The sequence below is a fragment of the Gordionus sp. m RMFG-2023 genome, chromosome 1, assembly GCF_954871325.1.
Source record: "Gordionus sp. m RMFG-2023 chromosome 1, tfGorSpeb1-WG-v2, whole genome shotgun sequence".
Classification (NCBI taxonomy): Eukaryota; Metazoa; Nematomorpha; class Gordioida; order Chordodea; family Parachordodidae; genus Gordionus; species Gordionus sp. m RMFG-2023.
In genome coordinates, this window is record NC_088775.1 from 4,813,608 (window position 1) to 4,957,786 (window position 144,179).

Consider the following 144,179-nt stretch of genomic DNA (forward strand, 5'->3'; position numbering starts at 1 on the left):
AAGATATTCGTTAATACCTAAATTTAAAATACACTTGCTTAATAATTTTTTTGTAAATGTTCTAGTATGGGACCAAAAATTTCAAAACTAGAATAGTTCTTCAATTATATTATGATTAATATGGTTTAAATCTTTTTTTTTCTGATGATAAATCGATTGTTTATAACAAAATATTACACGAATAGAATAATCAATCTAATCACATTTAAAATGTTTGGGTTATATGACAAAATTAAACAAAAAGAAAGATTTAATAATATATAAATTGGTGTTGTTCTTATAACCCACAATCCTGAAAAATTAACAATATTATAATACTTTTACATACACATTTCCTATCCTATCTTCTAACCTCAAAATATGTTTCAAATTTAATAAAACAATGAAACCTAAGTGGCAATGGAACGTGGCTAATTTTATATCTTCAACCAATCTCTCATCTATCAATCATGATAAAATTCTAAGCTACATCTGACCCGTTTAATAAAATTAATGTTTTCCAATGAAATAAAAAAAAATGAATGATGGTTAGCAGGACCATTAATTCATAGTAAAACAATCGACAGCTTCAGTAGAGTATTTTTATCATATGGAGTGTGTTCCAAACTTAGAACCAATTTCGAGTACATGAAAAACTGCAGTGCACTGTCAAAGTTAGTCATAAAAAAAACGATCTTTAAAATAAAACTTAAAAAAACAAATAGATTTTTTAAATTGTATTGCATTATTATATTTATAAAATTATTTTTATGGTAAATGCTAAAAAAACTGATATTTCTGTTATTTTTAATTTTAGTCTTTTTTTAAGGACTGCAAACCCTGAATGAACCTAGTTAAAAGATATTTCACTGAAGCAGAACAGAACTTTTTCTTAGGAGGGTTCACAGCCCTTGGAATATTAAATGATTTCTCACTACAATGAGACCCAAACAATTGATTATGTCAAAAATTGAAACGATGAAATACAAAATAAATCGAATAATTAAGCATTTTTCATAAAAATTTATTTAATTCTAAAATCATGTAGGTCAATATTTATCCTTATGATAAATATTTTCATCAAAATATTGATTTTTATTTGCCAACCGTAATATATATATATATATCTTGAGCTCAACATAGAGTTTCCAAATTCCATTTATTATAATCAGATCACAGGATGGACAAGCATTAAAGTTTTTTAATAACTGAGAAGATGGGCAGGATCCTAGAAAACCCTGATACAAAAGATGAACCCTTGCCCGGGTCACACAACCCCACTTTCCCATTGAAAACTACCAAAGTATTGGGACATCAAACTTATTTTTTGGAACCAGAATCCTCGGAAATGCAACTCAAGGCTTAATTCCAATAAATTTTTTTGGGGAAGCTCAACAAAAGGTCTACCTCTTCCATAAGAAAATCCTGGCTGCACATATGGTGACTAATAGCGGATTGATATTTAGAATGGGAATTCAGGAATATATAAATAAATGGTTACTAAAAGGAAGATTGCAGACATAAGTTTAGGAGAGGTTAATTAAGGGTAAGAAAATATCTGACATTTCAAGCTTATGCCTATCCCACATTAAAAATTTTGCCTCATCTCGTAAAAAAAAAACAACTTGTCTTAAGATTTTCTGCCAAAAATGATTATTTATATTCTAAAAAATATACTATGAATTACCAACATAGTCCACCCTCATTGTGAGACGATTTAATCAGCTTCTGCCATTGTTCGTGAGTTTGTTGTATGACCTTCAAAGCAAAGTCCTAAATTAAAAAAAAAGACCCCATTTAATAAAAAGTGAATAAATGCAATATACGTTTTTAACAAAGTAATCCCACCCTCCCCCCTTCCCCAACTCAAAATTCAATCATTTTTATGATTATCCTACCATTCCCCACCCATACTATCTAACTATTATAAAAACTGCTCTCCCCTTAAATTATGATTATAATTTCTTACTTTTAAGATATAAGAATTGTTTTGTTTCAAACACAAAATAAATTTATGGTTTGGATATGGACAACCTATAATAATTTGGTTAAATACCGTTAATTCATATTAATCCCAAAAAAAATTTGGGCTGAGCCTGGCCCAAAATAAAGAAAAATAGGCTGACGCCCAGCTTACAAGGCTCTAATTGATACGCGTTTTTTTTAAGTATATGAATGAACACTATAAATAATAGAATAAAAACAAAGATCCGATGATACAGTGACAATTCAAACTTTAAACTAAGAGACTGGCAAAGCCAAGCCTGCGAGCCTGGGAAAAAAAAATATATTCTCGCCAGGCCAGACGAATTGTTTAAAATATTTTGACGGGCTGGGGCGCAAATTTATATCTCATTGAAGTAGAAATTTCGTAGGAGGTAAGGCGTAATTATTAGATAGCTAAAAACCACAATAACATTATCCCTTTAAGTTTTCTCGTAAAATTAATATGAAGCCGTATTTGTAATCAATGCGCGGAAAAAAAAATATCTTAAAAAACTACAACCTCTACACGCACATACGAAAAAGTATCTTATTTAGTATGTATTTGTGTTGTTAAACGGCTCGTTTTGAGCCGATTTTTTTGAAACGACTAAACTCAATATTTTATCCAGAAAAATATTACGGGGCACAAAGGTTTGGACATCTATCAGCGAATCTCGAGTCTAACATTCAAGCTAAAATATTGAGTCAGCCGTTTTTAAAAATCGACTCAAATCGAGCCGCTTAATAAAACAAATATATTCATGGAGGTTTCATTATGTGGTCCACTCCTTTAGTAGATATTAAAGGTTGAAAGGTGGTTTTATAACCTCTACTTTAAACAAACAATCTGTTTACACGAAAATCATTTATATAAACAGTACAAAAAAAAATATATGTATAAATTTGCTATACCCTATTTCTTGGTTGATTATCGAAGGCAAATATATTACGATTTTTACCGGCAGGAACTTTGTAGTCCCTGAACCATTCAACCGTACTCTAAAAATATTATGGTTTACTCTTTTATATCATAGATTTTATCTGATCAAAAAAAAAATTTGCATATTTATAAAAATGACAGTGCCGAAGTCCATAACAAAACTTTTAACCTGTTCAAGAAATAAGCCCCCCCCCCACCTGCTCCAAGTAAAATATGTTTATTACTTGTAGATATCCTGGCATATGTTTCTCGACATCTTCAATATCTAATATGTAAATAAATTTTATTAAAAATATATTTAAGTAAGTGAATTGTTTTTTTTTTAAATAAAATAATATACATAAATAAAATGAAATATCGTAAATTAAGATCACCATTCAATTTTTCGGCCATAGGGTCAGTGATGTTGATAGATATTAGTTTCCAATCGGTTTCACCTGTTTTTTTTATTATAACGAGCATATAATCATTGGAGAAGATGCTTAAAAAAAAAAGTAAATTTTTGCTATATTAGGGATAATTAGATTAATTAAATATGTTTAATATGATTTGTTTAGTGGTAAAAGAGATGTGGGCGATATCCGCCTAGAACTTTAATACTTTAAGCTTAGGGACCTTCGATCTTGCTTACCTTTTTTTTTAATATAAGAGAGATAATATTCTTGTCATATTTATTTTTGGTAATGGTGAAATAAGTCGCGAGCAACGCCTAATTTTAGGGGAAAAAAGCTGTTTCAATACTTGATACTTCCTGAAGGAATATATTTGTGGGTGGGCTTTTGCTAGTGTTGTTAAACGGCACCCAATATTTTAGCCAAAGAAATATTGCCTAAGATTCCAGATTTCGCTATTAGATGTCTGGACCCTTGTGCCACCTATGAGCAAAATATTCGGGCTTGACTTATATTTTCTGGATAAAATATCGAGTTGGCCGTTTTTAAAAATCGGCTCAAATCGAGCCGTTTAACAACACTAGCGGTTGCACAAGTACGGAATATGGGAAACTGACATTAGGTCCACATAAAATTTCTAGAATTCATTTCCTCAAAAGGAGAAATATTGTAGATGGCTATCTTTGTCATAGATCTCCTCCTAACTTATAAGAGCACTAGCTAAATTTTCTTTGCTATGGCTAAAATATAAAAGATGTCACTTTTAATATTTAATTTCTATGTCACGCTGCTAGTGTACACATGACATACCACAAAAAATGACTCTAGATTTGAATGGCAAAAAAAAGGTTGAATACAAGAGATAATAGACATCTTAAAAAAATGGCTGTGCTAAAGTAAGCATCCATCTTGTTTCATTTCATAGCCATCAGGTGAGACTTTTATAGACTGTTCCTATATTAAGATCATATACCATATATATATTTACGCTTGAAAAACATTTTTATGTTCGTTTCATGTATCACCTTAAAGTGTTTATTTCATTTTCGCTTGAAAAGTATTTTTACTTATATGAAAACAATATTTTTTTATCTAGGAATATTTACATCTCAATTTTTTTTACAAGAGACGAGGTCACTATGTCATAAGACATTCTACTTCTCTTATTGCACTATATTTTCACAGCTACATTCTTCATGTGCTGTTGGAATCAGTCAAATTTTTTTATTTCTTAATGAACCTACCAAATTAGGGTTAATGATGGTAACTAATTCTGCAACACGCATACGAGAATCATGTTTAAATTCCCCAGAATATAAATTATCTCCTTCTAAATGCTAGCTGCAATCATCTTTCAATGACATCTTTTTTCTTATTAGCCGCAAATTTAACATGCCCTTATATTGCTTCATGACGGCATATTGATTATAGAATCGTTAGTTCTCATAGCTTAGTGTTGTTAAAATGCCCGATAAAGATTATAATCAAGATAATATGATGTAAGCCTAAAGATTTTGCACATAGCTGGCAGAAATGTCTGGACATCAATTTGCTAAATCTCGATGCTTACATAATATTATTTTAGCCAAAATCTTCATTGGCCATTTTGAAGAATTGACCCAAATCGAGCTTTTTAGATACATTACTCAAAGCAGTTGACTTTAAATAAAATTCTATAGGATTATATGTCAGCCAGATTAAATCTGAGCCAGCACATCCAAATTCAATAGATCCAAATCCTTTGATTTCAAAAAGGCATTACTAACAGGAATCTTACTGATTTGGGATTGTTTCCATAAAGAGGACTGTTTTAGCCATACAAATTCACAGATACACTTAATAGCATTTTTAAAATGGGAAAGTAATTACTAAACCTTTTTCTCTAATTAATTCTATATTTCTCCAATCTATATATAAAAATTTATCATCTAATAAATAAGCGAAGTTTACTTTGTAAGATTGTGGTTAAAGCAGATGTATAACTTCCCCAAACAGCAACCAGAAAACTGGGCTAATCCAATGGTTACAAGGTTTGGCAATATTTACCGATCAACCCTTTTTCAATTTTGATTGGATTGAGAAACGAGTTTTTCTAAATGATATCTTCAACTTTCTATATAGGATTGCCTTAGACATACATCGTGTAAAAGCACAATTGATGATAAGCTAAGACATATCCAATGTTGTAGTGGTTGAAAAATACATTCATGCTTAAGTGTAATGCTATAATTTAATAAGCTTTGAAATATACTATACCCTTGCCCCTGAAACAGGTCAAAAATGTCATATATGAGATACACAATTTCTTGCAAGAGTTGTATTGATTAATACCTGGCCTCATGCTCAAGGTTTAGTAGCAAGAATATAAGTTAAAAAGTTGCCAAATCATGATATCTCTGCCTATTTCAACCTTGGAATATCAGGACAGTAACATCTTGCAATCAGCTTGCTTAATTTTTTTAAAGAAACTGGGACATATCCTAAAATGGACAAAAAAAACCAAAGATTTGGAGACTCATAGTAAACAAAGATTTATATTTTTCAGTGGTAGTCTTTTCTGAAGAAACCGTACCATTACTAATTTTATCTACAAAATATAATTAATTAATATTTTTCACAATATTATATACCTATGTATTTTAAATGTTTAGGGCTAGTGTTTAATTTATATATTTAAAAAAAAATATTAGAAGTTATACATAACTATTTTTAAACCAACTTTAATTACATTTTATTATAAAAATATAAATATACCTTCATCTATCAAGCATAAAACCCCCAGAATTTTAACTTGAATCACATCACCTGTTTTCCCAACCTTTATATATAAATAAAAGTTTCATATTAAAAATAAATAAAAATATATGAATTTTTTTAAAAAATTTATAAAGTAAGAGTATATTATTTTTATTTTATATAATGAAAAAGAAAATAAACCATCTTTCAAAATATTTAAATTTAAAGTTTTTAGTAAAGAATATACTTATTCTGTTTATAAAAAAAATCATTCCAAACATGGTATATTTTAAATTAATTATGCAAAAACTTTAATAAATATTAAAAATTATGATTTAAAATTTAACTCTGAATCCTATTTCTACAATATCTATTGGATCATTATCCCCTTTGCATTGTGTATCTTTATCCAAATGAGTTGGATCTTCCCAAGTCTGAAATAATGATTAATTATAGAAGAATAAATATTTAAAAATAAATTCATATTATAATTACTTGCGGCAAAGCACCATAATTCCATATGTAGCCATTGTAGGGAAAAATATTATGAACAAACCTTGGCACACCACTTTTTGTGTCTTGATGTATAGGATTTAAATATTCTTTTGTAGATATCTGGGGGTATTTTTAAACATTGATAGCATAATCCATAAATTACCTCGAATTTTGCATTAGTCCATCTAGGTATCTCTATAATCATATTAAATATATTACGAGTTTTGTCTGCATATAATGGAATGTCATGAAGAGGTGATATATAACCATTTTCATTTTCTATAACAAAATATTTATACATCTTAATTAAAAGGTTTACTAAAAAATAATCTATAATTAGTTGAATACAAAGTTCCTGTAGGTACTGTAGTTATTTTCATTGAATTGTATAAACGTGTAAATTTTGGGGGATATTTACCGACTAACGTTGTGAACTGAATGAAAATTTGACCTTTCCTAAAGAGTGTTGACATGAAATATTGCAAAACATTTTTGGCATGCGTTTTAATAATTAGGTTGCAGTTTCTCTCATTTTTTTAATTTTTTTTTTGGATGTTATTTTTATATATTATTATTGGAAATAGGAAATAATATTGAGTTTGTATTGAAGGAATTATATTATATATACATAATCTAATAATAATAATCGGATTGGAACTAAGAATAAAAAAATATATTTAAAAAATTTGTAGGAATTCTTCCCCCCCTTCCCATAAACACTGAGAATAATTGGATCTAAGAATTATTTTTAAAAAAATATATTTTTAAAAAATTTGTAAGCAAAATAATTACTCCTCCCCCCCCCCCGCCATATATAAAGAGTTCTTAAATAAAAAGAGAACAGAAAAAAAAGTTACAAATAAAATAAAATGAATAATTAGCCCCCCGATAGACACAGCAACTAATAATTATATCCGCACATACACGATTATTAAGAGATAAATTTCCCGGAACCCAAACCACCTAATTTAAAACTAAATATTGAACCTTATGCAGGCTGGAAGATAAAATAAAGTAACTGACTACATAAATGTTTTAGACTTCCCCTTATAAGATTTTAGCCACAATTTTTAAATATATATATTTATAATAACAATTTAAAAAGAATCGTATACCATTTGGTCATAAATATTTTCGCCCATATGTATTTTTCCCAATTTTCGATAATTTTGCTAAATAATCCTACATTTCACTTTAGAATAGTAAATATTTTAATACTATTTTCGCCCATATGTATTTTTCCCAATTTTCGATAATTTTGCCAAATAATCCTACATTTCACTTTAGAATAGTAAATATTTTAATACTATTTTCGGTGGCATTAAAGTAAATACGAGTGGCTGCAAACTTCTACAAGAGAGAAACTTTCTTTGGAGGTAACGACTCCAGATTTACCCCTATTTCTAAGAAAATATACTCACTATTCGGAATCCTACCCATAAATATGTATCAAGCTAGGGAAGTTCCCCTTGAAATACTTCCCATATGTTTAAGTGGCGTTTGAATGTGCTCGACAGGATTAAAATTTTATTTGAGCACCCTATGTGCGTTGCTAGCTTTTATAAATATGCTGTGTTATTATTTTTTAAAAAGTATCTAATTTATTAAAACTCTATATAAAATTTATAAGCCCCCCCCCCCCCACCTCTTTGGCCAGCCTTTGGCTCGATTTTACCAGGCCTACCACTTTAAATAACCAAAAAAGAATTCCTAAATCCAATCTTCTTATATCTTTTCAATTTAATTATCAAAAAAATTATATTTATTTGGGTTGATTTTTTACGGCCCGATTAAGATTTAAGCCAAAATAATATTATGTAGGTAATCAAGATTTTGCAAATAGAGATCAAAACCTTTCTGTTATTTATAAGTATACAGGCCAGTAAAGTATCTACGGAGGGGGGGGGGGGTTCGGGTTTGGACCCCCTTCAAAGCAAAATTTTCTTTTAGATTATACTTTCAAAAGACTCAAAAGTGATTTTATATCAGGCAATATTATAATTGTAATTAAAGCAATATTATAATTGTAATTAAAGCAATATTATATTTATATTTTAAATAATCGCTTTTATTTGTAAATTGATTTCTATAAAAGTTTAATAATTTGAAACGTATATCTATAAAAGTTATGTCGAAATGTGTTATTTTGCTCATGGATGTTACAAAGGTTTAGACATCATTCTTGATATCTTTAGGCGTGAGCAATATTTTTTTGGCTAATATATTGAGTTAGCTGGTTATAAAAATCGGCATTCAAATCGAGCCGTTTAACAACACTAATTATAATGATCAATAATTCTAGAACAAAGATGATTTTTAAGATAAACCCGGCCGAAAGCTGGGCAAAATGGCCGAAGGCCGTTAAAGGAGGATACCCCCTCTAAAAAAAATTCCTAGCTACAACACTGCTCCAGGCATACATAGTATTATCTTGGCTAAAATTTTAAGGGCCGTTTGTAAAAATAGACCCAAAAAAGTCGTACTTTGATTTTTTTTTCAGAATTAAAATAGGAATGATCAGGAACATTGAATAAATTGGAAAATAAGCCCAACTTTTTTTTAATACTCAAAAATATACATGAAGGTATATATTGAATTTAACAACCTTAACGTATTTGTCATTGATCTAGGATCATTTAATACAATAATAATTATATATCGATTTTTGCATAGGACAAAAAGAGAAAAAATTATAATTGTAGACTGATTTAATGCTAGAGGGAAAATAATATTTATAAGCCCTAAAATTTGGTAAGAGAATTATTTAAATAAAATATATAAATTTGTTTAAAAAATGGATAACGGCTCAGAGTATTAGTTAACAAGTCTGGCGTATATTGTATTTATATTTCCTGAATAATCTTTTTAATAAATTATTCTCATGTCTAAGTAAAAAAAAAATATAGTTTAATCTAAAAGAAACCGAATAGACTTCAATAAATCTTAAAACACTAAAGGTGGCAATTCTAAAGCTGAAATCTGTACAAATTAGCCTGAAATTTAAAACATTTTGGTTAATTTTATTCTAAATCTTAAAAAAAATCAACAATTTATTTTGCCAATGAAAAATTTAGAGCCAAATAACAGAGAGAAAAGAACAATCTTATTTAAGTTTTTTAAGCTTTCCAAATAGGCTTCTAGTAGCATTAAACCTTATAATAATGAACCATTGTAATGAACAGGAGCACAAGGCTAAATTATAAGAAAAACAAATTATTAGTGACATAATATTGATAATGAATTTTTTAAATTTACTTTTAGGAAAGAAATCAAAAATGAAAACAGGTTCCATTTAACATATATTAGAATTGATCTCCCATTTAGCACCAAATATTCTAGACCTCTAGGTAGAAAATATCGAATAGGTTAGTGTATAAAAGCTTTTTCTTTTAAAAAACTAATAATAGTTTCCTATTAAAAATTTACAAACTCGATCAGATGTTAATGAACTCCTGACTTTGAAACTGATATGTTGCCAGAATTTTTATAAAATTAATGATAATCCTAATTTAGTTCTATTATTTACTTTTTAAGTCAATAATTTTAATAAATGATTACATTTAATAAGTTTATTACTAAAAATATAATAATTTTCAACAACTGATATTAAATCTGTTTGTTACTTATCTTTCAACATAACAGTTTTTTCGAGAATTTTTAAAAGTTGCTTAGAAATGATTTAAGACTACCTCTAAAATGTTTCCAATTTGAGAAATTTTATCGGTGTGTTAAAACGCAAATAATGCATTTTAAATTGCATGTTCAGATTGTAACAATTCTAATGTTAAATAAAATTTTAAAATATCGCAAATATGGCGATGCGTTTTTACATTTTTTTAATAATATACATCGTGATAACTACACAGAAATAAATTCTATATTATCTATAAATTATCCAAAGTTTTAATTATTTTTTTGAGTGCTAAAAATATTTTACAAAATTTTTGAAAATCTAAACAAATTAAAAAAAGAAGACGTGATAAAATAAAAATACTTAAATTGGTAAATTTTATTAAATTAAATTATCTGAATTATTTTATTCCCTATCTTATGTCTTGCCTCTATTTTTTTAAATTGAAAAATTTAGAAATATTAAAAAAAAATTTCTTAAAAATTTTAAATTGTTTATTATATGATGAAAATGATTTACTAAACAAAACCTTGATTTTTTAATAATTTTCCTAATATTAAACAATAGCACCCGCCGAAGGCTAGTTCAGTTATCTCCATCCCAATGACATATAATAATACCTAGACTGACGATGCATTCATAATGTATTTGAAAGCGTGGTTGTAAGAAAATCAGCTGAACCTGCCATTTTGGTAAACCATATAGTAATTATTCTCATGTTAAAAACTCCTATTAAAGTGATAACTTGATTCATTGTCTCGATTAACAGGCAATTCTTTTATAAAGTTTGTGTCAGACATAGAAATAAATTGGCCTCTCGTTTAAAATTTTTAATACTGATATGGGTAACCAAAATGGAGTCCCCAGCTGTTTTCATTGATGTACACTTTTAATGAATGCATCGTCACTCTAGGTATTATTATATGATTGCTCCATCCACGATAAAACCTTTTAAAATGTTTATTGTTTTAAAATCAAATAATATTTAAGTTTGTAAATATTTTTAATATATATTGCCAATAATTTTTAAATAAAAAGAAAAGAAGAATTTGTTAATCATTATTAAAATATTTTCCAAAATGGAATCAATAATTTTTTGCACCCTTATCGAATACATTTGTAGGAAAAATATATATTTAAAAGTATCTTTAACTAATCTGTTGTTTAAGAATATGATATAATAGTTCATATTTTCCCAATAAATCCTGTTTTTTTTTCTAGAATGGTTCGCAGCTACGTTTCACTATATATTGATCTTAATTGCTGGTTTTGAGCAATATCATGTCACTCTTGATAATTTGATTAAAAATGTGATAATCTTATAAGAATTAATTTTATTAATATAAATCAGAGCCTCAAATTTCGAGAATGGACTTAAAAAAATTTTCCCATTTTCAAGCTCAAACTGGATTTTAGTTTTCAAATTCTGCCAAGATTCATTTGAATTTTTAAAAAGATTTTCCCTTTTTAAAAATTATTTTTGGCTATGTTTTTATAGGCCCGGTCCAGACTAAAGCAACTTCGGACCCGGGAGGGGGCGGGCTTTGCAGGTCTTTAAAATGAATATTTAATGAATTTCGAACTAGATAAATTTAAATTTATTTTTTTTAGGCCTAGCCCAGGAATGTAATTTATTTTTAAAATAACCTAAATTTTGAAAAATCGCACAATTTTATGGCTCTTTTCGGTTTTAGATCAGCAGGTGACTAATATAAATACACACTTCACTGACTTTGCTTTGCAAGTAATTAATACTTTAAACATTTCTAAAAATTTATTCTGATTATTACGCGTATATTATGTATAGGCAATCGAAAGATTTCAGAATTGTTAAAGTATCTAGATATAAAAATGTGGTGTCTGTATCTGTATCTAGATAAATTTTTGATTAAAGTATCTGTATCTAGATATTATTTTAGAGGTATTATCCGTTTTTAGATGCTTTTTAAGATACATTTTGATATACTTTTATTTAACGCTTTTTTATATTATAAATAAAATTACTTAAGTGTAAAATTTATGAGCATACAAATTGATATATATATATTAAAATTATATATATATATATATGGAAAATATTAAATCTTATATATAAAAAAGAATATATAAATATTAATTAAATATTATGTCCGAGTTATCAATAACAAGCAAATTTTGATATTATAATCCATCTCAAGGAATTTGCCATTTTTAATATGACAAAAATGACGACATTCCATGGCCAATTTATAGACCATATTTTAAAATAATATCTCAAAATAAAGAAAACAAATCTCTGTTAGTAAAATGTTTGCCATGTCCAAAAAATATGAAAATTTCAGTTAACATTACCTCAACTTGCAACATTTAAGGGTATAGATACTAGATAAATGTTTACAATTTTAATTTTTAAGAGAAAACATCAAACACTCTTAATCCAAATAAAAAAGGGGAAGGAGAAAAAATTTATTAAAGAAAATATTCTACTAGGCTCATCGTCCATTGATTTTTTTTTTCAAGAGACCTCAAATTTAACCCAAACTATTTTAGATAATTTAATATCTGATTTTATTATAGATAGCATTCAGCCATTTTCAATTGTTGCAAAACATCATTTATAAAAATGATCAAAACATTAGCTCCACAAAAAAATATAATTTGCAGACAGACAGTGGTTGCTAGAATTTCCCAAAGATGGGAGAAATCATTAAAAGTCTAATAGAACCATTGTTAATATGCACAACAGCAGATTGTTGGAGTGCCTATCGCCGGGAAACATATTTCCCAGCTCATTATTAAATTGAAAAATTTTAAACAAATGAACCTGAAATTTTGTTTACCACTCTTAAATGCCTTACTTAAAGGAATTGAAGATAAGTAAATTAATAATAAATTAATCAGTATTTAATAATTCTAGGTTATTTGGGACAATTTTTGAAGATGAAAATATTTTGGCAACTATGCTTCATCCTTTTTTTAAACTGGATTGGACATGGTTGCAAATTTTAATAAAAAAACAATTAATACAAAGATTAGTTGAGGATATCCAAGTCTTCAAATGAGTGCAAATTAACCTGTGAAAAAAAACCAATAATTTAATATCCGATTTTTTTCAGTATCCCACAGCAGGAGATATGATTGTTAATGATTTAAATTCTGATAATCAACAAATATTAAATAGTTTTTTCAAAAATGAATGCCGAGATTTTAGTATTTTTAAACAATATCCTGATATAAAAATGTTATTCATTAAATATAACACCACAATCCCTTCCAGCTTTCCTATTGAAAGACTTTTTAGTATAGCTAAAAATGTCTTTACAGATAAACGAGGATGTCTTAAACCAAAATTTTGAAAATATTTTATTACTAAAATCTAATAATTATTTAATATTATATTATTAATGATATATAATAATTATTTATATTAATCATATATTATATTAATATCTAAAAATCATTATTTTAGTTATATTTTGATAAATGTGATATCGAGTCAATAAATTTTTTAGATCATTTCATTAATTTTCACAATAGAATCCTAATTTAGGTTTATTCAAACCTTATCTAAGAGTATAATAAAAAATATATCTGTACCTAAATACCTTAAATTGTATCTGTATCTAGATAACTTTTTAGAAACTGTGTCTAGATAAATTTTAGACTATGTATCTGTATCCATTTAAAAAATTATCTTTTAACAACTCTGGAAAATTTGAATAATCTCATGAAATATCATCTTAAGCTAATAAAAATTTACTTACACAGCACGCCCCACCCCCACTCTTGTTACAAAAAAAGAAAAATAATTATTAATTTTTTAAATAACATTGCCAAAAGTTTAAACTAAATGGTGACCTACGCATTCCCAATGTAACCCACCTAATAGTGCCCACCCCCCTCCTCTAATAGGATAATTTTTAATACATCTATATACGTGTATATAATATTTATATATCATAATTAGTGTTGTTAAGACTCTTTTTGAGTCAATTTCTAAATATGGTTAACTCAATATTTAAGCCAGAAAAATATTGCCTAAGCCTCAAGATTTCGCTATGTCTAGACCTTTTTGCCACCTATGAGCAAGATCTTCTGGCTTGCGTAATATTTTTCTAGATAAAATATTGAGTTAGAAGTTTTTAAAAATAGGCTCAAATCAGGCCATTTAATACATATATCGTATCCAAGATTAAAATTTATCAAAAAAATATAATGATTATATTTAATAAAAATAATATAAATAAGTAAATTTATATTTATGATTTAATTAAATATATCATATATCATCATATAATAAATAAGACTATTTAACAATATATTGGATATAATAAATAAAATCATTGATTTGATTATTTATAAAATTGTAAAAAATCAATCATCATTTTCATTATCAGTAATTTCATTAGATATCTCTTTCAATATTGGAGTTACCTTGATAGTTTTATTTTAAAAATAAAATTTTTTAAATAGCATAATTACTTTATCAATTATAAAGACACAGTTATGGTTATTGTAATTACCAAAGAGAGTTAAGGCAGCCCAAATTTTGACCAAATTTCTATTTAAAAAAAAGGTATTAATTATAATCATAATTATATGTCTTTTTTAAAATTTTAAACCATAATTATTTTGTTGATTTTTTAAAGGGGGGGGGGTACTCTGCTTCCATTGCTAATAAAGTGTAAAGGTCACTGGCAGGCTTTTATTTGTTTGTTGATCTAAGGAGATTACAGTATGAGCATGTGATAAAGAAATATTTTAACAATTTATATAATTAAAAACTTAGCAAAATACTTTTTTAAAATGTAATTTTAATTTATTCAAGAGTTATCTTATTTTTTTTAAAGTTTATCTTGCAACATATGTATTATATAAATTTTACTCAATTTATTCATGGGTTATCTTATTTTTTTTTAAAGTTTATCTTGCAACAAATGTATTATATAATTTTTATTCAATTTATTCATAGATTATATTATTTTTTTTAATAGTTTATCTTGTAACATATGTATTATATAATTTTTACTTTTTAATAAAGCCTTTTATACTTTAAATTCTCTATTCTCATTTTTTAAAATTTTTAAATAATTACCTTTTTGATTCCTTTTATTTATACAATTAATTCACAGAATATACCAACCCCACTCTAGTATTGTAAAACTTTAAGTAACAATTTCTGGAGGATTAGGAAACATTATGTATTAAATATAATTTAAATAAATATAAATGAAGGCATACTTGGTTAGAAATTTAATTGTTGAATAATTCAAAATATTTCAAATAAAATATGTTTAACCGAGTATATATTTTAATGATAGCTGTTAATAGGTTTTTATCATAGCATAATATATCAATGTGTGTTCCTTCCCCTGTCTCACCAAATAATTGTTTCATAACACATTGTGATAACAAATATTTAAATTGAGGAAGATTTAAACTGATATTAGGAGTATCAAACTTTCTAAATCGAAAAAATATTATAAAATATAAAATTTAATTATTCTACAATTTTAGCCCTATGTAATGAAACTCAGATTTTTTTAAATTTTGCATACCATAGTAATTTATTGTAATTTTGCTAAAATTTGAAGATTGGCAATTTATTTACTTACTGTCATATTTGGCAGATCACCTGACAGGATAGGTAAGATTAAATAGAAGTTTTAGAAATAGTAAATTGTTGAAAATGTAGTAAGGATAATAACTTTGATTTCTGGAAGAATATCACTTAAAAATGTACATAAGATTTGAATTTTTTAGGAGGGTTTTTCTTGATTTAAAATTAGAATATTTTAAATAATCATGCAAATTAAATTGTACATATAATCAAAGTGAATGTTTTTAGGCGGTTATGGCATTTTAAAATATGTGATATGAATATTTAATTAATTTAAAATTATATACTGTACAACGATAACAAAATGTTTAAGGTATTCTTATTATTATTCTTAGTTTTATTTATTTAGAACTTGAAATTAACGAATAATAAGTTTAACATCTTTAAATGACTAGTTTACTTCCTACAGGTATCATATAACTTTTATCACTACTCAAGCATCATAAGTTAAGATATTTTCGTCTCTATTTGTGGTTTCAACCAATTTACTGTATAACCCAGCTAATTTATCGTAATTTACTTATCACTACCCCCCCCCCCTCCATTAATAATTATATTTCTAGTTAAGAACAAGGAAATATTAACTTGGTATCTATTTACAGGTGTCGAATAAAAATAAATTATTTGTTGATCTTTAAATTATTTTCAATTTAATATTCGTTTATTTTGAAATGGAGTAAAATCGAAATGTTAACACTTTAATTCATTTCACAAAATTTAATGAGAAAACAAATTATTTTTAAAAACAATACAATCTCTCGATTAGATGGGGTAAAAAATATGAAAATACAAGTATAGTTAAAAGCAGTATTTAATTAAAGTAATTGCCACTATTTCCCCCCAAAATATTAACGCAAGGTACAAATTTAATGGGAAAAAATTATTATAATTCTCGAAAAGCTCTCTATAACAAAAAGACTTCTCCTGTACAGTTAATTGATATCTAATTAAAATTTATTTTTATTACAATATAGATGAAATCCATAATGCATTCATGTTTCTTGAATTACACACTTTTTAAATCCAAAATTTTAAGCCTAATCGAGCATATGAATGGGCTAAAAAGAGGGACCTAATGTGATGGGGTATTTCCGAAACCATTAGACAAAAATAATGAAAGTATTCTCCATATATTTAAAAAAATAGATAAAATTTAATTAATGGTGTTTTATATCATTTTAAAGGTTTTTATGAACAGTTTTCATGAAGGAGAGGGGCGGGGGGTCAATTTTTTTAAACATATGTTTTAAGAGTGTATGGAAAATCTTTGACCATTGCCTTCAAATTATTTAATTTCCCGGACTGTAAAATATTTTTATATAAATTGCCCGGTCCGTTTATTATTTTTGCAGGAGATTCATATATTATAATTTAGTATAGCAAGTAAAGTAAGATATAACGATAAAAGATGATTATATATATGAGTACAAGCATTCAGGAGGAATATAAAATATAATTTAAAATAATTAATATAACAAATGTGAAACAGCTCTTTTTTTTCCGAAAAATAATTGATCTCTTACATCTCTTAGCACTCACAAATTCTTTAAATAAAAATTAAATATAGTATTTACTCCTGACACCTTACGTTTTTCGAAAAAGGTCGCTCTAGAACGAGTTTTTAAAAAGGTGTGGTTATATCATTTTACAATTATTCATAAATTGTAATCTAGTGTCGGTAAAAAGCCCGATTTTTCAAAACGGCGGATTGAGATTTTAGATAAACTAATTATTATTTAATCGAGATTTGGCAAATGGATGTCGTGACATTTCTGCCAGCTAAGAGCAAAATCTTCAGGGATTAGTGCTGTTAAACGTTTTGTTTTGAGCCGATTTTTAAAACGGCTAACTCAATATTTTAACTAGAAAAATACTACCTAAGCCTCAAGATTTCGGTAATAGATGTCCAAACCGTTGTCCCTTCTACAAACAAAATTTTCAGGCTTGCGTAATATTATTCTGGATAAAATATTGAGTTAGCCGTTTTTAAAAATCGGCTCAAACAAGCCGTATAACATAACTAGCAAAATCCACCGAATCGGGCTTTTTAACAACACTAACGGAATCATAATAAACTTCGTGCCAGGTTTGAACCGCCTTATTGTTGTACCCGAACATTTAAAAGAAAATATTAAGAAAAAAACTTAGACCCATAAAGCTGCAAACAGGGGTTCGAAGAAGTTCAATTCTTTTAAATATTTAATTTAATTAATATATTTAAAAAAAACCACATTAACTCGTTAAGATTCAAGTAATTAATCGAGCTAATTTAGTCAGTGACATTTAAATTCTGAAGTACAGGAATTCGGGTTTAAATCGAACCCTAACATATTGTTTTACATTGAATAACCATGAAATCAACAATTTCGATAATTGTTTATGCTATACATGATCTAAACTTTTCTTAGATAAAGATGGTGACACAAAATTTTTTGTATTTTTCATTCTTAAATTTTTTTGCATTAATCATGAAAAATGTGTACATATAATAATTTCAGTAAATGTATTCGATAAACTAACAATATTCCGGAATGGTTTATTTACAAATAATTTAATCGTGTATAACAAAAAAAACTATATAGAAGAAATATAATCAAAACCTACAAAACTCGTGGTATGGTTCTAACGTTCTGAAGTCCCTCCAGGTGGGAGGTAAGAAATCTCTCAAATGCTTTTGACATTTATGACAAGTAGCGCTAAACAGGGAGGAGTAACTATGAAGCCATGTCTGGATAGATATAAAAGTTGAAGAAATTTTTTTATTTATATATTTAATTATATGATATAGGAAACCGGGATAACTGCATTCTATTTTGAAACTAGGCCAAAAGGAATTCAAATTCTGAATCAATCCCAGTCAAGATATTAACTTGGCATAAAACGGAAATACCATGACGTATCCTCGTCAAAATGGAGCTTACTGGGATATGTTTATATTTCTAATGATAAAATTGTATCCGAACTAATGATATATTATATACCAACTAGATTGACGAATCATTCATTAAAATATATATATTTAAAAAGGTGCGTATGTAGGAGTCTATTGTAAACCTATTGTAGACTGCACGTTGATTTGTCGAACAATATTATTGTATTCATATGTTCCACCATAATTATGGCTTATAATGAAAAGGTGAGATTGACTAGATTATTAGCACTTATTGATCCAAAAATAAAATTCCATTAATATCATTTTTATTTTCTAATTTAAAAATTTTTTAATTCCTCTAGGGAAGATAGGGAAGGCAAATCAGGGCCATTTAACCCTAGTGTCTTCTATCTTAAAAAGTTAAAGAATAAAACTGATATAGGTAAGATAATTCCAGCGTCTACATGACAGAATTTTCACTGTATGGAAACCCCCCTCAAAAACCTCAGCTTACCCCCCTAAAAAAATTGGCCACCTTAGGCAGCATTATTACGATAGAATTAATTATAATTTTATAAATATATGTCTGAATATTTAATGAAATAATAATATATAGATTACAGGGAGAATATTTATAGGTATAAAAATTATCGAAATTTAAAAAATTATATATTTTAATTTCCACATAATAATTTCATTTTATTTATAATTTTTTTAATGTTAAAAATATATATAACATAAGGAATATAAATATGTGTGCAGAAAAAGACTAATTATAAATGACTAACTAATAAGGAACTAGTAATCCAAATTTATTCAAATAAAAAAGGGAATTATAATGCAAGATGTCTGAATTTATTGCTATTTAATATTTAAAAAAAATGGATATTATAATTGCTACATAATAATTTTTTTTAATGTTAAAGATATATATAACACAAGGAATATAAATATATGTGCAGAAAAAGACTAATTAAAAATGACTAACTAATAAGGGACTAGTAATCCAAATTTACTCAAATATTGAAAAAAGGGAATTATAATGCCAAATGTCTAAATTTATTGCTGTTTAATATTAAAAAAAAAGGATTATCCAATTAAAAGATTAGATAGTCTTTTAGAAGTTAACGCGAAATCTGTAATAATATATTCTGTTTTAAATGTATCATATATATCAATTTCACTTGATGTTAATAAAAAAATTTCTAAAAAAGAATCAGAGATTTTATTTCGAATATGTGTTTTAACAATTTTGACTTTACTCATAGCTCTTTCAGCAGAGAATGAGGTGGTGGGGATGGTAAGATATTTATATAACTTTTTAAGATAAGGAAAAGAACTTGATTTAATTAATAATCTATATGGTAGAATAAATGAATATTTCAGCCATCTATTTGTTTCGGTCATTTTACTATCATTTATAATGTTTTCACCTGTAAACATATATTATAATTGTTAATAAAATTAATAACTTTCATCATATAAGGTATCATTTTTTCTAATATTGATTTAATCTTTACTAAAAATAATAGATAAGGAATCTAAGTATAATGGTCTAAGAAAATTCATCTATAATTTTCTGTGCATCAAAATTATATAAACACAATTTCAGATATCTTAGAAATTTCTATATTCTCATTATCTGCTAATCTTGCAGAATTAAATAATTAAATCTTTCATTTAATTGTTCAATCATCATATTGTAAAAATTTCCATTTTTATATCTAAAAAAATATATATTTTAAAATATACTTGTCACAAACTTTTCTTTTTGTTGTTCAATATAATTATCAAACTCATTTTGATCCTAAATATTGACTTAATATTATAAATATCGGTTGTAACATTATTCTTACCCATAAATGATTTAACATCGTTATGTAATGATGTTAATATATTATCACCACTTGCTTAATTAGAAAATGTAATTAAAATACATGAATAATAATTTACCCCTTAATCATTTATTTTTTGTATGTTGGATCTATTTAATGACCATTGCTAAATCATTTCCAATTGCCTGCATTTCAATGCAAGTTTCATGTGTACATTTTAAAATTATTCTCAAAATAAATAATCAATCCCTCAAAAATTGAAAATGTGATTGCGTAATCGGAATTGCTTAACTCTGTCATAGAGGCTATTATATATTCATAAACATCTAAAAAAAATTCTAATGCTCTGAAAGATGATGCCCAATTTCTGAAAATAAATAAAATGCTTAAATTATTTTTACATATTTACCTTGTTTTGAGATATTTCTTGGTTTTTTGCATTTTAAATTTGGTAAAAACACCCTGGCGCTTAACTCCATTCATAAAATTATATAATTCATCTAAAATTCTTTTAGTTTTTTTAAATTTCATTCCCATATCCACATATACAAATAACAATTAAATTAAGCCTATGAGCATGGCACCAGACATAAATAGCTTTAGGAGCTTCTTTAAATATTAAAGCCTGTATTCCCTTATTAACTCCTCTCATATTACTAACACCATCCATACTTTGCCCAATCAGGTATTCTAGTGGAAGATGTAATGCCTTTAATTAGTTAGAACATTATTTTTAATAATTTCTCCTGTTGTGTCAGAAGTTGTAAAAATATTAATGATTCTTTCTAATGGGTGTGGGTGTGGATATTCTTGTATATACCTTATAATTAAGGCAACACATTCTTTTTTTGAAATATCATATGTACCATCTAATATTAAGTTAAAGGCACAATTTGATATAATTTGTTTAATTTTCATTCAATATTTTTATTTTTATTATCTCAGCCAATTTTTTAACATGGCCATAGGATATGAAGTTTATTTGTGGCCTTAATATTTTATTACCACTTTTTCCTCGTGATCTCTATTTTTCTCTAGATATGCTCTTAATACTGGAACATTTTTTGAGATCAAAGTTATAAGTCTTGAAAAATTACCATCATGAGAATTGCTTCCCCAAAAAGCAATATTGCCCCGTATAAAATACACAATAGCATCAATTATATTATTGATAATATAAGGATTTTGGGTTATAATTTCCTCTCGCTTGAATAAAATGTGGTCATCAATACACCACCAAGAAATCCATGCCATATGTGCATATTCACAATCTGCATGAACAGGGGATGTTTCATGTCTCTCCATATCCCGGACTAAATTATTCCAAGAAAACTTATAATATGGAGACTGCATTCATTTTTAAGGACAAAGTAGTAATTATTTCAAAATATTAAAAATGACCATTTTTTATATTTAAAATTAATAGCAATCTCATTTAGATGCCCCCTATCCAGATATTATTCCATTCTTAGATGATGAAACATGGGTATTATAATTATTTAAAAAATTAACCTTAAGCTATCTATACATTTTAAATTATAGTTACCAAGCAAAGCTAAAATAACTCCTTTATCGTATGAAAATAACAGTTGTTAAAAGATACTTTTTAAATGGATCTAGATACAGATACATCGTCTAAAATAATATCTAGATACCGGTATTTTAATCAAAAATCTATCTAGATACAGGTACCACATTTTTATATCTAGATACAGGATCTAAATACTTTAACAACTCTGGAAAATAATGAAGAAAATATTATTTCTTTATATAGGGAAAAGAATCCTAATGATCCCTTTTATTTTTTTAGATTTAGAATGACAAAAAATATGATTGATTTTATAATTCAATTTGGCCCACTACAACCAAGTTCCAATGAATTTATTTATCCAAAAACTCATAACAGGTTTGTTTAATAAATTATTGTTGCAATATAACTTATATATTATAAATTATTCAAGAATTATGAATACATTCATATATTGCTTTTATATGTAGGAGCATGAAAGATGCCTATTATAAAAAAATAAATTATGACAAATCATTTTCTCAAAGAAAATCTATAGCTCTATTTTGATAAAGTATTCTGTATCTTCTGTATTATGTTTGGAAGTCATCAAGCAAGCATGCAATGGACTCATAAAGGTGCAGATAGCTGGAATAATTTAGTCCGGGATATGGAGAGACATGAAACATCCCCTGTTCATGCAGATTGTGAATATGCAAATATAGCATGGATTTCTCGGGGGCGTATGGATGACCACATTTTATTCAACCAAGAGGAAATTATAACCCAAAATCGTTATATTATCCATAATATAATTGATGCTATTGTGTATTTAATACGGGACAATATTGCTTTTTGGGGAAGCAATTCTCAAAATGGTAATTTTTCAAGACTTATAATTTTGATCTCAAAGAATGTTCCAGTATTAAGAGCATATCTAGAGAAAAATAGTAGTTCACGAGGAAAAAGTGGTAATAAAATATTAAGGCCACAAATAAACTTCATATCCTATGGCCATGTTAAAAAATTGGCTGAGACAATAAGAATATTGAATGAAATAATTAAACAAATTATGTCAAATTGTGCCTTTAGCTTAATATTAGATGGTACATATGATATTTCAAAAAAAGAATGTGTTGCTTTAATTATAAGGTATAATATACAAGAATATCCACACCCACACCCAGTAGAAAGAATCATTAATATTTTTACAACTTCTGACACAACAGGAGAAAATATTAAAAATAATGTTCTAACTAAATTAAAGGCATTACATCTTCCACTAGAATACCTGATTGGGCAAAGATGTGCTAGTAATATGATAGGTGTTAATAAGGGAGTACAGGCTTTAATATTTAAAGAAGCTCCTAAAGCCATTTATGTCTGGTGCCATGCTCATAGGCTTAATTTAATTGTTATTCGTATATGTGGATATGGGAATGAAATTAAAAAAACTATGGGAATTTTAGATGAATTATATAATTTTATGAATGGAGTTAAACGCCAGGGTGTTTTTACCAAATTTCAAATGCAAAAAACCAAGAAATCTCTCAAAAGAATAAAAAACACAACGAAGTAAATATATATAATTTTTTAAGAATTTTATTTATTTTCAGAAATTGGGCATCATCTTTAAAAGCATTAGAATTAGTGTTGTTAAACGGCTCAGTTTGAGCCGATTTTTAAAAACGGCTAACTCAATATTTTAGCTAAAAATATATTGCCTAAGGCTCCAGATTTCGCTAATAGATGTCTAAACCTTTGTGCTATCTATGAGCAAAATCTTCAGACTTGGGTAATATTTTTCTGGATAAAATATTGGGTTAGCCGTTTTTAAAAATCGGCTCAAATCGGGCCATTTAACAACACTAATTAGAATTTTTTTTAGATGTTTATGAATAAATAATAGCCTCTTTGACAGAGTAAAGCAATTCCGATGACGCAATCACATTTTCAATTTCTGAGGGATTGCTATCTAGAATAAAACAATATGATTTATTTTAGGATTATTTATTTTGAGAATAATCTTAAAATGTACACATGAAACTTGCATAGAAATGCAGGCAATTGGAAATGATTTAGCAATGGTGATTAAATTGTTCCAACATACAAAAAATAAATTCCAAAGATTAAGGGGTAAATTATTATTCATGTATTTTAATTACATTTTCTAATTAAGCAAATGGTGATAGTATATTATATGGATAAGAATAATGTTACAACCGATATTTATAATATTAAGTCAATATTTAAATTGGATCAAAAAAAGTTTGATAATTATATTGATCAACAAAAAGAAAAGTTTATGAAAAGTATATTTAAAAATAATATATATTTTTTTAGTAAAAAATGAAAATTTTTACCCAGTGATTAATATGATGATTGAACAATTAAATGAAAGATTTAATTACGAATCATTAAACTTTTTAAATCAGATTTCTATTTTTAATCCTGCAGGATTAGCAGATAATGAGAATATAGAAATTTCTAAGATATCTGAAATTGTGTGTTTATATAATTTTGATGCACAGAAAATTATAGATGAATTTTCCAATTTTAGACCATTATACTTAGATTCCTTATCTATTATTTTTAGTAAAGATTAAATCAATATTAGAAAAAATGATACCTTATATGATGAAAGTTATTAATTTTATTAACAATTATAATATATGTTTACAGGTGAAAACATTATAAATGATAGTAAAATGACCGAAACAAATAGATGGCTGAAATATTCATTTATTCTACCATATAGATTATTAATTAAATCAAGTTCTTTTCCTTATCTTAAAAAGTTATATAAATATCTTACCATCCCCACCACCTCATTCTCTGCTGAAAGAGCTATAAGTAAAGTCAAAATTGTTAAAACACATATTCGAAATAAAATCTCTGATTCTTTTTTAGAAATTTTTTTATTAACATCAAGTGAAATTGATATATATGATACATTTAAAACAGAAGATATTATTACAGATTTCGCGTTAACTTCTAAAAGACTATCTAATCTTTTAATTGGATAATCCTTTTTTTTTAAATATTAAACAGCACTAAATTTAGACATTTGGCATTATAATTCCCTTTTTTCAATATTTGAGTAAATTTGGATTACTAGTCCCTTATTAGTTAGTCATTTTTAATTAGTCTTTTTCTGCACATATATTTATATTCCTTGTGTTATATATATCTTTAACATTAAAAAAAATTATTATGTAGCAATTATAATATCCATTTTTTTTAAATATTAAATAGCAATAAATTTAGACATTTTAGTATAAATACTTAAAAAAAAACTTCTTCATCTTCATTTAGTGTGATAATATTATGTAATGGTTGTGGTAGATTTATCTTAAGAGTATCTAATGGAGAGTCAATTTCCTTAAAAGTGTTTAAAATTATATATTGATCACTTAGATATGATATAAAAAGCATGTATAAAAATCAAAAAATAGTTTAACCTTTTGAAAATATGTTGCAATTGATTTATTTTTTTTAAATTGAGTATTGATTCCGTTAGTTATTTTGAGATTATTTGCATTTGGACCAAGTTTGTTATAAACCTTATCTTTTTTAATTGCTATTACCTCAAACTTTACATCACTATTAGGATGTCTTGTTTTGTAATATAAATTAATTTTGTCTTTTCTAATCTTATTGGAGGTGCAGCCTGTAGCATTTTACTTTGTAATTTATCTTATTGCTTGGCATCTAAATATCCATTTTAAAAAGATGATTTAATAAAAATATCTATAATTTAATGATGTAATAATATATTAATAAAATAGATGTTTTAAAAATGGTGTAATATGATTAAAATCTACATATGAAAAATTTTTTATTATTATTTATAGATTCCATAAAAGAAGAAAAGGCAATTATCATTCATAAATTATTAATAAAAGGTTCAAGTAGCGGACTTAGCCTATTTAATATAACATTTGCAAATATTTTATATACCACCGAATTTAGTGCTATATTCCTCTCCAATCTTCAAGAAATTTAGGATCTTTCGTTTTAGAGAGGTTAATTAAAGTGGCAGTAATCCAATCATTCGGACACACCCGTTCAAACCAAACTCTGGATATGATAGGCAGAAGAATCTCTGCACATAAACTAGAGTCAGTCTTCAGGTATTCACTATACAGTAAATCTTGACCACAAGCTTTATGATTCTTCAGTTTTTTAATTATTCCAACTAGTTCAGCTCTAGTTGGGTGGAAAATCCTGGCATTCTTTGAGGGAGATTGTAATGTAAATGAACTTTGTTGGTTTTGTGGAAACTGACTGTTCGAGATATCGTTAAAGGTTAATCTCTGTTGAATATTATTTAAACTAAGTTGTGGGGGCCAAAATTTAGAAGTAGAGGGATGTTGATCTTCCAATGTATCGATAAAAGTTTGGGCAATGGATGAACTTTGTTGAGCATTAGTTAAGGTTCGTGGAGGCCAAACATTCGAAGTAGAAGGAAGTTGATCCGTTAAGTGATGTGAGGTAAGATTATGTTTAGATTGAATAATGTTATCATAATTATCGGAATAAGAATTATCATAACTAGAGAAAGAAAGAGTTGATGGAGGCCAAACTTTTGAAGTGGTAGGAGATTGATCAAGTAAATTAAAGGTGGAAGGACTATGATCATCAATAGAATTTACAGAACTTACATGGTCACTAAACAAATTAGAATAATGATTGTACCAAATGTCCATTTGGGTTAGTTATCAGGGTATTCTGATGCCAGAGATTTGTTATGGGAAAATATTCGTGGTATTTTTACTGAGGCGGCGGCCATGTCCTTACCAGAAATAGATGTTTATCCGGATTGGATTTCGACTGAATCGAAAAGTCTCTTAGTTAATTTAAATGGGAAAGGCCACTATAGAAGAAATAGGGCTAAATACATATTAGATGATATTAGTCATAAACTTAGGAGAGACAAACGTAGATACTTGGAACGCCGTAGGTAGAAATAAATAACTTGTTTAACAAAAATGACTCTTACAAGGTTTTCAGACTACTAAAATATTTTACATCTGGCGGAAACAACGTATATTTAAATTCTGGCATCAGAATACCCTGATAACTAACCCAAAAACCCAAATGGACATTTGGTACAATCATTATTCTAATTTGTTTAGTGACCATGTAAGTTCTGTAAATTCTATTGATGATCATAGTCCTTCCACCTTTAATTTACTTGATCAATCTCCTACCACTTCGAAAGTTTGGCCTCCATCAACTCTTTCTTTCTCTAGTTATGATAATTCTTATTCCGATAATTATGATAACATTATTCAATCTAAACATAATCTTACCTCACATCACTTAACGGATCAACTTCCTTCTACTTCGAATGTTTAGCCTCCACGAACCTTAACTAATGCTCAACAAAGTCTTGTCTCACATCACTTACTGGATCAACTTCCTTCTACTTCGAATGTTTGGCTCCCACGAACCTTAACTAATGCTCAACAAAGTTCATCCATTGCCCAAACTTTTATCGATACATTGGAAGATCAACACCCCTCTACTTCGAATTTTGGCCCCCACAACTTAGTTTAAATAATATTCAACAAAGATTAACCTTTAACGATATCTCGAACAGTCAGTTTCCACAAAACCAACAAAGTTCATTTACATTACAATCTCCCTCAAAGGATGCCAGGATTTTCCACCCAACTAGAACTGAACTAGTTGGAATAATTAAAAAACTGAAGAATCATAAAGCTTGTGGTCAAGATTTACTGTATAGTGAATACCTGAAGACTGACTCTAGTTTATGTGCAGAGATTCTTCTCCCTATCATATCCAAAGTTTGGTTTGAACGGGTGTGTCCGAATGATTGGATTACTGCCACTTTAATTAATCTCCCTAAAACGAAAGATCCTAAATTTCTTGAAGATTGGAGAGGAATAGCACTAAATTCGGTGGTATATAAAATATTTGCAAATATTATATTAAATAGGCTAAGTCCACTACTTGAACCTTTTTTTTATAGATTCCTTGGTCTCGTTTAGGAAAGGCAGAAACACTTGTTGCCAAAATGGCGAGTCCAGCTGATCTGCTATTTTAATGAATGAACAATTATATTATGATTGTAACATTGGTTGATGTTTAGTAATCTATCTCTATTATAATAGGTCTATTATTATATTATAAATATTTAAAGCAAACTTTATTCACATATAATTCAAAAATGCAGTAGATAACATTCTAAATCAACTGATGCCTACCCCCTTTTAGGATATTTGGATGCAAACTGTTCCTACCCCCCCCCCCCCCATGTAGACGCTGGATAATTCAAAACAATTTAGATTTTTTAGGTGATGATACAAAAAAAACTTCTTTTAAAAAATATAGGTCAAAATTTTAGGAAATTAATCGCGTTAAAAAAATTTTTTTTTATAGTTTGCTTTGTATACGTAATATGATTGTATTTATGGATGAAGTATTGATGGATGTCACGTCATAGGTAATTACGTTCTCTGGGGTTGAGGAGGCCATTCTTTACTACTCGTAACGAGTCATGAAAGGTGTTAATTTATTATATAATACGCTGGGCTTCTTTATCGAAAAATCGCATTTTCATTATATAAAATAATTACCAAATAAATTTAAATTTTACACGGCTGGATGATTATAAGAAAAAGGTTAGTATCATTTAAAACTTGTTCAAATCAAGCAAACTTATATCTTATTTTCTGGATCTCAGAAAAAAAAAGCTTACCATGAACGATTTGATAGCCAATTCTGGTATCAGGGGAGAGTAAAAATGTAGCATAGCGGCTTGAGCGTATTCCGTTATCTGCGAGCAAAAGAAAAGGCATTAAATTGACATATACTAATAATTAAAACCTTTCTAAAGACGTGGTACCGCGATTCGATCCAGATTTCTGCCTATAAATATTTTAAAAAATTTACTGATTATTTCTCAGCATTCATTACTATTTCCTGTTCAATATAATCTATTAGAGAGGAAGGGTGGGAGGAGGGATCAATTAAAAGATTTTGCCTAATGGATGGCATATACTGCTAAAATAAATTCTGTCTAATTTTTTTCTAGCCAGTTTATCATCGATTTACATCGAATCAATCATATCAGGTGTTGTAGTTGTTCCAAGTGAGAAAATAAAAAAAATATATTCCCAACGTATTTAGCGGTCATTCTATACGAATCATAAAACAAGAAAAGTTCGATTAAAATCTAAGAAAATATTAGTAGGCAAATGGTCTAATTTAAGATATTTCGTGTTTTGATTTCCCCATCCATTTTTTATAACCCTTAGGGAGTTATAATTTTATAGTGTTTAAATTAACTAATGCCATTTTTTAAGATTATTTTTTTTAACTTTAACTGATTTGATAAGATTAGGTTAAATTCAGTGATGTATCGATTATCGGTCTTTTAATTTTAACCAGACACGGGCGGGGCTGTTTATTTTTTTTTTAAATATGCCAGGGTCAAGTCTAAAAAATTTTTTTTTAAATACCCATACCGGGCCGAAAATTTTTATAAAATCAGGGCCGGGCCCTGCAAATGGTACCTATCCCGTCAAAGGGTGTTTGATTTTATGTGTTTTTCATAAAAATATTTAATCATGTCGTTTATTTATCTACATACAAAAAAAATATTATCGTTTTCGAGTAGCGTGTGTCTAGTCGGTGCGTGCATATATCACGTCTACGGTATAAATTTGAGTTGGAATTCAGCAAAGACCTAATTTTATTTTTAAGAACCCAAATAGGTGGTTCTGTGCTACGAGGTCTTATATAGAATATCGAAAGGGGGCCAAGTGATCTCGCCATTTAATGTTTTAATATTTAATTGTTGTTTAGCAAAAACATGATAGGCGTTTAGCGTGATTTTGTTTATCAAATGGTCTGACGGGGATGTATCTCACTAGTTTACTCGAAATTGATAATAAAATTTTTATAAATTATTATTTAAAAAAAATTCCGGCCTATATTAAGCTAATGAATCGATCAAAAAAAATATATACAAATGAGAATAGTGATGGGAAATGATGGGGTTTTAATTTTAATTTCTTTATACTATGAAATGTATTTTAATTTTATAAATAAAAATATGCTTTATATGAAAAAAAAACTTATACTGTATATCAAATATGTGGTGTGGGGCATCTCTAGTTAAAATCGATGGTAATAACTCCGTAAAAGGATCTCCTCAAAAACTAGTAAAACAGTTTTAACTGGAAATTAGTTTGAAATCTTAAGTGGTAAAGACAAGAGAGGCGGTAATCATTAGGCGATTTGTCGCCTTTTCATTGTTTATTATCAAAAAGCTTAGGAAAAGCGTTAGCCGAATTTCTCGAATTAAAAGAGTTCCGCAAACTAAGTATTGATTTTAAACTTACGCTTAGTGCGTTGGTGGCGGCGGAAGGCACCTCGGACCAGTACCAGACGTTGCCTCCGTAGCTTTCGCCCCCGCTGACGATATCATCACTTTCAAAACGGGAGGACACTGCGTACCGCTCGTCGTAAGCCCGAACTACGACGGCTTCCACTATAAGACTACGAAGGCAGACGCGCGCTCGAAGGACCTGGCCCACTACTACGTCCAGAACGACAACACTGGATTGGAGAGCTGGAGTCATGTGCGGTTGCGATAGTGGGGGATAAGGAGGGCGTCCGGGACCGGGCCCTTTTGCGGTAGGAATTTGAGGGGGAACTTGGGTGGCGTCATCCACGGGAGGAGGTGGTGGAGCGGCTGAATACGAGATGGCGGTAGAGGGAGCGCGGATTGAGACGGACATGTCGAGAAAGAGGCGGTTAAGGCCTATGACCATAGTCTCGATTATCCTGAATAAATGAATGGTATATTGTTCGGTTTATCTGATATATATGCTCAGCCACTCGCGTTATATACAATAATAAAATTATTAAAAAATTGTATAAATTTTCATATTGAATCAACCAGAGATTAATTCTAATCCCTTCCCGTATTGGTCCGGGGTTTTTCTAACATAGGACATGGAATATGATAGAATTTTCTGGGGTCTGCATGGAACCAGTTATTTATGGAATATATATATTATATACTCCTCGCCCTTAATTTATCTCATTTCTTTTAACCTCATTATACCCAAAAATAATTAGCCAAAGTATGCAAATTAGATAAACGAGTGTGAGTCGCAGTGTACATATTCTGATAAATGAGCTTTGGGAAGTCATTCTAAAATAACATACAGTTAAAGCTGAGAGGGAAAAAAAATTTACAATTTTGATAAAATTTAGTTAGAAAATTGCGCTCGGGTCTTTTGCTATTATTGATAATGATGAAAGATAAACAGCTCTAGAATCTGAATTCCTATACTCAAAATTGGAAACTTTTTATTTCAGCCCAATGACTCCAGTAGATTTCCTGTTGGTGATGATTTTTTTTTTTAAAAAAGTATACTTTTTAAATCACTTACAACCTGTATTATTTTTATCACCAACTTTAAACTTCTTCAATTAATTATGATCAAATGTTAAAATAAATCTTTTAACCATTTACATGTATTGAACCTTTTTTAGTTTATTATATATATTTTTTTTTAAATAAATTTATTTAAATGTTGCATATTTAAATATTTACTTTATATTTTTGTTTTTTTGTTAAACTTATTTTTGTTTTGTAATATAATAACATTCTTATATTTTTGATTTTATAATTTAACCTTTTCTTATTAACTTATTATTTAATATTCTAATTTTTAGTTTTGTAAAAAGTTATATATTATAAATATACGAGAGAAAAAGATAATAAAATATATAGTTAAAATAGTTTCACCTTATTAATAAATTATTTACATGGTGCCTCGGGTACCTCTTGGTGGGATATACTAAAAAAAACTCCTTAGTCATAATCCCACTAAGATGGTGTAACATGCAAATTTTTATTATATTTATACTTCAACATATTTCAACAAACTCTCCAACACCATGTTATGTTTCAAATAATTAAAATCCCCTGGACCATGTCCGTGTATGATGTACTTTTTGAGTTGACTGAAAACCCTGATGTAGATTACTTTCGTGGGTCTAATACAGGAGATGTTTTCTTTCAGTTCTATAGTTTAAAAGAAATGTTGAAATACCACGAAGCTCTTAATGGGAAATTTTGTATTTTTGGCGACTCGGAATTCATTGAAATCTCACGTATCTTTATTAAAACATAAATTATAACGCATTTTGGAAATATTATTAATTATTTAAATAAACAATTTATAAAGTTATTAATGGATATTAAACCCACTGATGCACCGTATAAATTTCCCAAGTTAAGCGGACCTTTAACTGAAGTCTATAATTAGTTGTGTACTTGATTATTTCACGACCAGCACATCATCTGACTCTATTAAGATTAATACATTATTTTCTAATTTGACAGTTGATGTGTTTGATAATATTAAATCCATATGGTAGAACATTGATATCTTAGTCATGATCCCAAATTAATTCATTATTTATATATTTTATTTTTATATATGTCAAATAAAATAATTATAATTGAAGGTGATATTTCAAAAACAGGTATCGATGATAGTGAGGATAATTTTAATCATCCTATTTATAGTATGGATCAGGGTTGTTAAAGTAGCGAGCTATTAGTAGCGCGCTGACTTTTTTGGTAGCTATAGCTAATAACGGCTACTTTTTTTGTAATTAATTTTTTAGCGCGCTACTTTTTTTGAATTAAAAAATAAAATGAAGGTGAGTATAAACATGAAAATTCAAATAAAATATCATAATTAATAATAATTTTTATGATTTATTATTTAATTTTGAAATTAAAATATATTTCCAATTTGTAATTTATATTTTCATTTGTATTATAAACCTAAATCAGGTGTTAATAATTTAAAATGTCATCACCTATGGATATCCAAATCGTTGAAAGTGATTCAGACAATGATATTAATGAAATAGAAATATCAGGGGAGAAAATATTCTTAATAGCTATAATACAAATTACCCATTCCCTATGATTTGAAAAAATTTTTAAAATAAATATAAAAACCAAAACTGGCTTCAAATTTATTTGTTTAAAATGTAAAAAAAATATTTACTCAAATCAATCCAGTTATAACTTCAAGAAACACCAAAAGGTAAATTGTCATTTTTACATTCTAATAGTATTTATTTTATAAGACTGTTCATACCAATAGCTTTAAGGAGAAACATTTAAATAATTTTGGTATAGGCGACTCTACATCCAAAAAGACTAATTCAATTCAAACCAAATTAATTAATAATCCAAATGCCAATATTTCTCAGAAATTGGTTGATAAAGTTATTGTTGATTTTATAATTGATATTCAACCAATGTCCTTGGTTGATACTCCATCATTTACCATGATGATTAAAACTCTATCCCCTGATATAACAATTTTATGTCGCCAGACACTAATGAATAAAATAGCAGATAACTTTAAAGTGATGAAAGATGCTTTAATAGTAGTTATCAGATATCATATATATATATATATATATACCACGGCAGATAGTTGGACATATAACACTAGGTAAAAACTTATAAAATGCAAAAAATTACCATAAATATTTATTTTTATTACATAAATTTTTTTATAATCAAAACTAACTATTTTAATATTTATAAATGTTGGTTTTTATATATTTACTATACAATAACATTATAAGAAAAATTAAACAAATTTGTTTCTAAATTTTTTTTATAAAATGTAGCTTAAAAAGTAGCTAAAGTTACTTTTAAAAAATAATAGCTAATAGCAAGCTACTTTTTTTTGATAAATAGTGGTAGCATGCTAATTTTTATAGCGATAGCGCGCTACTTTTAAAAGTAGCGATTAACAACTCTGGTATGGATATAGATTCGACCACAAATGCACTCTACATAGAACTTGATAATATTCATGATATAGTATTATCTAACTTCAGTAATAATTGGTTATTAAAAAATATTAATCATTTGATACAACATTTCTAATAATTGTCAAATGGTTTGACAACAAATTTGTTCATGTTTTCAGATCCCTGGGTCTTGTATTTTAAAAAATATAATTAAGGAATGGGATGTGTAGATTTACACGTTATACTAGTGGAATGCTACAGAGTGGATATCAAGGTTAGAAGGTTTTATCTTCGAATAATATTTCATGAATGCATGTTTTTCGTATAGAAGATATTTAATTTAAAAAAATGAAAAATCTTTTATAAAACTGTTAAACAGTGACACTCATGTATTTTATCTTAACTTTAAAAAATTGTTTTTTTTACATCCTTAAGCTATTTATGGCGTAACTTAAAATATTTCAAATGTAATAAGAAGTTTCTTTCTTTTTGTTAAAAACAACTTTTATATTTTAAAAAATCAATTTGCTTATAAACTAATATTAAATTTTATATATTTTTTTTAAATATACTATATATAACTTTATTTAGCTAATTATTTATATAATACAATATAATTAATATTTGTATATATATTTATATACATATAAAAAAAACATTTTAAAAAAATAAATAAATATAGTATTGGAGGATATGTTTGTGACGGTGTTAATAATAAAAAAAATATATTGAGGTTAGGAAGGATAATTATATTTTATAAATCAATTTACTTAAAAAAACGAATGTTCAATTTTATATTTTAACTTTAAAAAGATCAATTTATTATAAACGACATTAAATTAAATTGTCAATATATATAGGAAACTATTTTGAGTTATATCATGATTATATTTTTTTAAATTTAAATATCAATAAATTGACATAAAAATTATATTCTTGAAGTCTGCACCATTAGAGGTCTTTAGAAATTTTAAAAACTTATAACATTTAAATCTCAAATAGTTACTGCTTTCTTAATAGCAGGTAAAATTAGTAAAAGAAAAATCGGGAAACCATCAAATGAAACTCCTGAAATACAAAAAGGATCTAACCTCAGATACTATCAGACGTTAGATACGACAATACAGGGCATTGGCCAGAAGCTACCAACACTCGATGTAAACTATATGTTAGCGCATATTCAAGGACTAAGAGTGAAAAATGTGAAATTTATTTATGCTTTAACCAGGATAAAAATGAAATGTATTTAAGCTTTAACCAGGATAAAAATTGTTTTAAAACATTTCATAATAAATAAATAAATATTTTTTTATATATGCACTGAGCTCAATGATGTCAAATTGTATCATGATTTTTTTTTTACCTGTATACTATGAAATAAAAGTTGAAATAAAAATTTTACATCCTTGTATATAAATGAAGATTTTTTTATAAATTTTTTTTTAATTTTTATTTTACAAAGTCGAGCTATAAAGGGTTAATATTTAAAAAATAATTTAATTTATACATTAAATTTAAAAGAGCGGTGGAGCGTTCCTCAATTCCAGCCTTAAAAGGAGCTAGCTCCCACTCTCCCACTCCTGATTTTTAAAAGGAGGGGTGCTCCAGGTGTTTTTGAAAGTGTAGCGGCGCTCCAGAAGGTAAAATAATAAGCAATAAAGGGCACCATCCACTACATTGTAAAAATTTCTGTGGCAGTCAACCAAGGCAATCAATAAAACCCTACCAAAAATTTTCAAAAAATTAATATACAATCAACCATTTGGTCCCCTCTGGGAAATTAAAAAAAAGACCAGATAGTATTACCTCTCCTAGTCTAGGAACTAGAGCTGTATTGATTCTTCAGTTAAAAATCAAACAATTCACACTTTGCCCTGGTCTATACAGAAACATTAAAACATACTTACTCTGGCCTTCAAGATGTAATTTCAGGCCCATAGTTACTAATACTTTGGGAACAAGTTGCCCCAATTTGATAGCCTAAGAAAAAATAGTAACTCTGGGCATGACAGTAGATCTCTTTGGAGATCTGTCAAATCTAGCTACCTAAGTACTCCTGTTTTAGATCACCCCACACCTTTCTTATAAATTTTATTTATTTTACTTCATTTTTTAGCCAATATTTTAGGAAAATTTTTTTTTAGTCATTTTTTTAAAAAATATATTGTTTTTGTTATTTTTTATATGAGATATTGCTATTAAGAGTTTATTTTGGAGAACAACCACAAAATTAACAAATTAAATATCATATTTTTTCAGAAGTCCAATTAAAAAAAATGGGTTGGACCCATGGATTACAATCAGATTGAATAATTTACAGGTTAGACAAATGTTTTTAAAATATTTTCTTAGATCCGATCAAATCTAGAAAAAAGGCCCAATGTAGAGCTCTAATTGGGTCCTTTCCACATTTACCATCCTGAGGGGAGGAGGTCAGAAAATTAATCTTGTCCAGTTTACTCCAAAATTTAGAAATTTTAGCATGGATGAGATAAACTTAACCTATATTTTCTAACATTTTTTATATGATTATATAAAATTAAGAAAATTAATTATTTTTATAATGTAAATTAAATTTGATTTGGATATAGATTCAATCATTAATTCTTTATAATTAATAAATTAATAACCAAATATAAAAACTGATATTCTATTCTATAATTAAACAACTTACCTCTTTTATTAAAAAAAATTGATATATTTATAAATTAAACTAGTAAATTATCATGGTAAAATAATTTTAATAGATTACTGTGGAGAAACATTGTACAATGATATTTGTCTATTCTTCTTAATGTTAAAGATATTATTTGTAGTTGACCTTTTGAGAGAATTCTGAGCAGTTAATGAGGCAGCTATTGCAGAATTTTCAGAAAGCTAATAAATATAGAATATTTTTATATTATTTTGTTTTTTACTATATTTGCCCAACGATATGCCTGTAATGTTGACTTATATAAATTATTTTTTTCTGAAAAAGGATCTTGACTTAAATAGCTCAAATTTCCTAAACTCATATTTGCTGGATTGAGCACACTAATATTTTTTCCCAATGTCCTATATTTCCTTTATTTATTATGTTATAAGTTAATATATAATACCCATATAAAGCTAATATATGCTTTAATTGATTCTGAATTTTATTGATATTACTAGCTATAGGTGTTTCTTTTCGCAAACTAAATGTTTCTAAAAGAGTTTTTACGCAAAATTTCAAATCATATAATGATTTTAAGCTGTTATTTAACAAATCAGATGTAGATTCTTCGTGCATGAGAAGGATATAAAATTTATTTTGTTAGAAAATAATGTGATTTCTAACATTAACAGGTGATTAAAAATTTGAATATTATCAAAAATAATTATAAACCAGATTTATCCATTTCTATGCAAAGTAGAAACTCTACAATGGTTAAAATAATTCCATGAAAAAATCGATAATGGTTAGATATATCCCAATTCAAATTTTTAAAATTTCAAAAACTTATATGAATATGGAATGGGTTATTAATTATCTTCAAAGTTAGATATAAAGAACTAGTTATATTGATAAGTGATTGTTTTGTATTGGCATTTTTTATTTTACTTAATCTTGTATTTATTTCTAGGTTCATGATGATAAACAAAATAAAATTAACATTGCCAACATAATCCTCCCATAATCAAATTTTTATTTAATCAGGCTTGGGCTTTTACCTCTCTTAATTTCCTATGGCCGTTAAGTAAGTGACATTGCCACTTGCTCGCACAAGTAATAGTGGCCTACCCATATAACGTGGTTCTTCTCTTAATCATTCCCCGTCTTTTTATCGCGATTTGATAGACTTTCTAAGAAGAACAAGCGTTGCTCTGTTATATATATAATGCATATTATCACGTATCATAATGCGGTACTATGCTAATAGCGGGAAGTGTGGCTAACTTTTTACAAAGGGTATCTAAAAAATTCTAATTTGTTTTAAGAGCACCCATAACAGGGGCGCTACTAGCCTTTACAATCTCAAGAGGCTCATGAAAATATTTTAAAGTTATTTTGAAAATTAACTTTTTTTTTAGATAACTATCAAATATTACCTTTTTTTTAAGTTAACATTATACAAAATTACCTTCTTTTTTAGCTAACATTATCAAAATTACATTTGGTAAAAAAATATTTTGAGGGGACTCTTTAATTAGGAGGCTCGAGCACCTGCGTCCTCTCTAGTGACACTGCTGCCCCATAACCTACCTTTGCGGACTTTCGGACCTTTTCTGCCCGTCTTTTAGCCTGATTCACGTCTCTTAATGTAATTACTTTTATTATATAGATATTCATCAATCAAATCATTTATAACATGAACATGGAATCTTACCAGAGTTACCAGATTCATTCCAAATTTAAAAATATATTGTTTTATAACAAATATATATTTTTTCCTCTATAATTATTTCTTTATTTAAATAAATTTATCTAATATACAATAGTAAAATAAAGTGTGATAGTATTAATTTTGTACATAAACAGTACATTATGTCATAAATTAATTTTCATTTTTTGTTACATATTCCTTAAAATCTTTATAAGCATAATTAATATTATGTTCGATCATTAATTCCGCTTCTAAGGCTGATAAAGATAACCAAATACGAATTTTACCCCAGAAATTTTTAATTAAGCTAAATATGCCCTCTGAATCAACGTGAGTAAAGAGAATATAATATTACATTTTTTAAAAATATGGCGCAATGTTTTTTGAAAAAAAGTGCCTGTTTCATGAGGCTTTGATATATTATTATTTGCTCTAAATGCATTTAAAAAGAAATGAATTACATAAATCATCTAATTCCATATCTTTTATATTAAAATTGATTATCATTAATTTAACTTCCTTGGATTTGAATTCATTTTATCATCATAATACTTAGAATTTTCTAATGACGAAGCTTCTATAAAAGTAAAGGAGTCATTGGCAGTGTCTTCCTGACCGAGGTTGGTAGGAGACAAATGTCTCCAAAATATATTGGCATTATAGGGTTTTTTGGGTATATATTTTTTTTGAGGGGGTAAGGTATTAATTTTTTAGGTAAGCAATGATTTGGGAGATAATTTTTGACTTGAATTATATTCTTTTTTAAATTCAAATATTTATACGATTGGCCTGTCTATTAACAAATAAAAAACTATAAATTTTTTCTTTTTAAATTTTAAGCCCTCTTATTAATTTTTTTTACCATAATATTTTACAATTTCACACGTAAAATATTAATATTATTCTTATTTGTTTTTCTAAAAATATGGAGGTTAACATATATGATTAATTTTAGTAATGAATTCCTGTAAGAATATAATGAATCATTTAAAATTTTAGCAAAATACTTTAAATATTATTATTAAAAATAAGATTTTCGATAGGTTAACAAATTTTAACTACATTTTTTAATTCAATAATTAGCATACATCCAAAGTTATTGAAGATTCCCAAATTATATTTTATTTTCATTCAATGAACAATCCTAATGGAATAGCCCAAGCACCATTTTAGTTGCCGATTGATTATTAGCAAAAAATTGAGATTAATTGTTTTTTCTAGCCTAAATAGGCTTGAAAGGATTTACATAAAATTTTGTTGTGAGTTTATAAGTGCTAGCTTATTATACGATTCTTTTTTATTAATTTCACTATAGCATCGTGGTTGTGAATATCGCAGCCTTCGGGGGCGGAATTTTATTAGGGGGGTAGGGGTAGATCTTGTAGGGGGTTTGCTTCCATCAAATTTCTGCCAGGTAGATGCCGTATATAGCCCCTTAAAAATTAGAATTTATTTTATACATAATTATTTATTTTTTTTACAAATAAATAAAATAATCCCACAAACTAAATATTTTTTATTATTCATATTTAAATTTTGAAAGTATACACTTCCAGTTTATCATTGGAAACTTGCTCTGTTTTATATCGGCTACTTTAATCAATTTTGAACCGTTATGAAATGTGTAGATAATAAAAAGACAGTTATCATAATTCATTCTCTTCAAAAATATTGACGAACATATTTAACGTTTGAAAATAACTTTGATCCAGAAAAAATGAGATTAAATAACTACCAATATTCATCTCTCACTTCTAAAACATTGTCAGCCGTGCTATAATATATTTAATCTAAATATCAATGTTTAAATATAATTAAGATAATATATCAAAATTCTTAAAAATGTGTCTGAGATATTTAAGGTTTAGAACTAGAAAAAATTAAGATCGTTTTACAGTAGCCTGATAATTTGAAGATCATTCTGAACAAGATGGTTGCATTATAGGTCGAAATAATTGGAATTAGATTTGCATTGATTGAAATGGTTTTCACAATTCTATCCAAAGATGAGATAAATACCGCTGTAATGATTGTAAAGTATAGTTCTTCTAAAAACAAAATAAAATCAATATTAGAATAATTTTAATTAAAAATCTAATCCGCTATATATTACTTATTTAGGAAAATGGACACATGTATATGCCTAAAATTTTGTTATCCCTAGAGTCAAGTAAAATATTTACGGGATTAAACACGTGTCAGTTTATAGACCATTGTACGAAAATCGTCAAAGCTATAAACGAAAAGAAAATCCATATATATTAATTTTTTAAATAAATATTTCTATTATTATGGCTGTTAAATATCCTTTCAAACCTAATTTATATTAAAAATCTGCGGAGTCATGCCTGCTGGTCAGTTTCCTGACCGGAACTTGTGAAAAATATTATTTACGAACCTGCCATTATTTTGTAGCTTTTTTTTGAGTTTTCTTGCGTTTTTACTTCTTATCTTAGCGGATAAGTTGTAAAAAATTATTTTAAAAGTCGGGTCAGAAAAAAATATTAATGGGTCAGTTCAGGTCGGCTTGACGTGACTAAAAAAAGAATTTAACATTTGATAAATAATTTGTATTAAATTAATATTAAATAACGACTTTGTAATAAAAGGTGTAGCTCCGAGAGAAAGATATATGTATGTTATTAAATAAGTAAATGGTCGATGGTTGGATTCCCATTGGGAAAAATTAAAAAGATACCAGGTATTTATTATATATTTTTTTAGGAATAAATTGATTTTTGCTGTTCTCCTTTATAGTTAAAGCATAGCATCGCTCAGCTTTAATTGAAAAATACATTATGTTAGATCATACCACTATATTTTTTTTAATTAAGCCGGCAAGCCAAATCTTGTGATTGCACTCGCCCCTTGACGTCCCTTACTCTCGATGATCCTAGGACTTCGAACAAAACAGTTCTTCTATGATATATTATTAATAAGTGTTAGGTTAATTATGTTAGAGACTTTAGAGACCAAGGAAATATTGAAACTCCTCAAAAGTTTGACAAAAATTATTAACCAAGCAAAATGACAAGATCTTGTAATCTTTTACAAAAATGCAACGTAACAGTCATGAAAAATGATGTAACAATCTAATCACGCATAAAAATTTTAGAATTAAGCATCATTATTTGATTTTTAGTTCGTTATAATAACGATTTTTTTAAAAATTTTATACTAATTAAACTTTTCAGCAATCTATTCAATGGCAAAAAAAAATAATATAGTCCCTATGAGCGTCTTAAAAAATTAATTAACATTTTAATTATATCGCTAAAATTTTTTTAAAAACAAATAGCCTCCATTCACAATGGTTCTATTCCTAGACCAACCTTTAAAAGAGGGCATCCATATATGAATCCAGTTATTGTGGGCAATTTAGCATTTTAAATTGAATCTAAAAGATCCTATATAATTTGATATTGGTGAGGAGGTATCAAGTAATTATTTTTGCTAACTCGCGATTAATATTAGATTAAGTCATTTATTAGATTGGAATAAAAGTGGTGTAAATTCCTGATTTCATGGTTATATTTAAAAAAAAAGGAAGACTTTTTGAAGTCTTTAAATGAGGGATCTTTTAGGGTTTGTTTTTATTTTAGTCAAAAGGCAAGTTGGGAAAGAAAAAAAATATATATTTAAAGACAAAATATATTGGGATATACGGGGAATCGACGTTCGCCGATAATTTGGTGTTTTGTCAAATGCAAAGGAGATTTCTAAAAATTTAATTGAGAATATATATTTTTTAAATGTCTATGTCTTTAAGTATATATTTTTTTCTTGCCCAACTTGCCTTTTCAAAGATCACTTTTTCCCATAAGACTTCAAAAAGTTTTTTTTTTTAAATATAACCACGAAATCAGGAATTTACACCGCTTTTATTCCAATATGTTGACATTTTTTTAATCTAATAAATGACTTAATCTAATATTAATGGCTAGTTTTACTTAGCTATTATACACAAATTTGGCGAAAATAATTATTTAATACCTCCTCACAAATATCTAATTATATAGGATCCTTTAGATTACATTTAAAATATTTGATTACCCCATAATAATTGGATTCATATATGGGTGCCCTCTTTTAGGGGTTGGTCTAGGAATAGAACCATTGTGAATGGAGGCTATTTGTATAAAAAAAAATTAAATGCGATATAATTAAAATGTTAATTAATTTTTTAAAACGCTCTCCTTCAACATAATGTTATCTATACAAATAAAATTTACCTTTAGGATTTATATTACTCTTTTTTTTGTCCATTGAATAGATTGCTGAAAAGTTTAATTAGTATAAAATTTTTAAAAAAATCGTTATTATAACAAACTAAAAATTAGATAATGATGCTTAATTCTAAAATTTTTATGCGTAATTAGATTACATCATTTTTCATGACTTTTACGTCATTTATATGCTTTTTTTTGTAAACGATGTTTTGCAAGATCTTGTCATTTTGCTTTGTTAATAATTTTTGTCAAACTTTTGAGAAGTTTAAATATTTTCATAGTAAAGTCTCTAACATAATAAACCTAACACTTATTGATAATATATCATAGAAGAACTGTTCTGTTAGAAGTCCTGAGAGTAAGGGACGTAGAGAGGACGAGAGCAATCATAAGATTTGGCGCGCCGGCTTAATTAAAAATAGTATAGTGGTATGATCTAACATAATGTATTTTTAAATTAAAGCAGAGCTATGCGATGTTGCGCTAACTATAAAGGAGACCTAATAATATTTGATAGCAAAAACCAATTTATTCCTAAAAAAAATATAATAAATAACTGGTATCGTTATAATTTTCCAACCTACTTTTCATATACATTGGCTTACCAATAAGAGCATTCTTTGGCCCATATTGCCTCCAGTGTATTATTAACAAGTTATAGGCTTCATACAATGTATACCATCATAATCTAAGGAGATTACTCCAAAAGCCTACAGTTTAAATATTATGTAGGTTTTTGGAGGGTGGTTTTTAACTTTAATTATATTCTTTTCAAATTCAATAATTGATCTGATCTGTCTATTAACAAATAATAAAAAATTATAAATTTTTAATTTCAAATATAATCCTTTTAGCAATTATTCTTTACTATCATATCAACATGTTTTTTGGGAACTTGTAGTCCCACCCCCGTTAATATAATGTTTTATTTTATTTTATATTTTATATTTTAATTTTAATATTATTTTGCCTTATTATTAATTTTTTTTTACCATGACATTTTACGATTTCACATGTAAAATATTAATGTTATTCTTATTTGTTAATTTTTTAAAAAGTATAGATGTTAACATATATGATTAACTTAATAATAAATTTCAGTAAGAATATAATAAATCAAATAAAAATTTTTTCCAAATACTTTAGATATTATATTAATTAAAATAAGATATTCGATAAACAAATTTTAACTATATTCTTTATTTAATAATTAGCAAACACCCAAAGTTATTGAACATTCCCAGATTATATTTTCTCCTCATTCAGTGATCAATCCATATGGTGTGACCCAAACAGCTTTTCGATTGCCAATTGATTATTAGCAAGAATTAGAGATTTAATCGATTTTTCTAACCTAAATAGGCCTAAAATGATGTAAATAAAATTTTGTTGTAAATCAATGTTAGCTTATTATAAGATTTTTTCTTTATTGATATCACTATAGCATCGTGGTTTGGTGAATATCGCGGCTAAAGAGCGCGGAATTTTTTTAGAGGGGTTAATGTAGCCTAGGGGTTTGCCTTCATCAAATTTTCTGCCATGTAGCCGCTGGTCATTGCTTCCTTTGTAATTTATCTTCTTTGTGCTAAGTTATAAAAATTGATACCATTTTTACTTTATTATTATTTGTTAAACGGCTCGATTTGAGTCGATTTTAGGAAAATATCAGAGTTATTAAAAGATACTTTTTAAATGGATCTAGATACAGATACATCGTCTAAAATAATATCTAGATATCGATATTTTAATCAAAAATCTATCTAGATACAGATACAGATATCACATTTTTATATCTAGATACAGGATCTAGATACTTGTATCGAGATCCTTTAACAACTCTGGAAAATATTGTCTTAGCCTCGAAATTTTGTTAATAGATGTCCAAATTTTTGTGCCATTCCACGAGCAAAATCTTCAGGCTTGCATAATTCTTTTCTGGAATAAAATTTTGAGTTGGCAGCTTTACAAAAATCGGCTCAAATCGAGCCTTGTAACAAGGCTAGCTTAGAAGTAAATCCATAATTGCTTATTATTATTTTTTTTTATAATAATAAATTTTTTTTTCCCGGTCATGGGTTAACTTTATTTGAATATTTACTGTTAATATATATGTAAAAAAAAAATTATGCTCATTATGATATATTTTTGGTGTAACAAGCTAGGAACAAAATATATAAAATTGCTTATTTTTTTCAAAATAAGGTGACCATCAGGAAGGTTCTTACATACGTGGGAGACCGTTCGTATTAATGGGTTGCCGTTCGCAGGAGTTCAGGGTATGCTAGGTATTTGGACTAAGCACAATCTATGTAAATAGAGGATATAACTGCTTTACAGGAAAGGCGAAGAGCTATGGATATGTGTAGTTGCTCACCAATCATGAGAAGTCGAGATTTTGAATTGGGAATGACTTCCAATCATTCATAGCTAGAGTTTTAAGTTATGTGAAAGTATTCAACCATTCAACGGAAGTCAATGTCTAAAAAAAATTATTGATAAATTTAAAATTTAAGAATCTTATTTCTTGAGAATTTTACCCGAAAACAAAAACGAATTCCACTTATTTATAAATCTTAATGTTTTGTATGGTTTTGGTTAATAAAAATAAAGAACAATTGAATTCTTATATTTATTGATATTAGCACTAGACCAGAAACTAGAGATTATGTATGTTAAAAAAAAATTATCTATACAAGTGTACGAATTTATCAAACAACCTTTTTACAATGTTTTAAAAATAATATAATATTGTCATAACTGTTAAACTAAGATTTTACAGAGACCTGCAGAAGTACTATTTGTACGGCATGGCCCGGATTTTTTTTTCAAAAATTTTTTGGCCCGGCGAGAGTTATTTTATATACACAGGCCCGGCCCGAATTTTTTAAAAATATATTTTATTTATTTTTGATTTTTGCAGCTAATAATGACGATTTCAAATATTTGGTTTTAAAATATACGGCCCGGCCCGGATATTTTTTTAAAAAAAATTTTAGACCCGGCCCGGGCCTTCAGGTCTCTGATTTTAAAATATTAAAAAAAATATTAAATATATTTTTGTAGAATATAGAATATAGAATATAAATAACAATAAAATAAAACTTTACTAATAATGAGGTTAATGTTAGATATAACATGATGTGGTAGCACTTGTTTATTTTTTAATATTTATTTTTTTTTTTTAAAAAAAGATGAAAGAGTTGTAGTTTTAAAAAGACTAACTCAATTGGTTTATGACAGATAAATGACAAAGGCATTATCCAGCGAATAGGTATTTTGCTTATTTCTAATTTGGGCAGAAACTGGCAAATTAAGTTATAACCAATGACATATAATAATACCTAGACTGACAATGAATTCATTAAATATGTACATTAATGAAAAACAGCTGAGGACGCCATTTTGATTACCCGTATCATTATTAAAAATTTTAAACGAGAGGCCAATTTATTCAGACCCGGGGTTCAGATAATTAATGTTATTCCATATATTTCAAATAAAAACTATTTACCAAAAGTAAAGAAGCTATGAAAACGCAATGGCGTTTTCTGGAGTTAGATAGTAAAGCCCTGTATGCAACTCAGCTTCGGGTTAAAAAATTTTTTAATAGGGTTGTCCTAGGGCTTAAAAATCAAATAAAAAATAGGATTAAAATGAATTATAGTTAAATTAGAATTTTTCTAGGATTAGGCAAAGTGGCAATTTAACTTTATACAAAAATTAAAATGCCTTTTATTTATTTTTTTAAATTTAAATATTTTCGGACTCAGGGCTGGAAGATGTTAGTGCCTAGATAAGTCTTGCTTAAAAATATTGTTCAATTCCTAGAATAAAATTCCAATTTTTTTTAGCGATTTAGAACCCTATCCCTTTAACATTTATTTTTAATATATTTCATTGTTTTTTTTATAAAAAATTTTTAAATATAAAAAAGTAAAAATACTTCATTTAATTTATTTATGTTTTTTTGTTTTATATGTAATAAAAACATTTCGGCTAAAAATTAAATCGAGAAAACTATTGGAACGACCAGTGCCAACTCGTCTAGTCGGCTTGAGCCTTAACCAATCTTTACGACTTTAGGGCCGGACCTCGAAAATTATTAATTAAATAAATATATAATACCCGCATTTGTGTTTGATGATATATGAATTATAAATAATTTAAAAAATAGATAAATCCCTTATAAGATAATTAATTTCTTATTAGATGTTAATTATTTAATTAATATTGAATTACTCTTCCTCTATTAATTGGGTTATCAATCATAACTCGAGTTTACGACTCGATTTGGCAGTGTAAAAAAGTAAATATTATAAAATATTTTTTTAAGGAATCTAATATTTTTTTTTATTAATTAAATACGATAATTATTTCTAAGTGAATGTTGAACTAAGCATCCTCCAGTTTTTAATTTGGGTTCCTCAATCACAATTTTAGTTCATGGACTTCAGATAGAACAATCTAATATTATTAATGATAATTATTATTTCTATCCTAATATTGAAATTTGATTAAGTAAATTTACTCACAATAAACTAATATTATAAGTTGGTTTGGGGTTAGTGCTCGACCCATTTGGTTAGTTTTGGTTTCTAAAAAATAATTTTTATTTCTTACATAGATAATAAATTTATAAACAAAGTCTTTTCTAAAAAGCCAAATATCATTTTTTCATACAATCTTTACATAATTTATATAACTAAAATTATGTATGACTAATATGGAATTAATACTCATTCAAAAATATATTAAACCTTCAGCACATTTTATATTTAAAAAAAAATATCAAAAATATTTAATAAAAATATAAAATTATATCTGGAAGATGGAGTTTTATTTATTAATTTATTTTGAAATATCTGTCTAAAATTTTACAAATAAAAAAAATAAATATATAAAATATAAAAAAAGACTCATTCTATAAAAACGGAGGTGGGACTACAAGTTCCCAAAAAACATGCATATAATTGTTTAAAATTGTATTTTTTTTAATTTTGTTTTATAAAATAATATTCTTTAGGTTCTGATGTAAGAGCTCTTATTTTGCCGTCTATATTTCTTAAAAATTTTAAAGTTCTACTTAACATATGTCCAAGTGAAGAGATAACGATAGTAAAGAAAATATAATTTGTTAATTTGGAATATTTATTTGTTTTTTTTTCGGCTATATCAACCTGGTCAGTAATTTTTTGGAAATGAAGAGACGCATGTGAAGACCCAGATTATGGATTTACCTAAAGACCATGGCACAGAAGTTAAGCCATCAGGTCTTAGGCCATCATCAAATGATAAATATGAAGTTCTAAAATACTTCTAAAGAAATCATGAAAACGATTAATAATTTCACTATTTAAAAAAAAGGATGAAGATCTAAAAATATCTAAAATCTTTGGTAAAAAAAATAAAATATTTACAAGTCCTACTGAGCCTTTAAAAAAAATTTTCGTGAATACCTCACAGTTGGAAAAACTGCTTAAAGGTGAATCAAGAAGATTAATCTAACTTTCTTTAATGATTTTAAATTCCTGGACTTCGACGGCATTTGAATTTAAAAAGAATATTTCAGATTTAACTTTATTCAAAGTAAGACCTATATTTAGAGAATTCTGCTCTATATAATCTATCACTGCTAGAATATTTTTAGAAAGTTTGCAGATGGTGCATCATCCAGATACACATTTTTATGTCTAAATTAAAGGTTCTTAAAGAATGAATTAGGTTATGTATGCCTACGCTAAATAGAGGGCCCAAAGGGTCTCCTTGCTGTATATTTTCATCAGAATGAATTGTATATTCCTCAAATTTGAGAAAGGTTTTACAGCCATATGACTGTTCAGTAAATCTTCCATAAACTGGAAATTTTTTGTAGAATTATCGGGAATAGATTGTGGATAATGTTAAAAAATACTTTTCTGGATAAAAAATTAAAAGCATTTTTAAAATCCAGCTTGCAGCGTCTGGAGGAGGATCTCAATATATATATATTTATATGTTGATATGATTGGAACATTTTCGAAGCATCTTGATGCGCTCAACGATTATCTTAGCTAATAGACTCCTAAAAAAAACCTATTGAAATCGGCCGAACTCTCCCATCAGGCTTAGATAGTGCAATTAATCTTGCACCAAAGAGAATTTAGTGAACTTGACTAGGTAAATCATTGTTCAGTATATATTCGTTAAGTATTACAAATGAATCCTGAGTAGGATTTTTAGGGTTAATTAAAAATTGAAAATTAGAGGTCAATTCCCCCTGCTGAGTTTTTTTTAGAAGATAAAACAGTTTAATAAGAAAGATGAAGACACTATAAATGATAGTAACCCTTCTCTTAATAACCCCATTTATTGGATTTTTGTCCCATCTACGTATTTTAAAAATAATGACAGGGATACTACATAAGTTCTCCCTTACCTATTTCGATTGAATTAGATTTTATAGGAGTGAGAAGATCTTCAGCAAAAGCCTGAGGATGCAATTCTTTCAATAGAGTGAAAGTATGTTAATCAAACGGGGCCAATTTTTTATTAGATGAAGCCAATTTGAGAGCTCCTACACGTCCCATTGGTCTATTTTTTTGAGATTATTTTCCATTTGTGCGCAAAATCAGAAGTAGCCCTTACATCAGGTACATAATTTTTCATTTCTAATAAAAATGGTCTATTCTATTTTTAATAAAATCATGTAAAGCAGTTTTTTTATATTTTAATAAGTAATCTATAATAATAAAAAAAAAAAATCTGTAGATTTAAATAAGATTTTAAAAGAAAAAGTTAAAAGATTTTCCCATGCTTTAAAGGGAATTTAAATTTGAATTAACTTCCATAATAATTGTTGTTAAAAAAATTAGAAATTAAAGATCTTTATTTAAAAGTTAGCTGGATTAAGGTTGGTGGCTTTTCCCAAAAAAATTATCATCAAAATCAGGATAAAAAATTTTGAGTTACAATGGGAGGTTGTTTCAATTTTGTTGTAAAATTTCATTTGAAAGAGGGGTTTACTTAGAGTTTAGATGGTTTTACTCTGGGCCCATGTTTATAAAAACATATAGCCTGTGTCAAAGTTATATTTCTATGACAAGCATTACAAATGCTTTGACATACCCACTTTAGAAGAAGAAAAAAATATTAGTGGTTAAAAGATTGAAGTAATGTTTAAAATAAAAAAAAAAATTTCTTTTAAATAATATAAATAAAAATTAACTTAAAATCTAAAAGATTGAAAATATTTTACTGATTAAGATGGAGGAATTTGGATGTTAAGGATATTTGGCAATAAAAAAAAAAGGAAAGTGTTATTATATTTAAAAAGTAAATTCGACGAAATGAAAAGACATGGTGTTCGAGCAAGTTATATATTAAATAGAATTGTATAGAAATGATGGGTGATATTTTAAAAAATTACATAAAAAGAATGTTCCATAGAGGACTATATAGATTACATCAAATATATTTTAGACCATGTATTCCAGATATAAAATTGTTGAGTTGGTTCTAAAGTAATTGTTATTTCTTTACATAGACAATAAATGTTTAAACAAAGCTTTTTTTAAAAGCCTAATATTGCATAATTATTATAACTAAAATAATGTTCTAACATGGAATTAATTCACCTTCGTAAAAATATATTAAAGTTTTCAACACATTGTATCAAAAATATTTAATAAAGTTATAAAAATATTTTATCCGCCAGATGGAGTTTTATCAAATAATTTATTTTGTAATATCTTATTTAAAATTTTTATTTGTAAAATATGACAAATTTTGTAGTTATGTAGTGAGAATGACACACTTTGATAGAACTAGAAAAAATATTATTTTTTATTATCAGTGGGGGTTTTAAATTTACTTATTGATCTAGTATAAAATAAAAGAGATACTATTATATTTATCTGTAACCTTCCACTTTGACTTATTTTTTTAAGGGTATCAAATTTGCAATAAAAATCCTTATTTCCTAGGGGATTTTTTTATAATAAGATTAATTTATTTTTTAAGCCATTCATTTTATTAAGATTTCCTATTGTTCGCATTTATGATAAAACACCCAAATGTTTTCACTTTTTTTAAGAAAATCTAGGATATTCCAAGATTTAGACTTCTGCCAAATCATTTTTTACTACCAGAATCTGGAGTGCGATGGTTAACGATCTTTAAAAACCTAGGCCCAGTTGGGCACAACCTAACTCTACAATCTTGGAGGTCGAATAAATAATCAAATTTTTTATTTGGGTGAAGCAAACTGTTGAAATTACACTGGTAACTTTTTTAGTATAGGGTTTCATAAGCGCGTTCAACGTTCATCGAGAAAAATCAACGCGTTCACGTTCAAGTTCACCTTCAAAAACGGGAACGTGTTCACGTTTTCGTTAAAAACTTTGCGAATAAATTTTTTTTAAGATTTATTTCATTTAATATTTAATTTTAATTTATTATAATAATAGGAAAAAAAATGAGACAGATCTCAGGGAACACCAATGAAGGATTTTACGTTCGCCAGCAGATTTCCCTGGAAATTTGCCGGTCTAATTTTTTAAGTATTCACTCTTCTCTTGGATGATATATACCCCCCCCCCCCCCTTTTTTTTAAAATATATTTTTTTATATTTAATTTTTAATAAATCCATTTTAATATATATTTTTTAATCCTCTGTAATTTAATGATTATGAATAAATAATAAAGTTAATAATAAATACCAAATATTTTTTTTACACAATCTATTAGCCCTGTTTAAAATTAAGAGTTATTTATGAGTGAATAAAAGAATATATTTATTTTAAAAAATTATTAATTTTTAATATATAAAAACTTTTATATCTTATATGAAATTTAATTATTTATAAAATGTATAAATTTATAATAGTTTTAAATTGTGTTCAACCATTTAAGGCATAAAATCCTTGAGAAAAACTTAATAACAATAATAATAATGAAATTTAAAGTAATCACACTAAAAACAAAGAAATTTTATATTTATTAACTTATCTTATATATATATATCATTGACGAAATGTCCATAGAAGCAAGATATTTACTTAAATTAATTATGTTCAAAGTTCAAGCCAAAAGTTCTCTACAAGAAAAGCGAACAAATTTTAGGATGTTTTACTTATTGAACAGATCGTGATAGCGCAAACTTTCACTCCCGCCAAAATAGAATTTTCTCCCACTCTTTCTATTCTTTAAAATAACTATCCATATTACCCATAATGGCCGCCAAATTGGCATATTTCTATTTCACCGGCCATTATAAATTAGTAGGGAAAAAAAGTCAGAGACATGCAGGCCCGGCCCTAAGATTTAAATTTTTTTTAATATACCCAGGCCGGACTGAGTCTAAAATATTTTTAAGAAAATCCGGGCCAGGCCGAGGGGTGCAAATTCTGAGGGCTCTGAAAGAAAATCAAAACAAAATATTGCAGAAAAATATGAAAATCAATCAAAACATTTATATCTATTATATTGATTATTAACTTGGATTAATAAAAGATCTTTTCTCCAAGCTATCATTAATATTATTTTTGGGTATAATCTTAATTAGGCCATTTCTTTTAAATCTACCCGAATATTGCCTTTTTAACAATGCTGATTGTATGCAATGGTTATTTATATAGGTTTATTTTATAAAAAGTAATAAAATATATAACCCCTCCCCACCAAACTTCCCGCTTAACTGGAGCTGGTCTTGTCAAGTAGAATCATGGATCTCTAATATCGAGATACTCTGGCTATGTAAACATTGTTGTCCTAAAGCATCTGTGTAGTAAGGAAGGCTATTCCACATTTCAATCTAAATGGCAATGCAAAACAAAAAATATTTCTACAATTTAATAGATAGCTTTATGGATGGTATAAAACTCTCGTGCCCGAGACTGTGTTGACCAAGAGATCATTTAGAGATGGCACACTAATAGATAAGGAATCCGGCTATGATCTTACTTCTATATTCTCTCTTCGTTTGAAAGCACCGCAGGGTGGTTAAGATTTTTTTTTTCCTCCCGGCAATTTTTAAGTTCATTAGCATAGAGCGGTAATGTTATATATTTAAATAATGTTTTTAGGAAAAAAAGATGCATGGCACCACCCTAGATGCTTGAAAAACTCATATAATTTCGAGAAAAAAAAAATATCTTTCTTTTATAATTTATATATATGAATAAAATTTTAAACGTTTTACCTAGTGTTGTTAAACGGCTTAAAAACGGTTAACTCAATATTTTAGACAGAAAAATATTGCCTAAGCCTCGAAACTTCGCTAACAGATGTCTAGACCTTTGTGACATCTATGTGCAAAATTTTCAGGCTCATTAGTCTAAATAAAATGATGAGTTAGCTGTTTTTAAAAATCGGCCCAAATCGACCTTATTAAAACTTCCAATTCAATAAAATTTGTTAAATAATAAATGTCTATACAGAATATTTCGAATTGTTTGAATTATTTTAATCGAATTTAAAAAAAATATTAATGCCTAAATCATATTGTATGTTTATTAAGATTCTTTTTTAGAAAATATATTTTAAAAAAATTTCTTTTTTTTGATTTTTAGGATAATTATGTTAAATATAAAAATTTGTCATTCTTCTTTATAAAACTATATACTATCATGATGTCGACAATAAGTAGAGCTCCATATGATCAAGTCTTCAAAAACACCATTCGAGAAATTAATGAAGGTTGTGGAGTTATAAGAAAAGCCGTCCAAGTTATGAGTCAATTGGCCAATTTGGAATCAGGTATATTCCATTATAATTGAAAAATAAATCAATAATTTTTTGAAAATGTTTTGTATTATTATAACGTTCATAAAACTTTTATCCTATATTATATTTAAAAACAATTTTAATGTTACGGGGGATCATCAGAAAACCCAATATCAAAGGTAAATATACATATATAAATATTTGAGAAATATTTAAATCAAAGATTTATATATATTTAATTTTTTAAAAAAAAATAGAAACAAAGTTTCGCCGTTTCTCCTGCTTTAGAGACTGTCATCACTAGCGACCCTTACAAGGAGGTGCAAAAGATAGTTAAAAAAATTCGCCTATCGATTCCAGACATTAGCAAAGATGAGGCCGGTAAATTGGGGATAGAACTGTACGGCAAAATGTTAGAAAATCCTGGTTTGAACATTTAACGTTAAAAAAAATAAATTTTATGTTACATTTTTAAATCTTTCTTTCGTGATGCTTATTTTTTTGTTTCGTATCGTGATGTTATTTTCTTCGTAAGCTAACTGATTATCGAAAATCCCGTCAATAAATGCTTTCCATATTAATATAAAAAAAAAATGATATGTATATATATTACAGTTTTTATTTGAATTTGTTATATATATATATATGAATGAACAGCTGATCAAAAATTGGTGAATAATATTGTTCAAGATTTAAACGGAAAAAGAGACATACCATTTGGACATCTCAATTTGGCTCAGCCGAGCAGTCATATAAACACATCCACGATGCCGCCACAAAACGATTTAATTAAAGTATAAATTTTTACTTTATAAATGATTACAAATTTAAGTAGAAGCGTCTAATGGGTGTGCGATTTTAAAACGTTAACCAATTTGCGCGATTGTCGTTTAAAATACATTAAAATGAAAACGCTTAAATTTTGTAAGAACCGTTAGACCTCCTCGTTTATAGTTAACCGTAAAAATCGCGCAACTTCGCGCAGCTTACTGATACGCTATCGCTTAGCCGATTGAATGACCACGCGGTTATTACAAACGAGACCTCATTTACAATTTTTTTTCTAAAATTCAAATCATTTAATTTTAAACATTAGCTTTAATTTCTGCTATCAATTTCAAAATAAATTTAGGACATTTCAGAAATTTCATTTTTCTCTTGGTTTCTAGTAACATCTCAGAATCTAGGGCTATATTTTCTACATATTTTTTTGTTTTATAGAGAGCCATTGATCAAGCGATATACATAAAACAATCAAATTTTCCCGTAATGTCACGTCAAACGATGTTATCCTTAATATACGATCTTTACGAAAAGTTAAGTTCTGGCATTCCTTGGGAAGATTCATTTACTTTAAGGATTCGAACTCCGGCCTCGTCAGATGATAAAATGATGCAGGAGGCGCTAAGGTCTAGAATTAGTGAAAAGGGTAATTTTTTTAAAAATTCATATTTCTTTTGAGGCAGTTGAGATTTTAACCGTCGGTTAAATAAATTGGTTCATAAAAGTTAAATCTCTTCCCCATTTCTCTCGACATGTTTACTAGAATCCGAATTCGCTGGTGACTAGTGTTGTTTAAAACTAGTAATAATCAAGGGTCCGGTCCTATAGGTCTTAGAAAAAGACCGGGCCGATTAAACGGACCGGCATTTTTTGAGGCCCGTCAGGATCGCAGTTCGGCCCGGTCTTTTAATTACGAGTCATACTTTGATTTTTCGTATCATCTTTTTCTTTTTTTTAAGTTCATTCTTAATTTTTTTTACGAAAAAATTTTTCCCGAAAAGGCATTCTACTTTTAAAATTAAATATTTGTATTATTCATATTTATTATACTATTCATATTTTGATTTGATATTATTTAAACATAAAATACTTTTATTTTAAATTAAATGATAAAACTTAGAATTAAATTGGGTAAAAACAAAAAAATATTTTTAAAATAACCAAAGAAAAAAAATTAAATGACTTGTTTAGGACCTCGGTCTAGACCAGTTATTTTATTTGAAAGTTAAGAAAAGACCATGATCTTCGCTATTTAAAACCACGTTAAGCCAATTATCAAAAAAACGGCTAAATTAAGGTTATAACTGAAAGAAATAAGATTTAGCTCAAAAGATGGCATAAAGGTTTGGTTTCTATTTTAAGCGAGCTCGAATTTTCTAGAGGCTTACAACACTATACATTGTGGTTATCATTATAATTTATTTAATTCGGAATAGCGAAACTGTGGTTATCATTATAATTTATTTAATTCGGAATAGCGAAACCTCTGGAATTTCCGCAGATGAATGTCGATATGGCCGCCATGGCCAAGGTATGTCATATATACATATATGTATAAAAACATTTTAAATTTATATCTTTACATATAATAATTTAATAAATTGGCGCTTAATTTTATTCATAAATGATGTGTAAGACGGTGAGATTATTAACCAGGCTAAAGAAAATATATCCGCAATGGAGCAAGGAACAGTATTTACAAAAAATAATAGAGATATACCACTCATTAACCACGGGAACTAAACGATTCGAGCAATGGTCTCTCGAAATTCCTACCCCCTTCGTGCCAGATAACAAAGATGTCAGGTTTACTGAAGCCACATTGATAACTAAAGAAATATTTTGTTGATATTTTAAACGTTTACTTAATTTTCGTTTATAAATATGCCCCTTTTTGCTAAGGATTATAATTTATTTAATTTAAGCAAAATAAGCATTAAGTTAGTGTTGTTAAAAGGCTCTTTTTGAGCCGATTTTTAAAAGCGGCTAACTCAATATTTTAGCCAGTAAAATACTGCTTAAAGCCTAGTAATATCGCTAATAGATGTCCAAGCCTTTGTTCCTTCTCCAAACCAAATATTCAGGCTTGCGTAATATTATTCTGGATGAAATATTGAGTTAGCCATCAAAGTAGTTAAAATTTATTAATTTTTTTGTTGTTATTCAGAGAGAATATAAGCATAACAAGAAAATCTCTATCCGGCCCGGGGGCAGGCATGATGAGAAAATCTTTACCGGGCCCGGGGGCAGACATGATAGACATATCTCAAGAAATTATGAAAGCGGTACAAGGTATTAAAGATGGGTTGTTAAAGATAAAGGATGCCAACGATGGTAACAATTAATGATAATTGATCTAGGGAAGTGTTGCTATAATATCTTAAATTTTTTGTGCATCATGACTCAGATATGAAGTTGATTGAAACGGTGGTAACCACGATGTCCTCACCAGATTTGATCAGAATTCGGGAAGAAACGGAGAAGGCAAAGATAAAGGTGACGCGTCAAAAAATATTATATATAAAGCCCATTTATGCGAATTTCCAAGGGGAGGGGCGTATGATACGCGGAGAAAATTAAATGATAATTTTTTTTGACGTACACTATATTGATTTATTTTTTTTTGTATAATATTTAAAGCTCGCGAAATCAAAATCGGCGCTTAAGTTGCTCAATGAAAGTTCAGAGTCGGAGGACAAAATACCTAAGAAGAAGGGTAAAATATAAATTTATCCAAATTAACAAACAAACTCAACATTCACCACCCCCGCCCTCAAAGGAAGAAACGATATTATTAATAATATTACGTCTAATCAATCTATTTTTTTAAATTATTATTTTCTATGATTTATACTTATTTTTTTTAAAATTTTATCAGAGTCCAAAAAAAGGGTAAGGACCAAAAAGCGAAAAAAGAAACTTGACGACTCATCAAAGGCTTCGACGAGTGACGTAACGAGTGAGGGGACTAGTGAGGGGACAACCACAAATGAGACAGGAGTGTCAAGCAGTGAAGCAACGAGCGCAGAGGAACACGTTGAACATAAAAAATCTAAAGATAAAGGAGCTCCCAAGGTTAGTAAACATGGTGAGAAGTCGAAATCTAAATCTAAATCGAAAGGTAAACGTAAAGGAAAAAAATCTGAGTCTAGCCACGGAACATCCAAAAAGAAAGAGAAAGACGGGAAAAAAGTCGATAAAGCGAAAGATAAGAAGAAGACTAAGTCTATAGAAAAGGATACGAAAGAGCCAGCCAAAAAAGCGGGTACGCCACCTAAAGATGGATTGAAGCCAAATCCTACACCCAGTCCTGTTCCTGTTACGCCCTCGCAACCCACTCCAATTATGCGAAGCCCGACGAATGATCCTCAAAGATTTCCTAGAGGAATAAGTCCCCCTGGAAATTCTGCGTCCCCTAGAGGAAATCAACCATCAAATCCCAGAATCCCCACACCATCTCCTCTTCCAATGGGTGCCAGAATACCTCCTTCCCCAAGACCTCCGCAAATACGACCGGCTATGCAACAGCAATCACCACCTATGCAACAGCATTCACCACCTATGCAACAGCAATCGCCACCTATGCCCGGTGGTGCTAGAACCCCGACTCCTCTAGGGCCTCCCAGAAGTTTAAAAGATCTTTATATCAATTATTTTTAGTTACAAATTAATCACTAAAAACAAGCATTGGGGAAAAAAAGGCATTTTTTAAAAGTGAAAAACCAACCCCACTAACCTATGATTATAGTATAATATACTCTATGAATACTAAATAATATGTTTGAGGATACCCATAATCTTTTAATATTTAAGTTGAATAAAATATTTATTATGTAACGTGTTTATGTTTTATATAATAAAAATTTATTCATATTTTCGTTATACCTATAAATTTGTCTTTTTTAGTCAATGTATATAGTAATTGTTAGTTTTTTTTTAAAGAATAAATTTAATAAACATATATCAGCGCCACCTTTTCAACAAAGACCTCAAATGCAACCACCTAGAGCTCCCCCTCTACCCATGGCAAGACCAAATCTACCGCCACAAAGATCTCCGTTTCCTTCCCCGATGCCAGCTGGAGTCAGGAGTAGATGACGTATTCTAAATATACATTAGTGTGACCAATTTATTTTTTGAAAAAGTTTTTATCATGAATGCTAATTTGGTTTTGAATTTTATTTTTTTTTACAAAATGGTTAGAATCTTGATAATTTATATAATATAAAAATGTTTATTAATGTTATATTGGTAATAACTGATAATTATAAATAAATGAATATTTTATTATTATTCCTAGCATGAAATTCATATAAATGTGATAAAAACAAACTCACGTAATTGATTGATTTCCATAAATTAAAACGGTTACATTAAAATTTTAGCCAAAATAACATTACGTTAGCTTGGAGATTTTTGCTCATATGTGGCAGAAAGGTTTAGAAATATCTATTTGCCAAATGTCAAAGCTTACGATATATCATCAGTAACATCCTAATCAGGTGGGCAGTTTAGCAACACTGTCTTCGGCTGAATTAGCATACTGTTTGTTCTTATATCCACCCCTTTTTTTTGCAAAATGCTTCATAATTTGAAAGATTAATAATTTAATTTTGTAAAATAAGAGGAAAAAAAAATTTTTTTTTTAAATGTTCTCCCATATGATTTTAAATAAAATCGATATTTGAACATTATCGATACTCAGCCGATAATATATAGAATTGTATCGAAGTTAGTTGTGATAAGGAAAATTACCTAAAAACAGGAATGGACAAATTTAGGGTGGGTCTAAAGTCAAAATTTTATCTTAAAAAAAAATTAATTTATTATCGAAAATTTACGAAATCCAATTTAAACGGGTAATGATGTATATATTTCAAGAATTCTTATTTTTTTTTGACTTTGGAGGTGCTCTCACTCAAAAATATTAACTGTTTCTGCTAACTTTAGAGAAGAAAGTTCCAAATGAGTAACTTTACGGAAAAAGAAATGTAACTGTTAAAGTATCTTAAAAGTCTTTCTTTTAAACCAATTATCAAAATTATCATTTTCAGTGAATCTCATCTTATCAATCTTCCTTTTTTTTGTATCAGACATTCTAAAAGATGCCATATTTTGATTGAATCGAAGTGATTTACAGAAAAAAATTAAATTTAGAATAATTTTAATGGTAACGCTATTAATTCATAAAGGTGTATGATTTAATTGTTATGTTAAAAAGGCGTTTAGCTATGTTTTATTTGCTAGCAGAAATTAAATCTTTTGTTATTTTTTAAAATTGATAAATGCTGTTTTAAATTAAAAATGCTATTAAATTTTTTTTTTAAAAAAAAGGGTGTTAAATATAATTATATTTTCATAAAAAATTTATATATTATAGGTGTTTGATTGTTTAAAAATACCGATTTGGGTCCATTTTTCTTGAGATTTAGCAAATAGATCTCCAAACCTTTTTTTGCCATAGTCGAGCGAAATCTATAGGCTTACATCAGAGTCTTAATCGGTCAGTTTATAAAAAATCGACCCGGATTGAATTTTTTTAGCAACACTAATGGTTATTGGGCAAATTATCCTCAGAACTCAAACAGGCTTTTATTATTTGACAATAGTCCATTTGCGTGAAAAAAAGATATCATATTTGCCACGGAGGAGTCATTATATGAATAGAAATCTTATTATGTCACCTAAAAATTTCTCCTCAAGTATTTGTCATTAGAGTTAAAGGTGGGCGCGAGCCATGAAGTTACACGTGACACGATGGGTCACGTGGCATGAGTGTGAATAAATTTTAAATTATTAGGCATGGCTGATCGTGACTGGTCTTCCCAAAATTTTTGCCGGGGGCGATTGGGCGTGAACATAAATTTCCCGTAAATCAAATTTAAATATAAATTAAAATTTTATAATTTTTAATTTAATTCTTTTATTAAAGGGAATAATTTTTGAAACCAAAAAAAATTACGCATTTTTATAATTAACAATTCCCCCCCCCCTCCCGTTTTATTTTAAGTTAAATGAAAAAATAATTTAAAGTCTCTCAACTTTGGTTCAGCAATAGAAATTTGGAAATAAATTTAATTTAAATATGTTTTATTTTCACTTATCTTTGTCTAATCATTTGCACTCAAATTATAATCAGTCAAAATTAAAAGAAAAATTACCCATATTAATCTCGTATTCACCTACAAATCTAAAAGATATAACTGATGCAATTGCCTTATACATGCTTCTTTAAAACATAATAAATATAAATGCATTCAAAGATGATGCAAAGGATAAACATGCCATATATTAAATAACATAATGCATTATATCTTTTGCTTTCTTGAAATAGTTTTAAGCAGGGTTGGCAAGTCGGTTAACCGATCGGTCAATAGACAGAAGGAGTATTTGACCTGGTCAAATATGGTCATATACGGTCAAATACTTTAGCTATATTTATTTAATGAATTAAAATGTATTTAAAGCATATTTATCAATCTAATTCATTTACAAATTATTTAAAATATATTTGTATCAAAGAGGCATCCATTTTTATAATTTTATATAAAAAATACAAAATTATTATATTAAAATATTAGAATTTCAATTTTAAATATATAAAGAAAAAGAATTTTTTATCATATATTGGATCTAAATATATAAATTAATATAATAACTTTACTTAAGCATGGTTTGAGAAATTAAATTATGTACAATTATTAAACAAGATTGGCATCGTCAATAAAATGGGGTAGTGAGCAAATATTACGTGATAAGTGAGCAAATATTACGTGATACGTGATATATAGCGCTTATGCCCTCTAGTGTTGAAATGCAACAGAGCTACGCTAGGTTTTCCTCATTTCCATCTTATTGGATCAATTTAATTTGGGTATAAAAGTCAAAATATGAGGAGCCCTCCACACGTTTGTGGGCAAGCCGCACGTACTTGTAGGCGCAATATTTCTAAAAATATTACTTAAACCTCTACAGGCTTATTTAAAAGAGTGGGACAAAAAAAGAGCCTATACCCAAGAACTACAATGAAAGTTAATTACATTATGGTGGGTTGAGGACAATTTTACATTAAAAATCTTTACTATATTAGATCAACTATTAGTAAGGAAATACAAAAGCATACTTACAAGAGGATTTGAGTGTTTGTTGGTATTGGAAATATTTGATAATAATGAGTATAATTTTTGAAATTTATTACGATAGGAATTATAAGATAGGGATTATTGGGTAATGATAGTGAATCTTGAATTTTGAGATGTATTTTTATACATATTAGAGGTAACTTTTCTTGATGCGAAACATCTTTTTAATGGATCTTTTATTATTATTCAGTTTAATGAATTGTTTTATATTCACATTTAGGTCCATTATATCTTTTATTGTTTTATAATACCATAATGTTTTGTATTTCGTGTATTGTTTTCCATTATATGAGTACAGCCATGTAATGGCATCATGGACTAAGTTATTATCAGAGTTTCTTATTATGTGGCCTAAGAACTGAATCCGTCGTTTTTTAAGAGTTATTAGTGTGATTTTCATAAAATAAATTTCAATTTTGTGATCTTCGAATAATTATTGTTCAAATTTTGAGCCAAATAAATCTTCAATAAATTTTTACTCTGAAAAAAAAAAAATCCTTCAATATTATATTTTATTATATTATGATATTATTTTACGTTAAGATTTTATTGATGGTTTTTTATGTCAGCAAATAAGTATATTATAAGAAAGTATTAAATTTTTAATTCTAAAAATTTTACGTAGGAAGAAAGTAAATAAGAAATATATCTGAGCAAATATTAATATGCAAGAAATCTCTGAAAGCAGCTGTTAAAGAAGTTGCATATTAGTCCGAAAAAAATAATAAGTAATAATAAATTAAGATATGTTTTGGACAAAAAAAATTAAAATTTTAAACTATTCATTAACATTTAGCTATCTTATTGACCTTGGCACACGTAAAAAACGTTTAGAAAACACATAATACAATCGTATGATTTTACAATTTACCAACATAAAAAAATATTAAAGATAAGTTTGAAAAAGAAAATTTAAATAAATATGCTCACACTGCACTGCTGATTATTTATTAGATTACTCAATATAAGGGGAGCATCTTACTTGAGTTTGATGAAGCTTATGATATAATACAAAAATTAGTCGTTTCATATAAGTGATATCATAAATTTCAGAAGTAAAAGCGGCTATGTAATAGACTAAATATGTGACTTTCATAAAAAAACAATCAGATTTCAGGCTCAAGTTGCTGGAATGGGCTTTGTACCTTGAATATTAAGAGAAGTGTATAAGAAATCCGATTGAAGATCTCGAAAACCAGAAAATTGATGGGAGTATATTATAACCTAAGATGGATTAAAAAAATGTTGAAGAAATGATAAAATTGAATATAAATTAGAAAAAAGCTCTGCCATGGAGGGCGAAACATCAATTATAGAATTTAGAAAATAATTTAATATACATACATTTTTTACTATTAAATATATAAAATAGAATTAATATTGTTTTAAAAAACATTTATTTGAATTTGACCACATTTGCCCGGTCTTATGCACAACTCAGATTTATATTATTATACGATAAAAGATTGGAATATAGTTTGGATTTTAATCCATTTGTTTTATATCTCTTCTTCTTCTTCATTTTTTTAAAATATATTTGAGAACATTTTGTAAATATTTTTTTTAAAAAAAACTTTCTATAAAAAATCGTAAAGCTCACCTTGCTTGCATTATCTTATTATAAAATCTTTTTTTTTGTTCTCTATAGCTATAATTACATGTAAAACATTAGCCCAGTATGACCATTTGCCGACTCATAATAGATCGCGTCCAATTGAACCTACATTTCTGGCCTTAGATGATAATTTATGGCAAAAAAAATTATATTACAATAAAATTAAATGAGGGTCTGAATTTTTTTTTCTTTATTTGACATCATTTTCCCAATATTTTTTCAAAAAAAAAGATATCAAAAACAAAATAGGAATTATAGAAAAATAAATTAAATATAATTTGGTATTTGTGTGCTATGTGAATACTAGAACTCAATAAACAAATTATATTGGATATTACATATTAAAATGAGAAAAGGGGATTTATAAAAGTTGATTATATGATGGATTATTTAATGTTTAGAATAAAGCAGTGGCGTCGTTAAGAGGGGGGGGGGGCGCAGGGGCTCGAGCCCCCTGAAGCAAATTTTTTTTTAATGGCTCCTTAATAACCCCTTAAACTAAAAATAATTTTTTTTGATTGCCCACTGAATGATTTCTTTTAAAATTCTATTGAGTAATATATAAATTTAATTTTATAATTTAATAATTAATAAGTCTATCTAAATTATTCTTAAAAGAATACTAATTTAATTATTAGATTAGATTAATATTTATAAATTATATTTATACTATGTCAGCTTGCAATCAAATTCTGTGTTAAAAATAGAATATTAATATCACACACTAAATATTAATTTAGCATTATCAGTTGAAGCTTTATTGACTTTTATTATTTAAATTATTATATAACCCTAATTAAATAAATATTAATTGAAAATTAACAAATTTAATATTGTAATTAACCGAGTCCAAAATCACTAATCAACTATATTATTGATATTTAAATTTAATTAACATGCCTCTTCTTAAAATTATTTTCAAGTCCAAATCCAAATAAGTATAAGAGATCTATTTATAAAAAGTAAGTAAACATATAGTTTATAATCCTCTATTAGATATAATTGATTATAAAATATTAGGTTAAATACCACTTTTACAGACTTTAACAGTTATATAATTTACAATTAATATTTTAATAAATTTACTAATAAATGTTTTTGATAATAAATATAAGTAATAAATTGCAAAATATTTAACGCCATCTATTTATTTAAAAATATTTTAAAAAATTTAACATCTTATTATATATCCCAGAATGGATGTAAAGTTAACTTTTCTTCTCTTTTTTACATGTTTTTAGGAAAGCTATTTTTTTCTTATTTGAAAAACAGTTTTGAGTTTAATTTTTAATACTAGTATATTTTTGATATTATTACAAACTACTTCTATTTTAAGATACAATATACCAACTAGAGGTGGTGTGGTGTGACAATAATATATAAAATCTTAATTAATTTCTTTTATCATATCATATCACTCTGTCTTATTTTATAGTTACAAAATATTTCATTTCTAATATGGCATCCCTGCCTTGTAAATAATTTAAGGGTTCAATACATTTGCATAATTTCTTCTAAAGATTTTTAGCGTTTTTGTTTTATCAATTTCTCTATCTTAATAAATTCTGATATAAGTTAAAATAGTGAGTGTTATGGCTATGACTCCAAATTAACCAGCATCTATTATTAGTGGCTATGTAATTTAAGTTTATTATTACAACTGCTGAGAGCATATGATTGCATATTTTATAAGCAATAATAGTCAACTGTGTCGTTGTTTATATATCATTAAAAATGGAAAATAATCTTTTAGAAATTTATTATCACAATTTTTTCTCAATTACTTATCTAGCTTCCATCATGTCATTTAAGAAGAAGCTCTAATCACCATATAGTTTTATGATTTGGATTGGTCGTTTATATTCTCTTATCCAAGAATTGTTGATTTGGTTAGGCCTATAAATTTTTCCTTATTAGTCCATTCTAAAAAAACATTGTCCAAAAATGGTAACAGAGTGTTATATTAGTTTCTTGACCTTTTGTCAATGTAAGTTGGTAAGAATTATATTATTGCATTATGTGGTTTTTAAAAACAATTATCAATTGAGGCATATGTATGAATTAATTAATCTTTTTTTCCACTTGTAATTCTTTAGTCGCAAATTTTTTTTATATCAGCAATCGAAAATATTTTATACTGTAAATAGATTTTGTATTAAAAAATAATATTTTTAGAAATGTCTTGTATTGTTTTAATTATTTTTATGCCAGTTTATTTTGTATGCATCATATAATAAATGACAAAATATGAAATCCAGAATTAGCAAATTTTAAAAAAGTATAATATATCAATATAAAACCCGGCCGAAGGCCGGGCAATAGTGGGCCGAAAGCCCGCAAATGGGAGATATGGGGGGCGTCGCCCCTCCATAAAATTTTTTTAGTTGAGCCCCCTGAGATTGTAAAGGCTAGCGACGCCCCTGAAAATGTGTATCTGATACAAAAATCTATTGATGTTAAAATTATAAATTGTATTGATATATATATATATGAAAAAGAATTCATTGAGGTTTTAATTGTTAATTTTATTGATACTGATAGTCCTTTTAGTTTTATTTTTTGACAAGATTTATGAGAATTTTTAGGTTTCAAAAGAATTCGTTATCCGCATGATGACATAACCTTTTCTACAGCCTTATATTAACTTTTCTACCCCATTTCTTAAAGTTTTCTCACTAAATCTTTTATAAAATTTCTGATCAAAACGGAATACCCCTCAGCTCAATAATATTCTCCTTTTCCAGAGTTCATTCATACTTTATTTTAATATCAATTAAATTAAATAGCGTGATTGTCAATCGATACACAAAAAACATGATTTGTGGACTCTAACAACACTTATTTTATTCTTATTGTTTAAAATATTATTTGTCAAACCTCAAAGAGGGATCATAGTTTGCAAATATCTGAAAAAGATTATTAAGCAAAGCTAAATGACAAAACCAGGCAAATCTTCTCATACAAAAAGCATAAAAACGACGTAAAAGCCATGGAAAATATCTAACAATCTAAGTAGGCTTATAAATGTTAAAAATAAGCATCATTATTTATTTTTGTTAAAGATTTTTTTAAAATTTTAATACTAATGAATTATTTTACCAATTTATTTAAGTTTACAACTAGCATTTATAGAGGACATCCTAACATGGATAAAGATAATTGTGGTAATTAATCATAAATTAAATTCAAATATATACTTAAAATATTAGTGATTAGTTTATCATTTTTTTGAGATTGTGTATTATACCGACAAATAAAATTAGGGTCTATTATTAATTTATTTATTAAGTAAAGAAAGATGTCAAAATAAAAAGAAATAAATTCCTAATTTCATGGTCAAACAAGAAAAAATATGAAATAATGTTTTTAAAGTCGTTTAAATGGACGAGGTAAGCCTAGGGACTCTTTTTTGGACCAGGAAATAAATATATTAAAAAGACATACATCTGATAATATATATAAAGTAATTATATTTCAATTTTATATAATAAATTCCAAAAGATCCGATCAGAAAGGGTGTTATTAACACATTCCAACCAACTTCAAATACAAAATTGAAGGTAATATATTTGTTTTTTTCATATATAATAATATTATACATACATAAGTAAATAGAATATTTAAATATAACACTTTCTTGAAAAATGGATGGTGAGGGAGTGTGATCTATTTATATTTGTTTAATTTTTACTTTACACTTGTCTTCTATGTAAATTATTTGCAATTTAATATAGTATTATAAATTTTATTAAAACAACCTTTGCATTTGGTTCAATACCAACTTATTGAGAATCGTTTATTCCCAATATATCCATACACATATTATATTCAGATGGATCAAAAAACCATCAAGGGTAATTCATTATTATTTTAAATCGAATATATTATTTAAATATAACTTAGTAAATTGTTATGTTTATGATAATAGTGAGGAAGAATTAATTTATATTGGGTACGATCAGACATAATTTAACAATTGATAAAGTTGATAAAATCTTGTAATTGAGAATGGTTTTTCTTATTGATCTTAATTTAATATTTTCAATTATAATCATTCCTTACATCACTATGATTACGATTTAGACACTTTTGACAAGAATAATATTAATTCTTCCTCACTATATTATCATCAACATAACAATTTACTAGGTTATATTTAAATAATATATTCGATTTAAAATAATAGTACATTACGTTTGATATTTGTTGATCCATCTGAATGTAATAGGTGTGTGGATATATTGGGTATAGATGATTTTCAAAAAGTTGGTATTTTACCAATGGCAAAGGTTGATTTAATAAAATTTATAACATAAAATTGTATATTAATTACAAGGAAGACCAAAGTTAAGTCAAAATAAAAATATGATCACACTTCCTTACCATCCATTTTTCAAAATTAGGTTATTTTTAAATATTTATATTTACATATGTATGTACATTATAAATATAGTACAAAAAAAACAAATATATTACCTTCAAATTTGTATTTGAAGTTGGATTGTATGTGTCATTGACACCCTTTCTGTTCGGCTCTTTTAGAATTTGTTATATGAATTGAATTAACAATACTTTATTTATATATATATAGAGATGTATATCTTTTTAGTATAACTATTTCTTGCCCGAATGAAGAGTCCCTAAGCTTACCTCGTTCATTTAAAAGATTTAAAAATATTATTTCATATTTTTTCTTATACAACCATGAAATCGGGAATTTATACCTTTTTATTCCAATATATTCACATCTTTTTTACTTAATAAATGATTTAAACTAATATTAAACGCGAATTTTATTAGTCGGTATAATCCACAATCTCAAAAAAATGATAAACTAATCACTAATATCTTAAATATATATTTGAATTTAATTTATGATTAAGTACCACAATTATCTTTATCCATGTTCGGATGTCCTCTATAATTGCTAGTTGTAAAATTAAATAAATTGACAAAATAATTCATTAGTATTAAAATTTTAAATAAATCTTTAACAAAAATAAATAATGATGCTTATTTTTAACATTTATAAACCTACTTCGATTGTTACATCATTTTTCATGCCTTTTACGTCGTTTTTATGCTTTTTATATGAGAAAATTTGCATAGTTTTGTCATTTAGCGTTGCTTAATAATCTTTTTAGATATTTATAAACTATAATCACTCTTTGAGGTTTGACAAATAATATTTTAAACAAAAAGAATAGAATAAGTATTGTACAATTATTTATATATCTTCCTATTAAAATATAACAACAATTTAGAGTTCACGAATCATGTTTTTTGTGTATATATTGACAATCACGCTATTTAATTTAATTGATATTAAATAAGATAAACTAAAAATAAGTATCTTGAATGAACTCTGATTGGAAAAGGAGAATACTATTGGGCTGAGAAGTAGCCGCTTTGATCAGATTAAAATTTTATAAAATGAGAAAGATTTTAAGAAATGGGGTAGGAAAGTTAATATAAGGCAGTAGAAAAGGTTATGTCATGCGGGGAACTGATTCTTTTGAAACCTAAAATTTTTTTAAAATATTGTCTAAAAAATAGAACTAAAAGTACGATCAGCATCAATAAAAAAAATTTAAATTTAAAAACATTTAGAACCTATATGTATATTCTTTTTCATAAATAGAATTTATAATTTTATTTTAACATCAATAAATTTATATATCAGATACACAACTTCATTCTAACCATTAAATAATCCATCATATAATCAACTTTTATAAATACCCTTTTCTCATTTTAATTTGTAATATCCAATATAATTTGTTTATTGAGCTCTTGTATTCACATAGCACACAAGTACTAAATTATATTTAATTTATATTTCTATAATTTCTATCTTGTTTTTAACTTTTTTTTTGAAATACTTAATGGGAAAATGATGTCAAAAAATTCCTACCCTCATTTAATTTTATTATGATATAATATTTTTTGCCTTAAATCTTCTAACAGAAATGGGGGTTCAACTGGAGGCGATCTGTTATGAGTCGGCAAATGGTCAAACTAGGCTAATGTTTTACATGTATTTATAGCTATAGAGAACAAAAAAAAGATTTTCCAATAAGATAATGCAAGCAAAGTGGGCTCTACAATTTTTTAATAATAGGTATATTTTTTGGGAGAATGTTTAACACTTAAGTATAGCGATAGAAAACAAAAATGGAGTTTTTTCAATGGATAACGCCGTAAATATGAGCCCTTCTAATTATCTAAGTGGTCGTTTCAGACAGTGGTTTCTCTACAATGGTGGAGGGGAAAGCAACGGAGCTATTGCTTCTTAAAATTTAAATGGAGATACTTTTTATAAAAAAATATTTACAAAATGTTCTAAAATATATACAAAAAAAGAATGAAGAAAAAGAAGAAATATAAAACAAAAGGATTAAAATCCAAGTTATATTTCAATCTTTTATAGAATAATAATATAAATCAGGGTTATGTTTAACAGGTCAAATATGGTCTTAAGACAATATTAATTCTATTTTATATATAATAGTAAAAAATGTATGTGTATATTAAATTATTTTCTAAATTCTATAATTTATGTTTCGTTCTCCATGGCAGAGCCTTGTTCTAATTTATATTCAATCTTATCATTTTATTTAACATTTTTTTAATCAGTCTATAATATACTCCTACCAATTTTCTGGTTGTCTAGATCTTCAATCGGATCTTATACACTTCTCTTAATATTCAAGGAGAACAAAGACCATTCCAACAAGCTCGAAATCTGTTTTATGAAAGTTATTGGTTTACACATATTTAGTCTATTAAATACGCCGCTTTTACTTTTGAAATTTATGATATCACTTAAAATATTTTGATGATCATCTCTTTATGAAACGACTAATATTTGTATTATGTCATATGATTCATTAAACTCAAGTAAGATGCTTCTCTTAAATTGAGGAATCTAATAAATAATCAGAAGTGCAGTGTGAGCACATGTATTTGAATTGTTTTCTCTTTCAAACTTATCTTTAATATTTTTTCTTTAGGTTGGTAAATTATAAAATCATGGGCATGATTGTATTATGTGTTTTTTAAATTAAGTATCTCGTTTTTATCGTGAGCCATATCAATAAGATAGCTATTTGTTTATGAATAGTTTAAAATTTTAAATTTTTTGTCCAAAATATATCTTAATTTACTAATATTTTTTTTTTCGGATTAATATGCAACTTCTTTAACAGCTGCTTTCAGAGATTTCTTGCATATTTATATTTACTCACTGCCATTTTATTGACGATGCCAATCTTGTTTGGATAATTGTACATAATGTAATATAAATTGGTAATTATAAATTTTCTCAAACCATGCTTAAGTAAAATTATTACATTTATTTATATATTTAGATCCAATCAAATTAATAATGAGAAAATTCATTTTTTAAATTTCAAATTGAAATTCTAATATTCTAATATTTAAATATTTTTATATTTTTTTATATAAAATTATAATTGATGCCTAGATGATACAAATATATTTTAAAATAACTTGTAAATAAATTAGATTGGTAAATATGCTTTTAATACATATTAGTTCATTATATATACTCCTTCTCTCAATTCGAATTTGACCTGTCAATTGATCGATTTGCCAACACCGGTAATTTTAATATACTTGTAAGAAACTGAAAAATATATTATAAAGTATACAATGCTATTATTGGTTAAGGATTTTATAGGAAAATTAATCTTTCATACTTATTTTTAATATCTTAAATATATTAGTTATCGGTTACATTAATACTTCATAATAAAATTGAGTTAAACACATATTTTTTTAAAATCAGGATTTAACATCCACAATGGGATTTCTTGAAAACAGTATATGTAAAATTAAATAGAGCCATTTCAAAAATCTTAAATGGTTTGTTAAATTGAGTCAAAAATATTTCCAAAAATGGAAAATCCGGTTAATTTCTAGTAATACTATTAAGTTGACGTTAATAATTGAATGATTTGCTTGTCTAGATAAATAAGCTTACGAATTTCGATCATAAACGATCACACAAATCTTGTAAAATTCTTGTTGAGTAATAAAATAATTTATTTATTAATTCCAAAGCAAAAATAAAATCATCTGTCATTTTGAATCCAATATATCTCCAAATGAAATATCGCATGCCATTCTAATATATTACCAAGAACTCTTTAAATATAATCTTTTAAATCTCATTAGAGATTGTAAATTGAATTTTCTTCTCTCAGAAGAGGTCCTCATCTTTTTTCGCTATTTTTTGAATATATATCTCTTGATATTCACTTTTCTTGTTAAGGATGATATATTAACGATATATTTATGATTATCTTGATATTTTAAAATGTAGGGTCATTAATTTTAGATCTTGCATCTCCTTTATTATTTATAGTTGATTATGGTTGAGTAAATGTTTATATGGAGAAGTTTTTTACTTAGAATATTCGATTAATATTTTTTAAAAAGGTATTCATTTGGGTTAATGGTTCATTAATATGAAATAAAGTTAATATTGGTGTAAAAAAAACATTTATAAATTTGAGCGGTCATCGTGAATTAGCCGAATCGTATTTGACCGGTAAAATTCACAACCCTGGTTTTAAGTAAGTAAAAAAGATGAATTTCCATCATTATACAAAGAATTTCATAAAACCCGTTTGCAGATTCTCATCCTACTATAAATGAATTTTATTTATGGAAACAAACATTAATAAAATTTTGTCACAGAAGGAGAAGGTTATACAGTGACAATCAAAACCTAAAGAAACAGGACAATATCTCTTTTATAGGAAAAATTCATTATTCAGTCGTTACATAAGGTTTGTTTAATTCTAAATCCAAAGTTCAAAAGTATTAAGATTTTAAAAGACGATGAGAAGACAGATATATATTTATATATAAAGAACATTTTTCATACAATATACACATGATAATTTTTATATTTAAAAAATAATTGACAGCATTAAATTAGTTCTCATTCGTAAAAATATATAGCTTAAATATTCCGTATATTTAAAACAAATGTCAAAAATATTTTATTAACATATATTAATACTTTATCAGCAAGTTAGAGTATTTTATCATATTAATTAATTTTTTTTATTTTCTACCTATTTCTAATTATGTAGTAGATGGATAAAGGAATAATTTTTTATCATGTCTAAAATTTATACATAAATAGGATATCATAATTATATAGAAATTTTATTTTTGTTATTATATTACATATCATCTAATCTTCATATTGACAGATAATCAACAAGCAGTCTTATGATTTTATGAGGACTTAATAGATTCTAAAAAATCATGTTTCTAACAAGATCTGAATACGATAGAGGTGTTAATACTTTCTCCCCCGAAGGACGCTTATTACAAATAGAATATGCCATTGAAGCTATCAAGGTATATATTTTAAATAATTATAATAAACCAATTAATATCTTAGTTAGGATCCACAGCGTTAGGTATAAAAACTAATGAAGGAGTTGTTTTAGCCGTTGAAAAAAGAATAACATCTAGTCTTATTGAACCTGATAGTATAGAAAAAATTGTCCAAGTTGATAAACATATAGGTATAATTTAATATTTACATAATGAAAGTTATTTATTATTAAAGGCTTGGCTGTTAGTGGACTTATGTCTGATTCGAGAACTTTAATTGATAAAGCTAGAGTGGAATCTCAAGTTTAATGTCTTTATTTATTTTTAACGCTATAAAACAATGTTAGAATCATTGGTTTGTATACAATGAGAAAATATCTACTGAAAGTCTTACTCAATCAGTTTCTTCCTTAGCAATACAATTTGGAGATGATGATGCAGAAGGAAGTTTTATGGTAATTTTAAATAAATGTATATAAAATCTCATATTTTCAAAGAGTCGCCCATTTGGTGTAGCATTGTTATTTGCTGGTCTAGATAAAACTGGACCTATTTTGTAAGTTAATTTATATAAATTATATTAAATTTTAGGTAATATTTGTGGCTATAATTAGATAATTATTAATTTTTTAAATATCAGTAAAAAAAAATTCTGCTCTTAATAAATTATTACATTCTGTTAATCTTAATAATATTTAAATCATTAGTCAATACAGATTGAAATATCTTTATTACTTTAGTGATGTATATTTATTATATTTTTTTCTAAAGATATCACATGGATCCTTCTGGCACATACACAGATTGTGGTGCGAAAGCTATTGGATCTGGTTCTGAAGGTGCTCAACAATCACTTCAGGAAGTATATGATTATGTAAGAAAATTAAGTTACTATCTATGGATTTAAAATATATCAGAGAAAATATTTTGCACGATAATAAATCAAGTGCTTCCTAACACATTTTTATTTTTGAATTATGCAAAACAATTTAAACGCATCTTTTTTTGTATTTAATGAGCAATTTAATATGTGACAAGATTTTTAAAATATATTTTAAAATAATCAGAAACTTCATAACAGCTTTAATATTAACTGCTTATCCTCTTTCCTTTTACCACTCCACCAGCTCTTCTATTCTTTTCCCAATATATTGTCAAACCATCTTATCATCATAAGAGTAGCCAGGATTTTCATAGTGAGGGTAGCTACCCCATATACCAGCTAAAGCTATATAGAAACTTAGGCATAAAAAATTGCAAATATATTTGCACCAGGCTAAAGCTTAAAAATATAAAATCTTATACTGCTTTAGAAAATATTTTAACCCTGTATTGCATACTGTGTATCTCAAGCCACATACCACAAATTATATAATAAATATTTTATAAATAAATTTTAAATCAATTGCATGGTGTGTATTTGAAGCCATATTCTATATCTTCAATTGGAATTTTAATTTGGGCCACGTGATCAATTATTAATTTTTAATTTCGCATTTTAATAAACCCTATTTTTAAAAATGGCTATTTTTTTATAAAATTTTTCTTCTCAATTTTCTACACATCGTAAAAGGATAAATAATATATTTGACAAAATTCAAAACATTAAAATTAGATAAATAAAAGGTAAAAATTAATGTTTATGAAATTATTTTATATATATTTATTATTTTTGATAATTATATTTTGTAATAATCATACGTTGCTTTAAAGACACATTATGCAAATAAGGTATTTTATTTGAGTTTTATATTTTTAGAATTATGAATTGTGGTACCATACCTAATGATAGTGAAGATTCAAATTTAAGTGAATCGTCTGATGAGGAGTTTCTGTCAACCCAAAATAATGATTTAGGTATATTTAAAATGTATGCTCTTATATAATCTAAAAATATCTAGATTTCAATGAGAGTGATGAATCGGAAGAGGATGAAAATATAAATAATGAAAAAGGAATCGTGAGAAAAATGATTTGGAAAAATTGCTTAACTAATTTACCGTTAGTTATTCCAAAGTGGAAAGGAGAAAACCCAACGGTTGATAAAGTAAAAAAACCAATGGATTATTATAATACATATCTCACTGATTTATTACCTCTAATTGTTTACGAATCAAATATGCAATTCAATGCAATTCCAACAAACCTTTGAATTTATCGATAGATGAATTAGAAAAATTTATAGGAATTATTTTTTACATGTCAATTATTTTACTTCCCAGAGCACGTCTCTACTGGGCCACCAATACAAGACAGGCCAAGGTGGCTGATGTCATGACCCTAAATCGCTGGGAACAAATCAAATCATTCATTCATATAAATGATAATGACAAATTTATTCCACTTGGAAGTGAGGGCCATGACCCACTTCATAAAATTAGACCCTTGATAACTATAACCAATAATATACTAAAATCTTTATCGATAGGGGAAAATATTTTCGTAGATGAGCAAATAATTCCATACAAAGGGATGAGCAGATTAAAGCAATATAACCCCCAAAAGCCCAAAAAATGGGGCTATAAAGTCTTCCTACTATGCGGAGATGATGGCCTTCTCCATAATTTTGAAGTATACTCTGGGAAAATACTACCAGCGGAAGGATTGCCTGTTGTTGGAGCAAGTGGCAATGCTGTGCTACGTTTAATTTCTTATATACCGCAGCAAATTAATTATAAATTATTTTTTGATAACTGGTTTTGTTCACCAAATTTGCAAGTCGTACTCGCTCAAAGAGGGATATTTTGCGCGGCCACGGTCAGAGGTAATCGACTACCAAATATCAACTTCCCAACAGATAAGGAGTTGAAAAAAAAGGGCGAGGATTTTTTGTTTCAAAAAAAACAATAATAAACGGGGTTGAGTTAAATTCAGTGAAGTGGCACGACAATCGTGCTGTGACCTTATTGAGCACTTTTGTAGGTGCACATCCTCTTATCGATTGCGAAAGATATGATAGAAAAAAAAGGATAAAATAATGATAAAATGTCCAAACATTGTTAAAGTTTATAATAAATCAATGGGAGGTGTAGATCTTATGGATTCTTTACTTTCATTATATAGAATTCATACCAAATCAAGAAAATGGTACCATCGAATTTTATTTCATGTATTCGACATGTTACTTATAAATTCTTGGTTGCTATACAAACGATTATAATAGTATATCAATAGCAGGCAAGGATCTATTAAGTTTGTACAATTTCAAAATTTCGGTGGCGGAAGTCCTTTGCAAATATGGCAAATGCACTTCAAACAATATTCCAAAACGAAAATCAGTTCAAACTGGTTATCGGGAAAAATGTAAAAAAGGACCAGCCCAATCTTTACCAAATGAAGAGGTTAGGAAAGACCTCACAGCTCACTGGCCCAAATATAATGATAAAAAGGGTAGATGTAAAATTCCAGGTTGCATATTTATTACAAAAGTATCTTGCAAAAAATGTAGTGTATATTTATGTTTTACGCCCACAAATAATTGTTTTATAGATTTTCATGAAAATTAAAATGTTCAAACATTTAATATTTGTTGTATTTATATAAAATTATATATATATTTATAGTTTAGAGTATAATAAAAATTATTGTGAAAAAATTGAAATTGGTATCCTTAATTGCATCATGTGTATTTTAATCCACATACCGTTCATCTTCTAAGAAATTTAGAATTTTTTTAAAAAAAGTGAGCCATGAGATTATCAATAGTATCGAGAGAAATAAAAAATCTAGTTTGCCAAAAAAAAATTATTCTAACATAGTACATGCAATACAGGGTTAATAAATCTTTAAAAGATTGTTGATATCTTATTTCAAGTTTTCTATCTTTGGTTAGATCTACATTGAATGAACTTAATAAGGATCAGGTATGCTATATGTAACAGGCACAATCTCCTTTTTTGTTACCTTATAGTTGCAACAACTGCTGAACTCATGATCACAGTTTGGTATCATCCATTCTTGACACTTCAATTACAATCAAATAATATCAATCATACTGAGGTCAACTGGCTTTCCAACTACATTAGAAGAACTTAATACATTTCTTTTAATTTTTAACATGCGATATCATCTAATTCCCCATTCATTATATTAACAAGTTTGCAATTAAAGATCAGAAAAATATTCAATATTCCCATAAGGTTACATTTTTATATCAATAATCAGCTCTGCCCTAAGAATGTATGGTGATTTGGCAAATAATGTCTTCAAAGACGTTTATCAGAAAAAATTTGGAGAGCCACATTAACCCTTATTTAAGACAAAGTATAGCAATAACGATCCTTAAGGCATGTTTATTTTCTCAAATGATTAGAATTCTCCTTCCCATTTTTTTTTAAAATAAAATATTTAATTATTTTAATACTCAATCAATTGTTTATTTCCTTCTCATTTAAATTTGGATTTAATATTGTATATTATTATTGGTTGTCATATTTATTGTTCTTCTTATCTAATATTTTTGTAATAATGTAATCATATATACTTTTTTATTATAATGAAATCAGATTTAAAAAGTGTTCTATGGCTTATATCAACTAATACCGTGTTTTTTTTAAATTTATTTAACTAAAAATTTGATTAATTTATACTTTTTGATTAAAATAAATATAAAATTCAAATGATTAAAAGGATCTTTTTGAGGAGATACATTTAAATTGATAATGGTAAATATGGGACTAGTACATCTTTAAATGTTATTAATATTGATTATTTAAAATTGTATCGTTTTGTTAATTAAGTTTAATATTTTTTGTGACGATTGTTATTTAAGTATTTTAAGCACAACTAACTAAATATACTTTACTTTTTTAATAGGGAATGACACTTAAACAAGCTATTCGGGAAGCATTGGTCATATTAAAACAAGTTATGGAAGAAAAACCCACCGATACCAATGTCGAGGTAGGAATATCTACAATATTTGGTCTATATTTTTTTTAAATATATTCATATCAGTAAAAACTTTTCTTTATTTGCAAAATTTTATACAGGTCGCTACAGTGACTCCAGATAAATTGTATCACAAATTAACAACACAAGAAATAGCCGAGATCATCAAAGATATCTAATATAAGACTTACTTTTTTTTTTACAAATTTTTACTATCTTATATTCATTGCAAATTTTAATTTTCTTTTTTGTAAATTTAATCAATTCACCATTAAGTAAAATGGTTCTTATAATAAAGTGATTTATATAAGTCAAAAAACAACAACTATAATAGAAAATAATGATTGTAGCCTGCATTTGCTTCAAATTTTCTATTATTATGTCAATAATTCCTTATTTCTATTAGGATCTTATAAGGGGCCTAGTTGTGGGTAAAGGTTAGTATGTACGAAATTTTTATAATCAGTTGAGAGCAGGGTTTAAAAAAATTTTCAAATGAGCATTTGAATTTTTGGCAAAATTTTTTAGCAAATATGTTTGAAAACATTGATATAATATTTATACCTTTGAAATATTTGAGGTATAGATAACCCCGAGAATTAAATAGATATATAATATTCTTGTTAAAATTACCTCCCATTTAAACCTTTAAGAATCATATTAGGGCTAGATATAGTGTTTGCAACGGTCCGGTCCGGTCCGGTCTTTTTTTTCTAAAATGGGACCGGACCGATGGACCGTTAAGTCAAATGAGACCGGACCGTGGGACCGTCGGTCCGGTCCGGTCCAGGCGGTCCGGTCCCACCTAAAAAAATTTTTTTTATAAAGCTACAAAAGTTTTATTCTGCATTTAAATTTATTAAAAATGAATAGTTAAATTACCCTATTAATATTTCAATTATATCATCAATTCATTTTTATTATATTATACACAAATGCCTAATCAAAGAAGAATATAAAAAGTAAACTATGAATATTGAATTTAATGAAACGGAAGAATATAAAAAGTAAACGATGAATTAGATATTATATAGTGTTAGGCATTAAATAATCATATTTTATATGTTCATGTACATACACATTAACTATAAAGCAATTTATAGTAAACTTTTATATTCTTTAATCGGTCTTCGGTCCGACCGGACCGGACCGTCGGTCCGACCGGTCGGACCGGACCGTTGCAAACACTAGCTAGATAGACCAATAAATTATTATACTTTATCATATACTTATTTATTGGCAGTATTAACAACTTAAAAATTTTCTAGAGACCATCCACGGATAACTTAGTTCATGTTTAAAAGCTTAAAACGGTCAAAATATTGTAATGTTAAAAACTTTGAAAATAGTTAACCAAGTGCTCTTTCCATTCAATTTTTAACCTATGTATATGACTAAAATTAGTAAGATTGGTCTTTTTGTTGGCCTAAGATTATTCAAAGTGTGCAAATTCAATTGAACTTTAAATTATTATAATTTTAGTATACATATAAATTATTAAAACTGAGGATAGTTTCTCGGAAATAACTAGTGCTGTCAACATTTCTATAAAAATCGAAAGCTTTTACGTTCGTTCTAAACTTTATGAATAAATTTTCTTTTTTTTTTACATAGTAAAAATGGCGTTTTTTATAAATATTCATTTTATTTAAGAGTTTTCTAAGGATCACATATTATATATTTTTTGGAAAGTGTGGGAGGGGATGGGATTGTGTATAGGTTTATTTTTAATAACATTGATATTTATGATAACTTTCAAATTTCTAAGAGGATGACGTCCTCACCTTCCCTCTTGGCTTTGTTGATGGACAAACCAAATAATTACTATCAGCTAATCTGTGGTACCGCGCAAAAAAAATAACCAATAATCTGCTGCCCAAAATCTTTATATATATATATATATCTTAAATTTATTAAAATCTCAAACCTTATATTGACTTGTGCAATCAATTAGGAAATATGCCAAATTATCTTTTTAGAGTGCCTCTATTTTTGCTTGGAACTACTTACATAGGTGCCAGAATAATCGTCTATTAAAAATTTATTATTTTGAAATAATAAAATTGCGACATCCTTTGCCAAGATCTAAGATATTGAACCAATTCTAAAATTTACGTTAAAATTTTTTTAATTATTCAGATGGGATGAGAGTGTAATCCATCGAAACGGTGTTTTAAATAGTTAAATAAGAAACATCAAATTCCCCTTATAGATTTGAGAGACAGATATGAAAATCAATGTCAATATCTTGATCCCTATTTTATGCCTGTTTGTGATCCGAATCAAATGCCATTAAATCTTCTGGGATTCGATTTAAAGAACAAGGCACAAATTAAAGGCATTAATTGGACGTAAAAGTTTTAGGTTAATTTACCTTTATATTAACTCAATAATGTATGGTTCATTTTATAATAAAGATTCAAAAAACCACGATAAAATATATAATTATCTTTTTTTTTCTGTATTTTATTTAAAAAAAATATAACATTAGATTCATATTCCACCCTAAGACTTTGTTTTTTTTTCATCACATAATACAATAATAAATATAACATAATTGTTTTTTTAAATAGTAAATATATATTTATTATATTTTTCTTTTGACATAATTTAGATATATTTCTCTTCGATAAAGGGCAAACAAATATGATGTACATTTTGATTTTTTTTTGTAGGACACGTTTGCATTTTATTTTTCTCTCTTAGTTTTAGAAAATTTAAATATATAAAATATATCTATTAATAAATGTTATTTACAAAAAGAGAGAATCAATTTTTTTGCTGGCGTGTGTGTCATTACTATGTTATATAGAATTGAGATTTGACAATCTTTCAATTTTCAAAACTCACGTGATAGGGAATCAAAAGAAATATTATAATTTACTAAAGTACCCTGTTAACTAGAACAACTATATATAACTCTAAAATCGAAAGCTGCTATTCATAAATCCTTTGGAGAATTAGAAAATTAGACGTAAAAATATAAAAAAATATTATATAGACCAAATCGGCTTGGACTTTAAATAAAGTATCCTGGTTATATATATCTATTGACTTTAAGAATTACATAAATTTTTAATAAATAAAGCCAATTTCATTTTCTGATAACCAGCCGAGGGCATACTTTATTAGAAACCTAATACTAGTTAGCAGCTTTAGAACTAAGCAAAATGAACTATTCTCGAAACAGCTGTAATTTAATACAACTTTTAGGCTTACTCTTAGCAAATGTTTTATATCTCTGTGTCTGATACTTTTAGTAGCTAAGCTAGTTATTAAAAACAAATATTTATGAGACAAATCAAATTTTTTTACCCTTGTTTGAATGATGTTGAAATTGAACGATCAAATTGTAACATTAACGAAATTTTTAAATTATAACATTTATAAAAGCTAAAATTTAATATTAAATTTTTTTTAACAAAATAATAATTATACAAATTGAATATTCCTTAATTGGAGAGAGATTAATTTTTTTTGGTAACCTAATCTGACAGGATAGGGGGAAAAAGTTATAAATACTGTAAACATGATTTATATTCGACATTTTTATATTTACCGAGGCAATTGTATTTGGCAACTTTTTCGACGCTTTTTCTTGCGGTTAGAAAACATGTTCAAAAAGGAGGCCTTAAAATCTTTAACGAAGTAACAATATATGTAGAAGTTTAGAACATAATTTAGGGCCTCTAAGCAATTCGTGACGAGAAAAATAATTTCTAAGGGGTATGACATTTTTCTATTTTCGGCGGTATCGAATATAGTTATGATTGCCTGCGGGCCCGTGCATATCAAGTGCTGTAGCACAGTTATAATAAGCATCAAGGTGAGATTACATTCGTCCCTGGCGTATCTTTTATGTTTTTCGACGAGATCCTCTGACATCGTCAAACTACCATCTCTTATATATTGGCTTTTAATGCTAAGCGATAAGGATGGCCTGTATTTGATGAGGGGATTGATAAATTTTCTAAACGAGTTACTTCTTCTCTTGTTGATGTTATCATACGTATTAGTTAGGCTAATAGATTCATGATTGAATTGCAAGTTTTTTGGAGGGCTATTGTTACTGGTTAGATTTGCTTTGGCATTATTAATCGATAATAAAGGAACGGCAGCATAGTTTAAAGATTCGTCGGCATCTTCTTTTGGAACATTTTTTCTAGGTCTTGTATCGGGCACTATGATTTTGATGTCATTTGTATTAGTTTCAAAGATAGGGTTTAATCTTCGGGCGCCCATAGTAGAGTTACCAGTATCTTGAGTTATGGACTCTTTATTGGTTGGCTCCTGGAAGGATCCTTTCCTAGTATTTTGTTTTAGGATTTTGTTATCCTCACTATAATCGCATAAATCGGTAATAGAAGTGTGTTGTTTATTGCTACTCGTTGGTGACGATCTTTCGTCGAAATTAAATGTGTTAAGTTTATCGGTGTTCTTATCCTTCTTGGCTATTATAGGAGGTGTAGTCGCTCGCGCCAACCCGTTTACCCTCCTAATCGATGTAGGATACATAACGATACTATTACTTTTATGTTTACGTCTTCTATTAAAGTTACTATCAGACGGAGAAATTTTTAGCTTATTATTAGCATCCGACAAAATTTCGTCTTTATTTATAGTTCGGGGGGTCAAAAAGGCCAATGTTTTTCTCCTCAGTTTGCTGGCTCTTCGATTCAATCTACTTTCGCCAAATTGCTCAGAAACATTAAGATCCGTGGTAGTCGGGCCTCCCGTACCCTGTGACGTTATTATCATGGAATACTTTTTTCTCATAATGTCTTTTTTGTACTTGTGAATGATGCACGAATTAAGGAAGAATAACAGGATAAGAGGGATCCAAGTTAAAAATATTTCGCGCCACCATTTGTAAATCACGTAAATCCTCGATGAATGGTATTCTTTGTTAACGATAAAATTATAACAAGTAGGCTTTACCAGCTGGCCGACCCGTCTTTTAATCGGGTGCCCGTCTACGGGTTCACGGAAACCGCCCTCGTTAGCCAGGAAAATATTCGTTTTACCGGAATCTATGATAGATCTTTTAGAAGGGTAGTCAAAATATTGATTATCTCGTGGCATACGTGGATTTCCGAACCATAATACTTTGTCTTCGAGAACCAGGGATTTCAATTTTTGCCCGTATTTATGCTTGTTAACTTTATCGTACATCGAATATTCTGGGTCAAAATTTGAACAATTGGTGCCGGATATATCAAATTTTTTGATCCTAGGAATCATCAAGCTGAAAGCCAGGAAAAAGCATATTCCTACTATAAGCTTGGTGTAAAATCTGGAGGACGCTTGGAGTTTGGTTATTGCCGCATACCTAAGTTGGATAATGATGTTTTAAAATGATTTATTATTTTGTTGGTATATATTCTAAAAATAATAACTCCTAAGAGGGAAACCCTTATCATGATATTAAATTTATATATATTTAATATATAATTTTAAATAAACCCTAATCCTATATAGGGTTATTTATACATATAAATCCACTTCGGGAATCTCAAATAATGTCTATAGAAGTTTCATAACATTCTTTTTCTTAGATGAAAAAGAAAGGGAATATCTTTGAAATCGTATCTAATTTTGATTAATTTGCTCGTTTAGATATAAATAGTATTGCTAATCGGCTCGTTTTGAGCCGATTTTTAAAACGGCTAACTCAATATTTTAGCCAGAAAAATATTGCCTAAGCCTCAAGATTTCGATAATATATGTATAGATATTTGTTCCTTCTATGAGCAAAATCTTCAGGATTGAGCAATAATTTTCTGGATGAAGTAGTAAGTTAGCCGTTCTTATAAATCGGCTCAATTTTATATGCATATTCGTACGAATAACAAAATTTATTTGTACTTGATTCGAGATATTCGAATAATTCAAAATATTATAATTATGACATGTAATAATACCTAGACTGACGATGCATTTATTAAAAGTGTACATCAATGAAAAACAGCTGGGGACGCCATTTTGATTACCCATATCATTATTAAAAATTTTAAACGAGTAGCCAATTTATTCCCATGTCTGACGTAAACTTCATTAGAGATAATAAGGAAGCAAGTTATCAATTTAATAGATTTTAGAATAATTACTTTATGGGTTACCAAAATGGCGGGTCCAGCTGATTTGCATTCAACACGCTTATGAATGCGTTATTACGAATGCATCGTCAGTTTAGATATTATTATATGTCATTGACCTCGATACGAAAATATATTGACCACAAAAACTTTGAACAGAAAATAAAATCATATTATATTAATCCAATGATAAAGAACACGAGAGAAAGATTATAGTGCCTATTAATTCATTTTTCATTCCAAAAACAATTATTAAGGCAAAGAATTTTTCTTTATTGTTTTTTTTCTTCTCTTTATAAGACCTGAGATTTATGATAAACATATTGGATGTAAACTGAAAAAAATAGCCCTTCACAAGCTATTGTATAACTTATTAATATAATTTTTAGCCGGCTAAAAAGAATTGGCTAAGCCATATTTTTATCCTAAAACTATCACTTTGACCTTAGGGGTTTTTTTTCTTCTTAAAAAGATAGCAGCTCAAATTTGGAAGAAACAAATATAAATTAAAACGCCTTAACATTACGAATTTTCTCCGGCAAGGTGCTTGAAGATTAAGCAGAATTAGACAACATTTAGCCATTACCAAACTATACTTATTACAGTCATATCACCCATTAGATTGATAGGGTTATCAGTTATTTTAAAAAAACCATTAATTATTCGGAATAATTTAAATATCAAATTATTCGAATAATAAGGTTATAATGAAACTCTATTTGTCGAATAAACGAATTTTATAAATTATTTGTCGAATATTTGTTCGCATTCGATACTGTTCAATTCGATGAAAAGCGAATCTAGCATATTAGATTCATTTTTGAATAGGCTTATTGGCGATCACTTATCAGTATGCTCGTATAAGATAAAACTAAACATTTTATCCAGAAAAGATATTTTGCAAGCTCGTTCGCTTAGAGATGGCGCAAACTATTGGATATCTATTAACGAAATCTTGAGGCTTAGGCAATATTTTTCTGGGTAAATATATATATTTAAGCCATTTAACACTAACACTACGTTGTATAATCATTTATAAGAAAAAACGAAAAGCACAGAAAACTCTATTTTGGAAGCATCGTACAGGTGTCGTTCATTATCATGAGTAAAATTTACGAAAGGCTTAAGAATATTATGTCGTAATATAATATAACTTTCATCAAAAAGAAAAAAACTTCGTAAATATATTTATAAATAAATAACATTTTAAGTTAATATTTTGCATTCCTGCTCATATTAATAAAGGATATTAGATTCCTTCATCTTTAAAATATACCTTTTTGCTAATATAAGTTATATATATAACATAAAAATATTTATGAATGCCTATTTTTAAGAATAACGTGCTATCTAGTCTTGTTAGATGGCTCGTTTTGAGCAGATTTTTAAAAACGTCTAACTCAATATTTCATCCAGAATAATTTTACGCAAGCCTGAAGATTTTGTTTGTAGACGGAACAAAGGTTTGGACATCTATTAACGAAATCTCGAGGCTTATGCCATAATCTATCCTATTGATAGTATCTTTGATTAAAATCAAATACGAAAATGAGAAAAGAGACTACCCCAACCCCCCTCCTATCTATCATTAAAAAAAAGGAGGCTATTATTTAGATTTTACTCGATCGTACCTATGCGGATAATGGAGGGCTACGTACCGGTCCAAACTCAGTGCGCATGTCAGTAGGGCGCTGAATTTCATGAAGGTGTTAACCAAAAATAAGGTAAATCTCACGAGGAAAAAATTCCAGCCGTAAGTCATGCCGAAAGACCAACGATGATGAATCGCGAGTAAGTGCACAACGGGCCACGGTATCATAGTGAGACAGGCGACTAAATCGGAGAAAGCCAAAAATCCGATATACCTATTTTTACAAAAACAAATAATAAATAAATATAAAGATTCAATATTATTCATTCATTCATTTGGCAGGTTTGTCTATATACATGACCCCGTCCTGAAATACGAGATTTTTTTTAGCAAAAAAATTAGATAAATATGAAGTCGATTTCTAAATTTAATTTATTATTTATAAAAACAAAAGGATCGTTAAATAGAAGTCATGTTGAGGGTAGAGATCTTCAAAAATAGGCTCGGCCCGTCGGGTTCGGGCTGGGTCGGGCCTAATATTTTTAAAAAAGATCGGGCCGGGTCGGGTCGGGCCCTTGAAATTTTTTTAAATATATCTAAATTTATCAATTTTAATGTTGAATTTTTTTTATGTAAAATAAAAATATTTGATTTTATTTATAAATCTAGACACCATATAACATATATCGTTTATTTTGAGTAATTATAAAAATTAATTTCTATATTTAAATAAATTCGGGTTCGGGCCGTGCCGGTAAAATTTTTTAAAAAAATTTTGGGCCGGACCGTGTTTAAAAAGTTAGACCCGATGCAGATCAGATCACTAGTTGAAGGTATGACCGAAAACGATTCTAACGCCAATTTTTCAACTAAACGCGTGTGTTATAATAAAATTGGCCTATTGAATATCTTTTTTTAGTCTGAAGACAACATCGACACATCATGAAGGGCGGACCGTTTTTAAGATCAATTTTCAAGGACTGAGATTGAACGAGACCGATGACCGAAAGGACTTTTCCCATTCACTACCCCCCCCCCCCCCCCCTTACTTCCCATATATAGAAGAACATAATTTTTGCGAGGTAAAATTAGTGCTGTGAGACCTGCTTCAAAAAAAAAGGAAACGCGTTACTCGTAATGCTTGGAAAAAGTAAGGCTACTAATGACATAAATAATACATAGACTGACGATGCATTCATTAAAAGTGTACATCAATGAAAACAGCTGGGGACGCCATTTTGATTACTCATATAATTAATTAAACATTTTAAAAAAGAGGCCAATTTATTCCTATGCCTGACGCATGATCTAGTCCGTATCCGTATCCTTACTATACGGGTTACCAAAATGGCGGGTCCAGCTGATTTACATTCAACGACGCTTTCATTAAATGTCATTACTCATTACTTAAAAAGAAAATACTAAATATTATTAAAAAAATTCTTTTTATTTATTTTTTTTCCCCCATACATTAAAATAAAAATTAAATTATATAAAAAAAAAATAATATATTTTATAAAGATAAAGATTTTTTTTTTTTGTAATAATTTTTATTTTATTTTTAAACAATTGACTTTAAAAATTTTGATCAGATAAACACTAGCGTTTAAACTATATTATTTAATAAATAAAAATTTTAATTGGGGGGGGGGGGAATTTAAAATGATCTTAAATTTTCAAAAAAAAATCTCAAATCATCTTAACAAGAATTTCCATTCAGATCTCTCTTTGAAATTTTTGTTTTTTTTTATACCTGTGCCTTTAATTTTTATTTATTTGTAAAATAAAATGATTCGTATTGGGGGTCAGGGTATGGTTAAATCATTTTTTCACCTGAAGAAATAGGTAGAGAGACCGGGGTTGGTTGGAACACTTTTGGTTTAAACTGAAAATAATATTAAACTAATCTGGATAAATTAAAACTTCTTATCAATTCCTCAAAGTATAGGCTATTTAGGATAGTTAATGTATTTTCCCAACCTTGCTGTACTCTGGGTCATGTTGTTAAACGGCTAACTCAATATTTTAGCCAGAAAAATATTGCCTAAGCCTCTAGATTTCGCTATTAGATTTCCAAACCTTTTGCTCCTTCTACAATCTAAATCTTTAGGCTTGCGTAGTATCATTCTAGATGAAATATTGAGTTAACCGTTTTCAAAAACCGGCTCAAAAGGAGCCGTTTAACAACACCAAATCTGGGTTGGTTGGTTCAACAATAGGTAGTAGTTTAAAGAAATGAGGGCCTAAATATAAAATATAATTAAGTAAATGAAGTTTAAAAAAATTTAAAAAAAATTTAGGTATTTTTATAAGAAAAATTTGAATAAAATATTAAATTAAAGTTTAGTACATTAAAAATTAATATTTTTAGATTTGATAGATATTTATTGAAAATTATTTACAAATTTTCATTTCCTTCCCTTACAAAAATCGAAAATCCAAATCCATCATTACATTTATTTATTTTTATTTTTTGTCAAAAAAATAAAGTTTCCTTCAAGTGGCCCCCAACCAATGACATACAATAATACCTAGACTGACGACGCATGCAAATCAGCTGGACCCGCCATTTTGGTAACTCATATATTCTCATGTTAAAAAAACTACTATTAAATAGATAACTTGCTTCCTTATTATCTCGATGATCAGGCAACTCTTTAATGAAGTTTGCGTAAGACATAGGAATAACATGGCCTCTCGTTTAAAAATTTTTAATAATGAATATTGGCATTCAAAATGGCGTCCCCAGCTGTTTTTCATTGATGTACACTTTTAAATGAATGCATCGACAGTCTAGGTATCATTATATGTCATTGGACCCAACCCACTTCAATTTCCGAGCTTAAATTATATTTATTTTTTTTCCATAATAAATAGATAAACGCTTCAAAATTAATAATAATCGATAAATTACGAAATGAAGAGGAAAGGAGAGGGATTTAAAAATTAATTTTTCGCAAATAATTTAATAAATTATTTGTATTCCCCCCAATTAATTAAAAAAAAATATTTAAAATTATGATAACTCAATTATTAATCATAAAACATAAAAATAATATTTTTATTTTAAAAAAACATTATATTATTATACTAAGTTAAATTATTAAATTTTTTGTATTAATTAGCACGCAATACAAACAAAAAAATGTGTAATTTTTTTATTACTTCAAATTATAACTTCTATAAAAAATTGTTTAAAATATGTATTGATTAATTATCATACTTGCTAAAGTGGAAAGGGGATTCCATTAAAAAAAAAAAAGTAAAACCTGACTAGTAGGCTAAGCTGGGGAGTTATTGATTGGGAAGATTAAAATTTAATATCGATTTGGAAAATATAATAAATTTATCGATTTAGGGATTAAAGGAATGCAAGGGTGCTGGCTATATTCTATATAATACTATAAATTAATTTTGTCAATTTGTTCGAATCCTTTCCTCCGACCACGACTAAAAGTCTTTAGTCTATTAATCCTAAAACTCGAGCGACTAGTCGTTTTAGTCGACTAAATTATTTGTTTTAGTCGACTAAATTTAGTCTTAAACAACATTACTTAATAAATTATTTGATATTAAATAAGAGTTTTTAAGGGGATTTTTTTTTATTTTTTGGTAAAGCAATTTAAAAATGTATCGATATTTAATTAAAAAGGCATATTTATTATACATGTGATTATCAATAATTTAATATTAAATATTTCATTATTTCCCCTAAATATAAAATTCCAAATTTATAAATTTCAATTCGATTTTAAAAAAGAAAAGGAAAGAAAAGAAAGAAAGATGATACTATAAATTTAAATAATATAAATCTGTTTATAAACAGGAAATTTAATCCTTGGGAGTGTAAATGATACCGATTCAGGGGTAGAAAAGTGATATCTGATATATCGAAGTTACATAAATAGTATTATCATCTTACCCAGTAAACTTACGAATTTCGTTACTTATATAAAAAAGTATAACAGCTGGTGTCGGCAAAATAAAACCGGGTTAATATAAAAAAAACCTAGTGGGTAAATATGTCATTTTATTGTTTAAAAATTTAACGGTTATAACCGTGTTTTCGAAACCTTCAATTTTTTTTGAGTTTTTTGCTATTATAAATTTTTTTAAATTTTTTATGAACTTTGAAATGTAATATAATTTATATTAGATTTTCCATATATTTTTTTTAAAATATAAATTATGAGTGACTCAAAGGTTAACAGCAAAATTGTGTACAATTCATAAGATAGGTATTCCAAACATGATGGTATATATTTCCGGTAAAAAGGCGCTTAAAATATTATAACACATTGCCGGGAAAGAAACACGTTAATTTTAACATATATTTACATTTATAATTTCACCCCTACTACGCGACACTATAATATAAATGAGGTCTGGAAAGCAATGCAAGACTAACCGTGAAAGAAACGGAAAAACCGGGTATTCGTTTTGAATCAAAACCCGGAATTAGAATTGAAGATTTAAAAAATAATTTAATTTCAAATTTTAAAAAAATAAAATAAAAACAGAACAGGAAGTAAGCACTTATTTACAGGAAATAGTTAAGTATTTTATAAAAAAATTAGGAATATTTTAAAATATTTCATTTTATTTATTTGATTTCGAAATTTTGATAATTTGTTTTTTTTTATATAAATAAAAATTACTTTTAAAATAAAATAGGGATTAATAAAATATCGATTTAACAGACGATTTTGAAAGGGTAATTAATTCTATATCCTCTCCTCCTCGTGTGTAATTATATATTCATGTTTTTTAATCTAATTTTTTATTTCGTTATCTTCTCTCTCTCTCTTCTCTTCTCTTCTCTTCTCTTCTCTTCTCTTCTCTTCTCTTCTCTCTCTCTCTTCTCTTCTCTTCTCTTCTCTTCTCTTCTCTTCTTCTTCTCTTCTCTTCTCTTCTCTTCTCTTCTCTTCTCTTCTCTTCTTCTTCTTCTTCTCTTCTTCTCTCTCTTCTCTTCTCTTCTCTTCTCTTCTCTTCTCCTCTTCTCTTCTCTTCTCTCTCTCTCTTCTCTTCTTCTTCTTCTTCTCTTCTTCTTCTCTTCTCTTCTCTTCTCTTCTCTTCTCTTCTCCTCTTCTCTTCTCTTCTCTTCTCTTCTCTTGGTGACGTATATCATTTTAAAAAGAACTAGCTTACATCAAGCATGTTGGAACCGATTAACCGAGTCGAACCCGGATTTTTTAAAAACCGAGACCGAATCACATTTTATTGAAACCGGGTTCAAAACGTGTTCAATGTTTTTTATATGTACAATGGTTATATTTGTGTTCCCAAAAAGGAACCATAATTACATATAATTTCAATTTTGTGCCTAATATAAAAATTGAGTGAGATTTTAGGATTTATTAAATTTTTTTAGGCCATTTTGTTACGCAAGGTTTGATTGTTGGACATCATATCCATTCTTAGCATTGTCAATTATAAATTTATCTATCATTTCAGATGTATAAACCCTCACCTTATTGTTATAAATGAAGAAGGACACAGTTGACCCTTTAAAGTTAAATGTAAATTAAATCAAACACATTCTAAATGACATTTTTCAGTATTTTAATCTATTCGTGACATAATATTTGGATAAAATTAAAATGCAAGGTACTTGGGTTTTATTAAATATAAATAATATTGATCAATGATGTAATTTTGTCAATCACCTCTTCCCGCCGCGTGTTAGAGGGCCATTTAATACGGGTGGGGTAAGTTGATAGGTATTTAGTCTTTATTTTGTTGTATACTATATTACCTTCCCATAACCCGGATCTCATGCATTTTTTAAAAACTTAACCTGACCTCGTGGACGAGGTTATTTCCGGAAAAATATTGGTCCTATCGGGAATAAAGATCAACAAGTGATTTACTTCTCCTAAAGAATTAACATGTATTAAAATTCACCTATCCAAAAGTTGTTGTTTTTTGGCACATAGCTTTTATGAGAAAGTAAATCCTCTTCATATGTATCCTTTTTTTAAAAAAAAAGGGGGAGGGGGATAAGATAAAAAATTCTTATTTAAAATATATCAGGTGCAATGACATACATAATACCTAGACTGACGATTCATTCGTTAAAAGTGTACATCAATGCAAATCAGCTGTGGACGCCATCTTGGTTACAGTAATTATTAATTAAAATTTTAAATAACATCAATCTGGATCATAAAATTAGGATAATATATATTTGTTGTTTTAATTTTAAAAAAATTGGAAAATACATAGTAGTTTTTAACTTGAAAAATGGCGGGTCCAGCTGATTTGCTTTTAACGACGCTTATAAATGCATTTTAATAATTGAATCGTCAGTCTAGGTATTATATATGGTATTAAATCCCACAATCATATACACCTTTTTTAAAAATATATATTTTTAGTCATTTCTTTCTTTTTCTTTCTTGGACGGTAAAACCTTTTCAAAACTATTTTAAAATATATCGCATATATTTTCAAAACATTTTATTTTTTTTAGAAAATTTGTCCATATATATATATATATTTTTTTTAAAAAAAAAAAATAAATGAATTCTTTTTTGAGTCCATTGCAATTATTACATTGAATTTTTATTTTTATCTTTCTCAAAATTTTGAAAAGCCGATTCGCAAAAAAAAAGAAGAAATAATATAATGCGTGCGAAGCGAAATACAATTAAATAAAGGGGGGGGGGGAAATTAAAATAAATATTTTTATGTAATATTATATATCAGTTATAAATGGCAAGGCCATCTAAAAATGATGCTGGGTGTATTAGCCAGAAAAATAATGTCTAAGCCTAGAGATTTTGTTAATAGATGTTCAAACCTTTGGGTCACCTATGAGCGAAATCGTAAGGCATGCATAATATTTTTCCTGATAAAATATTAAGCTAGCCGTTTTTAAAAATCGGCTCAAAATGAGCAGTTTAACAAAACTAATACGTAGAAGTCCTTCAAGTAGTTCCGAAGCCCGGCGGGGGCAGAAAATTTTTTAAAAATAAACCGGGGAGGGGATGGATCCTCTAATGAAATTAAAGATTCGGGGCTAGCCAGTCCGGGGTTTAAAAATTTTTGATTATTTTGGACTAGGATATGGCCAAAAAAAATATGAATTTGCCGGGCTCTGCTATATAGTATATAATAGGCGTAGCCAAGGTTTTCCTAGTGGAGATTTTGGGTCCTGACTTTGATTTAGTTAATTAAAAAAATTTTTTTAGGTTCGATCGAAAACTTTTATCTTTTAAAGGCCTCTAGTAGAGGGGAGGCATTTTCTGGTCCCCTTGCTATGACTATCTATTTAATTTTATTTAGTCTTATTCTTAGACTATGTCTCAATGCAAGCTTGAAAATTCGTAATTAGCGGGAATTAGTGGAGAAGTACAAAATTCGCTACGAAATTCATGCTAACTGTGTATTCAGGATAAGAGTGATAGCTGTAAAAAGGGAGTATTTATTTATAGAAAGAGGATTTTTCGAAATAAGATTTTATTCCTTATTTAGGAGTTTAATTAAATAATTAATCATTGATAATTAGGCTTCTTATAGTCTTATAATAATATTTATAACGGATTATATAAGTGGATAGGCTTAATAATAATAATATATATACATTATTGAATATAAAAAATAGATTAGATCAACTAATCTTCAAATTTTAAAAGGGAATTAATCTGACATCCTTATTTTTTTTTATATTCAAGATTAATTTTAAAGTGCATAAAGATTGTGTATCGGCAAAACCCTTCTCATTTCAAGATATAATTTTAGTAAAAAAAATATGCATCTATATCAGAGTTGTTAAAGGATCTAGATACAAGTATCTAGATCCTGTATCTAGATATAAAAATGTGGTATCTGTATCTAGATAGATTTTTGAATAAAATATCTGTATCTAGATATTATTTTAGACGATGTATCTGTATCTAGATCCATTTAAAAAGTATCTTTTAACAACTCTGATCTATATATATGTGTGTGCGTGTTGTATTGGGATATGGAATCAACGGAAATTCGGAATCACTAAATTTTGAATCATTTGACCCAAAAGGGATTTTAAATATTAAAAAAATTCTTAATAAGAACGTATTCCGGCATGTATAAGGGGTACCTACGTTTAGCGATTTTTTATACCATTTTGCCCTCTAACTTTAATAACGTTAATTTATATACTCATTTGCACAGATTTTTTTTTCTTCATATTATTTCTTATTTGAATTTTTTTTAAGAGGAAGTAATAACTCTCGCGCGATAAATTGATTGATTTTTTAAGTGGGAAAGGGGGGGGGGGGTTAATCTTCCAGTGCAGATAATAAGGAAGGACTTGGAATTAATGTGATAGATGTAGTATTTAAAAATGGCTCGATTTTTGGCTAACCTATTATTTTCGGGCAAAAAAAACAAAAAATTGTGCAAGTCTAGAGATTTTGCTCCATGGAATGGGCAGAAAATGTTTAAACATTTATCATCGAAATCCTCGAGGGCCTGCATAATATTTCTTGAGCTTAAATAGTCAGCTGTTTTTTAAAAATCGCGTTAACAACACTATGCCATGATACGGTAATCATAAAATTTACGCTTTCAATTAAAAATAGCTTTTAAATCTAACCAGAATGGTTATAAGATACTTTTAAAATGTATCGAGATACAGATATAATATTCACATTTATTATTATAATAGTGTAAGGTGTGCATAATGCAAAATTAAAAAAATCTGAAGTCGTCCCTAGACCACTTTTTAAATCGCAGATTTTTCTAACGTAGTAAATCTAAATTGCTATCTTTTTTTCGTAACTTTTTAAATAGAGTTTTTCATACCTCGTCTCGGATAAACAATAAAAACGTTCCTTTTTCTATTCCGAATCTGTTCATAAATTAAAAGTGAATAATTCCATTTGATGAGCAGTGTTGTCAAAATTACCACTTCAACCCGCACGAAAATAAAAAGTTTTCCCGCGAAACGATTATCTGATTTAAAACCCTAATAATCGGGGATAAGTATGGCACCATTAGAACTAAGTCCAAATCGTTATATCAGACCATATACACCCACAAATCAAATATAAACAATAGAAATAGGACCATTCCCATAATATCCATCAAGACCCTCTTTACAGCCTTGGTTAAAATATGCTTAATTTTTTTTTTTTTAAATGGGGGGTTTGTAATCATAAATTTTAACTGATTTTCGTAATGATTTATCCAAGTAAATGATTAATATTTACTAGGGGGGTTATGGCCTTTGACTCATGAACCTGATAGGAATTGAAGTCAATTTTTAGGGCTTTAAACTTACCCAGGTTGCCCCTTTTATCGACTGAACTAGGCTAAGCAGTTCAACAATGATCTAATATAAATAAGGTTAAGGAGGTTATATTAGTTATTCATATACAAATAATATAATAATAATAAATAATAATTGATTTTTTAAAATAATGAATGAATCTAATTTTTTGATTTTTTTTGATTTATCAAAACTATTTTAGAAGATATAAGTGGGGAAGATTAATGTTTTTAAATTTTTTAAAAATCAAATTTGAATGGATAATAATATATCACTATAAAAAATAAAATTTTGTTTAAAATAAAACATAAAACAGTATCCTCCTTTTGATTCTAATTAATTATAAAAAGGGGTAATTTAATATCTCAAGAAAGAAAGAAAAAAAGAAAGAAAGTAAAAAACTTAAATGAGCAGTTTAACAACACCAGAATAAAGAGATAAGCTTGATTATTTGGCTTTCACTTACGAAAGTTTTTAACATTAGTGCACCGCTATAACTAAATTTTTTTTCTTCTCGTATTCTCCAATAAATAAAACAAACACAATTTTACGATAAATTAATAATAGATTTTATATTAAAATAAATAAAAATATATTTGTTTAGGTGATTAAAAAAATAAATATTGAAAGATTCGTCTCTATACACTTTTTTGCATTTAATATATTGTTCGAAATTTTATTCGAGAGAATTTTCAAAAATATAACTAAAATAACGCCAATGGATATGAACAGTGCGCACAAATTGAACGTTTCAACGCAGCGCTTCAAAACGCAAAACCGTTATTTTTTATTTATTTTTTATCCAATTTTAATCGAATGCATTTAAGTAATTATTAAGGCATACATTAAAGATGTTAAACTTAAAATCAGCCACCGCCACTCCCCCCTCCTCTTAAAGTAATTAAATTATTTTTGCATAGCCTATAGACGTTTAAACAACAGTTCTCGGACTGTTGTACATACAAGTACGTGCGGCGCCCACAAACGTGTGAAGGGCTCCTCATTATCTCCCCTTAATTAACTATCCAGTTTGATGGATTTTTGAGGAAAACCTAGCGTAGCTCTGTTGTATACACAACAAGAGGGCGAAAACGCTTTTATCACGTAAAATGTTATATTTGCGTTTTGAAACGCTAAATTTATTACGCACTATTTAGGGATTTTCAATTTTATTTTATTTTTTTTATCACTACAAACAATCCTTTTGGAAAATATAAGCTAACTATATCTGATATATCTATTGCAAAAATTTATGAATTTTGCAAATATAATTTTTTGGATAATTTTCATCGTCACAAATAGTGTTATGGGTCGTTTTTTTCGACCTCGACCCGAGTTCAAGCCGAAAAAACGACAAATACGGGTCGATTTTTCGACTCAGACTTGAAGTTTGGGTCGTTTTTTTCGACATTATATCTTTGCTCAATCATGATTTTATTTTATTAAATTGAAATTGAATTTTTTATAGATATAAATTTTTGAAGTGTTGCGTTTTTATAAAATTTTGTTAAAGATGATTTTAAGCATGTTTTTTATACTGTTTTTAAAAAAAAAATAATATGTTTTTTTTGTTTTTTTTACAACCCTAGAATAAATTATTTTAAAGGATATTCATATTTATTTAAATCAGAGATGCGAACTCGACCAAAAATTTTTCAGTTCGGGTTCGGTTCAAAGTAAAAAGGGTTCGGGTTCGGTTCTGGGAAATATTTTTGAACCCGGGTTTGGTCCCGAATTCAGCTCGGGTTTACGAATTTTTGAATTGATAAAAAAAAAATTCTATATTTTAAATCATAACTAAAAAAAAAACCAGACATAAATTTAGTACAAAAAAAATTAAATTTTTATTTTTTATTTATAGTCTCAAAATATATTTAAAAATAAATATCTATGCAGTTGAATTGAAAGAATGAATTTCACACGTGGAATGGGTTGCGGGAATAGCGAATAAGAATTTTGGATAAAACTTATACTTTTTCAGGGTGCCGCAGCTTAGCAGACTCCCCAAAAAATGTAAAAAAATAAAAATTTCCTTCTCTTATCCAAATCTTTTAAAATCGCCAAATTTTAATAATTATCGTTCCAACACTTTTCTCTGCAATTTCTCCCGCTTTTTTTTTAAAGTTATCATCCAGTTCAATAACTTCACCCGAACTATTATCATCGGAAAAAAATTGGACGTGCATAATTCTCACAAATCTACTTCATCACCATTAAGTAATATCTGTAATATTTAAGGAATTTATACCGTTTATATTTAATGAAATAAATTGGAAATATTTAAAAAAATCTCATTAAATTATTAATATTTGTATATTTATATATTTACAATTTTAAAAATATCTTAATATATGATTTTTTCCCGGGTTCGGTTCCGGGTTTTAGGAAATTTCATAAACCGGGTTCCGGTTCGGTTTGGGTTCAGAATTTTTTTTTCTTCAAAAACCCTAGTTTTCTTCTCCGGGTTCGGTTCGAATCCCAATAGCAAAACTTTAATTTATAGAATATGAGAAATGAACAAATGATTTAGAAAATATAAATTAATATAATTAAATTATAAAATAATAATCCCCCTCCCCCTCAATCTGATTATGATGTTCCTCGAGGGAACAAAAAAATTTCCCCCAAATTGAAATAAACGATCAAAAGAGGGGGGGGGGGAGATAAAACACTGCGAGAGGAAATTTGGGAACAAGGTTCCATTCAGATAAAATTAGGCCCTTCTCCCGTTCCGGGAGTTGGCCTGGCCAAGACGCGTTCGCGAGAAATCGCTATGGGGGAAAGGGGATAAATAAAAAAATTTTTTATAGAATTATTCTAAGAGTTATTCAGTTTTTAAGAAATATATTAGGATCAATAAGTGACTATAAAATATTGATAATTTCTAAATATACATAATTTTAAATATAAATTAATGGATAAAATTATTATTATGGTAAAAAGTAAATATTTTTAAGCATTTAAATAATTTGATATAAAAATTTAAATTATATTTAAAAATAAAAAATTAATATTGGAAATATAGATTTAATGTACAAAAATATTCTTAAGAATTATTGATATTATAAACTTGTGTATTCATGAAAATAAATGTAAAAAAAGAATAACAAGTGTTGTTATAAACGACAAACTCAATATTTTAGCCAGAAAAATATTAACTAAGCCACTAGATTTTGTATATGTCTAGACCTTTCTATGAGCAAAATCTTCAGACTTGCATAGTATTTTTCTGGATGAAATATTGAGTTAGCCGTCGTTAAAAATGGACTCAAAACGAGCCGTTTAACAACACTAAAAAAATATAATTAAGAAGCCCATTATAAATTTATAATATAAAATTCAATCTTCTTTGGGATTGACAGGCACAGAATCTAGCTTCACCCATTTGGGAGGGAGGGGGCAAACAAAAATTGGGATGGGGGGAGGGGGGAGTTAAAAAAAATTTCCCAACACCATAGAACGAATATTTAGGTTATTTGAACTATAAATGAAATATAGGATTTTATTTTAAAAATATACAATAATCGAATATGTTTAGCTGGAAGATAAGAAATTACCTTTATAGCTGAAAGAGAAATAAGTTGATTTGATAATTTAACAAATATTATATAATAATGATGATATAAGTTTAATTGATACCTGTTTTGTATTCAATTATAAAATATATGTAATTTAGAACATATTTATAACTATATTACAAATTGGTATCATGTCAATGATCTATCAATGTAAAACTGACAAAAATAAAGCAAAAACATAATTTTGGTTGAGATGTATTAATAAATACCTTTGAAAACATATCCAAAATTAATAGGTTATGTTTATGCCATGTCCTAATTAAACTAAGTTACCCTACCCTTTCCTATATCACTGCTAGAAAGTTTATCTGATTTAATAATTCTCTTTAATGGGGAAAAGTTGATTCACGACTCGAATGTGGATGATCTAAACTGATGCAGAATATTTGAAAAACATTCTGGAAATGCATTTTTGTATATAATTTGTGTAAAATAATACATAGCGTTAAAATACTAAATTAAAATAATATAAAATAAAATAAAATAAATAAAATAAAATATTATATAAAAAAATGTATAAAATAGACCATTTTTATGATTTAGAAATGTAAAATTACGTTCCTGATGTAAGGGCAACATCTAACTTTTCCCATAAATGTAAGATTATATCAAAAAAAAATAGACCAAGGGGACATATGTGGAGCTCTTAAATTAGCCTCATCTAATGATAAATTGGCTCCATTTGATGAACATACTTTTACTTTACTAAAAGAATTGCACCCTCAGGCTTTTCCTGAAGATCTTCCCATCCCTATAAAATCTAATTTAATCGAAATAGGTAAAGAAGAACTTATTAAAACAATTTTATCTTTTAATAAAAACTCTGCAGGGGGAATTGACGGTTTTCGCCCCTCATATTTCCAATTTTTAATTAACCCTAAAAATCCTCATAAAGATACATTTGTAAATTCATTGGTAATACTTAGTGAAAATATATTGAACAATGATTTACCCAGTCAAATTCACCAAATCCTTTTTGGCGCAAGATTAATTGCTTTTACTATGGTGGAGTTCGGCCAATCGCAATAGGGTCTTTTTTTAGGAGACTATTAGCTAAGATAATCGTTGAGCGCATCAAACCTGATGCTTCAAAAATGTTCTAAACATATCAACTAGGCTTTGGTACTAAAGGGGGATGCGAAATAGCCGCTCACTCTCTTCGCATATATATCGAAGATCCTCCTCCAGACGCCGTAGTCTGTAAGCTTGATTTTAAAAATGCTTTTAATTCTTTATTCAGAAAAACATTTTTAAACATTTTTTATGAAAAATTCCCAGTTTATGCAAGATTTATTGAACAGTCTTATGGCTGTAGAACCCCTCTCAAATTCGGGGAATATACAATTCCTTCTGACGAGGGTATTCAACAAGGAGACCCTTTGGGCCCTCTGATCTTTAGTTTAGGTATACATAACCTAGTTCATTGTCTAAAATCCTCTTTTAATTTAGATTTAAACATATGGTATCTAGATGATGGTACCATTTGCGGACCTTCTAAAAATATTCTTGCAGTGATAGATTATATAGAGAAAAATTCTCTAAACATAGGCCTTACTCTAAATAAAGCTAAATCGGAAATATGCTTTTTAAATTCAAATACTCTCAAAGTCCAAGGGTTTAAAATCATCAAAAAAAGTGAAATTAATCTTCTAGGTTCACCTTTAAGCAGTTTTTCCAACTGTGAGGTGTTCGTGGAAAAATTTTTCGAAGGCTTATCAGGACTCGAAACTATTTTAAACGAAATTCCTTCACACCAGAGCTTTTTTCTTTTAAAAAAATATTTATTTTTACCAAAGATAGTACATATTTTTAGATCTTCTTCCTTTTTTTTAAATAATGAAATTATTAATCGTGTTCATGAATTTTTTAGAAGTTTATTAGAAAATATTTTAAATATTAAATTGGAAGATTTTAATTGGGGTTTCTCACAATTACCCTCGAAAATGGGTGGTTTAGATTTATATCCTTTAAACCTTCTATCTCTTTCCTCATTTTTGGCATCGCGTTTGATGAATAACGCCATGATATCTTCTTTTATCTCTCCTAAAGATAACCTTTTAAACTCAGCCTTGACAGCCTGGACATCTTTAGCTCCACCTGAAGCTGTCTTACCCACGATCTTAACACACCAATCTCTTTTCGAACCTTTAATTAAAAAATTTTTTAAAATAATCTCATCAAACCCCCCTTTGGAGTATATTCAACTATTACAGAATGCTGACTGTACTAGTGGCTATGAATGGTTGGAAGCATTACCAAGTCGTAACCTAGGTAACCTCTTATCAGATGAACAATTAAGAGTTGCCATAGGCCATCGACTTGGATGTAACATTGTTCAACCACATACATGCATCAAATGTAAAACATTAGTTGACTCCAAAGGGAGACATGGTCTAAATTGTATATATAGTCAAGGCAGGCATGCAAGGCATGCAGCAATTAATTTAGCTATTAGCCGTTCTCTTACCAGGGCCCGAATACCAAACATCCTGGAGCCTACAAATTTATCGTTAGATGATGGCTTAAGACCAGATGGTTTAACTTCCGTGCCTTGGTCTTTAGGGAAATCCTTAATTTGGGACTTCACATGCGTATCTTCTTTCCCAAAAAATTTAAATTCTAATCCGGTTGATATAGCCGAGAAAAAAAAAACAATGAAATATTCCAAATTCACAAATTATATTTTTACACCGATTGTCATCTCTTCCCTTGGACATATGCCAAGTGGAACTTTAAAGTTTTTAAAAAATATAGGGGATAAGATAAGAGCCCTTACATCAGAACCTAAAGAATCTTATTTCTTAAAACAAAACCTCCAAATCATAATTTTAAAATATAACTACACATGTTTTTTGGGAACTTGTAGTCCCACCTCGGTTTTTATATAATATTTTATTTATATTTATTTTATTTTATATTATTTTAATTTAGTATTTTAACGCTATGTATTATTTTTGTATGGGTATAGGAAATTTGATAAAAATCTGATGTAACACAATCTTTATCATTTTCTAAACTTTTAACAAATAATTTTTTAACAATTTCAATTACTAATCCCTCTTGCGTAATAAAATTGAAATGGCTATCTTGATTTAAATTTTAAATTTGCTAATTAGTTTATACAAAAAAAATTGAAAAAATCTTTTTAGTCTCACGATCCTCTTCTTCTATGTCTTTCGTATTTATAATGTTTCTCGAGGGCCCCCTGTAAACAAGAACTTTCCTTCCGGTTAGTAAAATCCATTTCTTTGACTTATAGATCTTACAAGGAAGGCAAAAAACCTGCATCAGCTTCGATTAATTATTCAACCTATACGTATATTTATAAAACCGTAAAGAAAATCTTCTTCCATTATTAGTAACCGTCTTTTACCAATATTTTTGTTTAAAAAAAACCAGATTTGCATTGATTTTTATATACGACCCGATTAAAATTTTAGCCAGAATAACATTATATAGTCATAACTTTGATCGAGCCGTTTTTTAAAAATCGACCCTCGGACTTTTTAACACGGCTAGATGTTGGCCTATTTAGTGATACTTGGCTTAAATCAGTTTTTGTAAAATATTCGCAATAAGGGTAACTTAAAAATCTAACCTTTATTCTGAATATTGGCATCTTGATCATTTTCATTCTTCCGCCGAAATAACTACATTTACTCCTATCTCATTATAATATGGGTTGCGGTTGACGATATTAGTTATTTCAGCGGACATGAATATATAGTTGTTTTTTTAAAAACGATAGTGGTTTAAACAACAGTTATTTCTCTCTTATTTTTAAAAAAATTTATCAAAAAATTAAAAAAAATCTTCAGGAACTCCAAGAAATTGGAGGGACGGGCAGTTTGAAATTGGGGGAAGGGGCAGTGCCTCCCCAAAATAGACCTAAAATCGGGCCTGGGGGTGCTTGGTGTCAAATACCTATGTATATTAAGAAGGGCCAACATCCATTCCATCTATTTTCAAATGTAAGACTTCTCACTTCTCAGGTATACTTTTTTATTCTTGTTAAAAGGAGAAACTGTGCTTTCATTGGTAGAAAGTACTGTAGAGTTGCCATAATGTATAATAATTTTTATATATTAGAAAAATAGTGTCTAAAAATCTGTTGTTAATATTATTATTACTCCTTTATAAAAAAAATGTATAGAAATAATTTCTGGTTATATGGCAAAATATGTATATTCCTCCTTTCTCCAATGATCCTTTTTTAATTCCTGGTTATAGGGACCTGGCGTATTTCAAAATTTATCATATTAAAAGAACGAGGTGCTAATGGCCTTCCCCTCCCCTAACCCAATGACAACTATTGATTTGAGTGACTGGCAGGTGTGGAAAGCAAAAAGAAAATTTTCAGCTCCTTTTTTCTCCTCGCGCCTGTGATGCGAGATTATGATTTGTTGACAATTGAAAATCAAATGTCTTCAAACAAAAAAATTTCGTCAGATTACATCAAGATCGAAATCTTCATTTTGAAATGAGGAAATGAGATTTAATTAATTTTTTTTTCTTTCTTAAAAGATATCTAAACAGAATATTTGAATTGATGAGTTTATAAAAAAATTCAAATCAATTTTTCAATTAATAATTTTTTTTTTAAAAAAAGAATTTTAATATTAAAATTTCTATTATATAAATTATTTTTTATTTAATATTTTTCTTCAATTTGTCAAAAAAATATGCATCAATCATTTTCTGCTATATTTGTTCATCTTATCGCGAGAAGAAGAAAAAGTGAGTTAGATAGAATGTAAGGGGGGGGGGGGTAGGTAGGTGCAATCAAGGGCATATCGCACTAGCTCGTATAAAACCAAAGACCGAAGGATTTTATGCGAACTTGTGTTTTTAAACATTCTTGTATAAAACTTTTATATATTTAATTATTTTATTTATGCCGAGAAAGGGAATTTTTAATTGCCTCGTATTAATAAAAATAAGGATCAAAGGATTTATGGGGTGTGTATGAGCCGATTTTTAAAAACGGCTAACTCAATATTATAGCCAGAAAAATATTGTCTAAGCCTCGAGATTTCGTTAAAGATGTTGAAACCTTTGCGCCACCTATGAGTAAAATCTTAAGGTTTGCAATTTCTTTCTTTCTTTCTTTCTTTGTTTCTTTGTTTCTTTGTTTCTTTGTTTCTTTCTTTCTTTCTTTCTTTCTTTCTTTCTTTCTTTTCTTTCTTTCTTTCTTTCTTTCTTTCTTTCTTTCTTTCTTTCTTTCTTTCTTTCTTTCTTTCTTTCTTTCTTTCTTTCTTTCTTTCTTTCTTTCTTTCTATTTATTTATTTTCTTAATAAAATATTGAGTTAGCCATTTTTAAAAATCGGCTCAAAATGAGCCGTTTAACAATATTACTGATATGATACTTTTATTTTTGATTATTTAAAAAATGTATTTGGGTTTGTGAAAAGAAAACTTGAGCCATTTGAGCAATAATTTTGGAATTATTTTTTTTTAAAAATCAGTAATTAGAAATATTTTTATATTTGAAATCACCATTAAATTTGATCTTTACTTTATATACGAGAGGCAGTTAAAAACAGGGCTTAACAAAAAATCATCCAATGTTTGAGCAATAAACTTTGAAGATCAAAAAAATTCAAAATCTTACTTCGAAAATCTTCTTTTAAGCGTGATCGAAAATTTGATCTTCAAAAGTGCAGGGATCTTTGAAGATTTGTTGAATTTTAAGCAAATGTTAAACCTTGGTTAAAAATTCCCAAATAATTTTTTAAAAAAATAAAAGTTTTATACGAGAATGTTTAAAAAACACGAGCTCGCATAAATCCTTTGATCTTTGTTTTTTTTATGCGAGGTGGTTTAAAATTCGCTCCTCGTATAAATAAAAATTTTTTTTTATACCAGCATAGGTAATTAGATATTTGAATTTTTAACATTTAAACTAGAATTTCTTTTTTTTTAAACTCAATTATGTGTTCCCGATAATCCCTTCGCGGCAGGCGCGTAACCAATGGGAAGAGGGGAGATCCCTCCTCATCGCAAATTTGCCTATTCTCGTAAATATCATTTTAAGCGAATGAAATTTTTTTACCATACACCCCCCCCCCCCTTACCACCACCATCTCCCCAAAAAATGTATATGATATATAATTATAATAATAGTACGCACATCCAAAAAAATATTACGCAAGCCTGAAGATTTTGGTCATAGATACCATAAAGGTTTGGACATCTTTACGCGAAATCTGGAGGTAGCCATTTTTATAAATCGGCTAAAATCTAGCCGTTTTACAACACTAATAAGGACCTAATGATTCTCCAATAAAATTTATTGGGAAAAAATATTCACCTAATAAGTGCCCCCACTCCCCTCCCATTTTATCAAAAATCCATCCTTGTTACGCCTTATGCTTCGCGATGATAATTGTTTTCCTGGCGATGCGGAAATGTTTTGCGTGCCAATATATATTCACGAAAATTTCTTACTAAACACTTGCAACTTTCGGATAAATTAACCGAACCCTTTGAGTTTGGGACATCTGAACCCTGCCAGTTAGTGTTGTTAAAAGGCTCGTTTTGAGCCTATTTTAAAAAACGGCTAATTCAATACTTTAGCCAGAAAAATATCGCCTAAACCTTAAAAATTTCATTAATATATGGCAAGACCTTTGTGCCTTCTATAAACAAAATCTTCGGGCTTGCTTAGTATTTTTTCTGGATAAAATATTGAGTTAGCCGCAACACTAATGCCAGTTATTTGGCTAATAAAAAAATAATTTTTTTTTCATCGAATTTTAAAGAATAAACTAACCCTGGTTTAAATCAATCATTTCGTAACAAATTTATTAACATTTTTCTTTTTTTATCTCCTAAATAAATTATAAGGGCGTGTGAGTTTGAAATACAATTATGGATTTTGTGAATCTATTTTATTTTATTTTATTATAATCGAAACTTATATAAGTTAAGAGAAAAAGGAAGGTGTTTTTACTCTTATACTTTTTAATCATCGATGTTATTTAATATTAAATAACATAAATTTTAAATCAATAAATTTTAAATACAATTGCAAACTGAAAAATATAAAAAAAAATGCAAAAAAAAGAAAAGAATAGAAAAGAATGTGAGATACATGGAAAAGTGATTTATTAATATGATCTATAAAATTTACTTAAAGAGAAAGAAAAAAAAATAATAGATTATGATAAAGATGAATAATTTAAAATTTTTTTTTAAAATAATTAGTAGATGTGAGATGAGAAGTGAAGAAATTATTTTTTCGAAGTAGCACAAAATTTTCTAAATATATAACAGAATTTCGTATCTATTTATTTATTATTTTTCCTTAAATTTTATTTTCTCAAAAAAAAAGTAAGAAAGAAAATATATCACACGTTAAAATAAAAAAATAATTTGCTAAACAAATAGATATCCGTTAAGATTTGATTTATTTTCCTAAATTTTAAAGAAATAATTTGAAAAGTGTATATTATAGTGTTAGTTTTAAATAGTGTTGTAACACGGCTAACTCAGTATTTCATTCAGAAAAATATTACGCAGTCTGAAGATTCTGTTCTTAGAAGGAACAAAGGTCTAGGCATATACTATCGAAATCTCGAGGTTTATGGAAATATTTTTCTGGCTAAAATATTGAGTTAGCCGTTTTTTAAAAATCGGCTCAAAACTAAACCATATCATTTTGACACTTAAATTTATGTAAAAACTCCAGAAAACTAAGCCTTCATTTTTATTTATTCGGGATTCTATTCAGAACCCCACCCTTCTTCAAATGATCTCTTTTAAAGCGCTCTAGATTCCCTCAGCAAGTGCTGCGCTTCACCCTCTCCTTGATAGCTAAAATATTAAATGATTCAATTATAAAATGGATATTAACTCTGACTATGTAAATTTCATAGGGAATCCCTTCCTCCCCCACTGAGTTAATCACCATGACAATTAATTATTCCATGATGTAGTTCCATTATAATCCCCTCTCCCCCGTGTTAGAACTCCCTGCCTGCTGTTCCAGTATAAAATCTCGGGTGAAGTGAAAATACCCTTACCATGACGCTATTGGGAAAAATAAAATTGCAAATAGTAAGATCGCATACTTCATAAGATTCTAATGACTTTATTGTCACCTCTCCCCCTTCCCAACCCTCCAAAATAAAATTTTTTTTGTATTTTACGAACAAAATTTTAGAGCAATGCAGAAAAATTCTAGCAAGTTACAGGAGAACCAATAAAAAATAGGGAAACGATTTGGTTCTGTTAAAAATAAGTCTATATTTAGATAATTATTAATGGACATAAATGACATCTATTATTGACAAGTGATATTTGTTAGAAATGAGTCGAATGAAACTTTGAAAAAAAAACACAACTAAATCTATCAAAATGAAAAAATTATTTACGTGTATCCAGTGGATAGGGTCTTCTGAAGGCAGCATACAGCGATAATGCAGCAATTTCCGAAAATCCCCAGTACGATTAAAATGCTTATAATGGGGGTATATATCAAATATTTGAGATTGTCTATTTTATTTATCATCATCGGGGAGTTTGAATCATAACCGGAAATAGAATCGATGGCGTAGGAAGTGCTGGCTAAAAACGCGGGCGTTAATGCCGGCGATTGGGTAACGTATTCGAGACCTTTCTGCTGACTGGGAGAATAGTCGTTACTCGAATGCGATATTAATAAGTCAAACATCATCATCGTTAATTTTTAGACTCTCCAGAAAAAAAATGATGCTTTATTTTTTACTTCCTAGAGGAATAAAGTTCTTGCATGGCCCCTTCCCTGTTAAAAAAAAATATTAATTTATTAATATATAATTTTTTTATTTTTAGATATAATTTAAAATAATAATAGGAAATAAAAATAAAAATAATATTTTCGAATTTGATCAATTTGATCAATTTGCTTATATTTGAAATTTGATATTATTTTTATTTTATTTTATTTTTTTTGGTAAAAAAAGAAATTTTTTCATCAAATCAATTTATTAAAATATAATAAAAATGATTCATCATTCCCAATCACTTATTTGAAGTTTATGGGAAAAAAATGGAGAAATATTTTATTAATAATTTTACTTTTATATATTTTTAACAATATTTTTTTTAAAAAAAAAATCACTTGATTAAAGAAAAAGATTTCATTTATCTATTAAACCCTGTGAAAATAAAGATTGAAATTCCTTCCTATATTATTTCATTAAATATTTTCTATCTTTCCATGGGTTGGTTCTTAATTAAAAATAAATATTAAAGAAATGCAATAAATATAAAAGATAATCAATTTTTATTATTTCTTTTATCCCCCCCCCTCTACTTATCGATAAATGTGTGCAATTTTATTTATTTATTTATCGGTTCGGTTTTAAATCGATAAATTAAAATACATGTAATTTTTTAATTTTGTATTTCCTTATTTATTTTTTTTAAAAATAATATTCAAAAAATTCTTGTAAAATTTTAATATACCTTCCGAATGGGTCGAGCATAATATATTTTAAGAAAATTCGGGGTCGGGTCGGGGCCTTAGAAATATTTTTAAATATATCTAAATTTATCAATTTTATGGCGAATAGTTTATGTAAAATAAAAATATTTGATTTTATTTGTAGAATATAGCGCTTATTTTGAGTAATTATTCGGACTTGGGCTTCGGACCGGGTCGGCAAAACTCTTTAAAAGAAATTTCGGGCCGGGTAGGGCTTGGAAAATTAGGCTCGATGTAAATCACTACCTCATAAATCTTTTGATTTTCATTGGTCTCCTGAATATAATATTAATAAAGAATTCAATAATTCTTGGTTAAACTTTTTCCAAAATATTTTTAAAATTTCAATTATTAATTTATTTTTTTTGAAATTCAAAAAGGTAAATATTGCTTTTTTTGGTATTTTTAATTCTGTTTTTATATTATGCTCAGGAAAAAAAATATATAAAATTTTTAATTTAAAAATATTTTCTCTTTAAATAATTGCAAAAAAATTTTAATATAAAATATATTTATAAAAAAATTAGCACTTATTTGCTAATACGTATTTACTACAGTTTCGTGTCGATTTAATATATTATATTTCCATATTTTATGTAATTTATTTGAAAATAAGGCAAAAAAATTGTTAAAATAAACATATTTAATATAATATAATTCTTATCAATTTTTACAAGTTAAATTCATTTTATTTTACAAACGAATTAAAAAAATATGGAAATGTTTTAAAATTAAATATCTAAGTTTATCTAAAAAAAATAGCAGATAGTTTATGGTGTAATAATCCCTGCCAGAGATCCGACTTGAGCATCAAAAAAATTTGCGGTTACAGTATTTTTTTTTGCATCTACCATATCACATAATTATTTAATAAATTTGGAGGAAGATAATATTTTATTAGTGTAGCAAACATGGAAGATATTTTGAAAAAAATCTTCGGTCTGCCAATAGGTTAAATTAAATGACGTGTGGAGGATAAAGACCCTTCTATTCCTATACTCTACAAAGACTACTTATCTTATACAAACATCATAATATCTCGATAAAAAATAAAGATGGAACTGTAGAACTCATCTTCTTAGATCTTTTTTTTAAAAAAATTTATTTAGTTTTTCTAAGTATGAACCCCAATAAAATGGTATGAAACTGATTTTTTTTGCTCTCTCTCTTTAAACTCTTAACACAAAATTAATATTTAAAAGAAATTGTTTGAATTAGTGATCTGCATCGGGCCTAATTTTTCAAATCCGGCCCGGCCCGAAATTTTTTTTAAAAAGTTTTGCCGGCCCGGCCCGGCCCGAACCCGAAATTTATTTTTAACGGGCCGGGCCTAACTTTGCAGATCTCTAGTTTGAATATTATATTCATAATTTATAATAAATGTATTTCTAATTTGTCTGAAATAAGTCATAAATACAAAATATAGTTGTTTATTTTTTGATATTTTTAATACAAATACAAAGTAATTTTTATTTTGTATCTTAAATACATATTCGCGTAACTGCTTTAACCCTGAACCCAATGGGGCTACTTTATAAGGCGGAAGCTTGCTACGATTATTTTCAAGGCGTATTACATGAGTTTCGAGGTGTAAGCCTGTCACACTATGTCTACATAAAGTTCTACCACACCTTTTTCCTTTTAAGTCCTTTTAAAAATTGTAAAGAATATTTGGTATGGCTTCTTGGTAAAAACAACACAAATTTTGTATCCATGAAATGAAGCAGGTATATATATATATACAATCTTATTTATATTAATTGTAATGTATACACACATATAATGTTTGTCATTTTAATTTTTTTTAAAAATCAATATAATAATTATAATGATCATTTTAAATATCGAATTTGGAATATACATTTAAATTTTTTGAAGAAAGCACGAAATTTAGTCGTGCAAGAATAAAAAAAATTGATAAGTAAATAAATTATATTCCGATTAAAATTTTAAATAGTAAATTGCTTGCATAACCTTCTCGTATTTTTAACTTTGTCTCTTGACAAGATATAGCTTTTAGGCCTCACTCATCCTTATCCCCCATTTTATCAGTCTATTTTATATGATGATTTTTGGTTTTGTATTAGTATCCTTAAACTTCCTGGTATATATTTTTTGATTCTTGTACCCTCCCATCTATCATCCCTTCAGCATTCTCATCTCCATTATCTGTAAGCTTATTCTTTACCTATCCATGGTGTGAAACCATATAAAATAGATATTTGTAGTATGTAGTATGAAAGTGTATATCATCTTGTTATATTTGTGTAAAATTTTCGTCAAAGTGCCTTCCGGACAAATTTATCTATCTTACTTGATTCATTCTATTTTCTTAAATTTCTTTTTCCTTTGTGTCATTTCTTGGCAGAATGGAACCAAAATTTTTGCAGATTTTAATTGCCGTAAATTTCCAATCATTTATGTCAATGCCATCTGTTCTATCTCCGCCTATTACTATATATTCTGTTTTTCCTTGTTGACTCAGCCCATGATTTTTGAGTATTCATTCTTTCACAATTGTTTTAACACATTACTATATCATCTGCAAATATCATATTCCATGGAGTTGAAGTGGAGTCAGTCTGAGATTTAACCTCTATTACTGTTATGAGTACAAGGAAACTGAGAACCTTTCCTTGATAAACCCTTGGCTATTAGAAAGTTTGATGATGTACCAGTTATGCCTTTAGATCACTGTACTATAGTTTTTATACATATACTGCACACGATTCTAATATATTTTTTTCTGCGTAAAGCCCCAACAGATTTAGAGATCAGCAATGGTTGTATTTTGACCCCCCCCCATCTACCCATTGTGTTTTTAAAGAACTCATGATTTTTAACAAATCGCTCGTCAGCCTACTCGTGGTGGTTTAATGAAATGGAAGGTCTTAGCGTTCGTAGACCAAATGTACTAGTATCAGACTGCCCAAGCCTATCGGCAACAGAGATGAACTTTCTAAGCTCGGTATATTATTTTGATTACATATTTGCTCAACAATCAACTAAGAATTCGAAAATTAAATAGTCTAGGCAGGGGGGGTTAAAGCCTGGTCACTTCGTTTAACATCTGTCGCATAGCAAAAACATTGATAATTTTTGATTGGTTTTCTCAAAAATTCCTATATAAAATCGTAGGACAAAACTTCCCACAATAAAGTGTATCATAGCCAGTCCATATTCCACCTCAAGAACCTAGTAGAGCTCTTGTAGATAAGTAGGACTACTTCAGCATTTCAAGAAATAGAAAAAGAAGAAAATTGCCCACTCAATTTATTCTTCCTATAAATCAGATAAGAAGGCTTAATTTTATTATTGGTGCAAATTACGGATAGTATATTATTTGATTCGTTGAAAGTAGTGTCTGTTAAAGGGCTCGTTTTGAGCTGATTTTTAAAAAACGGTTATCCCAGAAAAATATATGATTTTTTTTCATAGATGGCACAAAGGGTTTGGAACAACTGTCAGCTATGAAATATTGAATTTTAGCCGTTTTTTAAATTCGGCTTCACTAGTTCGAAAGAATATAAGCACTATGAAGGAGTAAATTAAGTTACTAAAAAAATTTTTTTATTAAGTATTGAATAAATTTGATTTATCTTTTGTTCGAGATTGTCAATATTAATTTGAATTTTGAAGGGTTTATTTAGACAAATAAGCATAAATTAAATGATTTTAAAACATATAATATATATATGTATACTATTTTAAAATGAGGGCAATTAAAATGATCAATATTATAAGTAATTCTAATTAAATATAGTTCCCATTTTTGGGAGAGGGGGGGGCACAAATAGCTATTATACAAATATTATCTTTTTATCTTTTAAAGCCGTCAATTCAAATTAACAATTTTTTGAAGGAAAAAAAAAATGGAATATTTATATCAAAAAAATTCGAATAAAAAAATTAATAATAAATGAAAAATTGTTATAAATATAAATATATTATATAAAGATATAAAAATAAAATGAAAAATGACAGAATTTGAGCTTAGTGTTTCATTTTGAGCTGATTTTGCAAAACGGCTAACTCAAAATTTTAGGCAGAAAAGTATTGCCTATGCCTTCGAGATTTCGATGATATATGTCTAGACCTTTATTCCTTCTATGAGCAAAATCTTCAGGCTTGCTTAATATTTTTCTAGATGAAATATTGAGTTAGCCGTTTTTAAAAATCGGCTCAAAATGAGTCGTTTAACAACACTATTTGAGATGACTACTGGAATGAAGGAGTAGGTTCTTCGGAGCAATGTAGACAAGGGTGCTAGCCATTCTCGAGTTTGAAAGGGAAAGTCGGAGAGTATTTATTAAGTGCGCTGACTTTCTACCATAAAACTGGGTCCATAATTAGCGGAATATATTTTAATTGGTTATAAATTTATTATTATACGGTTTATAGTAAGGAACGAAGGATTATTCTCAAAATTTCTTAAATTTTGGGGAACAATGATAAAGTGTATTTATAAGCACCTAAATTCATCTATTAAAAAAAACAACATTGGAATAAAATCTATAAAGCCATTATAGTCTAAATCAACAATTTCAGAAAATTATTCATTTTTAAAACATACATCAGCCTTTGCAATCTCAGGAAGGTGGGTGGCACAAAAAATTACAAAATTTTGAGGAGGCTCTTCAAATTTTTCAGGGGGCTCGAGCCCCTGCGCTCCTTCCCCCTAGTGACGCTACTGGTAGCGTCAATGTGTTACAATCTTCTATATTTTAATATGATTTAGTCGGATAATTTATATTTAGTTTTTCATAGACATTTTTTTTTAAATATAAATTATAATCAAAAGTTAACGACAAAAATTGTCTATACTTAATAGGGTAGATTATTCTCGTGCTCGGACGCTGTAATACATTTGCGGGTAAAATGTGATATTTCAAATTTGAAAAGATACGTTCCAAATTGGCAAAAAAAAATCTCACTTTATCTCTAACATATATATATTAATAATTATCTAAATTTATAATAAAAGCTCCAAAAAGTGGACTTATCCACTATGTGTACACCAATGACATATAACACCTAGACTAACGACGCATTCATTAAAAGTTTACATCAATGAAGACAGCTGGAGACGCCATTTTGATTACCCATATCATTATTAGACATATTACTATGTCTGACGTAAAGAATTGCCTGAACATCGAGATAATAAGGGAGCAAGTTATCAATTTAATAATAGTTTTTAACATGAGAGTAATCACTCTATGGGTTACCAAAATGGCGGGTCCAGCTGATTTGCATTCAACGACGCTTTCAAATGCATAATTATGAATGCATCGTCAGTCTAGGTATTATTATAATGTCATTGGTGTATACATAGCTCTTAAACTCGGCAATTTAAATTAAAAATCAGGGGCCCAATCAAAGTTCCCCCCTCCCAGGCCTGGTCTAGGCCCATTATAAAATAAAACTCTAACCCTGCTCAGACTCTTTTTCTTCTTTTCCCAAATGCTGCTGCTCACAAATTAGGTATATCGAAAGCGTTTAGCGTCGCGTTTATCTAATAAAAATTTTAAATAAAACACCCAAACTCTTCAATTCGTACGCAGTATATAGCATTTGTTTAACAATAGCTCATCTCCTAGTTGTTTATAAACTTTTTGCACAAATGTCCATCCGCATGGCCATATGTTTCCCAATTCATTTGTTTGGCTAATTATTATTTTTTTTTCTTTTTAAATATATATTTTTTTTAATTTAAACTTTAAATTTATAAAAAATATGCTTTGCTATGAAGTTTTTTTTTTAAAAAAAATGGAAAAATTTTAAACATAATATGCCACTTCTACACATTTTGCCTCTAAAGTATTTTAAATTTACCCTTAAAATCTTTAATCCGCCTGTCCAAATATCTAAAAAGAAAATAACTCTTAAAATGATATTTACAAAATACAAGCAACGTTCTGATTGGATACGCAGCTGCTTGTTGCGCCGCTAATCGAATAATAACAGAATGATGTTGGATCTATTAATCCGTCGCGCTTGCGTAATCAAATCTTCGGCTAATGAGCTACAAAGATTAGATAGGAGAGAAACAAATTTCTTGTCGAAACACTTTTATTTAAATGGCAACTCGTGTTCCTCTTCCTACGGATAATTTTTTTTTCAATAACCGTTTTATTATTCAAAGAAAAGCTATTTGCAATTGGATAGGTAAAAAAAACAGGGTTTAGACCTTTGCTCAAAATTTCAAAAATCTTCAAAGATCAAAAAAAATCTTCAAAATGCTCATTTGAGGATTTTTTTGGTAATCTCTGGGTAAAAACAAATTCTATAAATATCCGTAAGCAATAAATATTTATTATTTTAGTTCTCTTAAAGGTTCATAAAATTTTAAAATAATGGTATAATATAAATATTAGTGTTGTTATAAACGGTTTAATTTTGAGCAGATTTTTAAAAAACGGATAACTCAATATTTTAACCAGAAAAATATTGCCCAAGTCTCCCGAGATATTGCTAATAGATGTTTAAATCTTTGTACCATCTTTTAGCAAAAGCTTAAGGCTTGCATAATATTTTCCTAAATTAAAATATTGAGTCAGCCGTTAAATCGGCTCAAAACGAGTCGTTTAACAAACACTAATAAATATAACTACAGGGATGGAACAAACGCGTCTTTGGGTTCCTGTTACGTTCCCATTCAAAGCCAAAAGAAATTGATATAAATTTTTTTTATGCCAAAAATTGTCTTCGAATTTATGATAAGTATATAAAAAAAAAGCCCTAAATAAATGTTTTAAAGTTTCAAACACACACCGCAAAAAAAACGCATTGAAGCTAATAGTGTTGTAAATAGTTTGATTTGAGCCGATTTCAGTATATTCGCCAGAAAAATATTGCATGAGGTCTCTAGATTTCGCTAATATTATGTTTCAAACTATAGTGCCAACTTTGAGCAAAATCTTCCAGGGTATTACGTAATATATTTTTTTTGTTTAAAATATTGAAACCGTATTTAAAAAAAATAAGCTTAAAATCGATCCGTTAAATCAAAAATAACTATATTTATATATATAATATTTTCTTATCTAGTTTTTCAATATTCAGTCAAAAATAATATAAAAGAATGTAAAACGCTTTAAAAACCTGCGCTATTATTACATAGAGTAGCAAGAAGTCCGCTGCTATAACTGAGAAGCGGCTAACAGAGTTAAACCTTTCTCGGTAGGTGGAGTTACAGTGTCAATTTCTATATGTATTATCTCATCTGTTTTGTCATTTATACTTGATCGAATCATTGAATGGCTGTACCAGTCCTATCACTAGGACTTTATTTGATTCTTTTCGAATTTGTGCTCCAAGGATCTTTCTCTCTAATAAATGATTATCCTCTATTGGTTTTTATTATATTAACAGAGTTAAACTCTTCTCGGTAGGTAGAGTTACAGTGTCAATTTCTATATGTATTTTCTCATCTGTTTTGTCATATAACACCCTTAGCCTTTTCCCTTATACTTTTCTAATTTTTAAAACACGAAAAGGAACCTCAAATTTTATTTTTAAATAATGTAATTTTTCAAATATATTTTCTAATTTTCATTTTTTTAAAAACGCAGATTTTTTGATTTTTATATTTAAAAAAAAAACAGAAATTATTGATTTTATTAAGATAGTGTTCTTAAGGAAGGATGATTTTAAATACAAGTGGCATTATTATTAAAGTATTTGGTTTTATTTTAAATTTTTTAAAAAAAGTATAATGTAATATAATATTAAAAAGAAGAAAATATTAATTAAATAAAGATCCTTTTAATTTATTCTTCCTTCAAAATAATGATTATTATTATTATAACTATTATTAGGTTAGAATAAAATTTAAGAAGAAAGAAAATAGGGTAATGGAGTTGACGTTGATGTTTGATGGAAATAATAATATATGGCTAATTTAATTATAGTAATTATTCTAATCTACTAATCTATACGATATTCCTAATTTTTTCATTTTTCACTTTAGATGGATTTAAAGTTTCTAACAATTATTTATACCTAATTTTAATTTTTTTTACGCAAAGCAATAATGCTTTAGTTCATAAGCTGTGTTCTGGTCAGGGTTGCCAAATAAAAATTATTCGATTGCGGGTAGTTTTTCGTTAAAAAAAATAAAATACAAAATTAGCTAATATGGTAACGGTAATTATACATGATTTCTGTACTATTATTGGTTAATCTGAATGAAACCTAATAAATTTAAGAACGGGGGATTCAATAGAAATAAGGAATTAAATTTTTTTTGGGGGGGAGGGGGTTATAATACATGATATTTCAAATAAAAAAAAATTTCAAAAACATGATTTTGAGGTATATTTCGGAGATTTTCAAAAATTCGGTAAAATTAAGATATTTTTTTTTTGAGCGTGGTAGATTTCTACTTTCTCTACTAGTTACCACTCATTCAAAGTTAACGCAAATTAGCAGCGTAGAATTCGAAGATACAGCATATTTTGAAATACTTCACCTCGAATTTCGCGCTAACTGTTGAAAGCAAGACGCATATAACAGTAAAAAAAATAAATATTGTATACTCATAAAAATTTTTAATTTCTCAGTTATACAACATAAAAGGGCGGCGTCAGAAAAAAATATATGAAAAACGCTCAGAACCTGGCTCTTAAGTGCTACGAAATATGATTTTTTTCTTAAGTTACCAATGATTTTTAAAAAAAATTTTGTATTATGATTATAGTTTTCAAAATATATACATATTGGCCCCCTTTCCGGTTCACTCTAAATAAAAATTTCTGGTATCATTTTCATTCCTTTTATAATATTACGAAGTATTGTTGTTGAATCACCTAAATTTGGATTTGGAACAGCTTTTATATAACTTAAGCCATGCTTTTAGCCTAAAGAACGAAGACGTAAATCTCTGTGCTTTAAACTTAAAGATTGCTATGTTAACTTTATTGAGTTTCAAAGTTTATAATTATAGTAAAGATTATTAGTAAAATTCGAATCATAAAGCACGTTATCCCTTTACTGCAAAATAGGAATGCTGAAATCTCTGTTTTCCAACTTCATAGGATTTTCGGCCCTTAAGTTTGTCATTCATTTGCAAATAAATTCCCTAATTTTCTTTCTTTTAATTAATTTAATTTGATATTTTATTACAAGAATATTAATCAATTTTCAAAAAATTTTAAAATCATGGATATATTTACTTATCGCTAGCGATAGATTTGAAAACATATCATTTTTCAAAATAATTATGTGTAAATCATTTGTAAATCTACATTTTTATGACATATATTATATCTTAAAATTAAAATTCTTCTTGTATTTAATAGCAAAATTTATATTTTTGGTTTGTCAATTATCACGGAATATATACCATCTATAAATTAAATTATTTTTAAAAGCTTATTTACGTTATCAAATATATTGCAGGATTATTCATACACATATTATTAAAATCCTAAAATGCCAAAAATCTTTGATGTTATAAAAATAATTATCTATTAATTAACATCAGTTTTTTTCAAATTTTTATCATATCATATATTTATGCACTTTTTTTAAAAATTTTTTAACAAAAATGGTTATATTAATTTATTTACCTTCAAATTTTATCTAAGACTTTTAATTCCTGCTCATATTTGACAAACATGCCAATATCAATATATTTTTGTGAAGTCTTGTAATAAATTATGTAATCTCCAATCTTCATTGTGGTATTAAGCCAAATTTATTCTTTAAAAATATTATAACAGAAATAACTATTTTTCGATATTCTAAAATAATAAATACACTTTTGTTATATTATATAATATATAATATAAATATATAAAATTTAAAAATACAGTATACTAGAAAAATTTACCTAGTAAGTATACTTTTTAAAAAAAAAATTAATTTAAATGTAAATTTTATGTCAAAACAAAATCTTTATTTTTATATTAATAAATCATTAGAAGAAATTTTTAAGTAGTAATAGTTGAAATACTAATCCAGGAATACTTGTGTATAGAAAGATTCACTAAAGAGAGCACGCAGTGCCATCCCTAAAATATTTGCTCTCATTAGACAAAAAAAGCTCCTACGAACTTAAAGCAAGTGTCATGTCATGATCCCCATTTCTTATATACTGATTTAATTATTTTTTCTTCTTAATTATAATTTAAGATTTGTCGCCTTCTGTTACCCACCTATAGGATGCCGTAGGAATAGCCACGAGGACGCGATATACCAATGGCGGTCCTGGTCAGTTTTCACCATTCGGGTATTGCCAAAATGTTAATATTGGTTTTCCTTCAATTTAAGAATGCTCAAATTATAAACTATATTTTTTTAGGCGTGAATGAGTTAGACCGCACGATCCAGTTATGACTATATGCAGGTTATTTTTCAAATATTATATGATAATTCCATAATAATATATAGACAATTATATGAATATTAAGGGATCTAAATCTTTCTAGTCCCTAACTTTTTTTTCGAGGGCAATAAGTCAGAAAAAAAAGGGTTAATAAGAAACGTTATAAAAATATGAAATATATACAATCTCGTTCCAATGATGATCACTTCTATAGGGCAACCACCTTCCTAATCTTGGCCCATTTAGCTCTATCCCATCTGAACTCCTAATTAATAATCAACTTATTAATTATTATATATAATATTTTAACTTACCCTTCCCTTTAAAGTGTATCCATGTAAAATATAATTTGAAACTTGAAGTGCATCATATCAAATTTTTATATTTTTTTAGCACTTTATAAATAGCCTGTCACTCGTTCATCGGTCGAATTCTTAAAAAACAACAGGTTATATAAAGACAAATTGTCCAATGAGGGCTAACTATTTTATTTAAAATATTTAATGAAAAAAAAATATTCAAAAATAGAAGATTTTTGATAAAACTTGACATATGTATAATTATCTTTATTGAGTACACAATTAGCGGTAGTAATATTGTTATAGTGCACACAAATTGAGTGTTTCAAAAGCTGCGTTGCAAGCGCAAATAATGCATTTCAAATGGCCTCGCGCAAATTGGTAAAATTACCGTTTGGCGTTAGGAACCATTTAAAAACTTCTTTACTTTTTTTATTCTTCTCATTGTAGTATTATATATAAAATGTAATAATAAATAACTTACTTATAATCCTAAAATAGGAATATTTAGAAATTAAAGAAATAAGAAGGCAGACGATAATATATTTTTCAAAGACAAATCCTTTTTTTTAGAATTTATTTAAAATTTTGAATCGACGATATTAATAAAAAAGGCAACCTCAATTTAAACAAGGGACGCGTTACGTCTTTTTTTTATTAAAAAATTACGGCAAAACGTAAGCGCTCAATTTGTGTGCACTATTAAATGGCTATCTCAATATTTTATAGAGGAAAAAAAAATACGTAAATCTAAAGATTTTGTTTATAGATATGGCACAAAGATTTTGACTAGGCAATATATTTCTGGTTGAGGCTAAAATATTGATTTAGCCGTTTATAAAAATCAGCTCTTCACAGTGCCTATTTAGCAGTATGTTTGAAACACTCGTAATACGTCTATTTTAATTCTTATTACAATTTTATCATATTTGATAGTAAAATATATAATGCAGCCATTAATATCTTTAACAAATTTTAAAATAATTAAAATTCTACATTGTCGGCATCTTCCTTCAACCTAATTTAATATCGAAAAATGGCTCCATATTTTTTTAAAAAAAAGAGAAATTATTATAAAAATATCTGAAAAAAGGCGCTATATGACTAAAGTAAAAATATATAATGTTGGTATTTATGCCACCATTAGTGTTGTTAAAATAGCCCGATTTGAGTCAATTTTTTTAAAAGGGTCCTATTAAGATTTCAGCCAAATAATGTTGATAAACGGCCCGTTTTTTAGCCTATATTTAAAACGGGTAACTTAATATTTCATCCAGAAAAATACTACGCAAGCCCGAAGATCTTGCTCGTAGAAGAAACATAGGTGTAGACATTTATTAACGAAAGTTCGAGGCCTAGGGCAACATTTTTCTGGGTAAAATATCGAGTTAGCCATTTTTAACAACACTACAGCCAAAATAATATAATGTAAAAGCCTAGAGATTTCGCTCTTAGATGGCAGAAATGGTTTTGACACTGAATGCTTATATAATAATATTGTAACCGATATCTTATAATCGGACAGATTTTAAAAATCGTATCGAGCTTTTACACACACTAGGGATGATATATTTTATAAAAAAAAATAAATTCTTTTATATTTCTCCCATTACACAATATTTAGTAAGGAAAGTGATTTTTGTGTAGCTTCGCGTTACATACATCATATAATAAAATTATACTCTTTGTAAATTCCTGTTTCAAAACAACAAAAAAAATATTGTTAATGGTCCTTTTTAACGGATTTTATTTTACCATCTCACCTTGGAAAAAAAGAAATGGACACGACTATGAATCGGACAAAATTCAATAAATTATTAATTAAATATCGATTGAAAATAAATATTAATATAAAATAAAATAAATGAACAATATAATATAATTTTTTTAAAAATATATATAATATGATGGGTTTTAAAATTACCTTTTTTTTAATTTTTTTTTGGGGGGGGGGGGTATTGGTTACTTATTAACCTGCTTTAATTACATTTAAGAAATATATATTGTATAAGATTAGGAAATTAAAAAAAAAATTATATAGAAATAATTACAACATTAGATATTGAGAAAAAAAAACAAACAATAATGAACATATAATATTGAAGGGAAGACAGATAGGGAATATCAGTGAAGTACAATTTATTTGGTATTTTGTCTTGGATTAGAACTCTTCCTTATATTTTTTAAAGACGGCTAACTCAATATTTTAACAAAATATATGAGAATGAGCATGGAGATTTGTCTCATAGGCGGCAGAAAGATTTGGACATCTAATAACGAATTCCCGGGGCTTATTTAATCTTATTTTGGCTAAAATCTTAATTTAAAATAGAAAAAGACAAGCCGTTTAACAATACTGCTCAGAGATCATAAACATGTATGAACATAGTTGAAATAGAAATATATTTGAATATCATATAAGCTACATGCACCTTTAATAGAACAACTTTCTATTATTATTTGATAAGTAAATAATATTATTATAAAATTTTTTTTAATTATAAAAGAATTATAAAATCTAGCCTACTCGTCCGCCAGCTTTTACACTTAGCTTTTACCATACAAAGAAAGATTTTAAAAGTTAGCCATAGCATAGTTAACAAGCCTCATGTTAGAATATTTGCGTTAGGTTTAAAATGCATTTTACAATATTTAGGTTAGTTAAAAAAACAGAATTTTCTCTTATTACTGTGAGAATTCAGAGCTTAGGTGATCTATCATTTACAGTGAAATGCGTGTTATTATTAAATATACAACAAAAGGGGGGGGGGGGTAAACACAAAGAAAGAGTTTATATTACCTTATGAAAATATATCGGATTAAAATTTCGGAAACATCCGATAATTTTACAAAACTAAAGAATATAAATCCTTTTTAAATAAACTTAAACCAGAGACCTGCAAGCCCGGCCCTAAGTCCGCCTGAAAATTTTTTAAAAAATAAATACCGGTGCCGGGCCGTATATTTTAAAACCGAATATTTGAAATCGCCATTATTAGCTATAAATATAGTATATTTTTAAAAAAATCCGGGCCGGGTCACCGAGATGGGCCGGGCCCTGCAAATGGTACCTCGGAGGGTATCCGCCTTAAACTATAGTAAGCTTTATTTATTCAAAATATTAACAAATTTCATGCTAATCTTCTTTTTTTTTCTGTAAATTAAGAGTAACAATTACGATAATCACCCAACCCAAGGAATGTTCAACCAAAAGAATTTTTTTTTAATTGGATAAAATATATTTACAAGTTTAATTTTAACCAGCTATGGTTTAAGGTTTTATTTAAATGTTTGAGAGGTGAGGAATCTTGGAAAATAATTCCCCGGAATCCCCGTTAATTAAGATATTAAAAATTACAAAATTAATAAAATATGAGAAAAAATTCCCTATAATTTATATCCATCCACGAGATAAAAATACTCAAATAAAAATGTTTAAAAATTTTAAGAAAATCAATTACGGGGAAATATTTTCTTTTAAGAATTATTATTGGGCATTTTTTTTTCCGGGTAATTATTTTCGGCTTACCGGATTGGGGTTTAGATTAATAAAATATTCTAGCATGTGTCATAGTATATTTTGCCCTATGAATTTAGGACAATTTTGATCGAAATTGAATCAATTAGAATTTAAATTGATTAATTCCATAAATTTTTGCTTGGCATTAATATGAGTTAATCAAGGCAAGAGGGACTGAAATTTAGAGGGCAGGTATAGCATATCCATGGTGAAATACAATTCTAGACTAATTTATATTTTTATTTAAAACTAACGCGCACAATAAATGTTTTATAAATATCCCTCTCTAACTTCATCCTTAACTTTTATCGGTTTAGGTTTAGTTCAGTTCAGATTTGATATAACATTCATTCATACTCTGATCCTGTTGATTCAGGCCCTTGCAAAGCAATAGTGAGTTTAATATTTTTTTTATCTAGGAAAGAGTTAAATTTTTTATAAGTTTAAATACCAAATCACCTCCAACTAATTCGTTAAAATGATAATGAGCTTACCTATTGATGTTATTTTTACATTATAATTTATATATATAACTTTATATAATATCCAATATCAATCAAGTAATGATTAATTGTAGATTCATGAATTATATATTAAGATTTATATAATATCTTATGACAATATTATATGTTATACATGTCAAACATCAATATGATTTCAATCAATCTTAATTATTTGTTATTCGAAGGGCTGCCAGGTTGATCGAGAAATTCTTTATTGGTTTACAAAATAAAACTTCATATATATATATATGAGAATTGTGTAACCTATATTAATCAATAATTTTAAAAATATTTCCACATTTTAATTCTTACCTGATTAAAATTTAGGTTTGAGTGGTAAGAAGGAGATTCTAAAAAAAGAATGAGGGATGGAATGGGGAGGGGAAGAGGGGGCTTATAGTGGAAATAAATAAATAATTCATCTTTAACCTTATTTTTCAGGAGGATCGAAGAATGTACGGACAAAAATAAAATCTGAAAACGAATTCTCCAATTTTAAATAAAAGTTAAATAAAAGTGGAAGCCCTAGAATTTATTTAATTTTAAAAGTTAGTAATTCATCTTTAAACAATGAAATACTTTATGATATAATTCTCGAGATAAGCCTTATCTGATGATAATAAAAAAAATTGTTAAAACGGGAGTTTTCATTTATTTTTGTCAGGTCGGGGGAATGTTGGTCCGGGATATATTAGTCCGATATTTATTAATCATATTAAATTGATTTTTCCATTCCTTTTTTTTAATTGAGTAAAGTGCAAATATTGTATATGACTACCAACCAGTATTTCCTATTAATGTTAAGGTGTGTGCTTAAAAATATATTTATCTAATAAATACCAAAAAAAAAAATTTGACAAGGCGAATTATTTTTTAACTAATCAATAAAAATATTAATATTTTTTTAAAAATTGTCATAAAGTGGACAGTGATATGACGTCTTGTTCGTCGGCATAGAGATAGGAGAGTCAATATATAGAAAAATAATTTCCATAAAATTTATTTTAATTTAATAGTTCACTGTGACCGAGCTTAAAAAGAGTAGAGAGAGTGAGAGATTTTATGGTGCCTGATAAAGAGTTGGTCACCATTTGGAAGATTCTTCCAACAAAAAATTTTTTTTCTTCTTCATATCAATATTCTTATAAATTATTAATAAAACCAATTTTTTATTAAAGTCCACAAAATATTAGTATTATATAAATAGGATATTTTTTTGTCACCCCCATTCAAGTTTTTTTTCTTTTCTGATCAAAAATTGAGTATTATAAGTGTCAGGAAAAAAAGAACAAATTTATGGAATATTAATTCATTTTTCGTATAACTTGCATTTATATATATAAATACACAATTCTTAAAATCATATTATATTATATATTATATATAATCCTATAATTTTTTTAATTAAAACTTTATAATTACTATAATAGTTTTTCCTATAGAAGAAGAAGTAAAAAAAAAACGTCTTTTAAAAAAAGAAAAACTTAATTACAATATGGTGAAGGCTTAAAAAGGTTAAGTTTTATATAATATATAATGTTAATCTTTATTAATAAAATAAACCTTATTTATATTCCTTTTCCTCCCTATCCTTCTTCTCTTTGTTTTTTGGAATGATATTTATACAAAAAAAAATATAATTAATAAACTTTATACTTATTATGACTATTTATCGTAGAAGGGAAGGGGGGGGGGGGTGGAGAGGTGCGGTTCTCATAAAATATTAATTACTTTAAAATATAATTATTAAAACAACTACCATATTATAATGCATTTTTTTTGTATGTGTATATATATATATAAACCGTTTTGCATTAAATTAAAAGCAACGAAACCAAATTAGGGAGCCTTTGGGAAATCAGGGATCCTCTCATGTGCGTTACATATTACGCAAATAAGAAGTGATCGACGTTGTCGGAGTTACTTTTATGGTGGGGGGCGGCAGAGTGTCGAGTATAACGGCGTCACCTTATTTTTTGTAACGGAACGAATTTGAGTTGATTAGATATATAACATCGAATCAAAGTCTATCGTTGGAGAATTATAGGCAGGATAAAAGAAAAAAAAACTTGTCATTAAAATTTTGAAGGGTAAATATGCACTAAAAACTTCATACTCTTAAAAGTGCGTAATCGAAACTGAGTTATAACTTATTCTTTAAATAAGAAGCGGGAACTAAGCCAATATTTAGCGGGTAAAAGTATGGGCTTAAAATTAAATACGCCATGTTTGTGAGTTCCATAACTTCCTACTAAAATAATGGCGTGCTTGGGCAATTTGCGTTTCGATAATTTAAATTTTTGTAAAAATTTATGCAAAGTAATCGGCTAGTGTTGCTAGGTATGATAAGTGTCTATGACACCAGCCGCTTATTATTTTGAATTTTCTATATTTTTCACCTTTAACCTTTAAAACTAGAGATTCTTTGAAATTTTTTATCAGGTTTATGCTAAACTGCTTAATTATTAACTGTAAATTTTCTAGGATTGGGGTAGGATCCATAAAAATATTTTACACAATTTGGCAGTCCGGAAATCTTCTTGTCCTGGACCTTGGACTTCGGGCCGAGTTTTGCCGACCACTACTTTGAATAACTCTCAATGGCCATAAAATTTATGAATTCAAGGTTTTTTTTAAAAAAAAATAAAATATTATAGGGAAAGGAAGTGAATGGGACCGGAAAGGAAGGGGCGGAAATCGAAAAATACCGGTACTTTTAAAAAATAAATTTATTATTTGATATCCGCAATCCTTCTCATCCACATAGCGAAGTCTGCGGATCTTTGGGCTATCGGGCGGTGTCGAGCTCGAAAATTTTAAAAATCGGGCTCCATTTGGGTTCGGGCTTTTAAAGTTATAAAATAGATGCTGATGTTATTTGAGCTTTTTATTTAAAAAAAAGTGCACGTAATTTTATTTTTTCCCAATTTATCACTTTTTGCCGCGGGTTAGAGCTTATAAATTAAAAAATAACGCCCGGTCGGATAAACTATTTAGGGACCCTTTCTGGTTGGACCGGAAACTGGCTTATAGCGTCCTACCTTGGCTATTCCGCTGTGCAGCGCTCAATTTTGGAGAAGATCAATAATCTTGCTCTTTCCGAAGCAGTACCTTCTATACCACTTATCCCGCTCAACAATTTAACCCCATACTATTTCAACCAAACCCCCCCTCTTACCTACAAATTTTATTCTCCATACCCATCCAATTCTTATCTACCCCCCCCCCCCCCTCATCCATACCAAATTATAAATTAGCAAAGAAAACAAGAAAATCGATCCAAAAATTAGAAAGAAAAAGGAAATCCAAATTCAAAAATTGCCCCCTCCCAATTTTATCTGCACCTTCAAAACTAGCACCGCTCTTCAATTTCAATGATGATCCTGGATTATACCCCTTCCCCCCGCCCCCGGAATAGAAGTCCCTGCTTTCAAGAAACGTCTTTAGCACACATCTTATCTAGCATTCTAGCACGTGGTCACAGACCTGCCCAACCTCCTGCCGAAGGATACTAACAAACCTTGTAACTCAAATGTATAGTTATCAAAAATGAGTGGAACTACGCCCCTTCCAATTGTAAAATCAGAATGAGGTAATAGTTATGATACGAATGTGAGGAAGCAAAAGGCAAAGAAAATTTATTTATTCCAAATGATAATAGTTATTTATTTATTGATTTAATCTTATTAAATTATTTTACGTTTTAGGTATTACAAGCATTTTATAAGTTATTTTGTAATCAGTAAAAGAACATTATGTTAAAATTAAAACAAAATTTCAAATTTTTTTTACAACCCAAAAAAATCACTTATTTTTCAAATTAGAAATATTTCGAAAAATAATAATTTATCTTATTTTGATCAAAAGGAAATAAATATCTTTATAAATATCAGAGCTGTTATAGGATCTATATACTTAAAAATGTGGTATCTATATCTGTATTGAGATAGATTTTTGATTAAAATATCGGTATCTAGATATTTTTTTAGACGATGTGTCTGTATCTAGATCCATTTAAAAAGTATCTTTTAACAACTCTGATAAATATTATCATTTGGTCTCGCATTTTTCCAATGAATAGCTTCCCCATCCCCTTTTATTAGATTTTCAATTTTGAAAATTCAAATCATTTTTTTTTGTTTTTATTATTAAAAAAAACAATTATTTATGACTTTTTCTTTGCGACAAAATAAAAGAAATTTTCTCAAATTTTTTGATTTTTTATTATAGTAAATATGGTTATGATTTAATGTTTCGAATTGTAACATTCATTATTATAAATTATCTATTAGATAGTGTCATTCTTCTTCAAAAAATAAAAATAAATTTTTAATTATATTTTCAAAAGAAAAATCATAAAGAAAACATTTCATTAAATAAAAACAATTTATTTTAAGAACTTAGCTGGCTTAAGTTTGTATTTTTCTGATTAGTAAGATATTTAAGATATTAAAGATAATATTTTAATAATGGCAAAATCAATAAACCTATTACAAATTGACTACTCAAAGGGGAGATTTATTTTTATGTTAATTTTGATGAGATCATTCTTAAATTATAAGAGTTTTGTCAGGAATTGACACAAAATGGTCAAAATAAGGAGGAGTTATTCAGCAGAATTTGGAAAACTGGAATTAAAAATGGTGTTTTGTTCCCATATTTAATCGGGTCATGAAGGTTCATTTTAAAATATAATTAATAACACAACATTTTGAAGAAAAAAAAACGATCTCTGGAGTCGGTTTTGATTCCAAGCTTGGAAATTGAAAAAGAAGTTATAACTTCCTGTTCCAAGATACCTTAATAGGAAGTTCTGGATCCCTTCCGGTCATTAGATTTAGCTGGACTAATATTTTTTTACAACCAATTTTATTTCTTATAATTGTTTTTTTTTTAATATTAAAATTCAGCTATATAATAATATATTTTCCTTTTTTTTTGTTGTATACCGCATTTAAGATGCAAGGACAAGTTTATTACGTATATAGATTAATTAAGGTTCAGTTTTGCGATAATAAATAATTATTGGGTAAACAAAATTAAATATGATGTGGAAGATAGAAGATAAAGAATTATTCCCACACTTATTACAGTTATTTTTTTTTGTTTTCAAAGGACATATCATTGCTCGATTATTAGAATGTTATAGATGTGTTTTTTTTAATGTTCAAAATGAGATAATAGAGATAGACTTCTTAGGGTTTCGAATCATAATTCATGTTAAACTATAATTTGACCAAATTGAATAAAAATTCTAAATAAAATTAAATCTTTTCTTACTACTAATCATTTTTCTCTAAAGAAATTTAAAAATAATTCTCATTTTTTTTATACCTTCCTCAAAATTTGATTGAAGTAAAAGGTAATCAATTAATATAACCAAATAATTAGTCATACATAATTGTCTGAGATTACATTTTATTTTAAAAAAATTTCTTACTTTTTTCTTATATTTTAAATTGATTATTAAATATTAATAATAAATTCTAACATTGTAAAAAGCATATTAACATCGTATCGGGTCAATTGAGCAAAATACTTTTTAACGAAACTTTTATGAGCTTCTTTTATATAGAAGCAATCTTAAGAGCGAAGGTAACATCGCCAAACCTTTTTCGCAAAATATTTTCAGCGATGAACAATATCGCCAACCCTTATTTCCTCGAAACAATTTAGATCGTAAACCCAATAAACTAATATATAATTAAATATTGGTATTAGTTACCTATATGTTGGAATGATATATTGTTTAAACACAATTTAAACCAATACCAATCTCAATATTAAAAATAATAATATATGTATAATTATTTGGTTTTTTCGTGGATCTACCAACGTTGTTCACTAGATGAACATAGTATCCAAGCTTGACTGTGCCTAAATGTTGGATGTTGCAGGATCCTTCTTAAAGATATAAAATAATTTTTCCATTATATTCAATTTACATCAATCTTTTGCACTGTATTTTATATTGAAATGACAGTAACAAAACAAAAATTTTGAAAATTTAAGACACCTAAATCGACTTTTAAATAGGAGGATATCGTTCCAGTTTCGAATTGTGTTTATTTTTATATGTCTTGTTGCATTACGAAAAAGTGAAAAAAAAGATGATTATCGTTTATGACTGTGGCTGTATACCCCCATTTATGTAGAATTTTTAGGGCTAAATAGAAAAATTATATACTTATAACCTCATCTAAAAAAAAATGGCTTCGGGTTTGGGTTCAGTGAAAAATCTCGAAAAATGACGACTTATTAAAATTAATAGAAACATCATTTTTTTTTTTAAAATTTATTAAAAAATTTTTACGAAAAATGGCCGACTCTTAAATATAACAAAATTTTTTTTTTTTTTTTTAATGATTAATTATTTTATTTTTTGATTAAAATTACAGAGGGTTAAAAAATATATATTAAAATGGATATATTAAAAATTAAATATAAAAAAAAGAAATATATAATATATATATAATCTATGAAGACATTAAAAAAGACTATAAAAAAAAATATATAGATTTTAGAAAAAAAAGGGGGGGGGGAGTATATATCATCCAAGAGAAGAGTGAATACTTAAAAAATTAGACCGGCAAATTTCCAGGGAAATCTGCTGGCGAAGGTAAAATCCTTCATTGGGGTCCCCTGAGATCTGTCTCATTTTTTTTCCTATAATTTTAATGAAATTGAGGGCCTCGTTTCCAAACATGCCTAGGGTATTGGTAACGATAGGAATGAACATAGTGTTGGCGAGGCAAGCGTATTTATTTTTTTTAAGGATTTCTGCCTTTTCGATAGCAGAAAATGAGAGGTTAGACTTGGCAGCAAAATCAACGCAAGTGTAATCCCATGTTAGCGGAAGACCATTAGACCAGGGTATGAGAGAAATACCATCCGGGCGTATGGCGTATTCGTTTGAAAGACCCACTGGTTCGAGGGTAGATGGGATATTAACTTTTTTGAGGGCGGCTAGTAAAATGTTATTGATAGATTTATGACGAGGTTGTCGTCCACGGGAGAACTTGCAGTGCAAGGGATGGTAAGCCTTCGATTCAATGGGCTGACCACAATCGATGCAGATGGAGGGAACTACGACATTACAGCCGAGGCGGAGGGCTATAGATATACGTAGCTGTTCGCCAGTCATGAGGAGACCAAGATTGGCGCTGGGGATGGCTTCCAACCATTCGTAGCCAGAGTTTGCATTTAGTACCAAATTATTGGGATTTTCCTCAAAAAACAATTGTTTTTGAAAAAGAACTCTTTTTAAAATAAGAAAACTTTTATAAATAAAAATCGTAAATTACATGTTTTTTATATTATATTATTTTTAACATATGAATTTAAAATAAATAAAATGAAAGTTTAAAATAAAGAAAATAAAATTCTTAAAACTTGAACCAGGGGACCCTAAATTTAAAAAAAAGGGTTTGAGTTTACCTAAATATCGAGGGTTCCCTGGAATTTAAGGGGGGTAAATGGAAAAATTATTTACTAAATAACCTCATCCATGATGCAAATAGAATTTAAGGGGAGGTAAATGAAAAAAATTACATATCTTATATAGCCATTTTATTAGGAAAATGGTAGTGTTGTTAAACGGTTCAATTTTGAGCCGATTTTTAAAAACGGCCAACTCGATATTTTATCCAGAAAATATTACGCAAGCCTAAAGATTTTGCTCTTAGATGGCACATAGGATTGAACATCTATTGGGTAAATCTCGACGCTTATACAATATTTTCCTGGCTATAATGTTGAGTTAGCCGTTTTTAAAAATCGGCTCGAATCTAGCCGTTCAAAAACACTAGAAAATGGAATTTATGTTATGGGGGTAGATAGAAAAAAAACAAACCTTTTTATTTGAAACTTATTTTAAGGTTTCATAAATGAGCCCGGGATCTAATTTACCCTATATTTTTGAAAAAGTTTATAAATAATTTGGAACCAATTCTCTAATTTAGTCAAACAAGTCATTTTTATTTCGAATATAACCAAAAACAAAAATTTAAAACATTAATTTCGATTTACAAAAATCGAACACATTAACAAAATATATTTGTAAATAATACGGTTAGCGACATGTAATAACAAAACCAAAAATTTTTTTTCCGAGGTTTTTATAAAAATATTTTATTTTTGAAAATGGTACCAATGACTGGCAAATCATCACTTAACATAATATATAACATTCACGGCATTATCCATGGTTCTACTAGTATATTTTAATATAAATTTTGGAGTTTTTTTCCAAGCTTCCAGTTCAAAATGGGTTTCCAGGATATAAACACCTACATTGTAATTTTCTAAGCATCGCATATCGATTGTTGTTTTAAGTAGTACATCAATCACTGCCAAACTAATATATTGTTTCCAATTTTCTCTAGTGTGTTTAATTTACATATACTTTGTTTAAACTCCACACAGACTATTCCATTTCTTGTGAGTAAGACATAAGCCTTAGGTTTCAATTCTGATAAAAAATATATGAATATTATATAAAAAATAATTTACTGCCAAGATTATTAACAATATATGGTATATTTTCCGAGGTATCTTGTTAAATTTCTAAATTCTATATAAAAAATATAGCCAATAAAAAATGAATATTAAAAACTTGAATTTATTTAATCCTTTAATAAAAAGTTAATAAATTCTTATTGGGGAATTTCGTGGTTCTGTTATTAAATAAATATAGTAAAATAATTTTATATAAAAATAAAATACCAGGTCTCAAATACATACTTTCTATTTTTTTCTCTCAATTTTTCTTGATAAACCTAAATGTAGGATCTAATCTTCAAGGTCTTCCCTGTCTTTTCATCCTGGCTGGTAATTTGATATTCATTAATATCATCTCCATATTTTCTTTGTATAAATTAGTAAATGAAAATAATATTTATAGGATAAATTTATAGTGATGTAAACATTTTTAAAAAAATCGAACGCGTTCGCGTTCAACGTTCATTGACAAAAATCGAACGCGTTCACGTTCACGAATTCAAAAAAAGGAACGCGTTCAAGTTCATGAACGCGTTCATGCGTTCAAGTTCATGAACGCGTTCATGCGTTCAAAATTTTATGATAAATTTTTTTTTAAATTTAATTTAATATAAATAAATATGCCTTATATTTTTCAACACAATATATTAGCCATGATAAAAAATAATAGTTTTATTTTGATAATATAATTATAAATACAATATAATAGAGCGATAAAAAAATAAATTTATAAAAAAAATTTCTTATTAATTTTTAATAATAATTGCTTTTCAAAATTTTCATCTGATAGGCATGAACGCTTGGCAGTTAATACAGCGTTAGCTATACTAAAAACTCGCTCAACAGGGGCAGATGAAGGGATTGCGGTGTTATACTTGATAAACAATTCTTTTAAAAGGGGGAATTTATTAAAAACATTTAATGTTTTATCCTATTGTTTCAAAAAATTGAGCTATGTTATCATCCTCCAATCTGCCCTCTTCTTCCTCGTCAAAAAAAAAGTTATCTCGGAATTGACAGTTCTTTCATTATCAATTCTTGGGGTTTCAATGCCTTTTTTCAAAAGAGCTATAAGTTTATTCTTTAAAGGTTAGTTTTGTGGAAGCTTTATCCAAGGCCATTGAAGCTTGAATATCGGATGTATAATTGCTGAAAGAAGATATTGATCTTCATATATATGTTGAAATCTTTAAAAAAATAAAATATATGTAATTAATTTGATAGTGATAGGTTTAATACCTTTTATTAATCCCATTTAATACAGCATCTATCAATGGTTGCCCATATTTTAGACCACTGAGTTTGTTTAATTTTATAATAACTATTGTTATTGTCGGGGTCAAATATCCCAAATGCATCTTTTCCTCACTTTCTAAAATAGTGAGAGCTGTTGCAATAGGCTCCATGATCTATTTTAATATTTAAAAAAATTCATTATAATATTTATTCTAAAAAATTTTATTAGGACTTACAATACAGTACTCTTCCAAAAAATTTTTATCATTGTTTGAGAGTCTAGCTAATCCTCCCATATCACAGACTTTGTCAAACAAACTAGAATTTTCTTTTACTAAGGAATCTATTAATTTCAAAGAATTATAATAAGAATTCCATCGGGTAATAACAGGCCTAATAAGTAATCTTGACAAATTACTCTTTAAGTCTGCAGCAAATGATGTTGACTGATTTTGTTTGTTCCATAAACTTTTGCATTTATCAAATGCACTATTTAATATTCTTTTAAAAGATACATCTTCTAATGCTTTTTCAGCATCAACACTTGCCACTAAATTAAGATTGTGGCAAGCACAAGAGTGATGTTTGGGGAGATAGATAAAGTTTTCCTCCCTATTTTGATTTTCAAACACCTCATTTAATGATAATGATTCAATTTCATCTTCCTCATCTTCAGATATTTTCTCAATTAATCTATAATTTTTTTTAAATATAAAAATTAAAATATAGACTATTTATTTATACCTAAAGGCCTTTAAAAAGTTTCTTGCATTATCAGTGACACATAATGTTACCTTATTATGTATTTTAAATTTCTTTAGAAGGTTTGAAATTGTTTCAGCTAAATAATCATATGTGTATTTGCTAGTTAGCCTTTGGCAAGCTAAGCATGCCGATTTTCTTTCTAAAGTGACAGCATCTAACCAGTGTACAGTCATGCCTAAAAACGAACTAATAATATAAACAAATTGATATATTCAAAGTTTAATGTACAAAATACCGATGGTATGATGACCATGAATCTGCTGTGATGCAAAGAATTGTTTGATTGCCTAAACAAGTTATCATTTTATCTATCATGATATTATAATCTTTTGATATTTTTGACACAAGGGTCGGGCGTGACATAACCTTTTTATTTGGTTGTAATGTGGTTATCATTTTTACAAAAGCAGGTTTTTCAACAATATTAAAAGGCTCTAGTTCTTCTATAATGAAGTTAATTATTGCATCATCAATTTGTGATTGAATCACATTTGATGCATTTTTTTTATAATTTAAGAGTGTCTGTTGTTTAAATTTCTCAGCCTTTACTATTTTTTTTAATTGTATCACTATAATTTGTTAAATGATCATTAATTTCTTGCATCATACTATCATGAGAACTCTGTAAAAATTAAGGAATTTTTGATAAATTATGCTACAGATAATATTATTTTATTAAATTGGTAATAGCAAAGTTATGACTTATAAAATAATTCTAAAATCAGTGTTTGGCAGTACCACAAATACTTGTATCTAAGATACAAGATCCTTTTGTATCTTGTAATTAGTACTTTTTGACATTTTTAACTAGTCTGAAAAGAATCTTTTTCATTTTCTTGACAAAAGATATATTCTTTTTAATATTTATGTTTTTTAAAATTTTACATATCACAGTATATATCTTATTTTCCCCTATTTTAAATACATTGACAAACAAAATTAGCTCCCATAAAAATACTAGTTTCCCTTTCATATCTATGCTAAGAATGGACTAATACTAATATTAAAATGCCTTATTATAATTAACTCTATATATATTATGTAATTATTTTTACTTAGAACAATTAAAATAAATTATTAACTGGCTATATAGTTATACATATTATATAATATAAAATAATTAATGTTACAATCAGATGTCTTTTTAAATTGGAGCTTGAAGATGTTGACACTGATATAATACTTTTTGGACACATTTTACATTTGGTAACTATTGAATTACCTTTTGATTTTAAAACAGTGAAATATTTTTGATATTTGGGCCATGGTAATTCTAATTCATCTAATATTGAATTTTGATTTTCAGAATCTGATGATGAAATATTTATATCCATGCAAATGCTAATCTATTAAATTAAAATATAAAATATTCAAATTAATAAACTTTAATCTTATCTTCTTTAGCAGTAGCACGTTATGGTACGTTAATTGCAATATGAAAGAGGAAAAAGTAAAAACAGCTGATTAAAAAATATAAGACTTTTTTGTTAAAAAATTGGATTAAATATTAATTTTTCAAATAAATAAAAATATAAGACTTTTTTGTTAAAAAATGCGGATTAATATTAATTTTTCAAATAAATAAAAATAAAAAGTGTTTTTAAAATTGAACGAACGTAAAATTGAACGCGTTCATCAAAGAAAAGGAACGCGTTCACGTTCAAAGTTCGTCAAAAAAAAAGGAACGCCGTTCATCACCTTTTTTCAAAAAAACGAACTTCGTTCACGTTCCAACACTATAAATTTATATATATTTTATGAATTATAATAATTGATGATATTTGGATATCACATTTATTAAAATGACCATATTAATATTTAGAAAATAGATATCTTTGTGGAGAAGCAGTCAAATAGTAGGAAAGATCACATTAGACATTATGAGGGTTTGATATGAAATAATTAAAAATATTATGAAAATAAATAAAAGATTTTTATATTTTGAAAATACGTATCTCGTATAGAGAGACAGCCAAATCTGATGATGTAACAAAGGATAATATATCATCTTGACTACATTTTTCCATAATGTCTATTTGTTTTTCGATAAATTAGAATTTATCTCGTGAGAGATTAGCTGATGATGTTAGTTTTTGTAATTTTATTATATATTTCTAGTACTGTAATCATTTCTAAAAATATCGAACGCGTTCAACGTTCATTGATAAAAATCAAACGCGTTCACTTTCATATAAGAGAAACGCGTTCAGGTTTGTTCAAAATATCTTGATAAATTTTTTTAAATATAATTTAATGTAAATAAATGTCTTATATATTTTAACACATTATATTAAGCCATGTTAAAAAATATTATAGTTTTATTTTGATAATATAATTATAAATGCAATATAATATTCAATAACGCTATAAGTTTATTAGGTTCGTTCTAGGGAAGTTTTATCCATGGCCATTGAGGCTTGAATATTAGTTGTATAATTGCAGAAAGAACATATTGATCTTTATGAATATGTTCTAATCTTAAAAAAAAATATATGTAATTAATATTGATAGGTTTAATACCATTTATTAATTACATATAATACCTTCTATCAATGGTTGATCATATTTAAGGTCACTAATTTTTTTTAATTTTTAAATAACTATCGTTATTGTAGGAGTCAAATAGCCCAAATGCATTTTTTCTTCAAATTTAATGATTTTACTTAGTTATATTATATAAAATAAAAGAATTAATATTGAAATCAAATGTCGTTTTAAATTGCAACTTGAAGATTTTGAAACGAATATACAACTTTTTGGGCACAATTTACATTTGGTAAGTATTGAATTCCTTTGATATAGGATGTTACTGCAAAATATTTATCATATTAGGATCATGGCAATGTTAATTCATCTAATTTTAAATTTTCAGAGTCAAAGGATGATAATGAAATAATAATAATATACATGCTTACACTAATATATTAAATTAAAATATAAACAATAATATTCAAATTAATAAACTGTAATAATGGCTTGTTAAAAAATTGAAATGTGAAAGGAAAAACAGCTGATCAAAAAATATGAGACTTTTTTTTAAAAAATTCGAATTAATATTAAATTTTTCAAATAAATAAAAATAAAATGTGTTTTTTAAAATTGAACGAACGTTAAATTCGAACGCGTTCGTCAAAAAAAAGGAACGATTTCATTCGTCATAAATAAAAAGAACGCCGTTCATCATTTTTTCCACAGATTGCGATAATTATTTCTTGGGAAAATCTTGATGTATGAGTATTTTCCTGCTGCACAGTTTAGAAAAATATTTGTATAAATCGTAGGAAACACGCAGAGTCATTATATCGTCGGTCTAGAATTGGAGTGCTCCACTTGTGCAAATGTTGAAAATGAGCAAATAACATTAAAGTTCAAAATAAAATATCGGAAAAAGTTGTTGATTAATTTTGACAATAACTTTGGCAAAAATTAATATAATTTAGTTATATTAATATATATATATAGAATAAATAAGTTATTATCCACTTCTAACTCAAAAATTTTGAATGTTTAAAATGAGAAAATCAACATTAAAGTTTAAAATAAAATATCGGAAAAAGTTGTTGATTAATTTTGACAATAACTTTGGCAAAAATTAATATTTTTTAATCTAGTTTTTATTTATATATATATCAGAGACCTGCAGAGGTACCATTTGCACGGCCCGGCCCGGTTTTAAATTTTTTAGGCCCGGCCCGGATATTTTTAAAAAAAAATTTTTACGGCCCGGCCCGGATTTAAAAATTTCAGGCCCAGCTCGGAATTTTTTAAAATTATATTCGACCTGGTATATACAAAAATTCACCTATGAGATATTTTATCATATTTTTCAGCGAGTATTATTTATTATTATTTAAAAAAATACATGTAAAAAGCTAATATTTTGAGAATATTATATTGAATTTATAAAAATTATAAAACTGTTATTTATAAAAATGGATATTTTGAGCATATACTATATTTTATATTGCATTTATAAAAATAAAACTAATATTCATAAAAATGGTAATAATATTTGTCATATACTATATTTTATATTACATTTAAAAAAAATAAAACTAATATTTAATTTATAAAAATGGAAAATATTTTGAGAATATAATATATTGTATTTAATTTACTATTTAATTTATAAAAAAAAATAAATCGCTATTTAAAAAAATGCATGTATAATAAATAGTATTTTGAAAATATAATCTAATTGCACAATATTAATATAATTTATTTTATAATATAAATTTTTAACAAAAGAAGATAATTGTATTATATAATATTGTAAAAAAAAATAATGAAAAATGTTGAATTAAAAACTTTCATGACTCAAGGTAAATATCATAAATGCAATAAATATTTGACAGTTTGCAAAGTAAAAAACCAGCATGATTGATGAAACCCTATACTCAAGAAAGATATTAAAAATTCACAAATTATCATGAAGAAAGAGAAGCATATCTACCTGTAGTGGGAAAATTCTGCTCACAGCTTGCACTTAAAGCAGGAATTGCCAATTTTGCTAAAATTGGAAATTCGCTTTGATGAGCCGCCCACCACTCTAACAAATTATCCACCTTAAATGTTTTATCTATTATTTATTTAATTATAATATTCATCATCGGGTATTGACATATTACCAGAATTACCATCGCCCCATTTGTCATAAAACGATTAAGTTTGTTTAACAACAGTCGTAATTTGAGTGGTAGATGCTATTTCAAATCTTTTATATAGTTTTCCGTCATTTTGCGATCTGTCCCTGACTACATTCGTAATTGCTTGAATTTGGGACAGAGAAAAAGAGAATAAAATGATACTTGTGTAAAACAAATTTTTCAATTAAAAAATGCTTTATATTAAGTAAAATCAATTTTATTTCTCCTTTTCGCTTTGAAAGGTATTACAAACTTTAAGAAGTGATATTCCTTTATTTGATTGTTTTGGTAAAATATATTCTAAAAATTTAGATATGAATTATAAAAAAATATATTAATAATACTTGAATATTGGGGCTTATTTAAGATATTCCTTTGATTGTTTTGGTAAAATATGTTTTAAAAATTTAGATATGAATTATAAAAAAATATATTAATACTTTGAATAAATTTGCAGGAAATTAATAAATCGATCTGTGGGTTGTTAGGTAGTGTTAACCATCACCCAATATTATATTAATCATAACTATAATATAATATAATCTTATAACTATTAACTCATAATGTAAAAATTTTTATAAAAAATATTAAGGCCCGGCCCGGCCCGGATATATTTAAAAAAATTTTTTAGGCCCGGCCCGGATATGTTTAAAAAAAGGCCGGGCCTGCAGGTCTCTGATATAAATATTGGGAATAAATAAGTTATTATCCACTTTTAACTCAAAAATTTTGAAAATGTCGAGTGGAGAACTCCAATTCTAGACCGACGATATGTCTACATGGCAGGAGCATTGTTGATAGATAGCCACATGTACATTTATCTAATGATACATTTATAAAAATCTTGGTATTATATATCCATATCCAAGGGTGAGAATATATTGATAACATGAACTTAAAATTTTACTAATGTACTTCTCAACAATTTAAGTTATATGTTGTTAACAAATCTCTTTATCTTTCAGGAGATAAAGCACTATATGGAAATAGAGATTTTTATATATATCTCCATTACTGTTTTATATATTTTTTTCAAAGTCAAAGGCCATAGAATTTACAATAGCTGACACATCTAAGGTTGAGAATTTTGTGATAACCTCTTTGAATTTTTGATTCATCGATTCGGTACGATTATTTGTGGCATTATGGAATCCAATTACCCATTCTTTTCTGATATGATGCCAATTTGTTTCATAATATTTTTGAGCAAGTTGAAGGTTAGAATTAATGAGGCTTGAATATAGATTACTATATTCCAATTTTGAACGTGACATAAACTAATTTTTGTAAAATATACAAAAATTCAAAACTAATATAACATCCTAATAAGGATATAGAGACTCTTTAATATTAATGATTGTCCTATATTTTTTTTCCAAAATCAATTGAATTTACAATGGCTGATACATCATTAAAAAAACTGGTTAATGTTGAGAATTTTGTGATAACTGTTTTAAACTGATTCATCAATTCGGCTCGATTATTGGTAGCATTATAAAAGTAAGGAACAGAAAAATAGAATCCTACCACCCATTCTTTTTTGATAGGATGCCAATTTGTATCATAAGCCATATTTACAAATATAATTTACCCATTTATACTAGAACTGTGTCATCTATATACGTAAATTTGATGAAAATCATATAAATACATGAGCTTAGATTCATTATATTGATATAATTATACATTTTAATAAATCTTGATGAAAAAAACTTTTCAAAGGTTACAAAAACAGAGGAAATTGTCTCCAACTAAAAAACATTTTTTGAGCAATCACTCTCTATAAAGGGTAACAAAGTCAAAATACAGTTGATTTTGAAAACAGGTCAAATGATAACTCTAAAGATATTTACAATATTGGGAGTAATTTCAATAAATTTTCAAAAAATATTCTTCTCATGTTGTTGATCAATTGAAAAAGCAAAAAGGATCTTTAGTTGAAATATTACAAGAAGACAATCAATTAATGGGCATATTTTACTAAGATGCTAATATGTCCCACAATCTAAAATGGCATCTAGCAGTTCTATTTAGTGGTGCCACATATAAACTCAATAATCTGGGTATAATAATGTGGCATATTTTTTTTATAATTTTAATGAAATGCTAAAATATTAGTTTCAATATTTTTTTTAAAAAAAATATTTTTATAGGAATGCCGCTATTTATATTACTTGTTATTGACAGCCATGGGCAGTCCCAAATAGCCGCTCTTTGGCTTGTTAGAGTGGAAACATTTAATTGTGTTAAAGGTTGCTGCAACATACTAAAAAAATATAATGATGTTAGCAAAATCAAAGTCATTATTGGGGATAAGGATCTGGGGGACAGGCAGGCCTTTTTGAAAATTTCCTAAGGCTCACATACAGATATGCTTATTTCATGTTATGCGCAGCTTTAGGAGAAATTTACCTCTGCTAAAAGAAATATAACAGGAGAGGATGTCATATCTGTTTTAACAGTTTTGCAAAAATTAATTCATGCCAGATCTAATTTGGAATACAACCTTTTGTATACCAACCTCATCAATTTAAACCTTCCACAGGTTCAAAAATATTATGATACAAATTGGCATCCTATCAAAAAAGAATGGGTGATAGAATTCTGATCTTCAGTTCCTCATTTTTATAATTCCACCAATAATCGAGCTGAATCAATGAACCAAAAATTTAATACAGTTATCACGAAATTTTCTGCATTAACTAGTTTTTTCAAAGATGTTTCAGCCATTGTGAACTCAATGGATTTAAAAAAAAATATAGGACCATAATGAATAACATCAAAGAACCTTTATATCCTTATAATGCCTAATCTCCTGAGCATAGATATAGAGAACTATTAACAAGCTATGCTTTTAAAAAAATTCTCGGTGAAATTAATGAGAGTACTCTAATAAAGATTCCTCATCATAGCAACAATATTTTCACACCTGCGGAGATAAATGATAATGGAAATATTATATATATATCATTAGATAAATGTACCAGTGGTCATCTAACCATAATGCTCGTGCCATGTAGGCATTTATTGGCTGTGTGCTTCCAATAATTTAGTCAAATAATGTCTAGAAGTGTGCAGCAGGAGATGGACTAAGCCTATTCTATCTCATGTGGGTTATAGCGTTCAGCTTGGGGACTAGCAGTGAAATATATCTGAATCAGGTTCTAGATTAAGGGTTGGTGATCCAGAAAAATAATACTTATAAAATTCATTAAAAGTAACAGACATCAATTTCATAAACTTTATTTCTACTATATTTAGCTCTTACCATAATATATGAGAATTATCATGACATCTTCCAAAATTGAACAGTTCATTGCACCTTGCACTTAATAATGTTTTTTTTCTCTTTGATCTTACATTTAATTTAATAAATATTTCCAAAATATATATTTTTATATTATATATTATCCATTAGAGAAAAGTTACAAAATATGCTGGTAAAATTTTTACATAAAATGGTACTCTAAAATATAAAAAGAGATTCCATACAAAATAATTTTCACCAAAAAAATGTTTTTATATTGAAAACAAATAAAAAATTGTCCTTTGTGTTTTAAATAATTTATAAGTTATTTTTTTATTTTAATTTATTCTTGAAAATAAATAAAAATTTATTCTTGAAAATAAATAAAAATTTATTCTTGAAAATAAATAAAATTTTATTATTAACCCTTTAAAGTCCTGTGAGCTAATTTGACATCATCATATTGCATATGTTATTTTTTAAGTTTAAAACCACTCAATGTTTTAATTTAACATTTTAAAATAAATATAGAATGTATCCAATCATATTTTTTCAATAACCAAAAAAAAATATGCTTTAGTTTTTATTTTATGATCACGTAACTTTTGACTATATTTCCATTTCGATTTTTTCTAAATTACTTGATTTTACTTATTATTTAAACATATTTTAATTTAAAAATTCTGAAAAGTATTAATTTTATAAAGAAGTCAAAATATTAAAGTATATAATCATATATTTATATTTTTTTACACCAAAATTATAAAGGACATGATGTTAAAGTATCTTGGAAGAGTAGCCTTGCATGATATACCCAATAGATTTAGCTGCTTTTTTCTAATCATTTTTGCTATTTGCAAAAAAAGACATTATTATCCAAATTTGTAAATATAGATTTGGAAAGTCCAGCAAAATCTTAATCTATAAAACTACCTCCTTCTAGAACACCTCATTCTTTAACACTTTCACATTTTCCACCTTCAGATCATATTTATAAACTGGAAAATAAAAAAAAAATCTCCATCTAGATTATTTTCACTTTCTAGAACACCTTCTCCATCTAGAGCCTTTCCTCTCTAGAACGCCCTTTTATCTAGAGTAATTTCTCATTTTGGAACACCTTATCCATCTATAATATTTTTCTTTCTATTCCCTCTTTCTAGTTCTCCATCTATATTTTCTCATTCTAGAACACCTCCTCCATCTAGAATATTTTCTCTTTCTAGAAAACCTTCTTCATCTAGAGTATTTCCTCTCTCTAAAACATCTTTTGCATCTAAAGTATTTTCACCTACTATTTGTATATAGAAAGTTATCCAATCGAAATTCCATTTAAAAATTTTGCCGAACTCATATATACCAATTTCTCCCTCCAATCAGCCTTCGAAATCTATAGTTTTATCCGTCTGAATTAGCTTTAGAAATTAAGGCTATCCCTATTGAAGAAAGTTCTATGGCAGGAGAATGTTCTAAAAATTTTGGAAAATATTTAAAAACCGATGAATTAATGTCTGGGCAAAAAATAATATTTTTTATAATAAATAATAAATTTAATATATTAAAAAATGTTGGCGAAAAATCAGACTTTGAGAATGATAGCCGAGCCTAGATTGGAAAGCCAAGATTCAATTTTTTTGGCCCGTATATTTACAAAAAAATTTATTTTTTAAAGAAAAACAAATTAAATATAAATATTTTAGAATTACTTATGATTCAGATAAATATTGACGATATGGTAATTCTTCATCGATATTAAAGTGCCTTAAGAAATTGTGAAAAATATAAGAGAATGATTTCTTATTTGATTAATACGTCATTATCAGTTAACCAATTACAAAATATTTTTATTGTCGAATATTTAGGTAATTATCCCGGCAAAATAGTTCACGGCAATAGGAAAATATCTCAATCTACATATTCACGCACACCATGTTGCGTTTACAAAGTAAAGTACCAAACACCTAGTAATATTTACCAAGAATTACTAATTGAAGATCGAAATATAGTAAGCCCTCTAAATGTAAAAAACAAATAACTAATATTAAATATAATCTTTTAAGTAAAAATAAATTAGGATACTTGTCTCATTTTGCTGATCAAGCTTTTATATTTTAAAAAACATGTATAAATACCCATTGGTACAAAAGGTTGATATCGGACCCGATAAAGTAATGTCTCTTATTTTATATACTAACCTCATGATAGTTAAATGATAGATAGCATTAAATATATATGCTCAAATAATAATCCTAGCATTATAAGTATAGATAAAACTTATAATCTAGGAGAATTGTTTGTGACATGCACCGTCTTTAAACACAAATACATAACTACCGTCTTTAAACACAAATACATAACTCACCGTTTACTCATCTAATTTTATTAGAAACTATGTTTTTACACTGTAATTAGGATTACAATACATTTAATAATTTTTCTCCAACTCTGAATCAATTTTTAAAATCACCCATTAATAATTTATTTTTTGGGAGTGACTGAGAATTGTAGATGATCTAGATTTTGCGTAGAAATTATATAAATTTAACATATCTTTTATGTACTAAACATATTAAAGAAAATTAGTTGAAATAAAAATTATTTTCAAAAAAAGATGGAATAACATTTTCATTAACCGATGAAAAATTTAAAAAAATATATTTGATAGTTTTAAAACAATTTTGCTTAAAAATAAGTCAAAACAATAATATATTTTTTAAAAACAAAAAATCTAATGACTAAACTGAGAATAGGCATCATAACTACAAAAATAAGGATGGAAACTTCAAATTTTTTTGTTTAATATTTATATAAATTAGTTTACACAAAATTAGTCAAATAAATAAAATATTTTTTAAATTCCAAAGAAACTTCAAAATTTTTTTATTTTGTGATTATATAAGTTTGTTCCAAATAAATTAATCCAAAGCAAAGAATTAAGCTCCTTTAATTCATTATTATTATTTTTAATTAAAAACTGTTTTAAGTCTATTACGCCATCTAACGGAAATTTATTTATGATTTTAAAATTTTATTATGTGCGTTATATTTTTTATAAAATATATCAATTCTATACACATTATAAATTTATGACTACTTTTATTTCTCACTCTTAAGTTTTATTTCTCACACTTATTCAATATTTTATTTATTTATTCCTCCTAGCACTCTATATGTTTTAATTATCACACTTTAATACTAGATCGACGTTATAAAAAATAATTATATAATAAACAACTTTAATATATGCAAAGTAACATGATAATGTGCATAAAAGTAAAAATGTGTTTATTTATATTTAACTTTATTATAACTAAATTTTTTCATTTCACACATCGTTTATATACATTTTTATAAGTCCAAATTAGAATACAAACGAAAAACAAAAAAAGTAAAAATATTATAAAATATAAAAAGTAAAGTACGCCGAATAAAGTTATAAAAACAAGGTTATGCAATAAAGTTATAAAATCAAATTACAAAAAATAATAAAAATTAGATTACAAAAAAGTTCAAAAACAAAAAGTAAAATAAAGAATTAGATTATAACGCAACATTCTCCCTCTTCTGATAATTTCATAGGAGAAGTCATAGAGAGTTTGTTGTCCAAATGGTTTATCGTTTTGGTAATCAAGTTGTATCACAAATCATCATAACGTTGGCTTGTCCCAATCGTTGGTTTGTTTAAATCGATTTTGGGGATAGCCACTGACGCATCGAAATGTGGTTTAGGAGCTGTATTATTTCATATTGAAAAAGATGGTAAAGAAAAACCTATAGCTTTCGCGTCGAGAACTTTATTAAAATCTGAAATGAACTATACCAATATTGAGCGTGAGGCTCTCGCTATAATGTTCGCTATAAAGATATTCCAGGAATATTTAATAGGCACAAAATTTACAATTATTACTGACCATAAGCCTCTAGTTCACATTTTTACCAAGGGTTTTAAGGATAATAGCACCATGTCGTTGACTCCAGAAGTGGAATATTACATTAGGAGGATATGATTTTAATATAAAGTATAAAGCCGGTAAATATAATGTTGTTCCTGATTGTCTCTCGAGATTACCACAAGAATGTCGTGATGAAACTATTGAAAATGTAACCATAATAAATGAATATGAGGATTTACCTATTAACTTTGATCAAATTCGTGATGAAACTTTAAAAGATATGGAATTAAAACATCATAAGTGATATTAATAACAACAGGCCTATTGTGAATAATATTTATAAAAACATTGAATTG

The 144,179-nt window shown here is 27.4% G+C and overlaps 4 protein-coding genes and 1 long non-coding RNA gene across 12 annotated transcripts in view; 1 reads left to right on the forward strand and 4 right to left on the reverse strand.

Moving 5' to 3' along the window:
• LOC135931278 (inorganic pyrophosphatase-like) overlaps positions 1 to 6,978 on the reverse strand; it is a 10,488-nt gene extending 3,510 nt beyond the window's left edge. The window contains exons 1-9 of the mRNA XM_065468276.1: positions 6,848 to 6,978; positions 6,692 to 6,807; positions 6,529 to 6,648; positions 6,381 to 6,467; positions 6,052 to 6,115; positions 3,280 to 3,342; positions 3,130 to 3,170; positions 2,878 to 2,964; positions 1,667 to 1,752 (exon numbers count right to left, since the gene is read on the reverse strand). Of these exons, the coding sequence (XP_065324348.1) occupies positions 1,667 to 1,752; positions 2,878 to 2,964; positions 3,130 to 3,170; positions 3,280 to 3,342; positions 6,052 to 6,115; positions 6,381 to 6,467; positions 6,529 to 6,648; positions 6,692 to 6,807; positions 6,848 to 6,908 (725 nt within the window). The 5' untranslated portion in view covers positions 6,909 to 6,978. The remainder of the gene's footprint in view (positions 1 to 1,666; positions 1,753 to 2,877; positions 2,965 to 3,129; positions 3,171 to 3,279; positions 3,343 to 6,051; positions 6,116 to 6,380; positions 6,468 to 6,528; positions 6,649 to 6,691; positions 6,808 to 6,847) is intronic.
• An 11,242-nt stretch (positions 6,979 to 18,220) lies between these two features.
• Positions 18,221 to 37,096, reverse strand: LOC135928948 (mediator of RNA polymerase II transcription subunit 27-like). Its single transcript, XM_065465410.1, has 7 exons — positions 36,909 to 37,096; positions 36,726 to 36,864; positions 36,560 to 36,684; positions 30,348 to 30,792; positions 28,828 to 28,869; positions 28,700 to 28,777; positions 18,221 to 18,486 (listed from the first exon to the last, which is right to left on the reverse strand). The coding sequence occupies exons 1-7, from the start codon at positions 37,079 to 37,081 to the stop codon at positions 18,352 to 18,354; spliced, it is 1,137 nt and encodes a 378-aa protein (XP_065321482.1). The 5' UTR covers positions 37,082 to 37,096; the 3' UTR covers positions 18,221 to 18,351.
• Positions 37,097 to 39,141: 2,045 nt separating this feature from the next.
• LOC135928957 (uncharacterized) lies at positions 39,142 to 61,388 on the reverse strand. 8 transcript variants are annotated; one of them, XR_010572434.1, is made up of 7 exons: positions 53,555 to 53,643; positions 53,349 to 53,510; positions 52,061 to 52,176; positions 44,611 to 44,864; positions 40,270 to 43,970; positions 40,052 to 40,204; positions 39,142 to 39,946 (listed from the first exon to the last, which is right to left on the reverse strand). It is a non-coding gene; the product is annotated as an uncharacterized LOC135928957 (long non-coding RNA). The 8 variants fall into 8 exon arrangements; XR_010572432.1 differs by having other exon boundaries at positions 52,049 to 52,176; XR_010572429.1 differs by having other exon boundaries at positions 52,044 to 52,176.
• A 10,409-nt stretch (positions 61,389 to 71,797) lies between these two features.
• LOC135931216 (proteasome subunit alpha type-5-like) lies at positions 71,798 to 77,201 on the forward strand. Its single transcript, XM_065468171.1, has 8 exons — positions 71,798 to 72,026; positions 72,070 to 72,196; positions 72,241 to 72,308; positions 72,353 to 72,460; positions 72,503 to 72,561; positions 72,777 to 72,879; positions 76,821 to 76,907; positions 76,997 to 77,201. Exons 1-8 carry the CDS (start codon positions 71,931 to 71,933, stop codon positions 77,072 to 77,074), a joined length of 726 nt encoding a protein of 241 aa, XP_065324243.1. The 5' UTR covers positions 71,798 to 71,930; the 3' UTR covers positions 77,075 to 77,201.
• Positions 77,202 to 80,443: 3,242 nt separating this feature from the next.
• On the reverse strand, positions 80,444 to 106,173 carry LOC135931825 (uncharacterized). The gene is made up of 3 exons (XM_065469131.1): positions 105,792 to 106,173; positions 84,622 to 84,855; positions 80,444 to 82,224 (listed from the first exon to the last, which is right to left on the reverse strand). The coding sequence occupies exons 1-3, from the start codon at positions 106,094 to 106,096 to the stop codon at positions 80,451 to 80,453; spliced, it is 2,313 nt and encodes a 770-aa protein (XP_065325203.1). The 5' UTR covers positions 106,097 to 106,173; the 3' UTR covers positions 80,444 to 80,450.
• Positions 106,174 to 144,179: the final 38,006 nt, after the last annotated feature.

Excerpts from the sequence above, each read along its gene's own strand:
- LOC135928948 (XM_065465410.1), bottom strand. The coding sequence starts at position 37,081 with ATGCACGAAGAATCTACATCTGATTTGTTAAATAACAGCTTAAAATCA. Across the intron at positions 36,685-36,725 it reads CATATCGTTGGGCAAATATA|CTTTCTGAAAATTCTGCAAT; the intron begins GTAAAAAACAAA and ends TATATTTATTAG. Across the intron at positions 18,487-28,699 it reads TGGCTATCAAATCGTTCATG|ACATGGCTTCATAGTTACTC; the intron begins GTAAGCTTTTTT and ends ATATCTATCCAG.
- LOC135931216 (XM_065468171.1), top strand. The coding sequence starts at position 71,931 with ATGTTTCTAACAAGATCTGAATACGATAGAGGTGTTAATACTTTCTCC. Across the intron at positions 72,562-72,776 it reads GATAAAACTGGACCTATTTT|ATATCACATGGATCCTTCTG; the intron begins GTAAGTTAATTT and ends TTTTTTCTAAAG. Across the intron at positions 76,908-76,996 it reads CCACCGATACCAATGTCGAG|GTCGCTACAGTGACTCCAGA; the intron begins GTAGGAATATCT and ends AATTTTATACAG.
- LOC135931825 (XM_065469131.1), bottom strand. The coding sequence starts at position 106,096 with ATGATGATGTTTGACTTATTAATATCGCATTCGAGTAACGACTATTCT. Across the intron at positions 84,856-105,791 it reads ACCCTATCCACTGGATACAC|GTATATCGGATTTTTGGCTT; the intron begins GTAAATAATTTT and ends TTGTAAAAATAG. Across the intron at positions 82,225-84,621 it reads GCCCTCCATTATCCGCATAG|GTATGCGGCAATAACCAAAC; the intron begins GTACGATCGAGT and ends TATCCAACTTAG.